The following is a 144179-nucleotide window of genomic DNA, read 5'->3' on the forward strand; positions in this document are numbered from 1 at the left end:
ATGTGGAGTGATAAAACTAGCAACAAAGGAAACAAAGGTTGGAGCACAGCTTGCTTAACCTTAGCCCACCAATTCATAGAATCATAGATTCATAAGGTTTTAAGGGACCTTGGAGGTCTTCTAGTCCAACCTCTGACTCAAGGCAGGAGCCTTATACCATCTTAGTCTTATATCATCTTAGGCTCTCCAGTGTATTTTTGAAAACCTCCTGTTTTCAAAAACCACACACAACCCCAGGAGGCAAGCTATTCCGTTGATTAGTTGTTCTCGCTGTCAGAAAATATCTCCTTACTTCTGTGTTGGCTCTCTTAACAAACTTCCACCCATTATTTCTTGTCCTGTCCTTTGGTGCTTTAGAACAGCGGTCACCAAACAGTGGTCCACGTGAAATTTTTTGGTGGTTCGCAGAATTTTTTTTTTGCATTTTTTATATTGCACTAAATACTATTTATCTTTTTAAAAAATCATATTAGTGGTCCGCAAGATTTAAAACTGTGAATTTAGTGGTTTGAAAGGTTGGCGACCCCTTCTTTAGAAAACAAATCAATTCTTTGTGACAGCTCCTCAAGTACTGGAAGTCAGTGACCATGTCCCACCCAATCCTTCTCTTCAATAGGTGAGACAAACCTCTACTGTTTGTCATATGATTTAGCCTCCAGATGCTTTATCATCTTTGTTGCTCTGCTCTGTACACTTTCCAGGGTCTCAACATCTTTTCTGTATCATAGCAAGCAGTACTGATCACCATGTATCTGAATATCTGGAAATATGAAACTGAACAGAGATGATTCAAGAGTACTTTTGTTTGACTGGGGAAATGTTTTTTTAAAAAAATCCAAACTTGGCACTTAGGTCCAATATTTTGTAGATGCACACAATGTCATCTTCGGAAAGAGGATATCTTGATGCTACATCAATTAAGAGTCTACCTATTTCTTTCCTGATCTTGGCAACAGCTGCTGTTACAGTTTTCTTTCTTGTTCCTCCAGATGCTGCTAATGTTGTGTGCATTATATTAAGCTGGTTCGAGCAAGATTGGAGTAACAGATACGGTTGTACTGCTATTATATTTTTAGCAAATGTAGCTCTTTTTGCTGCTTCATTGTGCTGAACCAAGTTCTGGGCTGTTCTTATGCCTATCCCTAGGCCATTTACTGGATGAGGGATTAAAGAAGGATGCAAAATAAACATGCTTCAATCTTTTCACAAGACTCAGAAATGTTCAGGTTGCATTTTTGATTAAGTGTTCTCATTGTTGTACATTGCTTTCAGTTTTTTTTAAAATGCAGGTGCAAACTAGAAGAGATGACTTCAAATAAAGTTCAGAAAGCTATTTTGAATACATCATAGTTTTCCATTAATGTCCAAAATCACGTTGGTCAGTTTTACCTGCTTACCGATTAAAAAACAATGATCAGTGATTGTCCCAAAGGTGCTTTTTCAAGAAGCAACTGGACTTTCTTTGAAGATGAAAAGCGAAACGTCTTCAAAGAAAAACAAGGAAGTCAAATTGCTTCTTGAAAAAGCACCTTTGGGACAAACCCGGATGCTCGGATGACTGAGAATCTCCATAGACATTCTCAGTGGTTCTTCACCTCAAATACATTTTCCCCCATCTGCAGACAACAGAAAGCAGAAAACTTTCCATTAGTCTAGGTTCCCAACATAAATTTGCAGTTGACATCAGTTTGATCCTTTTTGAGTCACCTGAAATTGGCTGGAAGGCAAATGTATTAGAAGGCAGAAATAAACTTTAATACAATCTTAACAGCTTAGAGAAATGGGCTGGAAATAAGAGAAGAAAGTCGAACAGGCATAAATGTAAAGTTCTGTACTTAGAAAGAGAATCAGATGTGCAGATTTAGGTTAACAGTAGTACCTACGAAAACTGTTTTGGAATAGCAATTACTTTCAAATTAATCAGAAAGGGAAGAGGCTACCAAAATGGTTTATGAAAATGTAGGCTGCACCAGCAAAATATAGTTTCCAAACTATGAGAAATAAGAGGTCCACCTTTTTCTTCCTGTATTGATTGGATTGTACTTCAAAGATTACAGTTTTTGGGAACCAAAAGATTGAACTAGAATAGGTTCAAAGAAAGATAGTGAGTATGATTGGGGAATATATCAGCCCTCTTAGTATGCGTACTGTGCTGAAAAACTGGATTAAATCAAACCAATAAATACCTGAAAGAATGTCACACTAAGATATTTGTCATTTCAGAGGGCAGAATGTGAATAATGGTCTTTAAATTACAGGAAGTGCCAGTATATAGCAATGGATTGTTATTAATAAATTCCTAATAGTCCAGTTTTATAGTAGCATGTAGTAACTACAGAAGGGCTCAGTGGCTAAGACACTGAGCTTGTTCATCAGAAAGGTCAGCAGTTTGGCGGTTTGAATCCCTAGTGCCGCATAATGGAGTGAGCTCCCGTTACTTGTCCCAGCTTCTGCCAACCTAGCAGTTCAAAAGCATGTAAAAATGCAAGTAGAAAAATAGGAACCACCTTTGATGGGAAGGTAACAGCATGTTGTGCACCTTCAGCATTTAGTTATGCTGGCCATGATCATGGACACCTCTTCGGACAGTACTGGCTCTTCGGCTTTGAAACAGAGATGAGCACCACCCCATAGAGTTGGAAACAACTAGCACATATGTGCGAGGGGAACCTTTACCTTTACATTCAGTAATGAGAAAGGTAGAGGTTCTCCTTCACTGGCTATTTCAAGCAATTATGGTTATCGTGGAAGCTTTAATTTAGACCCTGCATTGAGCTGAATGATCATTCAAATTTTATGATTCTCATTTAACTGAAATATTTTAATTTATAATACAAGCTGTAATGTTGTAATCAATGCTTATCACCCAAAGTATCTCAGTCATGGAATGAACACAACCTATGAAACCCTACTTTCAACTTCACTCACAAAAATTTAGGTGATAGTAACTGAAATTTTTTAATGCATTTCAGCACTTTATTTCATAACTAAATTGAACATGTTCAATCCATGTGTATACTCATCATATCTACTCCAGAATATCTGATCACTTTATTTTAGTTGCATTAGCACATCACATACTTATTTTGTTTTCTCTAACCACATTTGTTAATTTAGGTTCTTTACAATTTTGTCATACTCGTAATCCTCCATATGCCCTCTATCTCCAGTTGGACCCAAATGTTGACCTGCTTCAAGTCATGGATTTGGTCAACCAAGTCTGTAATTCTTTTTGGTAAGATAGATAAAAAGTGTAGACTATGCAACCAATCTCAGATGTACTCATGCCACATACAATGTTCCTTGCTAATAGTAAATTCAGCACCAGTCAGTTTTGGTATGTTTTGGCTACTATGACACAACTGGAATCAAAGTCCAGTTTTATCCCAAGCACACAGAAAGCTAAAAAAGCTAATCTCTACTTTAAAGACTGTCTTGCATATTAACATACTGTTGCCTATACTGTATCCTATCAATTAGGAGGCATGTGTGTTGCAGTGACAAATTAATATATATCTAAGATACACACTGAAATATACTTTCTTTTTTCCATGAATCAAGTGGTGAAAATTATATTTAATCCAGTTTTGCCTTCCTGATTCCTGGTAGAAGTATTGAGGCTGTGCTAAGTGGGAATTTGGGGAAATGGAGAACACAAATTGGGGGAAATGATTTATTTCTTTCGCTTTATCTTGGCTATACACACACTCACTCACTCACTTGGAGGCTTACAAAATGCAGCCAATCATCATTGTTATGGGCTGAATTATTAATAGGAAGATAAACTACAAAACATCTGAAAAACTAAGATCATTTATATATTATGCATTTGAAGTATATTATGCATTTGAAGCTCAACAGATGTCTATGAAGATTCTCAATTATCCAGGTCATAGTTGTCCCAAAGGGGCTTCTTCAAAAGGCAACTGGACTTCCCTGTTTTTTCCTTTGAAAACATTTTGCTTCTCATCCAAGAAGGTTCTTCAGTTCTCTCTACTATTTGAAGAAGTGAAACATTTTCAAAGAAAAAAACAAGAAAGTCCAGTTGCCTTTTGGAAAAGCCTTTTGGACAAGCTCAGTCAATATTTTGTTTGCCCTTAGTTCCATAAAATAATGTGAATTATATCTTCCAATAGTCTTCTCTTCTCCAACAAATATATACTCGGTTGTTCCAATCACTCCCAAGGATTTTTCCTTCCAGGTCTCTTATCTTCTTAGTTGCTCTCCTCTGGACATGCTTATTTACCAATGTCCTTCCTAAAATGCAATACCCATAAATCAGCATAATTTTCTAGATAGCAACACAGAGACCAACACAGTTTACAAACAGTGATTTTTCCTGAATTTGACACTTGGCTTCTCATCCTTATTGATTTAAAAACATCAGTTGCGAGTTTTGCACTGGATTGCTTTTTCTTTTTGGCACTCTTTGATAAGATAACAAATTCAAAACCAAAGAGAGACAACTGGAGTCAAACTTCATTTTAATTTCTGCCTCCTAAGCTCATCTTCATCCATCAAAGTAAGGGAGATAACCCTGAAATATTGTTTCAGATCTTTGCACTGAAATTCAAAGCCTCTACCCTGGATAAACCTGACGAAGTCTGCATCCCATTAAATCAGGATTTGCTATAAAGACAAGTTTTCAACCCCAATAAGTATTTGATATAAGATGTCCTGCCCCTTAGAAACCGATGGTGATTTTTTGCCCTTGCTAAAGTCTTTTTAAGCCTCTGTTGTCAGAAATTAGTATTCTTTAATACATTTCAGCCTGACACTATAATTCCCCCACCCACCCAAAATTCTCTCTAAAGCATTAAATAGACGATGATAGCAATCACAAAAACGCCATGTGCGCCCCTCGATGAGCAACAGCTCTCGTATCCCTCCCCTTTCCTTCGCTCACCAATCACGAGAGCCTAGGGGCGTGGCATCCTTCTAAGGGATGACACCGGAGAGCCGCACCCCCTTTTCCCCTGACTTGCGCGCGCCTTAAGATGACGTCCTTCTTGCGCGTCTAATTTTAGTTTCTAGCGGCTCAGAGCGTGAGAACGGCGAAAGGCGGACGAGCCCGGGGAAATCCGGGCGGGTGACCTTAAGAGAGTTTTGTAGGTTGAAGCAAGGTAGGTTGAGCCTCTAAAAAATGGCTCGCGTGGTTATTCTGGATGGAACGAAGGTTTCCTTTGATTCCAAGGAATCCCGGTCCTTTCTTTAGAAGGAGGCTCGAGAAAGAAGGACCAATTTTTCGTACTTTTGTTGCTATCTCGAAATAGCAATCCCAGCAGGACAATAAACTTGCTCCATTCACTCCCTCCCGCATCCCTTGATAGAGAATGTTACGGTAACTTACAGAGTGTACTTACTGCAATACTTTTTGCATGTTTTCATTCTAAATAGCTGTATTAACACCTCATCTATGATGGTCTTTTAGCACTCCTAAAATTGGGTATTAGCAGTGATATTCTATGGATGACAGTAATAATAAAGATAATAAAACTCGTAAGCTGTTTTCCTAAATAAAATTTACATTTTTCATTTTCTTTCACTATTTGCCTAAGGTATGCCATCAATTCTTTTTAAACCGAAGCAAAGTCCCATTCCTTTCTTTTAGAAGGCGGCTCATGGAAAAAAAGGATCCAGGCGTCTTTTTGTAGAGTGAAAAAAAAAGATGGTAGTTTTGCTTTTTCATTCTGGCAACAGAATTGGTTGCAGTGAGGGGCATTGTGCAGAACAGATGTCTTTTCTGTTGTGCTCCAAGCTACTAAAACACATCTGCCAGGTGTAAAGAAATAGCCCCTAGACACCCTTAACTTCACTCACACAATTAATTGGGTACTAAAATATAAACATGTTTCTTCTGTACAAGGCTGGCTATCTGCTCAGTAGTGACTTATTGAAGGCTTATTGCTTAAGCTTCTTTATACCTTGCTGTATTTTTCCTGAAGTACCCTAGCTCTTGAGATGTGGTTAATGCTCCTTCTGCTAAGTTTGAAAGCTATACAGGAAAAAGTGACCCATTCTGTGACAGCAGTCTGGAATAGTCAGATCAAAAGGATATATGTTGAAATTCTGGCTCCATCCCGAAATAGCAACCCCAGCTGAAAAATAAAATTGTTTTATCCACTCCCTCCCCGTATCCCTTGGTGGAGAATGTTACTGTAACTTACAGAAAGTACTTAGTGCAATAATTTTTGCATGCCTTCATTCTAAACAGCTGTATTAACACCTCATCTATGATGGTCTTTTAGCACTCCTAAAATTGGGTATTAGCAGTGATATTCTGGGAGGGTGGCAATAATGTGATATAGAATTGAGATAACTTATAAGCTGTTTTCCTTAAATAAAATTTACATTTTTCTTTCTTTTACTATTTGCCTTAGGTATGCCATCAATTCTTTTTTAAGCAGAAGCAGAAATATAGAAAGAGGATGTTGTCAAGGCCTAAGCCTGGAGAGTCAGAAGAAGATCTGCTGAGATTCCAGAATCAGTTCCTGGAGACTAAATCTTCCCCAGCAGTTAAAATAGTAAAGAAAGCAGATAAAAGAAGAGGAGATGTGGACAGAGACAATAATGACAGATGCCCATTGCAGTTCAGTAGGGATGTGGTGATGCTGGATGGTATGTTCCTTTCAAATAATTTTATGCAGATTATTGATAATGTTAAAAATGGATATAGCTAAAAATGTGTCATCTTGTTTGTTAGAATTGTTATATTTTCATGGCATTCTGATATGGTCCTATCTACATTTGATATGATAAAATTCCTTATGTAGTTTAATCTAAACTAACCTTCCCTAATCTAGAACCATCCAAATCTGGTATACTATAGCATCTGATTTCTTTCTTCCTCTTCACATTTATCTTCTTGGTTGAAGAGTGTTTGATTTCATCTGTGCTTGCCATTTCATCCTATATAAGCATTTTTACAGTTTAATTTTACAAGGTACATGTAATCTTTTAGTTGGTTGAGGCAGAGTTTTTTGACTCTTTCCTTTAGCTGGTAACTTTATGCATGTAATTCTAGAGCTGTTCTTGCAATGGTGTTGTTACTGCTATGTACTGTACTACCTGGCCATCACCACTGCAGATGTCATTTTTGCATTTTCTCAGCAAGAAATACATCTTCATTTATCATTTGATCTCTGCTGTGGAAGTAATTACTGTAGCATTCTCATCTGTACAATATGGAAATCCTGTTTATGTGTGTTTGATGCTGGCCAACGTTCTACTCCATACGTAGCTACCAGTCTGATGATCAGTTAGTAGAGTTTGTATTTCAGGAACAATATAGAGAAATTTACTGTGTTGCATAGAATATGAGTAACTTGGTGCCACTTCATCCAGGCAGCATTTACTTATATATGTCAATTAGGAGCCTGTTAGAAGTATGTATAACCCAAGGTATTCGAATTGTTATTTTATTTAATTTGATGCTATCTTTCTTGAATGTACCATTGTCTGGTACAGGATATTAAATATTCTTCATGTTGAGCTTTATTCTAAAGTCATTTAGATGCATATCTCATTCCCATATTAATTTTTCAGGTTCCTTTACATTTTGCTATCAATCATGACATCATCATAAATAATAATTCCATTAGTGTTGTAAGGTCTGGTCACAGTGTCGTATAGAGAATGAAGAGCAATATTGAGAAGGTAGATTCCCGGAACACACCTATGAAGATTATAAAAGCATTTAAATGTTTGGCAGCATTACTTACTAAGCTGATAACATCGTGGTTCAGCAGATGTAGGTCTTGAATACATTATACAATCTAAATGATAGCTAGATAAAGTCATATGGCATTTGGCTGAATGCTTTTTCTAGGCCTGTGAATGCCAGATGTGTGTGTTTTCTTGGGTTGCTCCATCAGTAGATCAGCATTTATTTTGTGAGCTTTTCCAAAATTCTTCATAGAGCCACACTGATTTGACAAAATGGGGTTGTCTCAGAAATGTTCATCTAATATATATTCAAAAAAATTCATAGTGAGGTATAATAGCCAAGTTGGCTCGTAGTTTGAGCAGTGCTATACATTACCTTTATTTTTCCTGATTGGTATTTTTGTATACCTTTGGCAGATAGATTTTCTTCTAAATTTTGTTCAGCGTGGTGAGTTATTCTGCTCTTTGTGCTTCAAGTAGCTTCCAGATTTCAGCTGGGATGTTATCCAAGCTAGTCACTTTGTTGTTCCTCCTCTTGCAGATGGCAGTTGAAAGTTCTTTAATACTGATGGCAAGTAGCAATTCAGAAACGGGGTCAGTTTAGTCAATAGTGGAACAGGGAACTTGTTATGTCCTTTTGATGTAGCCGGCAGCCGCAGGCAGAGCCCAAAGCAGCTGATTGGCTCTGACGCGGCTGCCGGCCGGCGGGAGAAATGTGCACCGCTGATTGGTTGCCCGCCTGACAGCTGTCGAGTATAAATAGCTGTCAGGTGGGCTATGTTCTCCGTTCGCGTTCTGTTCCTAAGTTGTAGTTGTTCAATAAAGTTGAGTTCAGATTACTTCAGACTTCGAGTATTCAAAAGAACTGTTTTATGCAGCTTATCTCAAAATAGTTCCTACATTGACAGTGTAGGTCTTTTGGCTATTCTAGCAGTCATCTGTTCTTATCTTCGATATTGATGACTTGCCCTAAATTTTGTGTGGAGCATTAGCAGGTTTTAGCAAGGTAGTTGACTATCTTTGTCCCATCAGATTTGTCTAATTGGTTGTATAGATCTTGGTAGTGTGTACACTTTGCAGCAGTCACTTTGCAGCAAATTTTAGTTTCTGATATTGCTTGTGATTATCTGCATTTGTGGTCAACCAGATTTTGTTGGTATTTTTTTTTGCCTCAATGGCCTGATACCACCATAAGGTTTGTTTATCAATGAAGTATTAGGCAGATTTTCTGCTTCCTAAGAGGGCTGCAGCACATATTTTAATATGTCTAACTAGCCTATTCCAAATATTAGTTATTGTTTTGCTGAAGTTTGTAGTCAATATTCTCAGTGAGATCTTTAGCTGGTCCCCATGTTCTGATGATTTGATCTGATAGGAGGCCTTGTAGAAGCTATAACAGTGGTGTCAAACTTGATTTCATTGAGGGCTGCATCTGGGTTGTGCTTGACTGTGGGGAGTGGGCATGGCCAGTGTGGGCATGGGGAGCTTGATGTCACTAGTATCAGAGGTGCCTGTGGTGGCCTGAGCTCTCTGCCAGAGAAAACAGGCTCCCAAGCTCCGTTTTCAGCTGCAATGGCCTCCTGCAACCCTCTGCCAGTGAAAACGGAGCTAGGGAGGGTCGCATGCAGTCCTCCTGAGCTCCGTTTTCACTGGCAGGAGTATTGCAGGCCAGTCCTTTGCTGTTTCCAGGGTAGCCCTGCGGGCCAGATCTAAGCACCCCATGGGCTGGATCTGGACCCCGGGCCTCCAGTTTGACACCCATGAATTATAAAATAGATTTCGGTGTCAAGCACTAGTAGTGTTGGGTAATTATAGTTTCTGAAAGAATGTTTTTTGTATCCATGACTGTCTCTAGCATATGTTTCTATAGTCAATTTGTATAGCTTGATTTCCATTCCTGTATTTTTCGGAGTATAAGACGCACCAGGATTTTGAAGAGGTAAATTAAAAAAAACAAAACAGTTTTTGCACTCGGCAGACCTCCCAAATCCTTTGCATGCCTCATTTTTTTTTTTTTTTTGCCAAAAAAGGGGCATGCATAGCCTTTAGGAGGCTTGTAGAGTGCTCCTGGGGGTCGGGGCAAAAACGAGCAAAAAATAGCCCTTTTTTCATGAAAGTGGGCCCATTTTTTTGCCAAAAAAGGGCATGCATTGCTTTAAGAAGGCTTGTAGAGTGGTGCTGGAGGGGGGAATGAGCAAAAACTACCCTTTTTTTTTGCAAAAACGGGCTTGTTTTTTGCCAAAAAAAGAAGGCCATGCATAGCCTTTAGGAGGCTTGTAGAATGCTCATTTTTTGCTTGTTTTTTCCTTCCCCATCCCCCAGGAGCACTTTGCAGGCCTCCCAAGCCCTCTGCACGTCCATTTTTGTGAAGGGGATGGGGTTTCGGGAGGCCAAAAATGCTGTATTCAGTGTATAAGACGCACCCAGATTTTCACCCTCTTTTTTGGGGGGGAAAGGTGCGGCTTATACTCCGAAAAATACAGTAGTTGCAACTGCTGTCTCATCGGCTTCAGCATATTCCAGGGGACTTGTGCCATAAGGACTGCCAAGTCCTTATCCAAAATTGATCCTTTATTTTATCTAGACATCCAGTCTGTAGCACATAACATGAAATAACTGTCAAAGTACAGTTATCCATGGATATTAGATCAGGGGTCCCCAACCCCCAGGCTGTAGCCTACTACCGAGCCATGGCCCATTTGGAACTGGCCCACGTGAATGGCTGGTTGGCGCATGCACACGCACAGCTCGACATGCATGAGTAGCAGGCAGGTGCACACACAAACACGCAGCTCAACTTGTGTGAGTGATGGGCTAGTTTGTGTCTCCCCTTTTGCCTAGCTGCCAAGCCATAAAGGTTGGGGACTGCTGTACAAGTAGTCCTCGACTTACAACAGTTTGCTTAGTGACCATTCAAAGTTACAACAGCCCTGAAAAAAGTGACTTATGACCGTTTTTCACAGTTAACCTTTCCAGCATCCCCAGGATTATGTGATCAAAATTCAGATGCTTGGCAACTGGTTTATATTTACGACTGCTGCTGCGTCCCAATAGTCACGTGATCCCCTTTTGCAACCTTCTGACAAGCAAAGTCAATGGGGAAGCCAGATTCACTTAACAATCGGGTTACTAACTTATCAATTGCAGTGATTCCCTTAACAGTTGAAGGAAGAAAGAAGGGGGCAAAATTCTCTTAATAAATGTCTTACTTAACAACAGAAATTTTGGGCTCAATTGTGGTCGTAAATCGAGGACTGCCGGTATTAGATCATCAGAGATTGGCTTCACTTCAGTTACATTGCCCCAGTTTCTAGCTGATGATAACAGGCACAACATTTTGTTTAATCTTATCGTAGTAAATAAGCTTGTAACCTTCTCTGATATCCTTGGCTTTTTGCATTGACTCCCTTTGTCTGCTGAATACATGTGACATTGGCTAATTTGTGAAAATGGCCTGCTAATATGTCTATATTGATATTTGCTAGTCAAATTTTATATACCGGATCTTGCTATTTTTGTTTTTATTGGATTTTAGGGTGGATAAAAATCGATGATTTTTTTTTTAAAAATTAATTTTTTAAAAAAATCAGATTTTTAAAATGTTTATCATTTTTTAAATTTTTTAATAAATTTATTTTAATAAAATGCCCTTGGAGTAAAAATCTATTTAAGATACATTAATAATTGAGTTTATTCAGCATGAAATGGAGCTTAATTATCTACCATGAGGCTGTATATTCTGCAATATTTACATTTTTGGTAAACTCATTCAGTGATTCCAAGCTCTGCAAACTACATAGGAAACCTTCATTTTTTTTTGCAAATAATAATATTAAAGATTCTAATTACCAGCAAGAATGAGTCCTTACATTTAAAGAGCACCTGTCATTTCAGATCCATCATGGCAGTGCCTGTTAGCGGGCATTCACCCACCTGCTACCTGCCATGTCCCTCTCCTTCTAGTGTCACAACCGCATCACCAGCCATCCCATTAAAGTGAATGGGACTGTCGGTGAGTCAACAGCGGGTCAGAGGAGGAGCCGCAGCGGGTCAGAGATGACAGTTGCTCTTTAAAAATTATTATTTAAATCGAGTTGATTTAAATCAAGCCTTTTTACTAGTGATTTAAATCAAATCGACCCTGTTGGATTTGCTTCTTTAGTCTACCTTGCCTTGGTAGATAGCCTTGTATTTTAGCTATCATATCCAGACAATAGCATACACATTATTTGTGAGGGATGCTCATGCTGTTTGCTTGTTAAAGTAAACCATCAGGCATGGAGTTGAGAGATTTATTCCACAGCCAACTTGTTACAGAAGCCGAGACTGTCCACTGGTGGTCTACAACACTGCTTATGTATCTCAAGATGGACAGTGGTTAATATTTGTGTTTGTGTGTGTGTATGTGTGTGTGTGTTTCTCTATGTATGTATGTATGTATGTATGCATGCATGCATGTATGTACCGGTGTTTGTGTATGTATTCAGAAGTTTGTTACCTCCAAGCAGAGTAAACCTGTGTCTTGCAAGACCAAACACCTTAGGTTGACATATCTTCCATGCATGTATCAATCCCATTTTAAAGCTAACCCAGTTAGTATCATCCACAAACCTTGGGACAATTAATTCTGTGTTTTAATTATAAATTTTGTTAAAATGCTTAAAACAAAATCTCAGTGGTCTTCATTGGGTGATCTTAGCTGTAGCATTTTGAGATAGGGAGAAAAAAAAAACATTGCCCCCACTTTCTTCATCCCATGCATGATTTCATATTCCCAGTCCTGTCCCTGCTCACCTCTCCCCCCCACAAGCTTAAAAAGTTCTAAATGTTCTAATCTTTCGCCTCAAGGAAAATCTCTGAATCCTCTGATTATTTTGATTGTCCTTTGATATAATTGCATGTACTTTAAATCTTTGCAAAGTGCATTCTAATACCACTTGTTTTGCTTCGATTTGATCTTTCTTTCTGAGAAGCCTACAGCAGCCAGTTAATTAAGAACCCTGAGTAAAAATTACTTTGGCTGAGTTCACTTAATGTGCTGAGCCACAATATGATCAACACAATTTTGCTCATTGCAATGTGTGCACTTTGGTGTAATGTGTGCACTTTGGTATAATGTTTTGTTAGCTATGGTTAGTTGTTATCATAAAGAAGTGGCTATGGCTTCTTCAACCAATCATGTAATAAAAAGCTGGGTTCGTACAAAATGTTTGCTTCTTAATTTTATATTCCTCTAATCAATAGCACAGTTAGGATTTATTTTTCATTTCCTATCATTGGACGAAGCAATGATTGGATCACTGATTTTCTACCTATTCGTTATTTTCTTTGGTTTCTCAGATTTTCCAGATGTTCTTCCACCTTTGACACCAGCTCCTCCAAAGAAATCCAGATTCAAAAATGCCCATGTCCATTTTGATGAAGATCCAGGGAAGCTGATGGATTGTAGTGATCAACACATCACAGCAGTCTTAAGCAAAATCATTGTATGTCATATTTGTAGGAACCATTATAAAAATAAGCATTACTGATGACATGTTAGAATAGCACTAGCAATAGCACTTAAACTTATATACTGCTTCATATGAGCTGAGGTGGCGCAGTGGTTAGGGTGCAGTACTGCAGGCCACTTCAGCTGACTGTTATCTGCAGTTCAGCGGTTCAAATCTCACCGGCTCAAGGTTGACTCAGCCTTCTATCCTTCCGAGATGGGTAAAATGACCCCCAGACTGTGGGGGCAATTTGCTGACTCAATTTGCTAAAAAAATCTGTAAACTGCTTCGAGAGGGCTGAAAGCCCTATGAAGCGATATATAAGTCTAATAAATAAATAAATAGTGCTTTACAGCCCCCTCTAAGCGGTTTACAGAGTCAGCATATTGCCCCCAACAATCTGGGTCCTCATTTTACCCACCTCAGAAGGGTGGAAGGCTGAGTCAACCTTGAGCCTGGTGAGATTCGATCTGCCAAACTGCAGGTAGCTGGTGATCAGCAGAAATAGCCTGCAGTACTGCACTCTAATCACTGCGTCACTGCAGCTCTTAAACCGAACCATATGCTCTAAAAAAAAAGTAAAGTAAAATGATATGTAACAAAGTAATGCAGTCATTCTTGAACATCTAACTTTTGTAAGATATATAAGATGTGCATATTTGATCATGCTCTCTCATTTTTGTTCAATTTATAATTCAATCTGTAAATGTAAATTGGGTTGGTAGTAGGAATTTTTTAAGATCTGGCCACTGGATCTATAAAATCCACTAAACCATAAGATTTGTCTCTTGCTAGCATTTTCAGTGACATATCACTGGCATGTTGTTCCAAGCTTAATGGCAGAGATTGGTATTACCTTTGCTCCCTAGGATTTCTTTAGATGGAGGTGCATAACGTTGACTTTGGAATATTTTGTATGACCGAGAAATGTTTTCCCACTAAGGTGCTCCTTTCCTAGGTTGTCCTTAGATAGAACAAGTTGATAGATGTAAGATAAAGATGGGGGAAGAGAAATTGATAGTTTTGTTCAATGGGAGTTGTTCAGTGGGAATTGCTTTGTGAATCTGTAATGTTTTCTGCCTGAAGCATAGCCAATAAGTCAACACTTAATGGCTATGAATAGCTGCCTGTTTAGTTTTACAAGCAGTCTATTCCTAATCAAGGGGGAAACGAGAATGTAGGTGGCCATGAAAGTTATTTCGGGTCTATTAAATTCTCACTGAAGAAAACTGCATTTGAATCATCTGTATCTGACTGCATCCCAACTCTTTCTGCTAGGCCAGGTTTGTCCAAACTTTGCAATTTTAGAACTTATGGACTTCAACTCCCAGAATTTTGAGAGTTAAAGTCCACAAGTCTTAAAATTGCCAATGTTGGATACCCCTGTTTTAGGCGGTACTAATAATAGTTTGGATAAGTAAGACTCAAACATGTCATCTCTTTATCTGTGGCAGGAACATGATACTAGCGGTGCCAAGGTGACAACTCCAGTGTTCACTGGTGATCCATTTCCCAAAGTTTTTCATCGATCTGAAATAAAAACTGAGGTAAGAAAAATCAGCAGCAAATTAACCAATTTGCTTAACTAGTTTTGCCTCTTTCTCTTTTGTTCTACTAATTTTAAGTTTACTTTTTAATTCTGAGTTTTGTGCTGAGATTCAAAAATATTGTCCGCAGATGGATATTTATTATGTTCTTTTGTTGTGATAACGTTTCACGGAGAACCTAAAGTTTCAGCAATGTTATTTCAGTTTTGAAGGTAGCTGTGATGGTGTCCTGATTCAGAAAACCTGAGCCGATTGAAAGGACCTGCTAAGTAGGGGAAGTAGAATGGAGGAGCTACTGTGTCAGGAAAAAAGAATATTGAGAGTGAGATTAACCATTTGGTCAATTCCTATTCGCTCCATCTGCTCCAGGGTGTCTCTCAAATACAGTATGTATCTTCTACAGCAGTGTTGGCAAACCTTTTCAGCACCAAGTGCTGAAGTGGGGAGTGCCAGAAACCCATGCACCGGGGAGTGCCAGAAACCGGAAGAGCAGTTCCCTGGCACGCATGCGCACACTGAGAAGCTGAGTTTCCGGTTTCCAGTCGGCTCATGCGCACTGATCACCTGGTCTTCAGGTTTCTGCTGAGCATGCACACGTGAAGGCTAGCTGACTGGGGCGCACCTGCATGCCGGAACCCAGAAGAGCAACAGGCGATGGCTGGCATGCCCAGATAGATGGCTCTGCGTGCCACTTCCGGCACACGTGCCACAGGTTCACCCTCATAGTTCTACGGGAAAATATGTTGATAGAATGAGAGATAGATAAGGAATAAGAAAGGCAACCTGGGACTTTCTAGAACTGCAACTCCCACAAATCCAAGCTTGCATGATCAAAGGCAAGACATTATAGGAATTACCCTAAACAACCAGAGGGCATGATAGGAAGAGGGAGCCAGGTCTGTCAGGTTGATTTATGGGGCAGGAACCTTTGTGTGCACTGGAGTGAAATTTGCTGGATTTTACTGGATTTTAGCCTAAGGTTTGATTCCTAAACATTGGTCAATCTCCTTTCATTGAGCTATGGATTACAAAATAAATGTTTCTATCTCTAGAAAAGAGCAATGAAGAATTGTGTTTCTTCCCTTATATCGCAGCCATCTAAGCTTTACTTGAGTTGTAATTAGTGCTTTGGGGTACTGAAATGCCAGCCTCTGGATACAAAGGAGGTGATTCCTGAAGAAGATGCTACTGCAAAATTCATTGAAAATGTTTAAAATTATGGAGTCACCTTCATAAATAAAGATATAGGAAAGCAGAGTTCCTATATATTCCTATTAAGACAGCAGAGCTCAGATTAAACCCTAGTAAAAATCCATAGGACTGCACCATGAATCGAAGACCATATATTAGGATACGTTAAAAAAGAGAGCAAATGTTGATATACATACTGATGTGACTGGATGAAGTGGCAGGAAATTTAATGAGTTGCATATAATCATACAAGTGGGATCTTCAAGAAAAGCCAGAAGAAATAAACTAAGTTGGTCTATTCTGTCCCCTAGTCATGCTACACTCCATGACCAGTTTTTCTTGGAATATAATTTTCTATATGTGCCTTAAGCATTAATACTAGGTTTGGGGTTTCCGTGGTCTTGCTGCCATCTCTTTCTTATACATACCTTGTCAGACCTAGAAGCCATCTTTTTCAGTGGGCCTTCAGGCCTGCCACATTTTCTACTGTGGGAAAATGGGAGGGGGGATTGTCTGAAGTATGGGAGATATGTAATCAAAATAACATTATTTCTCAGAGAGTCAAGGACACTTTGCCCTGCACATGGAGTGGCGCGACTGGGAGGCATCTCCAGCGGGGACAGTGCCTGATTGGGCCATGTGATGGACGTGTGGGTGCTGGGCAGGGACCTGAACTTTCACTTGCGTGGGGAAAACCTGGAAGCTTTCAGATTTGGGTTTTCCCAGATGTGCCAATATGACATCTCTAATAAAATGGAACTTTTAGGAAACTCAAGCTTCGGAGTCGTCTTTCGTTGGAGGTGTTACTTGGAACCCTGACAGTACCTATACTTATACCCTGTTTCCCTGAAAATAAGACCTCCCTGGATAATAAGCCCAATCGGGCTTTTGAGCACATGCACTCAAATAAGCCCTCCCCCCGAAAATAAGTCCTCCTTGAAAATATTGCAACACAGCCGTAGTCATGAGATGACCACGCTTGCCGCCTCCTGCACCTCAAAAATAATAAGAGCTCCCTGAAAATATTGCAATACAACAGTAGCCATGAGATGACCATGCTCGCTGCTTCCTGCACCTCACAAATAATAAGACCTCCCCGAAAATAAGGCCAAGCACTTATTTCGGGGGTCAAAAGAAAATAAGACCCTGTCTTATTTTTGGGAAAATCCGGTATCTTTACTTAATTAATACCCACTATAGCATAAAAAGATGGGAAAACAGTGAAGTTTTGATTTTCTGTCTTGTCTTTCTGCAGATGAAATCAGCACCTATAAAGAAAAGCATCTTTGCTCAGAAAATAGCTGCCAAGAGGGCAGCTAAAGGAGATTGGACACCTCATATTGCTGTTCAGCAGTCAAATTCAAGACCGGTCACTTCACATACTTTGGAGGTACAGACCCATGAGGAAAATGCAGGTGAATGTTAAGATGTGCTCGGAAAGCCTTAGAGATGCTTATGGACATGAACATGTGAGAACAAACAGCTCTTAAAAAGTGGGTGGCTGCCTTCAAGGTCTCTTTAACACTGTGGGTATAATTTTGTGCACACTTACTGAATTCATTGTGACTTATTTCAGAGTATAAACCCAGTTAAGATTATAAATTAATCCAAAGAGCTGTAAATAATCTGCATTAGCGAAAGTGGGGCAGCCTTTGCTGATTGTCATGCTGAGATTTTTGTGGCATATCCTTTCTTTTTATAGGAGAATTTCCTCATGCTTTGGGGATCACTGCCATGACACGTAAGCAGTTGTCCTATTTTAATCTATTTCTGATTGCTACAGTCCCTCCTAGCTATGACACCCAAGATTTCCCAATCTTTAAGACAGCTCAATTTCTTTGTCTGAAAAGGGAATTTGGATTTAACCTTTGATAAATTAATGCAATTCCATTTCAGATTGTAATCCGAATTCCAAATAAAAATTGTATATCTGGATAAGAAAGGAGTGAGTAAAGTGTTACGTTGCATTTAGATACAATAGTTTAGCTATGCATTGTTTCCTTAAACACAACACAATTTCAGACTTTCTTCCTCACTAAGAAATTGCATTCTGCCACCCCGCGATTTTTATAATTTAGATTTGGAAGGCTGCCCAACTCACACTCATTTTACATCCATACATATTATTGTGTAGAAATTAAAAATTATAGATATGTCAAAAATCAAGCAAAATGGAATAAATGTAACAGAGGAAACAAAGATGCATTATAAGTGAGACAGAACACACCAAGTAAATACCCCCTGAGCCATCCCAGAGCTTGGAGAAGAGAAGAAAATTTCAAGGAGAAGAGAAAAAAATTCAAGGATCATTTAAAGGATTTCAGGTTGGGGCAGTCTGAAATTTCCTGGAGAAGTTGTTGCAGGGAAGAGGCATTGCGATACAAAAAGAAGGGATAAAAACGAAACTTTGATCTTGGGTTTTGATGATTAAATAGGTGGTTGTTATAGAAATGGCTAGTACTAACTTTTTATGTGAAAAATTGAGATTATAATCTTACTATGTAATTCACTGCACTGAAAAAAGTAATGCTATTTTGTTTCTTTTCCCCTCACTCTATTCCACTTCCCTTTCCCCCTTATCTTCTATTGTCCTTGTTTTCATTTGTATTTTAAATTAAACATTTTCTAAAATAAAATGTAATGTAAAAAAAACCCCATTTGCAACCTCCGCTGGCTTCCCCATTGTCTTTATTGGAAGCGAGCAATAAAGATCACCAATGGTGATCATATGATTGTAGGACTCCATAACACCATAATTGCAAGCTGTTGCCAAGTACCCAAGTTGTTATCATATAATCGGGGATGCTGGGATAGGCACAACTACGAGGACTGGTTGTAGGTCTCTCTCATTTAGCACTGTCATAACTTTGAACAATTGCTGAACAAGTAGAAGTTAAGTGAGGACTATCTCTAGTCAAAATTTAACACTACAAGTGTTTTTCTTGGGGTAAAGCTTCCTCTTCCAACTACCATGTTTCCCTGAACATAAGACCCAACTGGAAAATAAACCCTAGCATGATTTTTCAGGATGCTCATAATATAAGCCCTATCCCAAAAATAAGTCCCTGTTAAGATTGTCAGCCAGACTTGATGCATTTAGTATTGTATTTCCTGGAAAAATAATATACCACCTAAAAATAAGCCCTAATGCATCTTTTGGAGCAAAAATTAATGTAAGACCCAGTCTCATTTTTGGGGAAACATGGTATTATGATTACAGGAATAAACCCAACTATAAGGTAAAGGTTCCCCTTGCACATATGTGCTAGTCATTCCCGAGTCTAGGGGGCGGTTCTCATCTCTGTTTCAAAGCTGAAGAGCCAGCGCTGTCTGAAGATGTCTCCATGGTCATGTGGCCGGCATGACTAAATGCCGAAGGTGCACGGAACTCTGTTTCGTCCCTACAACCCAACTATATAGCTAGATTATTAATTTTAAATTATAGAGCAAAAAATGTAACTGGATACTTTCCTCATTATAGCACCTGCAGCATTTATTTTTCTTGGGAAGTAAAGCTTAAGAGCAAAATATAACTCTGAAGGATAGTGAGACGAATAGTGTACCCTATTTTAGACAACACCTTAAGTGCCCTTGATTTTTTAGGTGAATCTGTTGGTAGCATACAAAGTCAGTTGCCTCGCATTGTCACTGGTGAAGGTCTTGGAAGCCAGAGTGGTGAGCAGGAAGCCCAGAACATCCACAAAGAAAATTTGGAAAGGTTGCAATCAATGTCCAAAGAACAGATCTTGGAGGAGCAGAACCGACTGATGGCTCAGTTAGGTAAATTATTTTTGCTGACTTACCTTAGCTCAATACATATCTTGGCAAACTGCAAATCAGCTGACGTGCTTTATTCATTATGTATTTTGATTACCTTTCTTCTGAAGTTAAGGCATGACACATTCCTTAATATTTGAAAAATACAAATGAAATAAATTTCCAGTGCAGTAGACTAGAGCCCAAAGTACCAAAGCTCTGTTAGTTTACAATTCAAAGATACATATTGGTTTCCATATTTGACACCCTCCTCTTTGAATGTTTAATTTATGTAACAGTCCACATAACAAAGTCATGAAACAGAAAATTTATCCTGGGTCTCCCAGAATAAGAAAATGCTTCATGGCATAAATTGGGATGTGTTTATTTAATTTGCACTCCCAAAGCATCCCTTACCCGAAGACTAGATGTTTCCAGATATTGAGTCATTTGACTGAAAAAAGTGGAATATTATTTCATCAAAGGGGACCATTAACGAAGTTTATATTTTGTCCTGTTTTCGTTGCTCAGATCCCAATTTACTTGTTTTCTTAAAGTCACGCTACCGTGCTTGCACAATGAAAGAAGGAGAAAGGAAAAGTGAACAAGCCAGGCCAACAAGCCTTACAGAGCCCCAAACATTGCCTGAATCCCAGCCTGAGGCAGCTGAAACACTGACAGATGCTTTGCAACAGAAAGCAAACACAGAAGAGGAACCAGGCACAGAGGTCTTTCTGAGATCTGAAGCCCCTATACAAATGGATGCTGCAGGTAAGAGAAGGCATCACTGTCGAAATCAATGCAGTAACTTACCCTTCTGAGCAAAGATGCCAGGTTTTCAGATGTCACATTCATGTTCAGTTTTGCAGCATGATGTTCATTTCACCCAGTCAAACTAGAACAATTGCATATTTTTTTTGTTGAGCGCCAAAAGTTACCAAGAAGACCCAAGAAGACGCTTGTCTTAGTGGGAGGGAAAAGCTCTTCCTATTCTGGCTCCTTTGGGTGGAGAAGAGAAACTCTTTCCACTCAACTTTGGGTATAATCCAGATTAATGCTTCTAATGGCTACTGATACTTAATGGAAGACGTCTGTTCACACAGAGAATGTATAGGGAATTTACCAGGGCTCTGTGAATCTTCAAAGGATTTGTTCATTCTGCTGCTTAAGGGTTTCAATATATTTAGAAAAGACCTTTGTGTTAGTCCCAAAAGTGCTTTTTCAAGAGGCAACTGGATTTTCTGGTTTTTCTTTGAAGACATTTCGCTTCTCATCCAAGAAGCTTCTTCAGCTCTGACTGGATGGTGGGAAACGGAAGGATCCAAAGAAAAACCAGAAAGTCCAGTTGCCTCTTGAAAAAGCACCTTTGGGACAACCATGACCTGGATGACAGAATCTCCATTAACCCTTCTATTAGCATTATCGATGAAGTGCCTGTGTGAATTGAAATGCTCTGTCTCAGTGATTCAAGTGGAAGCGTTGTTCATATCCAGGCACCTAATTATTTCGAGTCAGAATGTCATCCTGAATCAAATCTTTCTTCATGGTGGTTCTGTAGAGCAGAGCAAAACAACACTGTTTCTTGCAAGCTGCCAATCCTTCTCAAAGCCCAACTTGGAAATTTGTGGTGGAATGAGAAAGTGTCAGGGTATTAGTGAGTACATGAAAGCCTCCGTTTTTTACAGGAGTCCTCAACTTAAGACCACAATTGAGCCCAAAGTTTATGTAGTTAAATGAGAAATTTGTTAAGTGAGTTTTGCCCCATTTTATGACTTTCCTTGCCACATTTGTTAAGCAAATCACTGAAGTTATTAAATTACTAACATAGTTGTTAAGTGAATCTGTCTTCCCCATTGCTTGTCAGAAGTTTGCAAAAGGGGATCAAATGACCCTGGGGCACTGCAACCGTCATAAATATGAACCAGTTACCAAGCATCCAAATGTAAATCACATGACCATAAGGATGCTGAAAAGGTCATAACTGTGAAAAATGGCCATAAGTCACTTTTTTCAGTGACATAACTTTGAACGGTCAATAAACAAACTGTTGTAACTTGAGGACTACCTGTTTATTATGCTCTTTCTGCTATTGCTTTGTTCTTTGGGAGGGCATATCACAGAAAAAAGGCATGACAATTAGAGATTACCTCCACTAGGCCAATAAGATCCCATAGATTAGGCCTCCTCTGAATTCCATCAGCCGGCCAATGTCGACTGGCAACTACCCGGAGGAGAGCCTTCTTGGTGGCTGCTCCGACCCTATGGAACGAACTCCCCGTGGAGATTCATACCCTCACCACCCTCCAGACCTTCCGCGTAGCCCTTAAAACCTGGCTGTCCCGACAGGCCTGGGGCTAAAGACTTCAACCCCACTCGAATGGTATGACTGTTGCGCTTTTTTTAACGATGTATTGTCTTCATGTTTGTAACTTGTTTGTCCTTCCCTCCCCCTGAATTGTGAGCCGCCCTGAGTCCCATCAGGGAAAAGGGCGGCATACAAATAAAGTAAAATCAAAAAATCAAATCAAGATTAGACACAATTGGACTAACTTTGAATACTCCCTTCTTGAGAGGTCACATCAGAGGTGGTATTCAACCAGTTTGGATTGATTCGGGTGAACCGGTAATGGAAATTTTGAGTAGTTCAGAGAACTGGCAAATATCACCTCTGGTTGGCCCTGCCCTCCTGCCCCGGTTGCTCCCTGTCCTATATTCCCTTGTTTTTTTAGTTCAACTGATTTGCGTGGCAGAGTGGATTGCTGTGCCTCAGATGAACTAAAAAACAGCTCAGCTCACCAGCGCTGACACCGAGGGGGGCCTTTCAGTGCTGTGCCCATACCAAAGCGCTCTTTCATAGAATCAGTAGGAAAAGATTTGGAACCATTGGTGTCCTTTGGAAAGAATGAGTGTAGGCCAATTTAATTCTTACCTGCTTTACCTACATCCAATAGTAATATCTGCTTGCTTCCAATTAATATATTAGGATTTTTGCCTTTTTTTCGTTCCAAATACACACTGGTTTCCTTCATTCTGAGAGTCCAAAATAAAGCCTTGGATAGACATTTATTTAACATACTGTATTTTAAGGTGGCTGATTGAGGAAATCCTCTGTACAATATACAGAAGTTCTAATAAAAATTAAAATCATGTTCTGCCACATACTGAGATAAAAAGACTTTTATTTGGCATCAAAATGAGATAGGTATTAATTAATTAATTGTCTTATCTCATTTGTTAGGGGAGTCTGAAGAAGAGCTTTCCATGAAGATTTTAAGACTGAATTTACTTTTTGTTCCCAAGGTGCATCGTGTAGTAGTAAGATCCACTTATTTGATGGACTATCTCTTGTAGCAGAGATAGATGAGATTTGTAGGATTTAAGAATTTTGCCTTTAGATTACCCTTTTGGCTTTTTGAATTGCTTTTATGACTTGGCTTTTTCTATAGGCAGTAGCACCAGGATGTTAGGACAGCCCCATATATGTGTGTTTGTTTTCTGAATTTATTAATATGGTGTCTTGCTTTTCTTTTATGTTGGATTATTTTTGATTTGGTTGTGGGGCTTTTTATATTGACTTTTTGTAAACTGATTGTTGGCTGCCCAGAATTATGTGTGGGCAGCCACATACATTTTTTCAATAGATGAACACATAAAATTGCTCTCGGCAAGAATTGACTAAACTTAAAGGCTCACTTCTTGAGATAATTGTAGACTGGCAGACTATAGCGACTCCTTGCTTCTCTTTGGTCTAAATTAAATAAAAGGAATTAGTGTAAGACAGATGCTTGTCGAGATGTTGCCACAGCTCATTAATATCAAATCTGTAAGCGGGAACCTGCGAGCTTCATTTTTGTATTGGTTTCTTTTGATGTGGATAAAATGGCAAAAAGCTATTTGATCGATACTTTTCATATTCTGTTCATATCTTCAATTCATTTTTCTGTTTCTGGTATGTAGGACGTTTGCTGGTGGATCTAAACAGAGTTACTTACAGCCATCTGATTAAGATGTCTAGAAGTACCATCCTGTGTGACTTTTGCTAGAAAATAAGAGCAGTGAAAAATGTCTGTGAATGCTTGCTTTCTGCAAATGAACATGACTACCTTCTAGAGCAGGGGTGTCAAACTCAAGGCCCGTGGGCCAGATCTGGCCCCCAGGGTGCTTAGATATGCCCACCCTGGAAACAGCGAAGCACCAGTCCGCGGTACTTCTACCTGCAAAAACGGGTTCCCAATCTCTGTTGCTGGCTGGGACGGCCTCCTGCAACCCTCTGCCAGCGAAAATGGAGCTCCCAAGCTCTGGTTTTACTGGCAGAGGATTGCAGGATGCCGTCCCAGCCAGCAACAGAAATTGGGAGCCCGTTTTCACTGGCAGACCACTTGGGCCACCACATGCGCCGCTGACATGAGTAATGTCAAATGGCCATGCCCACCCTGGTCATGCCCACTCCGGCCCTTAGAGGTCAAACACAACCCTGAGGTGGCCCTCAGTGAAATCAAGTTTGACACTCCTGTTTCAGAGAAAGTCATATATACCCTGCTTATTGATTGTTAGGTTCCTGACAGGTGAGTTAGAGCAGAAAAGAAGTAAGACAGGCTTTTTCTGTCAGGAACCTGCATTTAAATGTCAAAAATAAGTGGAAAGGAAAGGAAGAGAGAGATCAGGAGGAACTTAGTGGAGGGAAATGCACACTAGGAAGAGGCTTTGGAAGTTAGGAAATAGCCTGGATGTCAGGTTCTTCAGCATTGCATCCTGGTAATGCCTGTGTCAGGATTCCAAATAACATACAAAATTAAATCAGAGTCCAAGGCAAAGTATTGCTCAAAGTTCCAATTTATTAAGAGAGTCATGTTGGCAATCTGGAGAAACCCGAATCTGAGCTTCCTGGGTTTTCCCCACCCAGTTGAGAGTTCATGATCTTGCCCCCATGCCCACAAGTCCATCACATGGTCCAATCTTCCACTGCCGTGCTGGCAGTTCCACCCATCCAGTTCTAGTCCGGTGCAGAGGTGTAGAGACAAAGGATGACCTTGGATTCTACAAAGGAATGTAATTTTGACAACATCACATTCTACTCCTTACTATTCTCCCTCCCAATTCCCCACTAATGAAACAGCATAGTAGAGTAGAATATTAATGTGGCAGGCCAAAGATCCCAAAGGAACCATCTGCAGGTTTGACAGCCTGTTGGTTTTCCCCTGAAACAGACAGGCAGATTATGATCTAGTCAAACAAAGCCCCGCTTGTTGTACATAACACTCTAGAGTAACAATTTGTTTTTCTTACTTTTGGATATTGTGAAACAAGTGCGGTTAATTCAAGGAGCCATATGTTGCTAAGACCTATCCTCAAGCTTTAGTTGAAGTTTCCTTTGGGGTTTGTGCTTCTTTTTCCATTGTTGCTTGGCTCCATACAGCCTTCCCTTCTCTTCCCTGATCCTTGTTGTGCTACATTTTTGAAATCTCAGCAGTCACTTGGACCCTGCTTAATAAGACTTTGGGATTGGAGTGGTGTGGTTTGGTGAGATAAGGTATTGTGTTTACTGTTTTCTTGTTCAGAGATCAGCTTTAACATGGAAGAGGCAAGAGTGGGAGAGCACAACCATTTAGTGCTTCCAAAAGAACCTTTCTTCTCCCCCTTCTTCTTTTTTTAGAATCTCCTTTGTACTTTCTTCAACACATCCTCCACACTTTCTCTTTAATATTCAGCATTTTGAGGCTAAATAAGAAGGTGCTGACTTTAAGAGAACTGTTGATGCTCTTTCTGCAGGGTGAGGAAACTATCCTTCAGGCCAAACTATTGGCAAAATACGGACACTGGCAAAGAATTGATGAAAGAAAAGCAGTGCAATGGTGGGAAAAACAGATTGGTCTTCTCGGGGGAACACAAAGTGCTTTGACCCAAGAGGGTAATTTCTTTGCAAAGACATAAGCGTGTCTTTGGAAAGAATTGAGCAATTCAAAATGTCAGTGAAGCTTTTCAAGTTTCCTGAAGTTATACTTATAGAACATTGTGCCCAGCAGGGGAAATAATATTAATTTTGCATTAGCACTTAGCTCTGGAAAGCTACCACTCCTGATGACAAGCAGTAAATTCACAATAAATAAAACTAATAGTAGTTGTAACTCCAACAAAAAAGAGGAAGTCTGCTTTTGCCACAAGGAGAGATTAATTCAAATTGAGAGACTAATTTTTTAACAAGATGGAAAGATTTGTTTTTTTATTTTCCAAGATTCTATATCCATTTTCTCAAGTGGCATCAGGTTATTAATGATGCTTTTTGCTATGCCAGTTTGTATCTCTACCAGGCTAGTATTGCCTCTCAGAATGGTAGCACTTAAGAGGTCTGAATTTCAGTAATAGGACATGACATTTCCATGCTGAAGGACCCAAATCCAATCTTTGATCTCTTGCAGACGAACAGTTTGCAAGTAATGAAAAATTCTTCTGCCTGGAATCTTCGAACAGTAAAAGCCAAAGAAGAGTGATCTTATTGCTGAATCACATATTTATATTGGCTATTTATTTAATGACTCATGCAAATGAGGTATTTAGATAGAACTTTGAAATTTACCATATTTTTCGGACTATAAGACGCACCAGTGTATAAGACGCACCAAGTTTTCGAAGAGGTAGTAAGAAAAAAAAGTTTTTGCCTTCCCTCAGCCCCCAGCAGCACTCTGTAGGTTTCAGCAGGGCTGGGACAAGGTAAAAACATCCCCGTTTTTGCCATGCCCCAGTCCTGCTGAAGCCTGCAAAGTGCTGCTAGGGACTGAGGGAAGGCAAAAAAGCCTCAGTTCTTGTGAAAAATGGCCCATTTTTCACAAAAACTGAGGCTTTTTTGCATTGCCTCAGCCCTGCTGAAGCCTTCAGAGGGCTGCTGGGGGCTGAGGGAAGGCAAAAAGGCCTCAGTTTTTGCGAAAAACGGAGAAGTTTCTCCGAAACACGTCCTTAAAAACCACCTTTAATCCATGTTATATAAACCTGTGTTGTTTCACCAAACCACACCTAAGATTAATCACAGTTTAGGTTTTCTGCAGGTATTAAGCTGCAGATTAAAAAAAAAACTGAAGCAGATAGTAATACTTTCCTCAGGGTTGTGCTGTAATAGGGAACTGCATAAGTCAGGTTTACATTAATTTCTACCACTGCAAACCCTGATCACTTGTAATGCTTCAACAGAACTGCTATGATGCAGTTTCAAAATTCACTTGATCCTGTAAGTCAGTAAATGCCAAAAATTCAAACAGTAGATGCCTGGATGTTTTCATGGTCTCATGGCTCCTGTGAGAATAGCAAGGTGGAAGCTGTGGGCAGGAGGGCCTTGGCAGACTTTTTCTGCCATTTTTCAAATGGGAAGCTTGGTTGGCTACCGGTCACGCCATTGTCATCTTAGGTCTGGAGTATTGATGCTCACTTGCCATGGTGTTGCAATTGACCTAAGAAGCCATGCTCCAGGTATTACAGGCCGATCTGTATTTGCCAATGTGCTCTCTCTTCTATAGGACCTTTATTTGTTGCCAGCTAGCTTCTAGCTGCCATTCAAGGAACTTCTTTTTAATTATCTGGATTTCTGCATGGCTCAGGATTTGGATATCTTCGAGCCACCTGCTCTGAGAAGAATCTGGATGCCAAAGAAGATTTGTTAGAGGAAATACGTTCCTTTGAAAGGATGTAGTTATTAGGGATCCATTGTGCATGCCTTCTCAGTGATGCTTCCCCCCGTCTGGAATACCTCCAGAGATGGTATTCAGCAGGTTCTGACCAGTTCTGGAGAACCAGTAGTGGAAATTTTGAGTAGTCCGGAGAACCGGTAAATATCACCTCTGACTGATCCAACCCCCATCTATTCTCTGCCACCCGAGTCCCAGCTGATTGGAAGGGAATGGGGATTCTGCAGTAGCCTTCCCCTGCCACGCCCACCAAGCCACACTCACAGAACCGGTAGTAAAAATGTTTGAATCCCACCACTGAATACTTCCACTCGGATATTGGAGCAGTCCCTTCCGTTCTCAACTTCCATAAGGTGTTCAAGGCTGCTGGGAACAGAAGAGTGGGGATGATTTATCCCAGGGTTTTGAAAATGTTGATTGATTGTGGCAGGCATTTATGGTTTGTTTAGGTTGTGGAAATTCAGGCACTGCCTTGGATGAAATATTGCTATGCATGCCTCCAGTCCATAAATGGTGCCATCTGCATCCATTATTACTTATTTGGTTATAATATTTGCAGCCTGCTCTTCCTTCAGAACATACCAAGTGGCATTTCAACGACAGAGCTGCCTGTGGGGTAAAATAATTTGAAAGAGAATTATATGTCCAAGTCTGTTACGATTGAACAGAAGTCCTGTGTGGTTTTCCTGCATCCATGCAGAAGGCTCTAATCACTGGATCTCATTTGCAAACAGAGATAACTCTGCATTTGGTGATTCGTTTTGCACTAGTAGGAGCAAGCAACTTTGCAAACTGTCAAGGGATGCCCTTTGCTTTGAATGTGAGCCTGTTTTAACTGTAAAACAGGCCGTCGTTTTGAAAACATTTCAATATTGAAACTGGTTCTGGGCAGTGGTGAAATTTAATTTTTTTGCCCATCGGTTCTGTGGGCGTGGCTTGGTGGTGATGGGGTCATGTGACTGGGTGGGCGTTGCCACCTTTTTTTCATTTTTTAAAGCATTTTTTTCCTTCCTATTCGCCTGAACATGCAGGAAAAAATTGCTTTAAAAGCGGGGGGGGGGGGGGAGTTCTTTTCTACTACCGGTTCGCAGAACCAGGGACAATTGTCCCTACCAGTTCGGCCAAGTCAGGCCAAACCAGGAGGATTTCACTCCTGGTTCTGGGTTGGAACTTCTCCAAGCATTCCTTTTGCACTCAAAATGGGATGTTTCAAGTGGTTCCAAACTAACATTTTGTATATACAATGCCTGTTTAATGCTTCTAAGGAATATTGAACTGCATTACCTGTTGTGTTTTGTAGCACTGGGACGGGCAGTGCTTGCTGCTGAATCTTAAATGTAAAAGGGTAGATCTTTAGTGGGTGGGGTGGACCATATCTGTGAAGCTCCATGTAGACCAATCTGCAGACAGTGGCACCACAGGTTGACTACATCGCAGTATGAAAAACTAAATAGAAGCTTGAAAAGATCCTGTGCCTATTCAGCTTCTGGGCTGCCAGCTTGCATCTGTAGGAGGATTAGTCTGCTGATAACAGTAGAATAAATAACAGTATTTTTTCCCCCCTGTTGACAAAGTTTTAGTGTTTACGTTTGAGCTACATATTACTAATCCGATTCAGAGTGTGGCTTAATTAGCTTTCCTCATTTAGTGATTAATTGAAAAAAACATAGAGAGACAGAGTTAATTACAAATACCAGAACAGTACAAGTTTCTGTTTATTTGTTCCTTCTTCCTGCTTCACACCCACCATCTTGATGCATTAAAAATTTTATTTTGCAATGAACTGAATGTGAGTTGAATAGAAATTTACATAGATATTTTTTTATCCGAATGAGTGCCTTAGTTTTCTTATCTTGTTTGTGTGTGTGTGTTAGCATTTTAGATACTTGGCTTTTTTCCTACAAAAAGGAAAGGCATGCTGTATATTCCTATCACTCATGGAACTAAAGGGGTAGGAACAAGATAATTTGCCAGAGCCTTAAAAAAATACCCTTGTTCCCTGACATAAAGATGGCCCTGTTAACATTCAGGAGGGAAGTGAAAACTATTCTCTGGTCCTGGACCCTTGGATTTTAACTTTCCAGGGAGGCGTTTAACACGTTTTACCAGCTGATATTATTACATTATTATTGTTGCATATGTGCAAGGGATATCACAGTCTTTAGACTGGAACTTTGCCGTCCTTTGGGTTCTAACCCAAATCTAGGAATGGTGGAAGTATAATGATATTTATAACAATGGTTTTAACTTTTTATGGTGTTTTACATACGTGAACCAGACAGAATATGGCCACAAATGTACACACAGAGCAACAGTCCCAATCCATAGAGAGCAGGCCAGCAAAGAATTTAAAATGTCCAAAGTGGAGAAGCAGAAACATGATATGTGGGAATGATATTGGAAGGCAGGAGGGAGAGCTGTAGAGGGACAACTGGCATGTAAAAGGTTTCTCAGTCCATAGAAGGAGGGAGAACATAGGAAGCATGTTCAGAAGGGATCCTTCTGGTATTTTGGAGAGTAAAATTTCGGGAGAAATGCTAGACATAAGACCACATTAAATCAGACAGTATTTATTTATTCTTTACTTAATTTATTATTTCGGGATACCGTATATAGTCACCTATCTGGCAATTCCAACTTCAATATTGTTTTCCCTCAGATTGCAGAAGGTAAATTGAATCTGAGGTTAAAGTGGAAGGGTGGTTACTTCAAGTTTATATAATGAATTCAAGACAGATGGAATCTCCAGGGACTTCGTGGTTTATTACTTAGAATCTGCGGATGATGTTAGTGACTTTAGGGATGGGTGAAAATTTATTTTGCTTTTTTTGTGTTTTAAAATTCTATTTTTTCAGTATTAATACTTGAGAACTTGTATTCTGGATAACATTCCACAGGTAATGTTATGGATTTACCTCAAATTCTCAGTGGATTGCTTCTTTATTGTTTCTATATTGTCTAGCCTATAATAACTAAATATTTGAAAAGCTTGATGTCTAATCCTTTCTGAGACTTTCTCGCTACTCTTGCAGCCTTTACTTTTGTTGTTCTAATTGAGTTCTTACCTGTTTGTATTTAGTTCCTTAGATGCCTTGAGCTCTTTCTGTTTTATTTTTGCAATGTCTAGAATTCAAAGGAATGTTTCAAATGAAATAACCTCTCTGTTTGAGAAACTCCTCTAAGATTTGTTTAAAAAATACTATTGCAACCTAGATTGTCATTTTTCTATACTTTTTTCTAATATGTGTATAGAATGCAGTTTTGGTTATTAACCTTATTTTCTGCTCTTGATTTCTCTTCTTACAAAAAGCAAGGGTTAAGGCTAGTTGAGGGAGAATCTCTGATTCTTATGACAGAGAAGCCTGGGAAACCAGTAGCTATAGGGCCATTGACTTGAAAACATAGCAGGGAGAGGCAGAAGTTTTAAATATTAGGGCAGGATTCTTGTGTACCATTAGATGGATAACTTTTTTTCCAGGGGTGGGCTTCAAAATTTTTAGCAAGAGGTTCTCTGCCCGGTTGCTGGGTGGGCGTGGCCTAGTCAGCCTCCTGCACCATGGGGAGGGGGTCGTTTTTACCCTCCCTGGGCTCTGGAGGCTTTGCTCAAGCCAACGGGAGGGCGAAAATGGCCTTCCCCAAACTTCCAGTAGACCCGGTTTTTGCCCTCCCTGAGCGTCCGCATGCACGCTGTATCCAAAATGGGAGGGATGGGTGTGGGGTGGGCGGGGCCAGCCAGGAGTGGGATTTGGGGGTTCTCCGAACTGCACAGAATGTTAGCTAGAGGTTCTCCTGAACCCCTGTGAATCCTCAGAAGCCAACCCCTGTTTTTTCCTATATATGCCTTCCTAATTCCCTGCAGTAAATCTAGTTAGCTAACTTTCTTATGTTGGCGTAGGACTGTAGAATGAGGAGAGAGTTTAATTGTCATACCTGATATGCACATTTGACAGTTTTATTCATTCTGCGCGCAAGGTGATTATCAGCTTGGCTTCATTTTATCATTAACAACCTCTTCCCCTTCCTTCTTTAGAAGTTATGGAAAATTAAATTGTCAGTGGAGCTGTGATATTCATGGCTGAAAGATGAGTCATTTGGGTGCTTTTCACCCCGTTGTTGTAGCATGAAATTATTTTTGAGGACCTTTCAAAGACAGTGATGTCTGCTTTTGTTTTTGTGGCCGAGAACAGTAACGCTTGTCTTTGCCTTTCCCAAAAGATGGTGGCATTCCTGTGAAGCCTCAAAGAGAATGGGTCCACATGGACAGTGTAGAATTTGAGAAGCTGGAGTGGACGAAGGACCTTCCTCCGCTGAGGCAGAGCCAAATAAAAAAGGTTGGAAAATAACAAAAAGCAATTTCTTCTCTCTTGCTTTTCAAAATGATCTTTCTCCAGAATGCATGAAAGTGGAAAGAATTTGGTTGGCTTAAATAGATTTCGGTGCTCTAAATTGTTCTAGATTTTCTGCCACGTTTTCATATAGCTGAATAACTTAATAAGAAATAATGTTTTTGTCTCTTTTTCCAATAGGGGATGCAAGCACGCTTTAGTCTGAAAGGAGAACTTATTCCTCCAGATAAAGAGTTTCCCACACATTTGGGCCTACATCACCATGGAGAAGAAGCAGAGGTAGGTGAAGAGCAACTTCAGATTTAAGCATATCTGCAATCTTATTGCGTAGTTTGTGTCACACTATTCTGCCATTTTTTTACCTAATTGTGGACTAATGAGAGCCCACAGTATAAACTTGTAAAGATCTGCTTTAAAAATTTTAGAAAGAAAAATAAACATGATGAAAAGCCTAGTGTTTGGGACTTTTTATAGTCCTTAAAAGAGGGCTATAAAATAAAAAACTCTCAAATTCTAGCCTTGCGACAGATTGTATTTCTCTATGTGTAGCTTATGTTATGAGCTTAATTCCTCTAAAGCTCTTGCTTTCCATTTGCTTTTGTTGTAAACATCCCCTTTTAGGCAGATTTATCAGGCATATCATCTTCATTTGCCATAGTGTGATATGAATGGTGTGGAAGATGGGTAGAAGATGATTAATTTAACTCTTTGCTCAATAAAATTTTTTATCCAGAGAAATGAACAATGGCCTGAGATGGTAATATATTACTATTATTGCTCCTTTCTGCTGATAGCACACTATACTCTCTTTTTACTCTTGACTGTTTCACTGTTTGTTTATTTGATCATAGAGAGCTGGCTATTCACTGCAAGAACTCTTCCACTTATCTCGTAGCCAAGTCACTCAGCAAAGGACGCTGGCTTTACAGGTGCTGGGTCACATTGTCCAGAAGGTAAGCTCAGAGTTTGCGAGGAGTTTGAATGCTTTCCCAGTGGTGCTTTTATAGAGTTCCATGATCTTTTCATTAGGTGTTGTAGGTAGTTGAAATTGGTAATATAGCATCTTTATGTCTAATAGAGAGATATCGTTTTTGAATCTGAAGTGGGAGAAGGTATGGTGAATTCATGCCTAAAAATGCATCCCCTTTAAGAACTTGCTAAAAAGTATAGTTTAGTGCCAATGCCAGATCTAAACCATTTGTGACTTGCTCACACTTTGAATAGTATCAACATGTAGCAGTGAAATATTTTTTGACTCTAGACAAATAGCTTTCCCATTGGTAATTACCATTGCTGTTTGCTTTTCTGCTTTGATGTATAGCCTGTAAGTTGCCTTGGGAATCTCTTTTCCATTGGTTGAGAACATTGATTTAGGTCTTCTGACCAATAGGTGAATCATTAAAAATTCATTTAGAAATATAGTATGCATAGATACCAAAACACAAAGATAAAATTGTAGCCAGTAACCCCTCCAAATTTCATTGTCGTTTTGGAGCTTGTCTTTCTGTGATATGGTGTGAAGCAGGACCTGCTAAAGACTAGCCTTTTTCACCTGTTTTAGAGGATCAAGAATATATACAATATGCCTAGGCTATAACTGCTTCTGTTATCAGTGATCTTCCATTTGCTGGAAGGCTTTCCCAAATTGCCCCACGACACAAGAAGGAGCAGTGCAGTAGCAGCTTTTATGCGGTCCTAGGCAATTTTGTTGGGGTCGAGCTGATATGGACTAATGTCCTTGTCCATGCTAATGGATGTTTGCTTGCAATGTGTGTTTCAGGCCAAGGCAGGAGGGTTTGCCTCCTCGCTGGAAGGAAGCGTCCTGCAGGTGTTGCTTGATGCTGGTTTCCTATTTTTGCTCCGTTTCTCCTTGGATGATCCAGTGGATAATGTCATGGCAGCCACTGTCCATGTTCTCCATGCACTGCTTGTCTCTCTGGTTGATGAGGTTTGTATCTTCAGAATACTTGAATCTGTTTAAAAGACTTCATTGCTCACTGAAAAAAAAAGGAATGGCTAAATTCCTTCACTTGAGATGGATGTTTCCCTCCCCCCCCCATTCTATAGATGTCTGGCATCAAAGTGATGCTTTGACCTTTTGTATCTGACTTTGTATTAGTGCTTGCTCACCTTCTGAGCCACTGTATTCCCATTTAAACATCTTGCAAACATTAAGTATTATTCTGAGATTGTCCTGAATGATTTCTTTTGGAAATAGCAATAACAATAGCAATAGCACTTAGACTTATATACTGCTCCATAGTGCTTTACATACAGGACTTTCTGAGCAATGTAATTTTCTTGCAATGAAAATTACAAAAATCTGACCATTTTACTTACTTTATAGTAGCAGCCTTGAACAAGATGCTTTACAATATTACCTCCCAAATGGGAGATGCTGAGAATTGAATCTGAATCCTTGTTCGTGAATTCTGGATCTCAGTTAGTTTAATTATAAATCCACGTTTTCTCTCCGCTGAGAGCTTTTTGATGTTTGTTCCCTTCCAGGAATACCTTGACAAGGCTTTTGCATGGTACCAGGGCATGACTGTGTACCCTTTAATCCCAAACAGTGAGGAAGGAGAACTTGAAGAGGAAGAGGAAGGGATTGAGCTAACTCCAAATCCAAAAATACTAGGGGGGAAATCAAAGGATGAAAACAAGCCAGATGCAGAAGTGGCACGATATGATGCTGTAAAGGTAAACATCCAAAATCATACCTCAATAACTCCCTCCCTCCATTGTTACATGTTTCCAACTGAGTAAAAAATCAATCAATGGCATGTTGAACATTTCCTCAATCAAACCAAACTTTGCATTAGATGTATCACTGATTTTTCTTAGCCTTCCAAAAACTAAATTGATTATATCGGTATAAAAATCCAGTTGCCTTGAAGAGCTTTTGATCGGGGTTCATTTGCATAAGAAGATCTCTGTGGGTAAGTAGATTTAGGCCCAGAGCGGCTAGTATAATTAAGTACTTGATCTGTAAACGTTTTGACTTTTTAAAGTCATTTATTCGAATAGTGGCAATTTGGAGATACTATATTTTGTCATGAAAATTAGAGATGTCATATCTCAAATGACACACTTCTGGAGAATATCATATAATTTTTAAGGGTAACTCTGGTGGAGTTACATCTGAGTGGTTATTTCAAATATCTTATTTGGTATCTTTCAAGGACTTGCATTCGGATGAGGGAGGGGATTGTATCAATTGAAATGTGAATATAAAAGCCATTTCTATAATGTAATCTGTGTCAGGGTTCCAAGAAACAATCTGGTTGTTTCACACAGACAAGTCATCAAGTTTAAATTCCAGACAGTTTGAATTCTCCTGCTATCTCTTTCCCTCTTTGAAGAAAATGTTTTTCTCTTCCTGAGCAAGTTGTTGAAATTCCAATTATAAATATCAATAACTTTCTATAAGGGATAGCTAGTAACCCCTGAAGCATTTAATAATGGAAAAAAACATCCAGTTTGTGTATTTATTTATTAGAATTAGCATTGTTGTAATATCAGTTGCACGGTTTGTATCTTAGGGACTTCTGAAGACCAAGATACTCCATCGCTTGAGATACATCCTGGAAGTAATGCGGCCTGTGCCATTAGTGGTTTTGGAGATTCTAGATATCCTCATTCGCATAGCAAGGCATTCCACTGAGGCTTGTGTCCAGGTAAGTCTTGTAAATGTCCTTCCTTAGAAAAGAGTATTTAACATAAGAGATCAAGGCTGTGCCAGATATTCCAAGTTTGACACTTTTTGAGTTTGAAATTACCATTCCAAGTGTTCTGATCTTAAAACAAACTTCCACATACCAAGAATTTTTTCTGAGGTCAAGTCAATCTCAACCCAGGTCTATCAGAGTTGTTTAGAGAGTTTCTACCATTCTGAAAACAGTATTGAACTGTAGCATGCTAGCTTGTGACTGGATTACTTTTCCAAACTTTTTGCTGCCTAGCCGGAATAGCTCTAGACAAAACACTTTATCCCACCAGAACACAGCCAATTTAGAGGCTTAAAATGGAATATTTTGAGTTGCACTCTTTGATCCAAAATTTGAAGCAATACAATGTTTTGTTCCTTGCACTTTGGTTCTAGAGAAATCATAAAAAGAAGGGGCATTGTCCATTTTCTTGAAACATTTTGCAAGATACTTGTATCACGACAAGGAAAAGTTGTTAGCTTTGTAGCACTGACTTTTATTAAAATATATGTTTGCAGGTTCTTGATTGCCCTCGTCTTGTTGAGACTATTATCACAGAGTTTCTTCCCACCCAATGGACTCCAAGACCAGCTAAACCCGGGAAGTTGCTCGTGAGCCTACATGGAGTACCTTGTCCCACTGCCATGAAACTCATTAGAGTCTTGGCATGTGGAGGGCGAAACACAGCTGCTAGGCTGGTAAGAACTATTTTCAGCCACTACTGCTTAGCTAATTAAAATACTAAAAGTATTGGTAATAAAATCTGCAATTAACCAAATTTAATTGAAGTAAAGAGGGCAATTTCCTCATTTCCTCCAGTAAATTGGCATTCTTTATATGCATAAAGTAGAATTCAAATTTGTACAGAGGAAACAAATATACTTGAAATAAATCATGTATGATTTTCTAAATTCTGTACATATAGGAGCTGCAGACTTCAAGGGAGAGAAGCATGAAAGAAAGGCATTAGCACAGGGGTCTTGTAGCAAGTAGGACAATGGTTAATATATAAAAGATGAATATTTGTTTTTAATGCATGTATTCTCATGGAGAAGCTTCCTAGTATACACCATAAATCCATCTGGTCTCCCATTCACATGGAGAAAACTGATAAGCATATCAGGAAGGCAATAATCATTTATTTTATTTAAGCATTTTATTTCAGTTTGTATGGTTCCATTTAGTTGCTGTGCCTGATGATGATTCACAGATCTGACCCCCCATGAATTTATCTGATTCTCCTTAAAGCCACTAAATGAGATGCCAGAATTATTATATTCTGCTTGATATCAGTATGCATTCTCTCATCTCCTCTTTGTACCCTATTATAAGTCCTGAGTCTTACTTGCATTTGGTTGTTATTTACAGCTAAACAAATTTGAGATGAAGAGTCGGCTGAGCCGGTTTATAGCTGAAGATCCCAAAGACCTTTCTCTAAGGATAGAGGAAGCCATAAAAATGAGCACAGAAGCATTCCGTTTGTGGGCTGTGGCCACTGGTTATGGTCAAGCATGTGATCTCTATCGGTATGGTTTTGACTGGGTGTTTGCATTTCAAATTTCATTTCCTTTCAGTTCCAAGAGTATCAAAGCTTCTGAGTTATTTGGAAGTTTCCCTTGCCTTTTGCAGATGCCACAGTATATTCTTTGGTTCATTTACTATTCTTTTTCTCACCTAAATGCTACAGTAGAGGGAAATTGACCTTAGCAGACAGGTGATGGAATAGCGTGGATAAACTCCTGCTGTGATTTAGTTCAAAAATGCAAGTTCCTCTTCTAGAAATTAAGTTATTAAATATTGGACATAAAATTATAACTCAGTGGCATCTAATTTACTTAATATGGTTTGTTTATCTGTATATTCTTCTCAACAAAGGCTGAATAAATTGGAATAACGTGGTTGAATAAACCAGAATAAGCAAAACAGAAGTCAGTTCACTGGCAGGAGAGGGGTTGTTCATTAACAATCCTTACTTATTAGTTTATCCTGTTTTCCCAGGATGATTTCCAACCAAGTGGGTAAAAGATAAGGTGGAGTAAGACATAACTGATACAAAATACAGTATTGATCTATATGAAAAGATCTGAACTCCAAATAAGTGATTTTTTTAAAAAAATATGAACCAATTAGGAATGATGCACTTATTTGGAATCCTAGTTGATTTCTTAAAGTATTAATATTTCCTTTTCCTCTTCTATTGGAAGTTTTCTGACCATTCTGGAAGTGTCTCCAACCCAAAATAACGTCCTTTCAAGCTCAAAACAGGAATCCTTTAATTTCAGAATACTTATAGAACAATATTGGAATACTACTGGAAAAGGTGCTTTATAAAATCTGTAGATAAACCAGAGCATAGAACATCTGTTTTGAACTCAAAATGGAATTTTGAATTCAAAATATTTTCTACATTGCTATAAATGTCTTGTAATGACTTCAGTGAGGTTTTAAAAAAATAACTACGCTAACATGATTCTGTGACATCTCATTTTATTGCAATTTACAGAGATCTTTATCCTGTGCTAATGAGGATAGTTTCATCCCTATCCCAACTGACCAGCAGTTTCCAAGAAAATAACACCTTGATGGAGCTTTCTATCCAGCGAGCTGCAGCTGTTGTCACTTTGCTTACTCAAGTGACTCAGACAGCTGGCTGCCGAACGGAACTGCAAGCCCAGCTTAGCAGGTATAGTCATTTTGTCCTGCTAGTGGTTTCTCTCCTTCCCCCTCAACAAAGAATCTCCTGCAGCATTTCTCTGAATATTCAGAAGCAAAATATTCTTATAGTGGGTTTGCATTGGAAAACATGGCTTGTATTATATTTTGAAACAGGGTGGATAAAAAATGATTTAAAAAATAATAATTAAAAATCGGTTTTTATTTAAATCGGGGTTTTTTATTTTTATCAAATTTATTTGAATAAAATGCTTTTGGAGTAAAAATATTCTCTATTTAAGATATATTAATAATTTAGTTTATTCAGCATGAAATGGAGCTTGGTTATGTAACACGAGGCTATATATTCTGCAATATTTTACATTTTTGGTAAACTCATTCAGTGACTCCAAGCTCTGCAAACTAAATAGGATACCTTCATTTTGTTTGCAAATAATAATATTAAAGATTCTAACCACCAGCAAGAATGAGTCCTTACATTTAAAGAGCACATTTCAGATCCATCATGGCAGTGCCTTATGCCTGCTAATGATGCATGTTGCCTGCCATGTCCCTCACCTTGTGTCGCTGCTGCATCAGCCGCCATCCCATTAAAGTGAATTGTAATAATATTAATTATACTGGTAATAGTAGATGAGACCCAGTTTGAGTTAGCAGTTAGGGCAGTAATGGCTAACCCCCAAAATGCAATGTGAGCAACCCCTCCCCCACGCACATATGCCCCCGCACATGTGCGGCAGAGACCCGAAAACCAGCTGGCCAGCAGGAGGTGCACGCATGCGCAGTGGAGCTGGGCTGGGGTGATGGCTGGTGTGCCCGTAGAGAGTGCCATAGGTTTGCCATCACAGAGTTAGGGTGCTGTACTAGGAATAGAGGGAATAGGGAAACTTGATTTTAGTCTTGCTTCAGAGTACAGAAATTAATGGACAGTTACTCTGTCTCAGCCTTAGAAAGAAATCAGTGGAAATCCATTTCATTTCCATGGAGGTGCTTTGTCAAAAGACAACTGGACTTTCTTTGTTTTTACTTGAAGATGTTTCACTTCTCATCCAAAAAGCTTCTTCAGTTCTTGTTCGCGTCTTGGATAAAAAGTGAAACATCTTCAAAGAAAAACAAAGAAAGTCCATTTGCCTTTTGAAAAAGCAACTTTGGGACCTGGATGATTGAGAATCTCCATAGATTTCCATGTTGCCTAGAAAACTGCTTGGATTTGTCCATGTAGTCATCAGGAATCAAGCTTGACTTGGGAAAAAAGAAAAGTGAGAGAAAATAGATCAAATAAACATCAAACAAAGAATTAGGCATATCAAATGATTTCTAAGAAAGAAAGAAAAAAGTGGGAGAAGTCTATTTTTTCCTCATGGGATTCAAGATGGTGAATGTATAATTTCTAATGGCACTTGGATGTTGACCAGATTTGGATTTGATTAAATTGACTGAGGAGAAGAGAGAAATCACTATGTGATTTCCCAGCATTCTTCCAAATCTCTTGTTCTTCTTCCATTAAAGTTACCTTTTTCCATTGTTTCCCTTCCACTAAAATTTGCTGTGACCGTTGCAGATGCTGTAAGAACATAAATATTTTCGGTCAAACTGATTCCATGTGGTCTAATTTTCCAAGAATGAAAAACTGGACAATAAAAAACTCAGAAGCAGGTGGGATTGGGAAGAGATGAAGGGAATTTGGAGGAGTTTCCCCAGCATGTAGTGCTTATCAAACTGTGTGTGGTAGTTCAGTAAACATTTGGAAATGGACCGCCTAATTTTTGGAAGTTGTAATGTTTATTTGGCAAACTACAATGAAAATAATTTAGCACATCAAATCTTGCTGAGAGGTATCTGAACAAGAAAGAGAATGCAATTTATGTGCTTTTATTCTTCCTTAGTTTTGAAAAGCTTTCTGAGTATCAACTTGATTGTACTGCTTTTAAGAATTCAGAATACTATCGTTTTCCTTGTCAGAGTTTAAATTTTTGTTACATGCCACATGTAACATGTAAATCTTAATTTTGCTATACATTCTTCTTTATCCTTCCTGCTCTGAATCTTGTTAATCTGTTTATTGGAGGTAATGGTTTTATTTACTGTAATAAAGATAAAATTAAATCGTTTTGGTTGACATCGTGCAAAACTACTGCTTTAAAAAAACTCAGCTTATCAATTCTGTAGCATAATTGCTCTTTAAATAGGACTCCTAGCTGCCATATATATTTTTTGCCTTTGCTCTTTTATTTTGTACATTTTCCTTTCTGTTAATTTCCTCACTTCCCTTTAGGGTGAGTGCAAGTAAATATTAATCTTACTGAATAATTGATAATAAGTTTCCCTCGGAGGTGTCATTACTAAGGCCATTAAATGTCAATGTTTATGTTTGCTATAGAAATTGAGGTTGACAGTCAATTTGATTGAAAAGCTAATCAGCTGAGAGAGAGTAAATACGCAGCTGACCGAAGAGCAATTAGACCATCTAATGAAAGAAAGCATAATTGCATGGGAAGTTATAATACCCAGCTTAGTAAAGGATCTATTGAAACAACATTGCTCAGGCAAGTGTGGGGTTGTTTTAAAGTACAATAAATAAAAAGGGATTACCAAGGGATTTAGATAACATTGTAAGATAAAATCTTGCAAGAGTAGTATAAGAATACCAGTTTCTATCATTTGCTAGAGGTTATTGATTGATGTGTCCAGCAACAGGATAAAAAGCTATTGCAGAATGAATATGTTCCTAAATTCCTAAGATGTCATTGTGACATCTGATGATTTGTTCTATTTTATGTGAACAACTGACTGATGACTGCATGGGTTGAAACTGTAAAAGCCTTCATTTCTATGTTAAGTTGTATTGGTTTAACCATGGCTGTTATTTCTTTATTCTGTTCTAGTTTTAAATGATCTTTATTACATGCACCCTGAACAACTTGCCTAATTGCAATAAAAACATCAGAGATGCTTCTCTCAAAGGTGCTTTTTTGGAAGGCAACTGGGCTTTCTGGGATTAATTTTGAAGATGTTTTGCTTCTCATCCAAGAAGCTTCTTCAGAGCTGAAGAAGCATCTTGGATGAGAAACGAAATGTCTTCAAAGACAAACCAGAAAGTCCAGTGCCTCTTGAAAAAGCATCTATGGGAGAACCATGACCTGAATGACTGAGAATCTCCATAGACATCACAGATGCTTATCATTTGATTGACATTAAAGTTGCATTATAGTATAATTATGTTTGTTTTAGTCTTGAAAATAATAGCACTTCAGTACAGGATTTACTAAATTTACTGTAAATTAGTTTTTAAAAAAAGCTATCTGCAAGAAAGCTAAACAATGCAGAAAGTAGAAAAGAAAAAAAAAACATAGTTTAAATGTACACTCAGCTTTATAATGCTGAGTCAAAAGTTAGTGAATAAATTAATTTTTAAATAATACAGCTCTTCCAAAGATCATTGTGACAAGATTCCAGGTAGTCCTTGTTAGTGACCATTTACAGTTATGTTGGGGAAGAAAAAGTAACTTCACAAATCAATCCAGGCATTTTTTGCTGGTCTATAAAGCAAAGGAAAATTGAAATAAAATCACAGTCATGGTTTCACTTAATGACCAGTTTGCTGGAAGCAATTTGGACTGCCTATATTAGCTACACTTTTATTTCTTCAGGAAAACCTGAAGGTTTTATTTATTTATTTATTAAATTTATATGCCAACCCACATCTCCTTGGAGGGGAGATTGGACGGCATAGATAACAAGACGTTGTGCTTGTCAGCCTGGGTTTGAGGCCAGAGTGTTGCGCAATGGAGATAATCCCCATTCCTTTCCCTAGCTCCTGCCCATCAGCCGTTTGAAAGCATGCAAATGCAAGTATAATAAATAGGTCCCACTTTGTTTGGAAGGTAACAGCACTCCATGAGCCTTGGCATATAGTCATGCTGGCCACATGATCATGGAAATATCTTTGGACAACACTGGCTCCCTTGGCTAAGAAATGGAGATGAGTCAAACATGGCTGGAGAGGGGAAATCTTTACCCTGATTTTTATATTCCATTATCAGTAGTTTCTCCTTTGTCCATCCCAAGGGCTTCATTAATAGCACAACCCCCTGTAACTTTTCTTAACCATTGTTGACAACTCTACTATTGCATATGTATATAAGTGTGGAAAGTGATACAGACCTTAACACATATGCAATTTCTATTTTAAACGCTACTGCTTTCCTAATTCCAGGATTTATAGAGAGTAGTGACAGTTTGCTCCCTACCCACCCTTTTATTTCTGGATGCTGATAAATCTACAAAGCCTTAGAAAATATGACTTTCTGTCCCCTATGGACAGTCCAACCATCCCCTGTTAATTAATATTTCTTCATGATTTTCTTCCTGTCTTTAACTCATTTTTTTGGTTCTTTGAAACAATTCCCTTCAGAAGTGCCAACATTACCCAGTGCAATTCAGGCCTGCCAGCTCATATTAAACTTAACAGCATGTTCAAGAGCCCATTTTTGTCTATTTTAGGAACCAGCCATTGCTACTATTCCAATTCCCGCTTCACAGAGATCTCTCTGATGGTTCTTGAAATTCCTTCTGTAGTGCTAATGTAGCATCTGATGCTGTCAGGCCACAGTTCCAGCTCTCTTTTATTATGGAAATGATTATCTCTGAAAATTTAGATAATACCACTCTTGGCTGCTTATTGGGAAAGTGAATGGAAACAATTTGAAGTGTCCACAAGCTTGTTGGCATATTGCAGATTCAGGAATCTCAAGAAATAATTTTCTATTTTTGTGCAAAAATGGATATTCTGACATTCATGTTCTTTCCACTTATTCTTCCAGGTATAAGCTTGGGGTAAGAAATTGATTTAGTTAAAAGTATTGATTAAAACACCAAATTGTTGTTTCATCCTGTTAATTGAATTAATGGAATTAAATTGTATTAATCTTGAAATAAAATGCAATTAAGCTTTGTTATATATCATCTTTCAAAAAATATCTATGGAGATTCTCAGTCATCCAGGTCATAGTTGTCCCGTAGGTGCTTTTTCAAGAGGCAACTGGACTTTCTGTTTTTTCTTTGAAGATGTTTCTCTTCTCATCCAAGAAGCTTCTTCAGCTCTGACTGGATGTTCGGGAATGGAAGGATTTATTTTCCTTGCAGACAGCTGGTCATTTGCATTTTTTAGCATGCCATTAAGGCCACCTGGAGGTTTATCTGTGTGGTCAGGGTCACGGGTGTTGGAAAAATTGAGCAGCCTTCTCTCAACAGAGGGGGAAGAGATACGACGTCATTTACCTCCAGTCTACAACACAGTCCTTTCAATAGTTCCAAGAAGGCTCCACACCCATTTACATCACTCAGATGAGCCTGACAACACAGATAATCTTCAAGGTGGCCTTAATGACTTTCTAAAAGAATGCAAATGACCAGCTATATGCAAGGAATATAAATCCTTCCATTCCCCACCATCCAGAGAATCTTCTTGGATAAGAAGCGAAACCTCGTCAAAGAAAAACCTTTCAAAAATAGTTTTCCAAGCCTTTTCCATGGTAAAAATGGCCAGCAAATTAAACTATTTCATATCCTTGCTTGGGTTCCTAGGTACTTTTCTCTGGTCGTATTGGAGGAGGCCACCTTGAGTAACGAGCATTAGCAATTCCCATATTATTGTCTTTATTTCATGTTTGTGTATGTTACAGGAGTTGCCCAGAAGAGGGTGATCAAATTCCACCGCCACCCATTACCTGGAGTCAGGTGGCAGGTTTCAGGCCTGTCATTGAAACCAACATGAAGAATTGCCTTAAAGAGATAACCCACACGGAGAGATGGCAAGCATTGCAATCTCTTACTACGGCCTATGTCATCTATATGGGGGTGTATTACAGACACTGTAGTCAACAGGTAAGAGTTCAGGAAATGAAATTCTGTGTCTGCAGTTGTCTTTGGGGATTTCTTTTGTTCCATGATTCTCCTATTTGGAGGAAGGAGGTGCCTCAGTCTGGCTAAAATATCAAAGGAATAGCAACGGGCAAAGTTTAGGCTTGATAGATCAGTTTCACTATTTATTTTATTTCTTATTTATGCTTTTATGCTGCTCACTCTATGCCCATTCTAGGGAGTTAACAATAAATGATTCAACCCCTTCCCACCACCAAACGAATGAACCTCCCCCCTTCCCTAATCTATATGCCAGGCAGGCATGCTGCAGACCTCAGCTGTATATTAGAAAACACATCCGCTTGTGCTTCCACGGTCCTTTCAATCTTGCAGGGGTGGATCATGGGAATAGTTAACTCTATGAGATCTGGTTAGACAGGTAGATGAAGCAATCTCTCTCAAATAACCAAGACAGAGCCATACAGGCCTCAAAAGATGACAACCAACGACAATCAGTAGAGCTCCCAAAGCCAAGGGGTAACCCAAGTGTAGTGGAGTCTGTCATTGCCTTCCATGAGCTTAAATGGACTCCGGGGAATGGTAGAGGACAGGAAGGCCTGGAGGAGTCGCGATGGGTTGGACACAACTTCACAACTAACATCATCATTGCCTCCAGTGCTTCAATTTCTAGCTTCCAGATGTACTTCAAGGACAGCCCCATGTACAATATATGGAGTACTGGTTAGATACAGTAATCTAACCAGGACATGAGTATGGCAGGGCTGATCACACATGGAGCTTCCTAAGACCCAAATAGTGCTATAAGTACACCAGTTGTTACTGGTAAAAGCTCAAGCAGAGGCTGTGATTTTTGGAGAACTCCCAAATTACAGATACCTCTGAATAGAGATCTGAAAGTTGCCTGGAAAACTAGATCAGATGTCAAACTCAGGGTGAAATTATCTTTTAGTCTGGGCTCAGTGGAGGAATTTGTATCTGGAATTAGAACTAATCTGTCCCTTCAGTATCAAATGAATTCCCCCCCCTTCCCCCCCTCACTGCAGACCTCTCAGTAAAGCCCTACCTGTCTTTTCTCAGGAGCTTGTGATCTAGCTTGCAAGTTCCTTTGGTGATTGGAAATTCAGAAAGTTGTACCCCCTGATACACCCATCATCAGTTGAAGGCCGATTTAGAGTAACTTTGGAACAGGCTTCATTGGCTTTCAGATTTTCAATTAGTATCTTTCTGTGTAATTAGTCGACCCGTAGCTCAGTGGGCATTTAAGTGAAGCTTGCCCTCCTCATAAAACATCCAGTCGCAAATGTGTTTGGAAACATCATCCATGCAGAGAAAATCATAATGATTTCTTTCCTCCCGTTTTCTCTAGCCAGTAGTAAACCCGGTTGATTGCATAGAAGAAGTGGAGCACTTGACAACCCGAGTGCTGTTGCCTCTGCTCGGCCAGCCAGCCATGCAGGCCCTTTGGGAAATGCTCAGGTGAGCTCTTCTTGGATAAACTGCTGCCATAGGCCAGCGTGTCTGAGATATTGGATCATTACAGACATTACCGTGTGCTGTGACTGCAGAAAAAAACCATATGCGATTAGGATAAAACTCCAGATCCCTTTGTGTGTTTCCTTGAATGCAAATCCTATTGAGTTGCAGCTGAAATTACACTTTATGTACAACTCTGCTTTGTTTCATTGAGGGTGATTTATTGAAGGTTTCATAATGTGTATCCTCTTGAGTATTAATTTTAGTTCCAAGCAAGATTTTATAATAGATGAGTGGTATGTATTTGGAAAGCAAAAGGATGGAGAAAATTGCTGATTACATGGATATTTTTTTTTTAAAAAGCAGGGTGGTATTTTTTCTCAGTAGAACCAATTTGTGGGATAGACTAGATAAATTGTTACTGCCCAGATGAGTTTCTCTGTTCTTTCATTCCTAACTGAGAACTATGATGACTGGAAAATTGCACTGCAAAAAATCTAGATAGCATTAGATTGTCTACTCATTATGGTACACTATAATTCTCATTTCTTTTTTTTTTCCTATGTAGACCATGCTCTACTTTATGCAACCCAGCATCCTGTTCCCCAGGACCAGAATCTGTTCGCAGCATTGTTTCTCTGAACTGCAGTAGAAATAAGACTTCAGTGAGTTTAGCAGGATGTAAATCACCGTTTCCCTTTCTTACTGCTTTCCTCGACCTTGTGAACAGTATCCTCCACGTACATAAAGGGCTGGTTAATCAAGTAAGTACTGACATTTTGGGATCATTTGCAGGGCCAAATATAAAGATAATGGAATTGTCTTTGTTTTCTTCAACTCAACCCCCCCTCCCCCCCAAGACATTAGCATTTGTCAGATATATTTGAAGAGTCATAAACTCAAAATAAAAATTGATGTGCCCAATGTACTGGCGTATTAGAAGGAAGTATATCAATAATTGATTGTTTGGGCTTGGGTATCTTGAGTTAAATTTTAGTAAAGCAAGCCCAAGAACCACATCAAAGCTTTGGTATTAAATGTATGTCAGGAGAAAATATACAAGATACATAATTTGTTTCTAGAGAGCCTTTATAAATGGTCCCAGAGTTAAGAGAAATTGCTTTGTATTACTTGGGCGAGTGGATGTATGTATTTCTGTATGGCAGAAGGGACTAACTCAAGAAATATGGGGTCTCTAGTTCAGATATTTGATAATCACCTGAAATGTATCTCTTTGTTTGTTTGTTTTTTTGTCCAGTATGTTTCTATTTTAGAGATGAAAAGTCTGAAGGACTACTTGCTTCAGTGTTGTACAACTGTTCCTCTTTCTTTAAGTCCTTCCTCCGCTTGGTTGTTGCATCATGAATACCATTTACAATATGTTGTACTTTCACTTGCTCAGAAAATGGTAAGTTCTTTGCATCAGCCATTATTCTGGATTGCTTGTGACCATAAAGTAAATTGCTTCGCAGGTCTACTTGAGCCAAAGAGAACAGAACAATTTTTATATATTATCTTTTTATATCTTTCTAATCAAGTGGTTTGTCTCTCGTGTTTGATAAAATGTAACCAGATGACATGAAATTCTGTCGTTTTGTCCTGAAATCTTAGTAAATAATGCTGTATATCTGAGTTTTTTTTTATTGATGCATGTATGTGTGGGATAGATTTATAGATATTGTCATACATACATATCTGGGATGTTTGTTTAGTGTCTTTGTTACAGCTTTTCTATCTGTTGCGGCCCAAAATCTGAACCACTTAAATCAACCAAATCACTTTTAATGTACAACATACATTTATTAACCATGCAAACAAGTACAGAAGTGTTTCTCAACTTTAGCCATGTTTAGATGTGTGGACTTCAACTCCCAGAATTCCCCAGCCACTTGAAATCCACACATCTTAAAGTTGCCAAGGCTAAGAAATATTCAGTTCTTAGCAAAGTGTTAGCTCGTTGCTGAGCTGCATTGAAGAGAAGCAGTACCACAACTTATGTGCCTTTGGCCTACTACATTACAAAGACAAAGGAAGACACATTGTAAATGACATCATGCTATTGGGATATTTTTGATAAACCCATCTGGGTGGCCTTCTTATTGATCACTTCTTACTAGATCAGTATGCTATACATATTATCTTTGAGATAGGATCAATGTATATAAATAATACAGTATCTGGGGCCACTGGTTCCGGCGTGGCTCTCCAACCTATCATTACTCAGGGTCAATTCAGCTTGTTGTGAATGTTTATTAAAAGGGCACTTTAAGAAGAATGGGCAGTATCTTATGGGAGCTGGTAGTGAATGCAGCTCATATGTATATGTATGTTATCACATCTCATTTTCCAAGATTTGTCTAAGACTTAACCAAAGAATGCATTAATTCCAGCACTCATAAAGTACCATACATTTTATAGTACTTTCTAGCTTTGGGTTTCACTGATTATGGTGTCACCAGATACCAGGGTCAGAATTAGAATAAAGAATGTAAACTGATTTTGATCAAATTTACTCATCAATTTTTCCTAGATTCCTTTTTCTTACATTGGCCTATATGATCAAATGTTTTTCCTTGGGTATTTTCTATGCTGGATTAAATAATATGCTCATTAAAATTATATTGGTGGGGCACTACTTCCTCTGTTACATAAAATTTAACTGTTAATTATAGAAGTGCAGAGGAGAAGAATGTAGGGGTGGGGTAGGGTAGAGTGGGGCAAGATGGCTTGAATGTGGCTTTTGGAGCTGGCTGGATCATTTCATTCTCCAGCCTCTTGCCTGCTTTCCCCCCCTTTTTGTTTTAAAGACATAGAAATAAAGAAGCTATGAAATCTTATCTTCTTCCATTCTGAATTGTGAGAAATTAACACAGCATCTTTTTGATCTTTGTGATTCTGCAAGCATTTAGATCCCCACCCTCCTTTGAAATGCATTCCATTTCAAAAGAGTTTGGGAGCCTGGTGCAGTGGATTCATTAACTGTACTGTAGGATGAAAAAGTGTGGGTGAGCTATACGCTAATGGCTGACAAATCTGGAAGTCTGACAAACCCAAGCCTCTGTTTTCGTTTTATCTCTTGCCAAGTTAAAGACAAAGTTATACTACATTGGGTTGATTTGAGGACAGTGTAGAAGTATCAGAAGCAAACAGATTGCTGGGGCATTTAGCAAAAGTCATGCCATATTAGAATAAAAGGAGCAGAAGCACCATTTGAACGAGGCTAGAAAAGTCTAGAGCAGATATAAGACAAAGAAGCAAGTAATCCACTAGAAAGAAGACAAAGATATGCTTAAATTAAGTACATGCTTAGTCATGTGCATGCTAAAGAGATACAAATTGAAATACAAAGAGGATATTTGGCAGTGTCTCATGTGGCCACTGCCAAATCCTGCTTATTTTCTGTGCTTGCACACTTTTAATAAAGAAATACTTGTTTCTCCACAAATGTCATATGGCATCTTCTTTCTGGGCTTGGACATGAACTAGGGGAAGAGTTATCTTTCTTTCAACAACATGATTTATTTGTGGCAAATAAAAACAGGCCATTATTGGGATTATGTCTCATGATATCATATTACCTTCTGTGTCGATGATAACAACACTTTCACCTTTGTTGTTGTTGTTTTGCTTCCTATGCAGGCAGATGCTTGTCCAGATTGCAACCAAGATGCTTCACTCCATCACTCTGTTGCCATGGTGTTGTTAAGTCGCTTGTTGCCAGGTAGTGAATACCTGGCTCATGAGCTACTCAGGGGCTTTGCTTTTAATCCACAACTGATTCCGTAAGTTTTATTCTCCTTTTCCTCACTGCTTCTTAGGCTTATATATGTATGTGTATGCATTTATGTAATATTATGTGGCAAACAGCACCTAGACTTACATACCCTTCATAATTCTTTACCGCACTCGCTGAGAAGTTTACAAATTTCAGATATTGCCCCCCAGCATTCTTAGTCCTCATTTTACTGACCTCAGAAAGATGGAAGGCTGAGTCAACCTTGAGCTGGTCAGGATGAAACTCCGGGATGTGGGCAGAGTTAGCCTGCATTCTAACCACTGAGCCATGACGACTTCTGCACACGTACACTCATTTTTATGGATTATGATGATACATTTAAAAGTACATTTTCTCTCTGAAGTCTTAATATTTTAAAAATGAATTGGCAAAATTTTATAAGCTGAGCCAAGAGGTTCCTGAGCTTTCTTGTAATTAAACATACATCTGAAACATTATTTTTCTCTCTGGGGCTATGTTGTCTTTGTTAGGAATGGATAACAATCTAAGACAACAGGATTGGCTGTTATAAGTAATATACAATCACCACTTTCTGTTTCATTCTTTAGGAAGACATTTTTGCATTTTTTGAATAGTCCTTGTCACTGGTGATCAATATTTGAATCAATTGCCCATCAGAGATCTGCACTGGAAAGTTCTCAGTTTATGATTCATTTGGTGAAGATGGGATGGATTTTAAAAATATTAGGCAAATTGATAGAAGATTGGTTTCTCAATGACTTAGTCTGCGATGCTTAAAATTGGACATCTATGATTCTGGAAAGTGGATGTGTTGCCTCAAAACTCAGGCACCCCAAATGTGTATGGTGCTGAAAACCTATTCCCTGAATTTGGGAAAGAAAATACCTTTTACCTTTGCAAAGGGATTTCTTTGCCTCCTGAAAATACGAATCACTAGTAGTTCAGGCAAACCAGAAAGCATTTATTTGGGGTGGGGTGTTTTATAGTGTACAGAAACAAATTATCCTTATATTCATTACATGTGTCATAGTAAGAAAATGATCAAACAATAAAATATTTGGATTACATGTGAGTCTTGAACAATAGCAGACATTGATTCTAAATTAACATTCAGCAAGTGGTAAATTTGTGGATTACATAACCCTTTCCCAGCTCGGATTGTATCTTTCTTGAAAGTTACAAGTTCAGAATGTGCTCTCTATTGTGTAGCTACTGAAAAAAGCAAGTTATCAAGTACCAAAGAAATGGTCTTGGCTAAGGAGGAAGAAAATATGCTTTCTTAAAGTTAAAAAAGAGGCCCAGGCCTCCATATTAAAAGTACTAATAACACCTTTTAAATGCTAATAATGAAGCCTATAATTTTGAGCCAACAGGTATACAAGGAGTTCTACAAATAAGTGGGCTTTGCCAAGTTATATTAGTTTTATTAAAGAAGCTTGAATGTAAGATGTACTTTCTACAAAAACCTATACAGAAAAAGGCTTACTTTGTTCTCACTGCTGTGTTCTTTTTTATTATCTTCATTTTTCTCACCTTTTCAGACTTTAACAAATCATCTTCAGCTCCCTCCCCATCCCCGAATATTGACATTTCAAATAGCCCTTAAAGGGCTTGCTCATTGCTGTATCTGTGTGTAGTTATATCTGTCCATCTGTCTGATTCCTGTTTATCCTTACTGCATCTGGTACCTGCAGTTGTGATATCATTTACCTATCTCTGATAATTTTCTCTCTTTCTGTTGTAGTTGATACTATAATACATTTTGGATAAGAATTCCTTTATTTAATTACATGTTTGGTCATCTCGTCCAATTAATATTCAATGATTCTGTATATAGCCCTTCTTTGTTTTGAAGGCAAAACTATTTTGAGGGGCCACTAGATGGTTTCTGAATTTTAATTAAGTCCATAGAACTTATTGATTTAATTGCTTCAATCTTCTCAGATTTGCCTCTATTCTTTTCAGGCTTAACAACCATTAGTGCATATTGAGCTTATATAATTTGCATTGATCTTTCAGTGGCTGTACGTTGTGTCACTTTAAATGTGAGATGCATGTTCAGGGGAAGTAGGTGTATATGGAAGGTGCTGAAAATAAATTGGGCATGCCATCAAATTATATGGTGTTCTTTATAACTTTACTGATGTTCTGCCATTTGTGCATTTTTTTAAGATGCTCTCACCTAAATAATTGAGTGCCTGCATAAGCAGTTAAAGCATAGGCACATTTGAGTTCTTCATGCTCGTCTCTTTTTTCTGCCTTTCTTACCTTATTGACAGTAAGCGTGTATCCACATATGGATCTTGTTACTCGCAGGGACTACAGTTCAGAGTTCAACTACAGATAAAATATTAAAGCCTGTGCGAGGTGGGAGTCTTTTTGGAGCACCGGAAAATGAGGGTTGGAGGGTGGATGGAAAATTACCTAATATATAAATAAAAAGAAAAATGAGTAATGCATCCCGTTACTATACCTTGGCCACCCGCTGTATCACCTACTCTTTCAATTATTTTTTTAAAAACCTTTTAATTCAAAGTAGAAAGTAGAAAGATCTCCAGCAGTCTCTAGTCTAAAGAAGAATCAAAAGCAAGCGAGCAAGAAAAATGTGAAGTTCTTTTATTCCATCCCTTTTGAGTCCCTGGTCTGCGACAAAAAACAAAATAGAGAAGTGCTGCTGCACACCTCCTCCTCCTCCTCAAAGTATCGGTGTCACTTTCTGACAGTGACTCAGCTGTGGTGGGTGTAGCTACATTTCCAAAGTAGTTGGATGTGATGCTTTGCTTTGCTTTTCTCTGCAGAGCCTTGAAAGTATCCTTACTGAATGGCAAAGCAGCTCCCAGCTGCCTCTTGAACAATGCTGCAGTACATCGGGGGAATCAGGCTCCAACAATTGATACCCCCCAAAACCATTCTCCACGCATGAGATCTCAGAGAAGATTTTTGGAATAGAAAATTGATAAAACATATTTTTCTGCTCCTGGAAGCTGTTTAGATGAGGAGAACTGTGAGCTCCTCCTGATATAATTGGAGAAGGTCTTGCATTTTATATAACACTATCTTGAAGGCCTTCATTAATCTATTTGCAAAGTTTACAGTGTTTCATAATTCATTCGCAGCAAAGAGTTGACTTCCTTGAGTCATTTCTTGTGTAGTCTGTCTATCCCTGCAAGGGATATCAATGTTTTCAATGCAATTTTCAATGCTGTGGCTTCTCCAGCAATTGGTGATTGAAAAAGAGGAATAGTTTTCCATGACAACTAATATCCTGGTAGGCATGATGACACTTGTAGTAGGAATTGAAAGTAACTACCAGATGTTGGTCCATTTGTTAAATCAAAAAGGGGGTGTTGGGTGTCAAAAAAAGTGATCTCTAGAATGGACAAGGGTATTGACAAGGAGCAGAGGCAACTGGACTTTCTTGGAAATATTATACTCACAACTGAAGAAGCTTTTTGGATGAGAAGCGAAATGTTGTCCAGGAAGGAAAGGAAAGGAAAGGAAAGGGAAGGAAAGGAAAGGAAAGGAGAAAGGAAAGGAAAGGAAAGGAAATCCAAGGAAATGTCTCTTGGAAAAAGCACCTTTGGGACAACCATGACCTGGATGTTTGAGACTCTCAACAGACATAAAGACCAGGGATCTTAAAGGCATGATGTTTCTGCATCTCATCCAGAAAATAATTGCTGATAGTAGTCAGATAATGTATCATTTGCCTTCTGATTCTATAGAATATACAAATTTGGTTTTTATTCTTTTCAAGACACTTCAATTCAGAAACATATACTGGATCACATGGTTCCCCAGTAGCAGTGCTACTGAAAGTATTTTTTACCAAATGTGAGTCTCACAAAATTTACTTTAACAGGATTTATGGAAGTGGAAGGGATGGGTTTCTCTCCAGCAGTTTGAGCAATTGTTCCTTTATAGGTATTATATTCCCAGATAAATTAGAGCGAAGACTTTTTTTAAAAAAAATCATTCTAATAGCCGTTCTATAGATGAGTCTTTTCACTGCTAACATCGTACACCCAGCTGTTTCTCTAATAGTCTCCTGAACTTTTGTCAGTCTGGGTATTATTATTCTTGAAACCTGGACTGCTTCTTTTGATTTGCTGATGAAAGCATAAGAGCGTTTCTATTACCAGAACAAGCTGGTCTCATTGCATTGAAGATTTACTCTGGCTTGTATTTTACATAATTAATCAGCCAGTAGAACTCTGATGGGCTGGATATCTTTAAATTACATTGTGATCCACTTATGTGGTTTTTCATGCCGGTTTGGATTATGGGGGTATAATGAATTTTTGAAGCCAGCCTCTCCTTGCCTGGAAACATCACTTGGCATTTTACAAATTATAGCCACAATACTTTTTCAGGGCTTGCTGGTCTGCTGAGTGGCATGTTGTTTTGGATTTGGTCCTCTGTCCATAGAGTGATGGTCTTTCCCATCCAGTCCAAGTGAGAATTGCATGGATGAAATGCCAGCTTGAGTTTCTGAGATGTGCCAGAGACCACCCTGAGCGAATGCTCACCTTTTCCTTATGACATGAATAATGACTGACCTGTATCATCATCTATTTCATATTGGCCAATACTCAGATCTGCTTGCCATGGGCATCTATCGGTGTGCGCTGTCCTTGGTGAGATAGGTGGCTGTATAAATTTCATAAGTAAATAATAAATAGTCCCATGAAAGAAATAACATGTGCAAATAGCAAGCTAATAAGTTGTTCCACCTTCTTGCTTAAGGTCAGCCTCTCTCTCTTTTTTGTTTTTTGGTACATTTGCCACTTTCCTCAGCAGAACTCCCCAATAAATGTTTATCATTCTGTTACTGGACATACTATAGCAGTGTTTCTCAACCTTGGCAACTTGAAGATGTCCGGACTTCAACTCCCAGAATTCCCCAACCAGCATTCGCTGGCTGGGGAATTCTGGGAGTTGAAGTCCGGACATCTTCAAGTTGCCAAGGTTGAGAAACACTGTACTATAGAATTCAGGAAGGGGAGGTCCATAGAAGGCGAGAACCTTCCAGACCTTGGATAATTGTCAAATGGGGGGTGGAACTCCTGTCTGTGGGCTTACTCAAAGAGTGACCACCTAAGGTAAGAGGACTCCAGATCTGCAGAGTATATCATGCCAGTTTCTCTTATGTTTGGGCATGTGTAAAATGGTGGAACTCGTCAAAGCCCGCCAATACTCAGATCTGCTTGCCATGGGTATCAAGTTCAGTTATATATATATTCAGACAAATGAATGCATAAATGGCAGAACTCTGGATAACAAGGTTCAACCTCCATATTCAACAGGATCCAACTTCTGTTGCTGCTTTCCACTTTTCCTCCTTCCCCTACCCTGTTTTTCTTGTTTCTGGTGCTCCTCTAACCTTACTGCCCCCTCCCATTCCTTTGCTTTACTGCCTGTTCTCCTGTCTTTCCCCCATATTACCAGATTAAACACAAACCCAGGTAGCTCCTCTAACTCAGCTGCTTCCTCCCTTTGTATGTATAGTAGCACATCAGTCCTTGATGTTTCTTTCCCTTTCATTTTGCTATTTTCATTCCTATCTTCTCAGAGAGGTGTGTAGCGATGCCAAGCTGCTTTTCCTTGCGCTACCTTTCCTTGTTCCTCGACCATGGTGAACACAATGTGCATTTATAGCAATGCGCTTTCGTTTTTGTGTTTTTAGCTAATCCTCCATATTTCACAGGAAAATATCTTAAGGAAAAGCATGCTTCCTTCCTTCTTCTGGCATGCTAACAGTATCTGTTAAGTCACTGTTGGGAAAAAGCAGTTGCCTTATTAGCAATGTTATCTGAAGAGTGGGATTTGTTTGTAAATACAGTAACAGCGTGGTTGATTAAAACAGAGTGTATTTGAGTATAGTAAAAACCCTATGCATTTTATCATCTGTTCTCTCCCCTTCTTTTTTCCAGTGAAGGCAAGATGGGAGGACCAGAAGCTGCTGACTTCTCAGATCTTCTGCACTTGAATTCAAAGCCAAAGCCATTACAGCTAAGCTTAACAGCTCCCATTTCTTCACTCCCTAGTTATGGTGCTTTACTGGAAGACGCTTACCGACAACTTCCACTGATACAGTCTTGTTTTCTCTTTCATTTCACCTACTTGGAACCAGCTCTTATTCATTCTAGAAATGTTTACCAAGGCCGAACACATCTCGTCCGATCCATGCTGCTTCCTGAAGTCAAAGGGCCTATCCTGCCTTCGGATTGGCTTTTCCTTCCTCTTATCAGCCTCTATAACAAAGCGACTGGGGCAGGAACGCAGTGGGCCACAGAGAGCCCTCTTCCTCTGGACCTTGTGAATGTCGTGACTCGGAATCTGCAGTGGATCCTCCTATTGGAGACCTGGAGGCCCCAAACCCTTCAGGGTATCCCAATAGCAGCTAAGCTCGCGAGGCTTATGTGTGTGTTCCTCACAGGCAGTGACTTATTTCTGGAAGGCCCCGTGCATTGCTATACAGCAGCTCTGCTCTCCCTTTACTGCCAGTCCAAAGTGTTTGAGTCCTTGAATTTGGACGCTCCTCTCCCTGGCTTAGCGTCTTTCCATGACCTTTATATAAGCTTGTTGGAACAGTTTGAAAGTGTCTCCTTTGGAGATCCTCTCTTTGGGGTCTTTGTGCTTCTTCCTTTGCAGAGGCATTTCAGCAGTCAGCTAAAGATGGCTGTCTTTGGAGAGCATGTGAACACCTTAAGAGCTCTGGGAGTTCCACTCCAACAGGTAGGTCTCACGATGGATGCAGATGGAGAGCAGATCACTCAGCCACTGTACAGGTATTCCTCAACCTACGACCACAATGGAGCCGAGAATCTATGTTGCTAAGTGAGGCATTTGATAAGGGACGTTTGCCCCATTTTACAACCTTTCTTGCCACAGTTGTTTGAAACGAATCACTGCATTTGTTAAGTTAGTAACACGTTTGTTAGGTGAATCTGGCTTCCCCATTGATTTTGCTTGTCAGACTATCGCAAACCACATGACCCCGGAACACTGCAACAACTGTTATAAATATTAATCAGTTGACAAGCATTCTGAATTTTAATCATGTGACCGTGTGGGGAATATTGCAATAGTCATAAGTATGAAAAATGGTTGTAAGTCACTTTTTTCAGTGCTGTTGTAATGGTCAATAAATGAACTGTTGTACGTTGAGGACTACCTGTAGCTGAGTCAGCTGTTCAGAACTAAATGGATGCTTGAACTTCTTAAAGGGAATTAAGAATTTTCTTTGGACATTCTACACCCAAAGATTTAAGGTCTTGGTGACAATTCCATTTGTGTGCAGAATGCCAAGTCCTTTGATGACTTCATAGAGATTTATTTCATAGCAGGGAGAAAATGCAAATGAAGAAGGTATGCACTCCAAGTACTGGCATAGCAGATACAATCTTGCAGCAAATAGATTTTAAAGTAATTAATGTTCCAGGGGCACCCCGAGCATTCACTTTCCCCAAATAGAAATGTTAAGGGTTTGATGGAGAGAAAGGGAACGTGCAGTGAAATGGAAGCAGCTTGCAAAATTAGGAAGAGCTTAATATTTTTACAACTGTAGGGCTGTTCGGTCTGGTCTAAGTCTCAAGCAAATACAGGTAGTTATTTATGACCACAATTGAATTTACATTGCTAAATGAGAAATTTGATAAGTCAGTTTTCCTCCATTTAACAACTTTTCTTGCCACATTTGTTAAGTGAATCGCTGCAGTTGTTGAATTACTAGCACTGTTGTTAGGTGTTAGTCCCCATTGACTTTGCTTGTCGGAAGTTTGCAAATGATGATAGAATAGAATAAACTTCTTTATTGACCAAGTGTTATTGGACACACAAGGAATTTGTCTTTGGTGCAATTGCTCCCTGTACATAAAAAGACAAGATACATTCGTCAAGAATCACAAGATGCAACCCTAATGATAGTCATAGGGTACAAATAATCAGGAAACAACATCAATATAAATTGTAAGGATACAAGCAACAAAGTTACAGTCCTTCAGTCATAAGTGGGAGGAGATGGGTGATAGGAACGATGAGAAAACTAATAGTAATAGTAATAGTAATGCAGCCTTAGTGAATGGTTTGACAGTGGTGAGGGAATTGATCGCATGACCCCAGGACACCGAAACGATCATAAATATGAATTAGTTGTCAAGTGTCCAAATGTAAATCACATGGCCATTGGGATGCTGCAGCGGTCATAAGTGTGAAAATGGTCATAAGACACTTTTTCATCACAATTACTTCGAATGGCCACTACAATGAACTGTTGTAAGCCGAGGACTACCTGTAGAATGTCCTCCGTTTCTGTAGGAAATATGAAGAAAGGGGAAAAAAACTGAATAGAGCAGCTGTTTGTTTTAGTATATGCCCTAGCATGATTGATCTCCATATGTAAAGATTCTAAACGTAATGTATTTGCTAAATTTGAGTTCAGGCTTTAATGTAATTTGGACTGATCTCTTTGTATCTAATTATTCCTGCAACTTTTCCATTTTGAGTGAAATCATTTGAGGGTTAGCCTGGATACCAGGGAACTGAAATGCTTGGAGATACAAGGAGGAATGGTTGTGGACTTCTCCCCCAGTCATTTAGAAAGAAATCTCTCATAAACCTCTAACACTGTGATGGCGAACCTATCGCATAAGTGTCAGAGATGGCACGCAGAGTCCTCTCTCTGGGCATGGGCACCGCTGCCAGCTGGTCTTTGCACATGCTGGAGGGCCAGAAATCCGGAGACCAGATGGCCAGTGCACACGTACACGCCAGCCAGCTGGTCTTTCTATGTCCGGCACGTGTGAAGACCAGCTGGCTGGCATGCACCGGAAACCAGAAGGCCAGCTGGCCTGAGGCACAGACACATATGTGTTCTATTTTGGGCACTTGGTACTGAAAATGCCGTCACTGCTCTAACAGCTCTGAGACAGGGAACAGTTTGTTAATGCAGAGAATAGAGCAGCAAAGGGAAGAATAGGCGGAACAGTAACAAGGACGGTGCAATTTGTTTCTTATGCCATTGTGTAGCATGGAACATACAAGGATTGAAAATCACAATCAATTCTTAATTTTTAGCCTAGGGCAAAATTGAAAGACTTCTGTCTTTCAAATACCACTAGATATTTTCATTCTGGGTTATTCTTATCTGTTCCTCTGGATTATGTTAAGATGTGTGTGTGTGTGTGTGTGTGTGTGTGTGTTTGCACATGTGTGTGTTCAGACAAGACTGGTGTTTAAAATGACATACTGCTTTCATGATTCCCTTGCAGTTCCCTTTGCCTCTTGAGCGATACCTTTCTCCTCCTGAAGACAATCTCAACCTCTTAAACCAATACTTCCATGCCCTGGTCACAGGAACCCTGCAACAGCACTGGTGCCCTGTACTTTATGTGGTTGCAGTGGCTCATGTCAACACTTTCATTTTCTCCCAGGAAAAGGTCCCACAGGTAGGTAGTAACTTTTCACAGCTTGGCTGAGAACAGATTAATTAGCCAATTGCATACATTCCTCTTAGCGGTGGTGTTGTCAGGCCTGCAGCCAGGTTCCTTTTGGGATCTTTGGCCTGCCACACTTCTATCTACTATGCTGTTTCTTTAGTGGGGAAATGGGAGGGGGATAATAAGCAGTAGGATGGGATATAATCAAAATAAAATTCCTTTTAGATTGCCAAGGTCATCCTTTGTCTTGGTACCTCTGCGCCTGAGTCTTGCAGAGGGTACCTCTTGGTACCTCTGCACAATTTATTAAGAGAGCCATGTTCACTACCAGTTCTGTGGGCGTGGCTTGTTGGGCGTGGTGTGGCTTGTTGGATGTGGCTTGTCCCAAAGGGGAGGAATCAAAGTCTAAAAGACTTTAGATGACAGTCATAATTGTACAACTGAAGCCTTCTGTCAGGCCTGCAACTGGTTCCTTTTGGGATCTTTAGCCTGCCAAATATTCTATTCTACTATGCTGTTTCATTAGTTGGGGAATTGGGAGGGGGAATAGTAAAGAGTAGAATGTGATGTTGTCAAAATAAAATTTCCTTTGTAGAATCCAAGGTCATCCTTTGTCTCTACACCTCTGCACCTAACCGGAACTGGGTGGGTGGAACTGCCAGCATGGCAATGGAAGATTGGACCATGTGATGGACTTGTGGGTGTGGGGGCAAGATCATGAACTTTCAACTGGATGGGGGAAACCAGGAAGCTTTCAGATTCGGGTTTTCCCAGACGTGCCAACATGGCTCTCTCAATAAATTGGAACTTTGAGCAATACTTTGCCTTCGACTCCGATTTACTTTTGGATGCTATTTGGAACCCTGACGCTTGCATTTGGAGTGTTCCATATAGGTGTATTCCAACCTGGATTTACCATTTGGATTATAAATGTAATAAATAGTTTGCTGCCTCATTGTAGAGTCTTCGGTTGAAGCAATTCCATAAATTGATATTTGCTGCCCAGATTAGCTAGTCCTTTACACAAGTGCAGATTAGATTTTCCTCCTGCCATTTGTAATTGGACTAATTTTTATCTTCAAAGATACTTGCAATTTAAATTATAAATCAATCAATGAATGTTGCTTTCATTGATATTTCCTATAGGCTACATTTTAGCAAAAGAAGGGAATTAATGATAATAAAGAGAGCCTTTTCACCAAGAAAAGTTTGTATGGCTTTTTTCCTCCCTTTTTATTTCTTAGTGCCATTCAGTAATACATGTCAAATACAAGGTCCATTATCCTCAGCTAGCATCCTAATTGCTTAATAAAAACGTACATACTCATGCAAGCTAGAAACGTCTAACATTCTTTGCCTCACTTTTGCAGAAGATACCAATTTCATATATGATTTTTTTTCCCATGCCACCAAACACATTGTCTAGACTTTGTGACATCAAGTAAACATGGAGTGAATCGATTGTGATTGTAGACTGTTGTCTCAGTTGTTAGGAATGCTTGCAGGAAAGTTAAGATATTAAGAGGCTAATCTAGAAAGAATCCCCCAGAAGCAAGATGATTTTTTTTATACTTTCATACTTTTTTCTTTAATACTTCCAGTTTCTTCATTTGGAAAATAACAGGGCTAGCAGGGTTCCACCACAAAACCGCGTTCGACTAAAGCGCGCTCGACGAAACCGTGTACCTGACGTCATCACAGCGTGATGAAAAAAGCACGCTGTGAGCGCTAAAGCTAAAATTAACCCCTAAACCGAAACCTAACCCCCCGAAACCTTAGCCTAAACCTAACCCTTAACCTAACCCTAACCCTAAACCTAAACCTAATGCTAAACCTAACCCTTAACCTAACCCTAACCCTTAACCTAACCCTAACCCTTAACCTAACCCTAAACCTAAACCTAACCCTTACCTGTTTGTTCTCCCTTCCCTCCGAATTGTAAGCCGCCCTGAGTCCCCCCAGGGAAAAGGGCGGCATATAAATAAACTACTCAACTCAACTCAACCTTAACTTGAATCGGCTTGCTTTCAAAGCGCTTTTTAAAGCGCCCTTTTTTCTCCGCGGTCGCTGTTGTCACGCTGCTGATGACGTCAGCGACGCGCTTTAATCGGGCGCGCTTTAGTGGACCGCGGTTTTGTCGTGCCACGGGCTAGCAGTACACAGCATCTAGAAATGTCAACTCATCAAACTGTTTTAATTCTTTGAGACCACTGAAGAGTCCTTTCGCTTCAGAAAGAAACCAAAAATATCTGAAATATAATGCCTTCTATATGTTGTTTCAGGAGATAGATGTTGCTCGAAGAAACATGTTACAGAAGACCTGGGTCTTAAAAAATGAGGTAGATATTTTCATCGCTTTTACAACTCCAGTATTGCCAAGTAAAATCTCGCGTCAGATTACCAACTTCAGAACAAATCTTCATGGGATGTATACAGATTGGGATAGAGGACCTTGTTCAACAATTTATGTGGAAAATGAAGAGGAACTGGGGCTACAGAATGAGAGAAGCCCACCTAAACATTCTTACAGCCAACAACAGAGCCCTTTATTTTTATGTGTCACTGTTTGTTTAATTTAAACCCAATTGATGCATATCTTCAGTGGAAGGATAAAACTACTAAATGCAAGGGGAGAAAAGGAGTACTAACGTAAAATATACATAGAACTTAATTCATTTTTAATCATCAAGCATACCATGTCAATACTATTGTTTAATGGAGACTCAATAGTTGTAGCTATAGCCAAATTATCCACAGCTCAATATTGCTGGTAATGTACAACTGGTAAGCTGCAGATTTTCCATGGCCAAATGTATGGATTGCATGAACTGGATACAACAACAAAGCATGTACTACGTATTTTACCTTTTCTCCCAATTGAAGTTTTGAGGTTATGTTGGGTATTATTGGTTTCTCTTTCCCATGCAACGTTAATTGTCTATTGCTTCTTTCAGGGATTAAAGAAACATCTTCTCTATTACCAGAGGGCAAATAAAGAGAACCCACTGGGGTTCTGCCTTTATGAAGAGCTTCCTGCCATTCGACTGAAATACCTGCAAGCAATAACTAGGAAAGAATGCAGCAAGGGAAACTCATTTTCGGATACGTAAAGAGGGCTCTGACTGACTAAACAGAGGAAGTGAGTGCCAGTGGGCAGAGATTTTGGAAAAGTTGGGTTGGGTTCATGATCTCTGAGCACAAGAGGAAATTATCAGCACTTAACCTCAGCCTGGCCCAGTTGTGATAAACCATTTGGACTGTTTCATCTTTTCATCTAGTTAATGCTTTACTTTAGGAAGAAATAAAAAAGAGAGTAAAAATGTATATACTGAAATGAACAATAAATGATCTTTGATAAATAAAACATGGTGTAAATGTAATGTGTTGGCAGGGGAAGCCTGATATTTTGATGTTAAGTGATAGCTTAATGCCTAGTTTTGCATTTGATTGGTACAATGTGATACAGATGTCTGGGAAAGAGGAAACTGGCTCTCTGAAACTGCCCTGAAGGATACTGTCAGATTCTGCAGCTGTTTCTGAGCAAGACTTCTCAGGAAAAACCACATTAGAAGTTTTCATCCCTGCTCTAAGCCACCTGCCCCTCCTTTCCTCCTGTCTTTTTGCATTAGCTGCTTTTGCTCTATTTTTATAACCTTATTATATTTAATAAAGTTATCTTTCACAGAACAGGATGCTTTGGCAGCTGCAACTATAGACCATATGAGAAAGGAAAAAAAGAATGATTGGTTGGTTGGAAACATGCTGCAAAGGGTGAAGCATTAGTGAGCTGAATGAAGGCAGATTCCATATGGATAAGGGCAAGATAGCTTACGTAGGGTAATATCTGCAATCAGGTACATAAATCTGTTTTTTATTAGTTCGAAATTAAAGACACAATGTGTGAGTGACTTCTCCATCTGATTACACTTCTAGTGTATGGTTTGTTAGAAGAACATCATACATATATATAAGTTTGTCCAAAATAGTTTCACAGAAAAAAGTTTATTAATGCCCAAATTTACATACGAAATATCCAGACATAAAAGTGCTATCCACTTGCACCAGAGAGAAGATATTATGCGTGCTTTTGAAGAGATGATCAAGACTTTTGGCTTTTCCTTTCACAGCCAAAAACAATTCTCTCAAGAGTGTAACCTCTTTAAAGAGGCAAGTTGTTTGGATGCAATTTCTTCTGGAATGAACATGCTATGTGGCACATTCTCCATGCAGGTAGGTGTCAGCATTCCAAATATGCAGAATTAAATCAAGAGTCCAAGGCAGATCTATCCTTAAAGTTCCAATATAATAACACAGACATGTTGGCACATCTTTGGAAATCCCAATTCTGAAAACTTCCTGGGATTCCACCCAGTTGAAAGTTTATGATCTTATCCCCACACCCATAAATCCATCACATGGTCCAATCTTCTTCAGCCATGCTGGCATCTCCACCCAGCTGGTTCCGGTCAGGTGTAGAGGTGCAGAGACAAAAGATGACCTTGGGCTTCTAGAAAAGAATGACAACAACACATTCCACAATTCTACTCCTTTCTATTCCCCCTTCCCAATTACTACACTAATGAAACAGCATAATGAAATGTTAGAAAGTGTGGCAGGCCAAAGATCCTAAAAGGAACATAACTACAGGCCTGACAGGAGGATCACAGAGGAGAATGTGTGTCTATGGAAAGGCTCAACCTTATGTGAGCCCATGATAGCGAATTTTGGCCATTTCATACATGAAATCTTTCGCAGTGTTGCTTGTGTACTATACATCTTTAGGACAAACATTCTGCTGTCCATAGTTCCATCTTCTAAACACTGTATGAAAATAGGTAGAAACTAGAATAAGCAATTAAATATATTTTACAAAGGAGTGTTTATTCTGCCTTTTTTAACCTAAAATACGCTTATTTTGAGTGTTAGCAAGATCCATCAGATTGCCTCTCGAGTGTTAAAGTAAATCTTTCAAGTTACATCCCAACTGTTAAACATTTTGGAAAATGGACCTCTTTCCCCACCACAGGATTTAAGAAATTGGGCTAGGTTCAAATATCATAATTTAAACAACTGGCCACTGAAAGAATTTATAATCAAATGTTTTGTTGTGCATTCTCCTTGTATATCACTAGGGGGTGATGTTCAATAAAATATCAGTAAAACTTTTTTACCACAGAACAATGAGAAAATAAAATATGTGCACCCTTCTGATAAAGTTAGCATTTTTTAAAAAGATGTCAACCTTTTTGTTCTATGTATTGGAGTCTGATTGTTAGACATTAATCCAGTTCTTAATATAGCACAATGATTATTTCTATTTTTAAAAAGATCAAGGCAATAATAATCTTCATATAAGTGATAAAATGGTCTTTTATTTGGCATGTGATTTTCATTGGGTTATATGAACAATTGTAAGGTGATATGAATAGGTTATGCTAGTACATTGTTTTGAGTTTTGTTTCAGTAACCTAACAGGTCAGTTTTCTTTTCTGATCAGAATAGCTCAATTGCACAATTTCACAGCTGATAAATGGAATGCTAGTTTGCTGGACAATCTTCCTGATGTTATTTTCATAAAGCACTTACGGTTTTAAATGAGAAGCAGCTTCATCCTCAGACATTCATTCCCTGTTTTCTCTTTAGTGATATTTTATTTGTGACCACTGATAAACAAGTGCGATTTCCTGAAGCTAATGCTTTTTTTCCTCTTTCAGATAACTTTTGCTATCTATGTTCGACACATTTAATATCTGTAAAAGGAAAGAAATGTGTAACTTTTGTATCTTCTGTTGCTGATACTTTTTATACTCTTGTTTTGCTTTTTTACAATGTAATTTAAATTGTTAATACATTTTGAAATCTGCGTATCCTGGGGGATTTTCCTGTGCTGCCTTGTTAAGGAGCAATATTGTTTAATTGTTTAAACAGATCATTTGATACAGAGATCCTTCTCTAGTTTTCTGCTTCTAAAACAAGCAAACTGCTGAGACTTGTCACCAGTCTCAACTAACTGTCTTTAATTAACACAAGTCTTAAAATTGACAGCATATTGTTCTCGTCCCCTTTTCTATTTTTAAATATACATTCTACTTTATTGTCAACATCAAACAGGTGCTCTGCCACTTTACTTATTATTTTTGATATGCGTGAAACCAGGTTAACCTCTTCAGTTACAGCAGAAGCAGTAGTGCCTCTCACTGAATTGAATTGGAGTTAAGGTAGGAAGAAATATTAAGAGACCTTTCCCTCTAGGTGAAACATACTAGATTTATTTCACTTAGAGCAGTGGTTTCCAACATTTTTTGGGCCATGCCCCACTTGAAAATCCTGCCCCACCCCACCCCCGGTGACATATAATTCTTACTTTACTCAAAAAGTGAACTCTACTCACATGGACAAAGCCTAAAAGGCCATTAACTCAGTTTAAACAAGATTCAAATTGTCCCCGTTAAAAATCAAATTGTCTCCCTGTGGGGCATGGGCCGCACGTTGGGAACCACTGGCCTAGAGGGAAAAGTCTCTTAATATTTCTTCCTACCTTAATACTAGATTTTTCACCTTGATAGATATAAGAATTTCTAAACCTTCCTTTTGTGTTTTTCAATATCCCATTATAAACTCCTCAATTAAAAGTTTTAGAGACAATTATCAAATGACAGTTTAACAGAATGCCTATTACCGTGAACTCCCTGCAAAATTGATATTATAACTTGGAAAGGATGACCTGATCAAGGATGAATGATGGCCTTCAAAACCTTTAGTAACGTCGTTTTGGGCAGCCTTCACAATACATTTTTTTCCGTATTTCATTCAAGATTGGACAATTGTGATTTATCTCATTGATACATTCCATATGTTGTTTTGCAGCATCAACTTAGATGCATGATGGCGAACCTGTGACATGTATGCCCAAAGTGGCACAAAAAGCCATGTCGCCCAGCACACCTTGCCTGTTTGTTTTCTGGGTTTCTGATATGCATGCACACATGACGATCAGCTGCCCTTCATGCACATGGCACCGCTGAAAACCGGTGTGTGCATGCATGCCGGCCAGCTAATGGTCAGGTGTGCATACGCGCCAGAACCCGGACGTTCCGCTTTTCTAGAGTGCAATCACATTGTGTGTGTGGCAGTGCCGAAAACAGGTCTGTGCATGTGCGCCAGCCAGCTGATGGTTGGACATGCATACGTGCTAGAACTAGGAAGTCGGCTTTTCCGGAATGCGGCCCCGATGGGCGGGTGCGCGCGCGACATTTCCGCACACCCTTTTTGTCCTTCGGTGTTGAAAAGTTTCACCATCACTGACTTAAATAAAGGTAAATCGGTACCAGGCTACTATTCTAATTTCAAATTGTACAATTATAGCTGCCTTCCAAAAAAGTCTGAAGTCTTTGAAACTTCTCTCCTAGTTGTTTTCTAGCAATTGTTACCAAAACTGCCTGGTGAGCTTCCGCCTCAATATCCCATATAGCGAAAATGCTTTATTTTCTTTCCAGATTTCTTTTCCATATTTGTGCAAGCATTTCAACAGCTGTAAAAGCAAACAGAGTATATGCTACAGGTCTCAATGTGGGGGGGAAATGGTAATAGCTGAACTTAGACAAATGATGGACTATATTACTATTACAATAGTCATTATTTCTACGCTTGTATTTCAGTGTTAATGTATGAATGCAAATTAGACACAAAATGGGGAAACATAAGAAGCTCTCCAATGGATGACAATGATATCTAGGTCCTGACTCTAGATAACTTCACTACCAATGAATTATCTTACAAATGACCATAATCAAACCAGATATAAGGAAAACTGCTGTTAAACAGCTATCAAAGTCAGAGCTTTTTTTAATGTAAAGTTGAGGCTGGAGTAAAGCAGGCTCTAAGAAATATTTCTGCCTTGAAGATCCTTTAGAGAGGCCATGGCAGCCCTGCTCTTGATCTCCAGGCAGCAATCACAATCACATCCTTAATTTGCAGTACCTACTTATATGTTATTTCAGCTTGCATTTTATCTTCTGTTAAATTTCCTGCTCCTGATTTAGTACGGCTCCCATCACACGCTCAGCTTTCCCTTCTTTTCTGTTATTGCTTTTGTTTGGTATACTAGCTGCCTCCCAGGTGAGTAACAATATTTCTGTCTGTTCTCTTGCTCTCCTGCTTGTCATGGTTCAACTGCACAGCATAAATAATTGTCTCTTAGTCTCATATTAAGAGCAGTCTGTAATGAATAATGTGTAAGTCATGCAGTCTATGGGAGTTGTGGGAATAATAAGGCAATGCATTCGCTTTAATACATTTGGATGAGAGAAATCAAGGAAGGGAGGTCCAGTGAACTATATTTTCCGCTGCTCACTAACAAAGACTCAGAAATGTTTTTTGTTTCGAGAATCTGAGCCAGTGGTGGGTTGCAGATGGTATGCCCTGGTACGGGCATACTGGAGCCTGCCCGGAGCACCAGTTACCGTTCTGGTACGATGCTCCAGAGGGCTCACCCGCCTGCCCGAGCTCCTTACCTGTCCTTTAAGCCTTTGGCGCTTCCGTGCACGCACCTTGCATGTACAGTGCCTGCGCGATGCTCCACTGAGCTGGAGCTTCGCGGAAGCATCGCAGGCAGGTATGATACATGTGCGTGCCACGCACGTCCATGTGAGCGATGCTGGGCCCGTTCCAACTGTACCGGTTGGAACAGGATCTGGAACCCATCACTGATCTGAGCCTCCCCCCCCCCCCGCAAGTCCCACTGTGCTATCTGATCATGGTGGGTAATGTTACTGAGAAGGATGAATGAAGAACATCAAGTAGTATCCCAGCAGGATCACCTAAGTAAGCAGACACCTATATTGGGCACTAGCAATTTAAGGACGCACATGGTCACTTTAGTATCAGTTCATATTTTGCAGGAGAAGTCAATAGTAAACCATTCCTGATTTTTTAAATAAGAAAACCACATGGTGTTGTGGCCCAGCAGGAGCCATTGGAGCTGCCACCAGACTCCGACAGCGAGGGGCCCTATGAGTCAGCTCTGGAAGATGTGGAAGACCCTGGATAGAGTTCCGACTCTGAGCAGGGCGCAGAGAGGCTGTTTGGCCACCAGGAGGCGCCTGAGGCCTGGAGCAGCAGTGAGAGCCAAAGGGAGTGTGCTCCCGAAGTCAAGCCTTGGAGCAGTGGGGAGGAGACAAGGGAGTGTGATCCTGACATCATGCATTGGAGCAGTGGGGAGGAGACAAGCGAGTTGGTCCTGGATGCCCGCAATGGAGGGCTAATAGGCGTAAAGAACAGTTATGCAGTTACAGGAGATAATTGAACTCAGCTGGTGGTGATTAGGCTCCTCTCAAGACTATAAAAGGAATGGTTTTCCACAAGCTCTACGTAGGAATCAACGTATTTACTAGAGCTGGACAAGCTATCGTGGCTATCTTGGCAGGCTGGATTGCTGCCAAGATCTAGTCTGTGCTGGATTGCTGCCATGATCCAGTCTGTATGTTAATAAATCCTCAAAGTATCTTTGTCTCGGTGTGCTTTGGTGTATGAAGAGGGGGTCAGAACAGTTAGCAAATATAAAACAATGGATGATATGGTGCCAGATAATAGGCCTGTCAGGTGAATGGCCTCAGCATGCTAATGAGGAAGAGCTGAGGATCTTTTGGAGTACTAATAGCGTCCATGATGTGGCTAGATTAAGGTCTTTGCCATACAGGAAAAAAAATCCAAAGCTGCAAAGATAGAATTGCAGTAGGAACATGGAAGAGAAGAAGCTGAAACAGAGAAAAGTTGAACACAGTGAAAATGAAATCAAATGACCAGAAATTGACATTTTACGCATTAACAAATTGAGATTGGCTGGGCTCAGTCACTTTCAGTGAGAAGATCACACTGTTTGTCACCCAGAACATGAAAAATAAAGGAACTATTGTTTTTATAGTTAGGTAAGAATATATCAAGAACAATACTTGGCTACAGTGGAATTGAGGATCAAATAACATAAACTAGACTTGACGGACTCTTTCATTCGAAAGTCATTCAAATTCATGTTCCAACCATCAACATAGAAGAGGAGGCTGATGAGTTGTGGTCAAATTCAATTTGAAATTGACAAAACCTGCAAGCGAAATGTGCTGCTTATGATTAGAAACTGGACTGCCAAAGCTGGAAACACGAAAGAGGGAAATGTAGCTGGAATATATGTTTTGGTAAACTGAAATGAAGATCAATTTCTGCCATTCCAAATGAATTCTTTGTAATTGATACTGTCTTCAAACTACCATCATGTCTCTAAATGGACATCATTAGACGGAATGTATAGAAATTAGATTAACTTCATTATAGCTAAAAGAGCATGGAGGAACTCAATTATAGTCAGTGCTGACTCTGGGACAAGATAAGGAGCTGCTCATATGCAAGTTACAAATTAAGCTGAAGAAGAAGAAAGACAGTTTCCATTATATGATCTTGAACGTATACCCACCATTTTCAAGGAGAACTTTGGGAATTCCTTTGAAGTCCTAAATCTCAAAGGAATTATGGAATGAATTTAAATCAGTAAGGATGAATGTGAAAAGAGATTCCCAAAAATGAAGAAAGAAAAGAAAGCAAATAGGAACAAACTGATGTTAAGACCACACATTTCTTCTAAAATATTCCAATTTTTTTTAATAAAAAAAATAGAATTGATCTAAACTCAATGTAGGAGAAAGCAAAATTTACAGACTGACTTGTCTCTCATTCTAGCCATCAAAACGGTAATTTTGGCTGTAAATAATTAAAGGTTAAATACATGCTATCCATTTACAAACACTGGCCTTCATTTAGTATGTGATGGAATGCTTTTGCCTTTTGGATTAATGAAAATTTAATTCTGATGAAGATGAGTAACAGACCTTTACTTTAATAGTACGCCTAGAGTAAATACCTAGAGTGAGATTGTCTCAATGAGTTCTGTGCAGTTATCTTAATATTAACATAGCCTCAAACCTCACATTCTCAATTACATTACTGTTGCAGTTGTTCATTGAATGAATTTAAATGAGCCACTCACTTTTGTTTTTTAATGGCGTATCTTCCCCTCATTGCTCAGATATTATACTAATTTAAGTTTGCCTCATTACTCTATCAGCCAGTGATTCAGATTTAGATAATCTTACAAGTTCAAAACATGTTTATGATTTGTTCTTATTACAGTGATTTATGAATATTTTGTGAAAGAGCTTTTGTAATACTAGTAATAGGCTTGAAATCATCCTAACTAGTAAAATGGTCTACTCTCCCTCTATTCATTTTCTGCACCGGCTTTGGTGGAAAATCTTTGAACTCTTTCCAGTTCAGTTTTGACTTTATACAATTACCTCTTTTAAATAATGTGTAACTGAATATCATCCCCCACTTCCTGAAAGTATGATTGTTCAAGGTGTGAGCCAAGGTGGCGCAGTGGTTAAATGCAGCACTGCATGCTACTTCAGCTGACTGCAGTTCGGCTGTTCAAATCCCACCAGGCTCAAGGTTGACTCAGCCTTCCATCCTTCCGAGGTGGGTAAAATGAGGACCCAGATTGTTGTTGGGGGCAATATGCTGACTCTGTAAACCGCTTAGAGAGGGCTGAAAGCCCTATGAAGCGGTATATAAGTCTACTGCTATTGCTATTGCTTGCTATTGCTAATAGACAGAATTCTGGGAGTAGTTTCCCAGAAAACAATATGGTGAGAGTATCCAAAATAAAATTCTCTGGCAAACAGTGAAAGCTTGTATACAGCCACTTGAGAGTGGCTCAATTTCTCAAAAGTTGAGAAAATTATGATTATTTTGCAAAAATGGTATTTACTTAGTTGTGAAGCAACTCACCTCAAACACCACAGAGAAGCAAAATTATAAACAGAAGCCAATATGGGTTTGTCAAAAACAGATCATGCCAGATATTGACAAATTATTTGACAAGGTGTTGCGATATACATGCAGGTATGCATCTGCCATACTGTAACACGTATAGAACAGAAGCAATAATTAACCATATGATTAAATCAGTAAACTAAAAGCAATAATTGGCCATATGATTAGATCAGTAAGACAAACTGTCCAACTCCAAGCGTTGATTAAATCAGTACCCTTAACACTAAGCAGATCAGCAACCACAGACTTATAACTAAGCGTTGATTAAATCAGGGGTTACAACTGTTTAACTCTCAAACATTAATTAAGCATTGGATGTTTACATGGCGATAAAAGGTTTATTGACTATGAGTATTCTTTAGGTCTATATGGAAGTAAATGAGTTACCATATACCATAGACTTGTACAACCATGATTGGTCCACATTGATTATGTGAATCCACGCTTCCCTTGTGTATGCTCAATAAAAAGGACCCCCAGACTTCGTTCTGGGTCGGTTTCGTCCTGAAGGAAATTCGTGTCCGAGTCTTCTTTCCTCATTGGCTTCATGAACCACCCACGGAGAAATTGCAACAAGGTGACAAAATTAGTGGACCAGGGAAATGCTATGGATATAATTTACTTGAACTTCAGTAATGCTTTTGATAAAGTAGACCACAACCTACTACCTGATTGATAGAAAAATGTGGGTTAGGTAGCATCCCCACCAGATGAATTTGTAACTGGCTGATCAAAAGCACTCAACGTGTAGTCCTTAATGGAACTGCATCTACATGGGGGAAATATGCAGTGGGGTACCACAAGGTTCTGTCTTAGGCCCAGTACTCTTCAATATCTTCATAAACAATTTAGACAAGGGGATAGAAAGGAAACTCATCAAATGTGCAGATGACACCAAGTTGGCAGGAATAGCCAACACTCCAGAAAATAGGCTCAGAAGTATAAGTGTAAGATGGATCTCGGCAGACTTGCACACTGAGCCCTATCTAACAAAATCAAATTCAATGGTGAAAAAAGTAAGATTCCACATTTAGGCAAGAAAAAACAACTGCACAGGTATAGAATAGGTGGTACCTGGCTGGATAATATTCAGGATCTTGGAGTCCTAGTGGAGAATCACTTAAATATGAGTCAGCTGTGTGGTGCAGCTGCCAATTCAGTCCTAGGCTGCATTAACACACAGAGAGAATCAAGATTACATGAAGTATTAGTACCACTTTATAATCCTTTGGTAAGACCACACTTGAAATATTGCATCAAGTTTCGGTCTCCATGATATAAAAAATGTTGAGACCCTAGAAGGAGTGCAGAGAACAGCAATGAAGATGATAAAAGACAGAAGGCTAAAACATGAAGATTGCAGGAATTGGGTGTGTTTAGTTTAATGAAAAGAAGGATTGAGGTGATATGATAGCAGTGTTCCAATATCTAAGGGGCTGTCAGAAAGGAGAGGGAGTCAACCTGAAGGCAGAACAAGAAACAATGAATGGAAACTAGCCAAGGAAAGAACCAATCTAAAGTTAAGGAGAAATTTCTCAGCAGTGAGAGCAATTAACCAGTGGAACAGCTTGCCTTCAGAGGGTGTGGGTCCTTCATCACTGGAAGCTTTAAGAAGAAATTGAACAAACTATTTGTCTGAAATGGTATAGGGTTTATTGCTTGAGTGCGGAATTGGACTAGAAGGTCCCTTCCAACTCTGTTATTCCGATATTGTGTATTTATTAATCAATTTAATTAAATAGCAAATAATAAACATAAGTCCCTGACACAATACTTCTAATAATGAGGCTGTTTTTTACTAAAAAAATAATAATATGGAGAACATATTTTCTTTTTATTTTCTTTCTGTTTCAGTGGTGGGTTCTGGATCCCATTGCAACCGGTACGGTGCAACGGGGCCAGGCGTCCACCACATGAATGTGCGCAGCCCACACATAGCGTGCTTATGTGTACTTACCACCCGGTGGAGTGTCGTGCAGGCATTATACGCTCCGTGCACGGAAGCCCCGAAAACTTCAAATACTGGTAAGGAGCTCAGGCGGGCGGGTGGGCTCTCCGGAACACTGTACTGGAACGGTATCTGGTTCTCCCCGCAGACACCGGTACGCCTGTACCGGGGCGTACCAGTCGTAACCCACCACTGTTCCGTTTTGACTATGAAGTTGGTGCCATTACACTGGGTGTTTGGATACATCAAGGAAATTAGAGGATTTTGGTGTCACAAGTTCTAATTAAAGTTTTTTATATTTTCATTTTCATAACATATAATCACATGTATACTATTACATAACCAACATCATATTCTATTATTAAATGTTTACATCAATTCATCTTACCAACAATTCCCCAAAAACAATTATTGGCTCTTCTGCTCTCCATACACCATATTTGTACTTCATCTATCACTTTCTTCTCCCTCTCTCCTCCCCCCCTACCTCTTTTCTTCCCTCTGTCATCCTTCCCTTCTCAACTTCCTCTTTCTCTCTTTTTCTCCTCCCTCCCCTTACCACTTCTCAATTCTCTCCTCCTCTTCCCCCTACCCTCTCTCCTATCCCTCTCTTCTTCCCTTACCTTTCTCCTCCAATTCTCACTCTTTATCTCATTTACTTGGCGTATTTCAGCTTCTGAGCGAACTCCATTTTATGTTGATGGTATTTATAATTCCTTTTCAATATACATATTTAATTTTTCTTCTCCTTTTTAGTAAAAAAAAACCCCAATATAACAGAAAAGCGTACATATATAGACATTGTGCTTTTAAACACTACCAGCCCCAACCTAATTCTGGTCAAGCTGTATAGACCTGGTTCCAATTCCCAGCTATTCTCATCATTATCTTTATATAGTTGTACATCCTTACATGCCCCCAATTTGTGATTCTGTCTTTTTATCACAATAGTTTCCCATTGTAGGTATATTTCATGTTCCCTCTCCATTTTTCTATATCTTGGATTAGATTACCCTTAATTGTCTCTAGATGGCAATCTTCGCTGTTCAATGTTCGTTACACTCCCCTTAATGTATTATATAAAATAACAAGTGATTAACATCTCACTTTGTTCATCATCTTAAAAGTTCTATGTACGTCCATGTTTCATATATTTTGACCCATGCTTAGTTGTCCTTCTATTGTCAATCAACCATTTAATTATCATGTTAAAAAGGTGGATCACAAACCTCTGCTTTACAACCTCCCCATATCAGTTTCATATTTATTCATATTCCATATATTTTAACCTTTATTTATCTATCTTTCCATTATATTCAACCAGTTAGCAACTCCATTTTATTATCATATTTAGGAATAAAGCCCTTATCTTAACTTTATATTTTCATATATAATAGTTTCTAGTTATCTGATTTTTTCCTGGTAAGTCTTTTGTCCCACTTCTCTGTTCCTGTCTTCTCCCTTTTCTTTATTTTGACACATCCACTCCCTTCAATTTTCCCCAGGTTATCATCAAAAGAATATTTTATATTTCTTTTTGTTGGAGCATAATCTCCTACTTCAATTTTCCTTATGCCACTAACAACCTCCAAAATCACTTTTGTCTGCTTTCCCCCCCTTTTGTTGCGACACTTCCCCTTTTCACAATTTTTCCTACACCACTGCAGGGACCAAATGAGTTTTTTGTCTGCTTTTTATTTCCCTCTGTTTCTACCCCTTCAATGTCTCGTTTTCTCTTACATTCCCTGTGGAATATCTTCAATGGGATAGCTATTAACTATGTAACTTGGAAATTATAAATGTGTATATTTTAATGCTACTGTTAGTGAACACATTAAAGTGTGTTTAACTTGATATCTTTGATTCTCTTTCTAATACTTTCTAGATTTAAAGAAGGCCTAGCTATTCATTTATTGGGTACAAATGGGAATCACTATTGGTTCTTTTTCTACATTATCATGCCAATATCCCTTCTTATTCCATAGTAAAAGAATTTCATTTCATTTCATAGCAATGTTCTCTGTAAGAGAAGAAAAAATAAACATGGAAGTCAGCCTTGGATTATATATGTGCATACAGATTTTTTTCTTTTTAAAATCGTTTTTATTGAAGAAATTTTTAACAAAGTAAAACCCTAAAAGAAAGCAACAATATTAAAGAAAAGTAGTGAATAGTGAAAAAGGGCAAAAGAAATAGAAAAGGGAAAGAAAAATGAAAAGGAAAAGGTTTCTGATCTTCTTGTTAGCATTTATAAATACATTTGCCCTCTCTAGAACATGAAAACAAACCTACTTTATAATATATGCAGAACATAAAGTATATATATGTTCATATAATCCTGGGAGTAAAACGGTTTCATATTTACATGGGCATTTTGGCTGCCTCCTGTTCTGTGAAGAGTGAAATGCCATATTAATATACACAACAACTGAGTGCGTGCAATAAATATGAAAAGCCAGTAAGGCAGTTTATTACAGCCTTAGATCAATACAAGAAATGTGTCCATGAGTGATCTGAAGCACTTACAAATCTATTGAATAAATTAATAAACAAAATATGAGACAACATTAAAATACAATGGTACGATATAGGGCTTCCTGCCTGAGCTGGTGGTTGGACTAGAAGACCTCCAAGACCTTCCATCTCTGTTATTCTGCTATTCTGTTACATTCATAAAACAACCTCATGTCAGGGTTCCTGGACCTTTGGACCTAAAGTCCAAAAGAAGCAATCTATGGGCAGGTTATAAGTGAGGCTTTATCTAAAATTTCATAAAATGTGATTATATCTAAAATCTAATACCAATCACTTGGAAAGTTGCCACAACGATTTGCTGTTCCCTCTGCTCCCCAATGTGTGAGATCACCCTGATTTCCTACCTATTATGATTAGGTAAGTCCTCACGGGGGACTCTAGGGATGCGGTGGCTCAGTGGCTAAGACGCTGAGCTTGACAATCAGAAAGGTCATATGTTCAGTGGTTTGAATCCCTAGTGCCTCATAACACAGTGTGCTCCTGTTACTTGTCCCAGCTTCTGCCAACCTAGCAGTTTGAAAGCATGTAAAAAGTGCAAGTAGAAAAATAGGAACCACCTTTGGTGGGAAGATAACAGTGTTCCGTGCACTTTCGGTATTTAGTCATGCTGGCCACATGACCACAGAGACGTCTTCGGACAGCACTGGCTCTTGGGTTTGAAAAGGAGATGAGCACCGCCCCCTAGAGTCGGGAATGACTAGCACATATGTGTGAGGGGAACCTTTACTTTACTTAAGTCCCCATACTTCTGAATAGCATCATCTTGGAAGAGTTAACACAAAATGGTTAACAATTCTGCTTTTGGTTGCTCTGAATAAACTTACACAATTTTATTATCTCACTATTTCATGTCTTCAGAAGATGAGGCTGTGACTTGCCAGGAGGTTTTATTGCATAGGAAGTGAATGAGGTTTTGCACTTCCCTGGCATGTGTTTTTGCCAAAAATCACTTACTCTGACTAAAGCATTCTGCTGACCTAATCGTTTGTACTTGGTTGTTGCCATTTTTTCAGTCCCTGCTATTTTTAATTTATAAATCTGTTCCAAGTTAATGCATCATGAGGAACAATTCAAATCCCCTGGAAGCCGATACCCAAATTCCCATTGATCCTAATGACAGGATTGGAGACATCCATCATTTTCCAATAAAAGTAATATAGACTTCTGGCCAAACACCAGCAGTCTGATGCCAGAATTATTAACTCTAAGCAACTCACTTTGCCCTCTTTAGAGCCTTTCCACAGCTATAGTAATATCCTTTTATGTAAATAGCACATAGCAGGTTATTGGCACAAACAAACATATGATTAATGTTTGCGTCTCGCCCTCCTAGCACCCCAGCTGTTTAAAATGTGCAGTGCGCCAGCAATGCTTTTTATTCCTCTAGAAGAGAATATCGGTAACCCACTGAATTCAACAGCATTTGTAACAGTGACATCAAAATGATGAGTGCCTCACGATAGGCCAATGACACGAGTATGTAATGATATCAAGGCAATAGAAAAGAACAGATGGACAGTAGCTGAACCGTGGAGTTCTTGGTGCTTCCTGAGTTTGGTTTTTGCTTGCAGGTGCTTCTTTACCTAACTAGAGAAATGGTCAGTGTTAGTGAGTGTAGGTTACTCTATGTTTATATACAGTAGCTTGCCCTGCTAGTTGTGGTGGAGATGTTTTCTCCTTAGTAGTTCCTTGACTGGGGTATTGTTTTTTGTTTGTTATTGTGTTATTATGAGCCTGTTCTGACCTAAGCTTCCCGAGCAGCATGAAGCCGAGTCCTCATGCTGATAAACCCTTAAAAAAAAGTTACAGTGAATTCCTTTCTAGCAAAGTCTTTCCCACAGTCTTTCAAGATATTTATCGACTTTTATCAGGCTTGGAGATCGGCCAAACCAATATCTTTCAGATGCCACAATGCTTGGCAAGAATGCAGGAATGAACTAATTGCCTCCTGCGAACACCCCTCCCCTTTCACTCCTCTTTTATTCCCTATGGGAGAGCCCATTCACCATCTGCCTGTGGCCTTATTCCTAAGTCGACCCTTGTTCCCTAGCTTTCCCCTTCATCTGGCAACTCTGCACATGCACACACTGGAAACAGGCTCCAGCTGTTCATCTGCCTCACTGATATCTGACTCCGGAAGGCAGCTGATAACTGTCATACGTCCCTGGCCCTATCTCTGCCTCCAATGCAGAGCACTCGTCAGAGCCTTCCCCAGACTCCAGGCCTATGTTCCTCCCCAACCTCCTCACTGTCCGAATCTGCTGCCAGACCCGCTGGCTGCTGGCAGGCCACAATGACACAGTGGTTAGAATGCAGTACTATAGGCTATTTCTGCTGCCTGCCAGCTGTCTGCGATTTGGCAGTTCAAATCTCACCAGGCTCAAGGTTGATTCTGCCTGCCATACTTCTGAGGTGGGTAAAATGAGGACCCCAATTGTTGGGGGCAATAGGCTGACTCTGTAAACTGCTTAGAGGGGGCTGCAAAGCACCATTGCTATTGCTATCTATCTATTGATTACTGATTGTCTGAATACCAAGCTTCCAGGAATCTCCTTGCCTTTTTGGATTTAGCTTGGTCTGGGATGCTCACAATGTCGCAGCTGAAATTATAGTTGAGTCTGACCATGCATTGTGCGATTAAGAAGTTTTCATCATGTCTTTTGACTACTAGTTGGTGTTCATGGATGCTTTCTACTACTCTTCTGCCTGGCTGTCTGACATAGTGCTTATCGCAGTCTTTGTACTGTATATGTTGTAAATAATTCTATTTTACAGCAGTACAGTAAGAGTAAGTCATCTGTGTACCAAATTTGGTTGAAATTGCTCAAGGCGTTCCAGAGTTATGCTGGGACACACACACACACACACACACACACACACACACACACACACACACACACACATAGAGAGAGGGGGGGGGAGGGAGAGAGAGAGAGATGTTTATATATAGAGAGAGATGGATCACCTGGAGTCTCATTCCCTTGTTTGAGTTTGAGTTGGCAGAAGTGATGATAAGCACAAATGGGCTTCAAATGGTTTCTTAGAGACTGGGATAAGTAGAATTAGCACCCTAAGAGTTGCAGCCAATCACGCCAACCTCAGTATAGATTGCCTCCTCTGATGCAAATGGATTGCACAGCAGAAGACTAATGGTTATTTCAATGCCCCTGACATTTAAACTTTTCTTCAAAATGTGCAATGGACAGATTTGGATTCCAGCCATCATCAACCAGCCATGCTCAAATGCATTATAAATCAATATAATTCTCCCATACATTATCTTTAGTTTCTGAATAGAAGGTTAAATTCTTTATATGAATACTGTATGCAAGACATTTACCTTAAACATGTGTCTTTATTCTTGATTAGTTTTTATAGAACCAGATGGATTACATGTAGATTTCTTTCCTCTTTTCTTACTTCTTGCTTATATACTTACATGACACAGTAGCTTTCCCAAAGTCTTTTGTTAGATCTTTTTTTCTAACTAGTGCTATATTTTTTGTACTTCCCAGATTTTAGGCTTCATACCTCAGTTTGAGATTGTGTGGGAAAGAAAAATTGAGAGAAAAAGGACATACAGACAAACTTTTAACAGAATAATAAAGTTGGAGGGGACCTTGGATGCCTTTTAGTCCAATCTCTTGCTCAGGTAGGAGACCCTATACAATTTCAGACAAATGGTTTCATTTATTGGTTGGTTTATTGGTTTATATTGGTTTATTGGTTTATTGGTTGGTTATCCAATCTATTCTTTAAAACCTCCAGTGTTGGAGCACCCACAACTTTTAGAGGCCAGGTTGTTCCATTGATTAATTAATTATTCTGTCAGGAAACATATTGTCAGGAAACACCTCTTTATTTCTAGGTTGGTTCTCTCCTTGATTAGTTTCCATCCATTGCTTTTTGTCCTGCGCTCACGTGCTTTGCAGAATAGCCTGACTCCCTATTCTTTGTGGCAACCTCTCAAATATTGGAACACTGCTATCATATTACCTCTAGTCCTCCTTTTTTCATTAAACTAGATATACTCAATTCCTGCAACATTTCTTCATATACTTTAGCCTCCAGTCCCCTAATCATCTTGTTTTTCCTCTGTATTCTTTATAGAGTCTCAACATTTTTTTTTAAATATCAAAACTTGGTGCAATATTCCATTGTGGTTTTACTAAGGCATTATAAAGTGGTACTAACACTACAAGTAGTCTTGATTTTACCCTTCTGTTAACACACACACACACACACACACACACTTTGCAAGCTGTTCAGATTTGCAACGATCATATACTACAATCAAGGGGAAAATACTTCTAATAATCTGGCATGCTATTTTTGAAAGGAAAATCCTGCCTGTTTCATTTTCTTTAGTACACTAGAAAAGAATCACCCAGAAGAAATCATTTTTGGTTTTCTGAGAGGCTTTAAAAGTACAGGAGGCACATTATAATCAATATTCATCAGCGACGTACTTTAAAATTTAAAATCTCTGTGATTTCTACATTGGTAATCCTCCATCTTCTAATAACATTAGAGCAGAATCTTCAGTTTTATATTATCTAATTTAGGGTTCAACTTGCTATCAAGAACTCGAGCGCTGGGGACTTGGATCATGTGCATATTTATATAGTCATGCAGTCAGCCTAATAAAATTAAGAGCCATAGAGATGTGGCAGCCTCCACTTATAACAATCAGTTGGCACACATTTCCATGGAAATCAATAGCACTTGGTGGTAAGACCATAAATCCCGCCTTAAACACTGCATATTTATTCTAGGAGAAAGCATGCACAGGGCAAGTTCTTTGTAAATCGTGCCATCTGTCTCCAAACACTTCAAACAAGTAAGAGGAAGGGCTGCATTAAACATCTTTGAATGTTTGCTTGCTTGCCTGCTTATTTATTGGATTTTTAGGCTGCTCCAATTGCTGGTGACTACACATGGATAGAAAGGATAGGCCATCAAAAAGTATTTTTTTAAAAAAAAAAATTTAAAAATTACCATCTGCCATGCACTGCATCTCCGAGTCGAGTGTAGAATTAAAAATAGACTTGCATAAAATAATAAAAATATGTAAACAACCTTAACATGCAATAACAAAATAATTACTGAAAGCCAATGGCTGTTTTAAACATCACACATAAAAGAAACAATTTCTTTCTTTCTTTCTTTCTTTCTTTCTTTCTTTCTTTCTTTCTTTCTTTCTTTCCTTCCTTCCTTCCTTCCTTCCTTCCTTCCTTCCTTCCTTCCTTCTTTCTTTCTTTCTCCCTGTTCTTTCCATTGGGTGGGGAAAACCTAGAAGCTTTCAGATTCGGGTTTTCCCAGATGTTCCAGCATGGCTTCTTTAATAAATTGGAATTTTGAGGAATATCTAGCCTTGGATTCTTATTTCATCGAGGATGCTATTTGGAACCCTGACATCAAGGACTACCTGAATTTCCTTCTGGCAAAAATCAGCCCATAGTAAACAATGGTGTGACATAATGATTGCCGCATTAGTTTAACAACGGTGGCATTTGCTTTACAATGACCACGTTTTTATTTCGTACAATGACAATAAAGGCTAAACTTACATTTGCTTAATGACTGCTGCAAAAAGTAATGAAATCATGTCAATCACTTGGCAACTCACTTTATGATTGGCATGACCTACCACCGTAATTGTCCGACTCGAGGACTACCTGTTGGTTACAGTCTGACTTTTATTTGTATACATACAGAGTCAGGTAAGGCTCTCGAGCCCACATCCACATATCAATACCTTTCGCATGTTTGTTGACCGTGTGCATGGCCTGACATGAGGTTTGGAAAGTAGGTGCCTTAGTAGTTGGGTCTAAGGTTGGCCTATGTAAATCTACTGCCTGCTCATATATTTTGTGGGAATACAGCAGTGGTGGGATTCAGCCAGTTCGCATCTATTCGGGAGAACCGGTTGTTAACTTTCTAAGCAGTCTGGAGAACCGGCTGCTGGAAGAAATCTCCTTTTGTTTCCCCCCCCCCCCCCCGCCACACACACACTTTACAAGGCTAATCCTGTAAGGAAGGCAGGAAGGAAACATTCTGGTGTTGTTTCTAGCCTAATTTTTATTGCTCTGCTTACAGAAACTGCCTCTCTGGTTAACCCTGATTACATTGTAGCAGCTAAGGCAAAGCGCCTACTGACGTGAGTAATGTTGAGTTGGCCACACAGTCACATGACCACCGAGCCACGCCTACCCAGCTGGTCATTAGGGCAGAGAACCGGTTGTTAAATTATTTGAATCCCACCACTGGAATACAGGCTAATATTTGAATACCTCTCTCATAACTGCTCACCCACTTTCCTTTGGATGCAGCAGGTTAGGCCGCAACGGTTCTGTGACAATCATAGTAAGTGGGCAGCTCCTTATTCAAGGTCTCTTATCCTGATTACCTGCCATCATAGAAATATTTTATTTACCAGATGAAATTAAGGGGGAAACTGACTCAGTCTTAAAAATCTGCAGGGGGATTTGAGTGGCATTGTCACTTAATGAAAGTGAAGTGGAAAATTAATTCAGATTGGCTGGGATCCAAAGGCTGTCACACGGCTTGTAACCTGATTCAGCTACTGATTCATAATGTCAGGGAAAGGATAACATGAATCTCTAACAAAGGTTAGCAGCACAAAGCTTACATTTGGACTCTTGTCTCTTCCCCCCCCCTACAAAAAAGCAAAACAAAATGTTTTATAACTGTTTGAGATATGTAAAGGAACTTCTAAACTCTGTGGAGGCAAAAAGAGAGAGCAAGAAACCCTTGAAAATTAAACGAGGAGTGAGAAAAATGCTAATTAATTTAGATGTTATTTTACTTGTTTTCTTCTAGTTTAGTACTCCCAGAAGTGTTTTGGGGATGCCAGGCACAGAATTCCTAGCCACTGTGACCACCAGAATTTTAACCTGGTTGGGAATCCTGGTAATTAGAAGTCCAACATATCTGCAGGAAGCCAGAAGTTGTTCTATTGTTGCAATAAATATCGGCTCACAAATCACATTAGGGCATAGTTTGCTTAACTATGATTCATTAAATGTTTCATAATAGGCCAGGTTCACACAACACGCTAAACCAAATGATCCTGTTTTATAAACTCATGCCTGAGAGCAAATAAACCATGTTATATAGTAGCATACCATCTCTCCTGATGAAATCATCGACATTTTCCATGACGGTCCTGAATACAAATACAATGATGGCACGGTGGCCCCACACTTCTGCAGTCATTTGCAAGAGTGAGGCCAGTAAATGCAAATTCATCCACTCAATAAACACACTCGCCAGAAACTACACTAACCATAATAAACTATGTTCAGGGCCCAACCTGGCCATACTTCAATGTGCATGCTCATTGGTAATTAACAACACTAGATTCAATAATCTCATTCTGCAACAGTTTAAACTCAATTTATAACGTACAAATCAAAGAACCTTTTTCTAACAGTGACCACAGTATGATTGACTTCTGTCTAAATTTACATCCATACAAAGAATCCCATAATAGGACTCCTATTCAAAAAACAAACAAACTACCACCTCATAGCTGCCAACCTCTCATCTCCAGATTGGCATATCCTATTCAATGACTGCAATACCGCAGAAGACCATTATAACACTTTTTTTTTTAACTCGAAGTCCAAAGAGTCATTAAACTATATGTACCTTTAGTAACACCCCAAGCCAAAAAGAACAAATTATCCATATCGACAAGGAAACTCCAATCCAAAAACAAAAACCCTTTGCAAAAAAACAAAACTGGCTACATAGCTAACTTCAAAACTGATACAAAACTTTATGCTACCAAATAAAAGTAGAATGTACCAATTACCACTGAAAACAGAAGGAAGAGCTGTTACCCATGAAATCCACCCAAGCCTTCTGTAATTTCGTAAACACCAAACTTAAAGACTCAAAAACTATCCCACCTCTAAAAGAGCACAATGGGGAAGACTGTAATGATGAAGCTGTTAAATCCAATCTCTTCAACACATTTTTCAGTTGTCTTTGTCAATATCAATGGCATCTCCCTCTCATTTCCTAGTTGTACCTCAACCAATTGCAATGATCAAATACACATTGATTTTATTGAAGACACTGACATCCCACAAAACCAGGGGAAGGGGTCCTTTGACTCCTAACTGACTGTAATCTGTAGTTCCTCAAATGCTATTTCCATGGTAGCGGGCCGCATGTCAGCTCCGGCCAGCTCAAAGGCCTGAAGCCGCCATTCAGGGGAGAAATCTGGACCAGGTGCCAAGACTCACCAGGCTTCACTCCTCCAGAAACAGCTGAGTAACTCTACAAAGCTAGTGATAACTGACTGACAACAATCCACACTTAATTGCCAGGTGGTTTTTCTTCTGGGTTATGAGAGAATGGGTGTGTGCAGGTGTGGGGTGCAGGTTATCCTAATTACTAAGCAACTATAAAATGTGGTGGGAAGCACTGGGTGGTAGCTCTGACAATTTATTCATTGCCTTAGTGCTTTGTTGGTCAGTTTCATGCGGAAGGAAGAATACAAACTGCACTTCAAACCGTTTCTGTGTTTGGCTGGTTTCATTATCCCTTCGGAACCTGACACAGGCAATACTACCACCCTACAAAACGACCTTCACTATGTATCTGAATGGTCGAACAATTGGCAACTCCAAATCTCTGCTAACAAATGCTCTGTCCTACACATTGGCAACAAAAACCAGAACACCAAGTACAAGTTGGACGGATACGACCAAATAGATGACCCACACTCCGTCAAGGACCTAGGAGTACTCATCGCAAAAGATTTAAGCCTCAGAGCTCACTGTAACAACATTGCCAAAAAGGCATTAAGAGTTGTCAACCTTATTTTATGTAGTTTTTTTCTCTGATAATACTATACTGCTAACTAGGGCTTACAAAACATTTGCTAGACCAATCCTTGAATACTCCTCTCCTGCCTGAAATCCACACTGTATATCGGGAATATATATAATAAGGAGGTCCAGAGGTACTTCACAAGAAGAGTACTTAATTCTTCTGCTTGTAATACAGTACCTTATGCTACCAGGCTTGAACTTTTACCAGGCCTGGACAACCGTTCCTATCTAAGCATAGTACACAAAATTATCTGCTATAACATCCTACCTGTAAACGACTACTTCAACTGCAATAATACACAGGCAAACAATTGATACAAACTCAAAGTAAACCGCTCCAAATTCGATTGCAGAAAATACGACTTCAGCAACAGAGTGGTCAATGCCTGGAACACTCTACCTGATTCCGTTGTTAGTTCCTCAAACCCCCATATCTTTAACCTTAAATTGTCCACCTTGGACGTCACACGTTTCCTAAGAGGTCCCTAAGGGGGCGTGCATAAGTACACCAGCGTGCCTACTATCCCTGTCCTACTGTCCCCATTGATATGTACTCATTTTATGTGTTCATGGCCATGCTATACTTATTTATATCCATCTATTTGTACCAATCTCATGCGATAATGTCCATGTCTCTACTAATACCTGTTACCTTGTACATGTTGACAAATAAATAAATAAAATAAATGAAGCATAGCTGTGAGACACCACTGCAGCCTTTCCTGATTTTGGATCCCTTTAAATACACTGAAGTTCAAAATAAAATCTCAGAAGGCTTGATTCCCCAGGAGGCTAATATTATTTTAAAAAACAAAATTATTCAGAAAAATTGCAGGAGGCAAAAGATAATGTTCTACTGTGATTAAAGTCACTTGAGAGTGAGCAATTAGGAACTCCAACTGCGAAGAATGAAGAGCCAGCAAAGGAGACCAGCTCTACAATTCCTCTTGGACATGGAGAGGATTGAGTGTGTTCCGGACACTTAATACTGACATGAGAACTGAAATGAGAGATGGGATATGGGAATGAAAGATCATTTGCTGTATTTTAAGAGAAGGTGATAAGTTACTAAAAATGTTTACATTTTTTGTGTTGAAGATGTCAACACATTTTTTTTTCTGTACTATATTCTTGTTTTAAATTTCTTTTGTAATTTGTTTTCTATATTTCCCTCTTTCTTTCTCTCCCGCACCTCCTACTTTTCCCTTTTTATTCTATTTTTTTCAGTTAGTACTTATTTTTTAATTGTTATAATTATAGCATTTAACAAAATTACTATGGGAGTGGGGATTAGATCTAATCCTGAGTTAGAATTAAATGTATTTTTATTTGGATATATTAACATTGGTTTAACATGCCAGTAATTTCCTTTGGGGAATCCTCTTTAAATTGTTAGAGGCAATGGGTTACAACTCCCATCACTCCAACAAATTAGTGGGAATTGTAACTCAACACATGGTTCAGTTACAAGATTTCCCGAACGGTTCTTTAAGGTCACTTTTTTGAGACTTCTTGAATCGTCATTGTTGATTTTTGTTTTATAACATAGTTTTTACCACCATGTGTTAGACTGTTCAGCTATCTCTGTTGGCTGTGGGTCTTGCTACTAAAGAGCTACTAAAGCAGTGGTGGGTTCCTCCGGGCACGGCACAGTATGGCCGTACCGGTAGTAGCTGGGAGCAGCTGACAGCATACTGGTACGGTAACTCGTTTGGCCCACCCGCCTGCCCATATTCTATACAACCAACCAATGGCACACGTGCGCACAGCGTGTGGCAACTGCGTGAGCCCCAACAAACAGCTGGGTATCACAGGGGTGGTGGATTGCGCATGTGTGCGCAGTGTGCATGCACGGACAGGACACACGGCCCCGTGATCAGTGTACTGGTAGCCACGGTAAGAGCAACCTACCACTGTACTAAACAGAGTTAAATACAAGCAGGAGAATGCCTTCCTGGATCTGACCTTCACTGCAGGGAGGTTGTTCACCTGAAGGTATATATTTTTATTTGCAAGAAAAAGGAGAGGAATATGATTATATACCCTAAAGAAATTGGCTTACTGTTGTCCCAAGGAATCCATTTGATCATCTGCAAGGTCAAGAGGCCAGTCCAGACTGAGAAGCCACTTTCTGCCCAACAAGGTGTGAAATAGTGTTCACACTGTTGCTTTATAAACATTGATTCAGAAGTGACTCTGACCACTGACTTCCCAAATAGTTTCATCTTCCCAGCAAGCTGGAAGTGTAAGTAAAGCCAGGCAAGACTTGGCTTTACTTACTTTTCACCATCTGAAGGGATGGATGGATGAACTCAATCCTTTAAAGAAAAGATAAGGAGGATTCCTAACCTGTCAATCCACATAAAGATATACATACATCTGCAGAGGTGAGGACCATGGAATTCAGGGAGTTCAAACTCCAGCATATGCCAGTTGTGACATACAACCAATAACTAAGGCTGAAGGGAAGAGAGACAAAGCCAGCAGTTACAGATCTGGGGAAGGCTACAATAAAATTTCTGCTGCACTGAAGGTTCCTAAGAGCACAGTGGCCTCCATAATTCTCAAATGGAAGACATTTGGCACAACCATGACTCTTCCAAGAGCTGGTTGCCCAACCAAACTGAGCAATTGGGGCAGAAGAGCCCTGGTAAGAGAGGTGACCAAGAACCTGATGGTCACTTTGATTGAACTCTGGACATCCTGTGTGGAGATGGGACAGGATTCCAGAAGGACAACCATTACTGCAGCCTGCCACTGATCTAGCAGACAAAGCTCACTTGAAGTTTGCAAAAAAGCACCTGAAGGACTCTCAGACTGAGAAACAAGATTCTGTGGTCTGATGAAACCAAGATTGAACTATTTGGCCTCAATTCTAAACATTATATCTGGAGGAAACCAGACACTCATCACTTGCCCAATATCATCCCAACAGTGAAGTATGATGCTGACAGCATCATGCTGTGGGTTTTTTCTTCCTTCCTAGCAGCAGGGACTCAGAGATTTGGTTGAGGGAAAGTTGAATGGAGCAAAGTATAGGGATATCCTCAATGAAAACCTGTTCCATAGCACTCAGGACCTCAGATTGGGCCAAAGGTTCACTTTCCAACATTACAACAATCCTAAGCACACAGCCAAGACAACACAGGAATGGCTTAGGGACAATTCTGTGAATGTCCTAGAGTGGTCCAGCCAGAGGCCTGATTTGAACCAGGGTTCCTACCGGTTCGGACCAGATTGGCCAAACTGGTAGTGGTTTGGCAGCCTGGGTCACTGGAACCGGTAGCGACCCAGGCCTGCCACACACCTCAAACCAGTTCTTCTGTTCTCGCCATCTTGTTTCATGCATCTGCGCATGCGTAGAGCAATTTTATTGCTCTGCACATGTGTGTGTGCGGCACATCCATGAGTGAATTGGCAGTAGAGACTGATTTGAACCCTATTGAATATCTCTGGAGGGACCTGAAAATGGCTGTTCACCAACAGTCGCCATCCAACCTGACTGAGCTTAAGTGAATTTGCAAGGAAGAATAGCAGAAAATCTCCCAATCCAAGTGTGCAGAGCTTGTCACATCATACCCCAAAAGACTCAAGACTGTAATTGCTGCTAAAGGTACTTCGACGAAGTACTTGAATGAAGGGTCCAAATACCAATATGATATTTCAGGTTTTTTTTTCTTTTTATTAAATTTACAGACATTTCCAAACTTCTGTTTTCACTTTGTCATTATGGGGTACTGAGTGTAGATTGATGAGGGAAAAAATGAATTTCAACAACTGTAGAATCAGGCTGTAGCGTAACAAAATTGACAAAAGTGAAGGGAGTCTGAATACTTTCTGAATGCGCTGTACGTACTACTAATAAGACTTCATTATTTGTAGCCTTGTTATTATTGTTGCACTGTTATTTCACATGCAAATAATTTATTTTAAATTAACATTGCCCAATGTAATATATGCCAGATCAAATGTAAAAATAATCTAGCAAAGGGAACAATTGAGGCATTGTTTATTGGAAATCACTATGGTTTTTTTTAGCAAATAAAGCTTTTGAAGATTTTTTAAGCAAATAACGCTTTTGAAGATTATGAATTTGGAGTGCAAGAATGTGTGTCTTTATTGCCCTCTGTTCTGTTTGCCATATGCTCTCTGTAACTTAGTTTGTGTATTACAAACAGAAGGGTACTTTATTTTTTTGCTTCATGCCCTTTACTTTTTTTCTTTTCTACCAGCCTTGAATTCGTGTTAAGAAATACATTAATTTCATGGAGGCTGCCTAGAGGGTCTCGCTCTAGAGAAATAATATTTGTCATAATCTGATCTCTCTTCTTAGGAGTACAACCTTCACAGGTCATTGTACAGTAATATACTCTTCGGTGTGATCTCCAGTTTCAACTAGCTGGGAAATACATAACTTCTGAGGCAGAGAGGCCAGTTTATTGTGCCCTGCTGGAATGTGGACAAATCTTTTCACACCCATAACCTAAAATGGATTTCCAATTTCTCAATGTTGTATGAACTTTTTGTAGCTTGACTTTGCTACCCTCCCTATTACGTTCCAGATTTGCGTTAGGTTATCATTGTTGGTGATCCGTCTCTGCAGTTATTCTATAGTATTGCATTTAAGACTTGATTATATTCGGTTTTTAAGTAACAAATATCTCACCATTACACTCTCACATATTATGTGGGATTACATAAAATTGCTTCGAGGAAATTAGGATTTCCCTGTGTAACTCTTACAGTCTTGTTGGTACAATACTGGTCTGGAGTACCCAATTTGTAGTACAGTACCAGTTTTGGGGAGGATTATTCCTCTCACTATGATCTCCTCCCCTCTCCCCTCCCCTCCTTTCCCTTCTCTTCTTTTTCTTTCCAATAATGGCTAGGAAATGTTTTTGCCAAATGAGCATATCAGAAAACTCCTTTTTTCTTTTACTTTTTCTAAACTGAAAGACATGTTTATATTGTAACTTTTCTTACATTTTTATGGACTGTAGTGGTAAAGTGAAAAATGCACACCAAAAATAAGCTGTTGCATATGGGTGTTTTCAGATATGTGGGATCAGATTATTAATGTTAGAATACACCTGCACCAATCCTTCCTTATTAGTGAGTAACCCTTGAGAAAATTAATCTTGTTGGTCTTATTACTCCGGCATTATTTTATAGACTATACTAGGATAACAGAAAGGTCAGGGAGAAAGTGAATCTTCTCAAACTTGCTATTAACTTCTTCTGCTACTATTATCATTGCCGATTAAAGGTAAGGGAAAGGATGATATGCATATTGTGTTGTTTACTTGGTGGACTGGAAGGTGAAAATCTCAGAATTCTTCTTGGGCTTGGTGTGTAAAAGCTGTTGTCATGTAGGTTTAGCTTGTTTGAATCCTCAAAGTTAATTTCTAAGACTTGCTAAGTCAGGAGAACTATGTCAGCATTTCTCTTTAGAGATTGCTCTAGCAACCTAACAGGGTAGGTAGATATATACATGCTAGTCTTGTGTGTGTGTGTGTGTGTGTGTATACATGCATACATACATATACATACATACATACATACATACATACACATACATACATACATACATACATACATACATATATGCTGGTCTTGTATTCGGGTCTTTTCCCATGTAAGATTGAGATTGTCTTGGTAACATTTCGGCGAGGTCTCACTCGCCATCTTCAGGCTCATGTTTTCGGCTTCGTGCTTGTGCGAGAAGCCGAAAACACCAGCCTGAAGATGGCAGGTGTGATCTTGCCGAAACATTGCCAAGAAAATCTCAATCTTACACGGGAAAAGACCCGAATACACCAAGACCAGCACACCTATTATTCATAGTAATCTACGAATACACACACACACACACACACACACATACACACACACACACACAGAGTGAGTTCTTTTAAGCAAGTTTTGTACTCAATGCAATTTTGAGTACAATATTGCAATACCGACTACTTGAATCTTTGTTATCAAGAATAAATAAGACGATGTCAATTAGGTTAAATTTAAAGGTCATTTATATACTATTGATATAATAGCTGGGGAATATGATTGGAAAAAAGAGACAAAACTGTAGGAATCAAGTTACCCTTTTCTGGGGACCTATAGAATTTATCTCTCTGAATTAGAGTAATTGTTCTCAAAACACTGATTTTAAGTATTTTAATTAATTGCAAACATTTGCCAACCTTTTTCATATAACCCTAACCCCGTGATGGTGAACCTATGGAACGTGTGCCCAAAGTGGCACAAGGAGCCATGTCGCCTGGCACGCACGGCATCGCCCGTTCCTCTTCCATGGTGTTTCTGGTGTGCATGCAAGCATGACAATCAGCTGGCCTTGATGCATGCAGTAGTGCCAGAAACTGGAAGAGCTGGTCTTCCATTTCCCAGCGTGAGCATGCACGCCATCCACCTGATCATCATGCGCTAATGAACATTAGTAACCAGAAGACTATCTGTCCAGTGTGCATGCGCGTGCCAGAAACTAGACGTTCATTTTCCGGCATGCACATGCCCCTTGATCAGCTCCTCTTCCGGTACCAAAAAGGTTAGCCATCACTGCCTTAACCTCTTCATATTCTAGAGTACTAATATGCTATTAACATTAACCTTCCTGAAATGACTGAGCAATAAGATCCAAGATTAAACTAACAGAATAACACTAATTGCACAATTGGTCCAAATCTTTTGACAAGCTTCTCCAGCTGATTTATATATGAGAGGTGAAATAAAATTCCAAGCATGAATTTATGGATCTTTTCCACTAAGATAAACTGGAACCAGTGCGATATGGCTGTTTCCACTCCTATCTCACTAGGTTCAGAGTTCAGTAGGCTACTGCAATCAGCGACATTCAGCCTGAAACACTTGAAGAACAGAGAAGAAGACACATCCTTCACCTATTTCCCAACATGGATTATCTAAAGAGAAAAGTGAAACGAATGTAGTCAAATAGCCCCTAGCAGGGAAGGAATGGTCCGAGCTAATGAAATTTCATGAATCAAAGCAGAACCTACTCAGAAGCAGGATGAGGTCAGACGGCTTGGCAGTTCTGTGTGGCCTTTCAAAGCTTTTCAGATATTTGGTGGCTTATCTGCTGCTTCTGAAATAGGTATAGACAGCATACAGTGTTGTTTTTACTTCCATTTGTCAAAAATGTCAGCATGCTATTGAGAACTAATAAAGGAGAATATTTGTAGCTCAGGGTGACATGAGGTCCGTGGTGCTCTCTGAGCTTGCTTGTTTTCTTGCTGACATTTCATTATCCAAACTAGGCAACATCATCAGTGCTAGTAAGCAGTGCTGTTTGCTGTCGGTTCATATTCTAGTGACTTGCCTGTCGGTGTTGGTGGTCTTAGATTTTTTCATTTTTTTTTCATTTTCCCTTTATTTGTATGCCGCCCTTTTCCCTGGGGGGACTCAGGGCGGCTCACAGTTCAAAAGGGGGGGGGAAGGACAAACAATTTCCAACATAAGGACAATACAACATATTAAAAGAAACACAACAGTCACACAATTCGAGTGGGGTCAGAATCTTAACCCCAGGCCAGCCGGGACAGCCAGATCTTTAGGGCGGCGCGGAAGGACTGGAGGGTGGTGAGGGTCCGAATCTCTACGGGGAGTTCGTTCCAGAGGGTCGGAGCAGCCACCGAGAAGGCTCTCCTCCGGGTAGTTGCCAGTCTACACTGGCTGGATGATGGAATTCGGAGGAGGCCTAATCTATGCGATCGTATCGGTCTAGTGGAGGTAATTGGCAGTAGGCGGTCTCTCAAGTACCCAGGTCCAGTACCATGAAGGGCTTTATAGGTGATAAGTAGCACCTTGAATCGCACCCGGAGATCAACAGGCAGCCAGTGCAGCTCGTGGAGGATAGGTGTTATGTGGGTGAAACGAGGTGCACCCACAATCGCTCGCGCGGCTGCATTCTGGGTATTGTTTTATTGGACTGTTTGCTGTTGGCTTCTGTACCAGTTTCTTGACTGGGGTATTGTGTACTTGATTGTTGGTCTGATGTTGATCTTGGAGTTAATCTATGCTGATCTGGGTGCTGATTGCTGGTGGAGAAGTGCTGAGGTCTTTTTGTTCCCTTTTGGGCTGTTTTTGCAAAGTCTATAGATGTAGTTAATGTCTATGTATCTATTGACGGCTGATTTGTCAGTGCTAAGCATCTAGAAATTTCCTGGCATTTTGGAACTTGGCTTGGTCTAGGATGGTTGCATTTTCCCAACTGAAACGATGGTTAAATCTGTCTATATGTTGTGAAATTAAAGAATTGTCACCATATCTTCTGACTGCTAGTTGGTGTTTGTGGATGCATTCTGTTAGCCTTCTGCCTATTTGTCCTACATAGTGGTTGTTGCCATCCTTACTTTGTATGTTGTAAATGACTCCTGATTTTTCTTGTGGGGTTGTTGGGTCTTTTGGTTGGCTTAGGATGTTTCGAAGGGCTTTGGTTGGCTTGTGTACTATACTGGTTCCATGTGGTTGCAGTAGTCTGTTGGTGGTTTCTAAAATACTCTTGATGTATAGCAGTGCAATTCTTTTTAGGGTTTGTGTTGGTTTTCTTGTATTGGGTTGAGTAGTCAGGGACTTTTTGATAAAGTTGTGTGGATATCTTTTTTGTTGAAATATATGTATAGATTGTTCTGACCTAGGCTTCCTGATACAGTAAAAAGCACCCGCTTAGTCCCAAAAATTCTCTTTTTATGTCGAAAGCTGTGAATTATGTTCATTCACAGCCTATAATGAGTCCCAGATAGTTGTAAATCGTCCTACAGTAGGCTGCCAAAGTCTTTCGGGATAAGGCTGATAAGCACCTACCTTTATCTTCTTTGAAAACACTGCCAAAGACTTAACTGCCAATTAACTTGGCAAGCCACATGGAGCAAAGAGTCAAAATGGAACTTAAGAAGGTAAACTGACCAGCATGAACCAAGTTGCTTCCTGCAAAGGCTCATGTGCCTTTGCTCCTCCTTTATAGCCTATGGGAAGGGCCAATCACCTCCAAGCCTTACTCCCGAGTGGTCCTTCTGCCATAACTGTTTTTGCCTGCTGGCAGCTCTGCGCATGCGCACACTGGGAACAGGGGGAGCCTGTTCCTCTGCCTCGGTGCTGTCCAACTCTGGAGGCTCTGGAGGCAGCACATAACTCCTATATGACCCTGGCCCCCTCTCTGCCTCTGATGCAGAGCCCTCATCCGAGCCTTCCTCAGACTCCAGAAGTGGCCCATGTTCCTACGCATCCTCCTCACTGTCCGACTCTGCTGCCAGCTCCGCAGGCTGCCGGCGGACCATAACATAGATGTCCTATTTTCTTTTTCTGCTGATCCAGGTTGCTGCAGTGTGTTTGGGCTCATCTAAATAAAGTCCTTGTGCAGCTTCACTTGTGGGAGGTTGGATTGTTACTTTAGTAGTGGAGCACGTGGTTAGTATGGGTGGTTCTTCTGTAGACTTGTGTTTCTAATTCTCCATTATGGTCTCTGCTGATCAGGATGTCCAGGAAGGGTAATGAGTTGTTGTTTTCTTCTTCTCCAGTAAACTGGATTCCTTTAAAAATGTTATTGATGGTTCTGTGGGTATTCTCTAATTGGTCCTTTTTTTATTATGGTCAAGGTGTCATCTACATATGTGATCCATATTTTCAGTTTTGTTTGTGAAAGTGCTATGGCTTCTAGACATTGTAATACAACCTCCGCTATAAATCCTGAGAGCAGTGATCCCATAGGTGTCTCTTTAATTTATTGGTAAATGATCTGTCTTAGCATAACTTTACAGTTATGTAAGCATACATTAACTTTCAGTATTGAACCTGACAAAACAACTCAGAGTTCAAACCAGTATCAGCTTCAGACTGAACATTCTTGGGTTAAACTTTACTTTTTAAATGGAATCTCTTGAGGACCCTTGACGAAGAATGAATTAATATCAAATACTGGCCTAAATTTACTGTCCTTAAAAATTATGAGAGTGGCAAAGCTATTTGCCCTCTCTTCTGTGCCATTCTTATTTGGACTGTGCCTATTTTTGTGCATTCTATTTCACTGCACCTGCCTGCTAATTAACTAATGTAAAGTATTACTTGCAAGTGTTTCCTGTGTTGATGGAATCAACCCAGCAGTTGCCAAGCTTTCTACCAGCTAGACCAACTTTTATGGTATCCCAGAAAACCGACCAATCGAGGGAAGTAAAATACCCCTTTCCACAGGGGCAAGTAACTTTTCATTCTTTTATGTAGTACAACGAATGGCACTCCAGAAAAGCAAGTGGTTTTTCTGGAATTTTCAAGTGATTCCTCAGTTCTGACCTCTAGTTTTGTCCTTTGGAAATGATTTCTGGCTGGATCTCCTGGTTTGATTTTTCAGTTCTAACCCTTTGGCGTCCTACCTTCTTTCAAGTTTCCAATTCCTGGCTCTTTTCAGCCAATTGACAGGGGCCCTGCTCTGATTCTTCAACGTCCCTTGCTGCAATGTCTCAGCTTAAGATGTTTTCCAATGTCTGTCAATATCATCTCCATCAGTCAACTGCACAATGCTTGTGTACCAGCTTGAAGAAGCCAGTGCCATATTACATCCAACTTTCATTTCCTGAGTGTCCTCTTCAATTGTCTTTGACGTATTCTACTGCAATATTGCAAATTCACTTAATTAGCAGAATCATCAGATTGCCAGAACAGTTAATTGGACAATCATCCAAGTACTGCAGTAACGTATGCTAATATCAATAAGCTTTTCATAGAGCAATATATTTTTGCATCCTGACCATCTGTACTAAAATCAAATTAGGATGTTCTCTACTACTTACATAGTAGACAATACTTACAATAGGACAGATATGATTCACCTCCCTTGATACCTTGATGAGATGACAATAAACATCAAAAGGAAGAGGGGAACTGGCAGGAAACAGAGCACAGTATTTGTTTTATCATTTAAATATGTGTTGCTATCATTCTGAATATATAGATGTCAGCCTCTGTTTCACTATTTCCTTTTGGCTGCCATTGAAATGGGGAGGGGGGGCTGGTATTTGGAAGGGGAGGTTTAAGTACAGGAGAGATTGTAAAAAGGGAGTTTTGTTCTGCGCATGCTGGAGATAGTGCTTGCTGTTGGTCAAGGCCAACCGTCTCGCATACCAACCTGATGATGCTCCTTGAAGATGGAACTCACATGACACCTAAGGGATTTGTAGATTGGACTAGGGATGGGGTTACTGGGGGGGGGGAGTCACAAAAATCTAGGTTTTTGCGTGCTTTTGCCTCAGATCTTGCTTTGGTTAGCTCTATCTTTTCATAACCAGTAAAAGTACTCTTAATTCTGCGAAATGGAGTTAAGTGGTTTCTTTCTTGGTTGCTGAGGGAGGCCAGCTTGACATTAGCTTGACATTTCAATTTAATTTAAGGAAACATTTTTTTAATTTTTGAATGTATCAATATAATTCCAAGGTAAGGAATGTGAGGAGATTTTGTCATATGACTGTTTTAGACTAATGTTTAGAATTTTCACTGACTATAGCTGATGTGCTGGCTAGGATTCTTAGACTTATAGTCACCCACATATGATGGACATCAGGCTGGAAAAGGGAAGATTTGATAATTATACTATTATTATTTTTAATTTGCATGGCACCTATCTCATCTGAGCAATTCTGGCCAGCTCACAAGAAGTTAAAAACAACAATCCAATAAAAACAAGTTTAAAAATCAACATGCAAACATATAGAAACCATTGATAAACACTTTAAAACAAAAATAAACATGATCAATGGCAGAATATAATGCTATTCATATAATCAAATAATTCAATTATGCCCGTTGATGTGGGTCATGATACTGCAGCTCACCCTTTGTTCAAACTTAGCAACTCTAAAATGTGTGGACTTCAACCCTCAAAATTCACCAACCAGCATGTATCATAGTTGCTTGTTTCTAACTTTGAGTTTTTAATCTTTGAATGATGTCCAGAGACATTGTTGTGAGATGGGTGACCACATAAATTATTTAAATAAAGATAAAATAAGTGCGCATATCTCCTTATACCGACCCAATCTTGGTCAAAATACAAAAGAAGTATAAAGGGAAATTGAGGTCCATGCATATATAGGAGGTAGACTTTATATCATCAGAAATATCATAAACATTCACAGCAATAGGGTTCACACATTCATTTTAAGTCATCTTTGTTTAACAATAATTTGTGGAATAATCCATAGCTGGTTGCAGAGGTGGGGTGCTCCTGGTTTGGCCCGGATCAGGAGAACAGGTAGTAGCAGCGGCAGAAGGCTGTGCCCATCTCCCCAGAGGCATCGCAAGTGCATGCGTGCACAAGTGAACCAGTAGTTTTTTAAAAAAAGAAATCTACCACTGGCTGGTTGGACTCATAATACACTCTTCACTCTAAGGTAGATCATAACTGCAAAGTAGTCACATAACACCCTAATATATATATCCTGTAATGCCTAAAGTAAAAAATACAATCCAGTCCTAAAATAATGTCAGCCACAGAGCTTGCTTCATGTCCTGGTCTCAATGCCAGACACGAACTTGTTAGATTCAGTTTATATGGTTTGCAGTTGCTTCACCAGGATAGGGGATTGCACTGCTGGAACCCCAGTGCCTGGACCCTCTAATGAATTTCAGGATGGAGTAGGTCACACAATACCGAGGTATATAACAGAGTAAGTTCTAAGTCATGAAGTTATGCACATCTTTCAAGAGAAAAAGAGATGCCAGATTGCTGGTAAAAGCCATAATCCCAGATAACATGTAGGACCTTAAGGTTTGTTCAGTGCTCCTGCTGGGCTGACATTTTACTTGTCAGTCTAACGAGAACAACAATTGATTCCCTACTTCCAAAGTCATTAAAATGTTAGTGATCTCTTCCCTAATAAATGAGCACCAATGGAATATCCTTCTGGCAACGTATGCTTGGAATTGCTTCAGCCTCCATCTCTATGCAAACTCATGAAAACAAAGCAACAACAGCCACAAATGCCTTTCTATTTTCCCCACAAATAGTTTTTTTTAATTGCCTTTCAACACAAACCAACTTTTTCTGTTTCGTGGCAGAAGGAATATATTCAAGGTAAATGCATTTTATGAATTTACTTTCATTCATTGTGCCTCTAAACACTATTGAAGAACGTCAGAGGTTGCTCCAGACTCCACTTTTCTCCTTCTTTATTCTTGCTGCTTTGACACTGTCTGGTTTATATTAAATCATAGTTGGTTTGATTTCACATCCTAAATGTGTTATCTAGCACTAAGCCAGACAGATTTTTCTGATTGGACTGGTCGTTCTGTAACCCAACAAGACAGACACAGGCTTCAGAGGATAATTAGAACTGCAAAAAAACCTATCCTCAAACCGACGCTAAATGAGCATTGCACATCAGAACAATTAGACACAAGAACAGTTTCCCCCCAAATGCCATCTCTCTGTTAAACAAATATTTCCCTCAACACTGTCAAACTATTTACTAAGTCTGCATTGCTATTACTATTAATCTTCTCATCATTCCTATCACCCGTCTCCTCCCACTTATGACTGTATGACTGTAACTTTGTTGCTTGTATCCTTACGATTTATATTGATCATTTCCCAGTATGATTTGATTGCTTATTTGTACCCTATGTCTATCATTAAGTGTTCTACCTTGTTGTTCTTGATGAATGTATCTTTTCTTTTATGTACACTGAGAGCAAATGCACCAAGACAAATTCCTTGTGTGTCCAATCATGTTTGGCCAATAAAGAATTCTATTCTATTCTATTCTATTCATCAGTCATTCTGACTTGTCTGACTCTCAGGCACTCTATGGATTAGCACTCTCCATACCCCTCTGCCTCGCACTGCCTCCTTCAGATCTTCCACAGTCATCCCAGTGTCATCCTTTACAACGTCCAGCCAGCAGGTACTAAGGCGGCTGCTTCTCCTTTTTCCATCGGTCACTCTCAGCATGATTGACTAATTGACTGGGCTAACGAATTCAAAAGAAATATCTGAAGTACTCAGGCTCAGTTGTTCTTACACAAATCCTTTTCAATTTCTATAATAAAGAAATTAAATGCTACACATCTATAAAATAGTACACATTTCACCTGGTACTCCCAAAGAGGTTTTTTTTCCCCAAGAGGCAACTGGACTTTCTGGTTTTTCTTTGAAGACATTTAGCTTCTCATCCAAGAAGCTTCTTCAGCTCTGACTGGATGGTGGGGAATGGAAGATCTGAAGAAGCTTCTTGGTTGAGAAGCATAGCATCTTCAAAGAAAAACCAGAAAGATCAGTTGCCTCTTGAAAAAAAGCACCTTTTGGACAACCATAAGAGCCGAGATGGCACAGTGGTTAGAGTGCAGTACTGCAGGCCACTTCAGCTGACTGCTATCTGCAGTTCGGCGGTTCAAATCTCACCGGCTCAAGGTTGACTCAGCCTTCCATCCTTCCGAGGTGGGTGAAATGAGGACCCAGACTGTGGGGGCGATATGCTGACTCTGTAAACCGCTTGGAGAGGGCTGAAAGCCCTATGAAGCGGTATATAAGTCTAACTGCTATTGCTATTGCTAACCCTGACCTGGATTACTGAGAATCTCCATAGATATTTCACCTGGCTGGTACAACTTGGAATCAACAATTATTAGTAGTAATGATTGCATTTTTCTTAATAGAAAATGTATCCAAGAAGGTCAATATTGTCAGCTCAGTAATAACTTCTTATATCATGCCACATGTCATGTGCTAACATATATGAACATATAAAATGAAGAAAATATCAGGATTTGCATCTGGGGACTTCTAGGAAAGTACTGGTGGACTGAAAATGACTCTGTGAGACTGGAGCTGATGACCATGCTGAAACAAGGTGCTGGTGAATGGTTTGGCACCTCAAAATTTCTCTCTGAAGCAAGGAGAGGACCAGGATTACCCACAAGCACTCCATATGACCCCTCTCTATGGGGAGACCACAGGAAATTGGCCTCCAGTGGGTTTTAGACCACAGGGAATTAAAGAATCGTCATTTTTGCCCATCTCACAGTTTGGAGCCTTTATGGGTATAGGGTTTGCATATTTCCTTGCTTAATCACCTCTGGAAATTTCTTGTTAATAACTTTTTAGATATTGAGAACCTTTGGAAAGGCATGTTTCATTACATCAGGTGAGTTCCCTTTTATCATAGATGAAAAGTTTCATGCAAGTCTAAGAATTTAAAAAGTTCTCTTTTTTAAATCAACAGCAAAAGAGTGATTCGAATGCTGATTTTGTAAAGTTAAAAAAGGATTAAGGGGCCCAGAGGGACCTGAAATAAAAATTTTAAAGTAATAAGAATCCTTCCTATGAGTTGTTTAAAATTTTATAAACACAGTATATATGAGGATTTTGAAACTGGGAAACCATCCCATGGGGAAATGTTGTTGATTAGAAAGGAAATGTAAGACAGGACTTAAAGGTTGGACACTAGAGAGAACCAGAAAAAAAATATTAAAGGTTATAATTAAAGGAGAAGAGATCCATTAATAATGAATGGCACAAAAATATTGGACTTTGGAAGAAATCAAGGATATTTGGAAAAAATGAATTAAGAAATTACTCTTAAGATTGTCTGCTATTATTAAAATGGTTTTAAAAGAAGAGGAGCAGATTTTACTTGGCAAAACAGAGAATGAAACTGTTTTGAATTTAGATCTGAGAGTGAATTTTAAAATGTAAGGATACAAGAATGATACGGAATGCTACACTGGATTTTCAAATTAAGGAGGCCAATTTCTTAATAATTAAAGAAAAATGCAAAAAATAAAACAGAGGAGCAACTTAGATAATTTTCTCATCTTGGGCTTAGAAAATGGTGTGTTAAACTTATGAAGGACTTTCTGAGAAAGGACAAAGAGCAAGTGATAAGAAATAAATTTTTGAGAGACTATTTGAAGGGATTAGATCAAGTTTCTTAAAGTAAACTGAAGAAGAAAAGTTGATTTGTTTAATCAAAATTAAAATATATATGTTGTTTTTGGTATCTCTTAATTGACTTTTTTTTGACAAGGACTAAATTTGAGGCTTTAAAGATTGGTTTTCTAGTTAAGAGATAAGATATGGAAAGAAGAGGTTTTCTCCCCTTTATTTTTAATTAAAGTGATGTTATTTTAAGAATAAAAGAATATAAAACTGTTTTATTTGATTAACATTAAAATGTATATGTTATTATTTCTGGTAACTTGAATGAATTTTTGCTAATTAGGACTGAGTGACAGGACTTTATAATTTGGTTATTGATAAGAAATGAAATATGGGAAGATAAATTATTGAAGATGATTTTGTCTTGATGAAGGGGGAAGTAATTTCTTTATATAATTTTTTTCTCCTTTTTCTCTACACTATTCGTTTTTTATTTTTTTTACTTTTTATATATTTTTTGGTTTGTAATTTTTATCTTTGTATTTGTAAACTTCAATAAACATATTATTACAAAGGATTTGCATCTGTGATTGTTTGCATGCAACTAATGCATTATTTTACTGAGATCTTATATGTGACATGGTACTACATTTTCAGTTTTATTTTCTTAATAAATTTCTTAGCTTCCTTTCAAGATCAGGGTACATCAAAGGCAGTTTAAACACAGTGGGATGCTTGTTAAAAAATCAAAAGAGTGTGAATCTAAAAATAAACAGTCAAAATAATAAAAATAATGAATAGGTTCTGTTTGTTTCTATAAAACTTCTTTCTTAGCTCACTTATTTAAAGTCTTCATTGTACTGAGACTGATTACATTAGAATTCTAATACAGACCTCAAGACCAATCTATTAAAAACTATTCATGAATGTAGCATTTTATCACTGAAGATTGTTATTCAAGTGTAGCTAAAAAAACTAGCAAATAATAAGATGCAGCATAGTCTTCTCAAATTTAATGCATAAAGGTATAGATGGATCAAATACTGATTTAGCCAAAGCAATTTTATAACCCCTTCCTACAAGTTCTCTACTTGCATGTGCCTTTAAAAAAGTAGAAATTGGAATAATTTATAAGTACATTATTTTGGTAAGTTACACATAATATGCTCCTTTTTGTTCTATTGTATCACATAAATTGAGCAAGAAGATGCCCTGATCTTGACTAGCCTGACAAAAAAAATTCATGTGGCATTCTCACCCCATCTAGATAACTACTATATCCTGATAAGATTGAATTAACTCTAACTCCTATAAGTTTAAATGAACAGTAGCTAAGAAGACATATGTTCACAATAAAATCTAATAAACTTCACTCCTTGCTCTTTTATATAACTTTTGAAATGACACTCATGCTTGAAGGTTCTTGGGGTTGATGAGAAGTGTGGCTAAGCTTGCTTGCAAGGAAGCAAGGGCCATCTTCAAAGTCAAACCAAGAGAGAGTAGAACCAAACAATTTATAGTCCCTTTCCCATCCCATCTGCGAGGTGCAAGCATCACTACATTGAAACTACATCGCCTCCGGTCCATGAAAGAATTATCTCCACAGAACCGGTCTCTGGTGACTATATATCTATATCTATATCTATATCTATATCTATATCTATATCTATATCTATATCTATATCTATATCTATATCTATATCTATATCTATATCTATATCTATCTATATCTATATCTATATCTATATCTATATCTATATCTATATCTATATCTCTATCTCTATCTCTATCTCTATCTCTATCTCTATCTCTATCTCTATCTCTATCTCTATCTCTATATCTATCTATATCTATATCTATATCTATATCTATATCTATATCATCTATATCTATCTATCTATCTATCTTGATATCTATATCTATATCTATATCTATATCTATATCTATATCTATATCTATATCTATATCTCTATCTCTATCTCTATCTCTATCTCTATCTCTATCTCTATCTCTATCTCTATCTCTATCTCTATCTCTATCTCTATATCTATATCTATATCTCTATCTCTATCTCTATCTCTATCTCTATCTCTATCTCTATCTATATCTATATCTATATCTATATCTATATCTATATCTATATCTATATACACTAGTCTTGTTGTATTCGAGTTTTTTACTGTGTAAGATTGAGATTGTCTTGGCAACGTTTCAGCGAGGTCTCACTCGTCATCTTCATGCTAGGTTTTGGGCTTAAAGCATGGTCGGAGCTGCCATCTTTCTATAAATCTTGGTGTGTGTTATTTCACACACAGCCAGCACCAATCAGCACCAATCTACCAATCATGATACAACCACACAACCAATCATTCCACTTACTGAAACAAAACCAGCACTCCACACCTCCCACCAAGATTTATAGAAAGACGGCAGCTCCGACCATGCTTTAAGCCCAAAACCCAGCATGAAGATGGTAAGTGAGACCTCGCTGAAACATTGCCAAGACAATCTCAATCTTACACACACACACACATACATACATATACACATGCACACATAGACATACACACATACACTAAAAAGGAGAAAACTATTAAAAACTAAAATAGTCAAGAGAGAGGTAGAAGAAAGTACAGAATAGAGAAAAAAAATGATAGATAAAGGTGCACTGAAATAAAACATACAGAGAGAAACAAAGATACGTGCAAAAAAATTGACTTCCAACTTATTTTACAGAAGACATACGATAGATGAAACTTCAACTCTTGCTCAATTTACAATGTAACATCATTTTTAAAAACATCTGTAAAAATTACTAATCCTTAAATCCATATGTCATTATTTCATTCCCTCCCCCTGTTTCTTGCAGAAAGTCCAAAAAGGGCTTCCAATTGGTATTAAATTTGGCCAAGGTCTTTTCTCTAATCATAGCTATCAGTTTCACCATCTCAATCAGCCCCATGGTCTTAACAACCACTCTTTCATCGTAGGTATTGTTGAATCATTCCAATATTGGATACATGGAAGTTTTGCTGCTGTTATCATATACAAGAACAAAATACCATGCAATTTTTGTCCATCAACCCTAAGAATGTCTCTGATTTGAATTGTACATTGATCTTTAATTTTTTTAATTAATGTATATATTTCAGTTCAATAATTTTTAGCCTTTTTACAAACCCACTCAAGCTGGCAGAACATTCTTGGTGTTTACATTTCCAACATATATTTGAAATCTCTTTAATAATCTTTTTGGTAATAAATAGCATCTACAATATATATCATTTTATAGATGTTCTCCCTAAGAATGTAATGTAGCACACATTTTGACCACATGTTTTCCCTTTGATGCATTTTATAACCAGCAAATCCTCATACTTCTGATTGATTCATTTGCTACGTCTATAAATCAATCCTGTCTAAGAATTCATTGCATGTCACAAACCCTAGTATTTGTTTTCTTCTACATGACTGATATTATTTGGGTTTTAAAAAATGTTTTCCTGCTGTTTTGTCTCTTTGCAGTTCAATTAGTTTTCATAACTTCCACTGCAATTTCCTTTCACTTGGCATCTTTAGCCTCCTTTCTTATTGCTGTCTCAACAACACACAGTCCTCCTTGCTGAAAATATTTGTGTCAACATTTCCTTATTTATGTAACTGGAAATGTAAAGCCAAATGGTCTTTACGGGTAGTATTTTTAGTAGTAAAGACTCCACATTGTGTTCAACCCTGGTAATTTTATCTGCATGCATAGGCACATATAGGTTTTTTTTTCATAGCACCACTGTAAAGATTGTTTCTTCTAGAATTTCTTCTTTTTTCCTTTCCAGTTTAGACTTCTGCCTTAGCATTTCCTGGTCATCCATTAATTCATCCACAGCAGACGCTGTACTGCTGTGTTCAATAACTGCAAAGTTTAGCTAGAGGCAGCCACTTCCAGCTGCAAAATGTAATTGAGAATGCCTGTGATTAAGGTACATAATCCTGGCTAACCCAAGAGGGAGAAGCCCAAGCCATTTCTTCCGGAAGCCAGAGTTGATACTAACCTACAACATCCACCTCTATTGGGTACAGGGAGGCTCACTGATTCTCAGATTAGCTTCCTATGTAACAGCTCTCAAATCTCCAACGAACCCTAAAGAGTTGATCATGGTCCAGCCCACATATCAGCATAAGGCATAGGTTTTTTGTGTTTGGGGGGGAGGTTGTCAAAAACAGATCATGCCAGACTAATCTTATTTATTGAAAGTTTTTGGAAAAAAAACTTTTACAAATGTTTACTTCCCTCCCCCTACCCTCCCCACCCAAACCCCACCCCTCCCAATCTTCCCTCCCCCGACTTCCCAGAACCAATACAGGGTATAAATCTTTAACAAAAATATTATAAAATAAACTTAAAAGTAAAAAGTTAATATCCTCTATCATTTGAGCTTAGGCATAGTTTTGATTGACGTGTTTGGGATTAAACTATTGGGTGAATCCAGCCAGTTTATAAACTTTAATATTACCTTAGTGTAATATGTGAACCCAACCATCGTGACGTATTCAACAACTCATGGCTTAGCATGGTGGGTAAAAATGGACGTAGATTGTGGCCTGTTTTACGTACGTACATGCGTACATGCGTACATGCGTATGTATGAAATTTATGTATGAAATTGATTTGCTGCCCATCTCATTTCGAAGTGACTCTGGGCTGCTTACAGCTTAACAAAATACTGTGAACTAGTTGTGGTGGTGAGAGATTAATCAAATGGGGTATCTAATCAGTGTAGTGGTTAAAGGTGGGACCAGGAGATCACAGGTTCAAGTCCATTGTTATTTGTGGCAGCTCACTATCTCTTAGCCCAGCTGACATCACAGGGTTGCTAGTATTAAAAAAAACAGTGGGAGAAGAGAATAGCAATAGCAATAGTGCTTAGGATATATATACCACTTCATAGTACTTTATAGTCCTCTCTAAGCAGTTGACAGAGCCAGCATATTGCCCCCCCCCCCAGTAATCTGGGCCCTCATTTTACTGACCTCAGAAGGATGGAGGGGTGAGTCAACCCTGAGCTGGTCAGGATTGAACTCCTGGAAGTGAGCAGAATCAGCCTGCAATACTGCCTTCTAACCACTGCACCACCAGAGAATGTATAACGTATTTCAGTTTCAGTTTCAGTTTAATAAAATTTGCATGCCGTCCACTCCCATTGGGACTCTGGGCGGCTCACAAGCAAGATAAAAGCATTTTAAAAAGTTAAGAAAAGATACAATTATTAAAATTTATACACCATCCATTCAGTCTAAGTGGGGCTGGATATTAATCAACAGCCCCAGGCCTGCCAGAACAGCAAGGTCTTGGTCACTTTACGGAAGGCCGGGAGAGTGGTAAGGGTGCGGATCTCAACGGGTAGATCATTCCACAGGGCCGGTGCAGCTACAGAGAAGGCCCTCCCTCGGGGGGGGGGCACCAGCCGGCATTGTCCAGTCAACGGCACCCAGAGGAGGCCCAACTTGTGTGATCTTATTGGTTGTTGGGAGGTAAATGGCAGGAGGCGGTCTCTCAGGTAGCCAGGTTCTATACCATGGCTTTAAAAGTAACTAGCACCTTGAAGCGCGTCCGGAGACCAATGGGGAGCCAATGCAGCTCGCGGAGGATAGGTGTAACATGGGTATATCTAGGTACACTCATTATCGCTCGCGCGGCTGCATTCTGGACCAACTGTAGTCTTCGAACACTCTTCAGGGGCAGCCCCATGTAGAGCGCATAATAATTGAGATAGGATATAAATCTGCTTTATAAACAAATCAGCATTAAGACTTGTCTCAAAATCCAAACATTAGCTGCAAAGCAATATGAAATGCTCAAGGTCTCTGAACCATGTGGCAGCTAACATTGTAGTCAATCAGTGTAATACTGAATGGAATAGGATTGATTTGTCTCTAGTCTTATAACAATGTACAAACAACTTTGTTGTTGTAGAGTATGTATACTGAGAACATATGCATCAGAAACAAATTCCTTGTGTGTCCAATCACACTTGGGCAATAAAGTATTCTATTCTATTCTATTCTATTCTATTCCATTCCATTCCATTCTATTCTATTCTATTCCAAAACTTTATACTGTATTTTTTCGGAAAGCATTGGGCTTTCTGACATGGATAAGTAGAAGAAATTCAACTGGAAGATCAGAGAATAGGAAGAGATGTCTAACCATCTGTTAAAATTAGGACTGTGTGCGCTTTGAAAAGGATTCAGAAAAATTGTTTTGGAACTTGAATGAACAAGGTATTTTTAAGATGACTTCACAAAATGGTTATGCTAATTTATGTGAGCAGTATGGCTACCACTGAGTAGGTTCTCTTCTTCTCCTGAGACTTTAAAATATTAGGCAAGGTTTTTAGTACTCTGTCTAGTTTTCTGTCTTGAACTTAAATTCTCAAAATATTTATCTCAATATTTTTCCTCTTGAAAAAATAAGTGTTGGGAAAATAGAATGGTCTTTTCCTATGTTTGCCATTTTATCAGAGAGTCCATGAGATCTTCGGATGAAATATTTCTATAAATCCAAAAATTCTGCAGTCATCCAGTCTAATTGTGAACTGCAGAGCTATTACACTGTTTTCCTTTTATTTTCATTATTATTTTACCATGCTACAGAAGTATTTTTAAAAGTTATTACATCTGTGACCAAAGAAGAACAGATGGAAAATTCAGGATTAACCAAAAAGAAAAAAAGCCACTCAAAACTTTAATGTATATTTAGCTTGTCTATATCCTGCGTTACATTGAGAATCAGAATTTTTTTTAAAAAAACCTACAAAATAAAAAAATGTAACAGCTAAACAGAACATTTCTATCTTCTGACACTATCTAATAAAATGAAATTCAGTGGTGAAAAGAGTAAGGTTCTACATTTAGGCAACAAAAACGAAATGCACAGGTACAGTATAGGTGGTACCTTACTCATTAGTAGTAACTGTGAAAGGGATCTTGGAGTCCTAGTGGACAACCTTTTAAATATGAGCCAGCAGTGTACAGCAGCTGCCAAAAAAGCCAACACAGTTTAAGGCTGCATAAACAGAGGGATAGAATCAAGATCACGTGAAGTATTAATACCACTTTATAATGCCTTGGTAAGGCTACACTTGGAATACTGCATTCAGTTTTGGTCACCACGATGTAGAAAAGATGTGGAGACTCTAGAAAGAGTGCAGAGAAGAGCAACAAAGATGATTAGGGGACTGGAGACTAAAACATATGAAGAACAGTTGCAGGAACTGGGTATGTCTAGTTTAATGAAAAGAAGGACTAGGGGAGACATGATAGCAGTGTTCCAATATCTCAGGGATTGCCACAAAGAAGAGGGAGTCAAGCTATTTTCCAAGGCACCTGAGGGTAGAACAAGAATCAATTAGTGGAAACTAATCAAGGAGAGAAGCAACTTAGAACTGAGGAGAAATTTCCTGACAGTTAGAACAAATAATCAGTGGAACAGCTTGCCTCCAGAAGTTGTGAATGCCCCAACAACTGGAAGTCTTTAAGAAGATGTTGGATAGCCATTTGTCTGAAACGGTATAGTGCCTAGGAAGGGGGTTGAACTAGAAGACCTCCAAGGTCCCTTCCAACTCTGCTATTGTATTGTATTGTATTGCTTTGAGTCACTGGAAGTAGAGTGGAATAAAAATGTTGAAAATAAAATAATCTGATGGGATAAAAGTGCTTTTAGTAGTTTATTCAATAGTTTATTCAATATGTTTAATTTTATTCGTCAGATTTGTTCAGTATATTAATGGAAGGAAGCTTTGTCCTATCTGTTACCTCATTCAAACAGGACATAATTTATCCTCTCTGGGTCACATACTCTGACTTTGAAAATAACATTTTCAGCTCCATGTGGGTTGACTTACTAAGAGAACCCTCTGAGAAAAAGAATAACTAACTGGCTTTTTCCACTTAGCTTTATTTGGTTGACTCACTGCTGTAATCTCTTCCTTCATTTCCCCATCAACTTTAAAAAGGCATTAAGATCATCAGTCCTGCTGCAGAAAAATTGAGCAGACATAGCACACATGGCTCTTAGATGTTTTCTACCTTTTGATGTCATTACTATTCCACCCTTTGTTTTGAAATCAGCCCACAACTTGTTTAAATAGTAATGTCATAATTTATATGGCTCTATTTCATATTTCACCAACAAAAGCTGAAGAAAAGGAATTTGGCCTTGGTCCAGATATGTTTTGGTAAGTGTTACTGAACCACAGATTTGGTTTTGAGTCTTATGCTTTTAAAAATCTGCATAATCAACTTTTTTAGGGTAGAATGTCTTCCTTGGACTGTAAGGCAATCAAACCGGTCAGTCCTAGAGGAGATCAACCCTGACTGCTCTTTAGAAATCCAGATCCTGAAGATGAAACTCAAATACTTTGGCCACCTAATGAGAAGGAAGGACTCACTGGAAAAGAGCCTAATGCTGGGAACGATTGAAGATAAAAGAAGAAAGGGATGATAGAGAATGAGGCAGCTGAATGGAGTCACCAAAGCAGTAGGCATGAGCTTAAATTGACTTCAGAGGATGGGAGAGGACAGGAGGGCCTGGAGGAATGTTGTCCATGGCGATGGGTCGGACACGATTTCACAACTAACAACAACAATAACAACAAATATTTTACTGCTGATTTCAGTCCTCTTCACTCCTACCTATCTAAAAAAGTTACTTATCCTATATACCTTCCCAGTTCGTTGAAATCAAAGGGACTTCAAAAAAAAATGATAGCCATGTAAGCTGAGAACGATACTGGGAAAGATGTGGGGAAAAAAATAGTCCAAATGATCTGGAGGAGGAAATAAAAACCCTGTTTGTTAGTCTGAAAAAGTGCTACCAGATTCTTTCCTTGTTTCAAAGAAAGGTTAGTTTAAGAAAAAAGCATGGAAACACAATATAGCTTTATTAAATTACGCATGAAGTGGAAAAAAGTTTATAACAGTTTACAGTTCTAGAAACTGTTAGGGAAATTAAGAGCACTTACAAGCAGGAGAAAGGCAATGATAAATTTGTTTTAAATTCCAAACTCAGAAGGAGTGTAATACAGGTCTTCCTCTTTTTATTCTGCTACATCTTCCTCCCTACTGCCTTCTGATATGGGTTTCTATAAATCTTTTATACATAAGATAAGCTTTAACTCTCCAGACAAACAAAAGGGTGAAATCATAGAAATAATGTGGATAGAAGAGTCCTAATGACCTTTAGTGGTAAGGAGGTTGAGCTATTAACAATGATTAAGAACAGTGCTAGACCCACTGATTTACAACACTTAATGAAATATAAGCACTTAACAAAAGGAGGCATTTCTTTTTACAGAAGTAACAAAATGTATTAAAAATGTATTGTGGTGTAACAGAAATGTCGATTTTCCATAACAAGCCCAAACTCACTGAATAAGATTGGGAATTTGGGACAAACAAAAAGAAATAAACTTTAAACTGGAAACTTTATATGGTGGTCTTCACAATTCAGAAAACTTAAAAGCTGATGGAATGGTTCTCAAACTTCGTGGTATATATATTATTTATTATTATTAATATTTAATATTATTTATCAGCATAAATACTACACAAATATAGCAAAGGCAACAGTAAAATATTGGGTTTTCTGTCTGGATGGTCTCTTGTGATGAGCCGATGGACAGAGAATGGAAGCAATTAGCTTCCTCCCATAATTGGGGCATACCAGGGGTTGTGACTTTAAATATATACCTTTCTCCCTGGCTCAGCTGATAACGGATCAGAGCCTGTGACTTAGTGGTTAAAACATCTGCCTAATATGCAATGCAGCCCAGGTTCAAATCCCAGTAAGGGTATGGCTAGCTGATGAGAGCGAAATAGCTTGAAATAGATCTATACTAGTCTCCCTTTATTTATTTATCAGCACAAATAAAAAAACCACAAATATAACAAAGGCAACAGTAAAAATATTGGGTTTCTCTCGTGATGGACTCTTGTGATGAGCCGAATGGCTGATGATGGAAGCAGTTAGCTTCCTCCCATAATTGGGGCTTACCAGGGGTTGTAAAAATCTTATATATATATATATATATATATATATATATATATATATATATATATATATATATATATGTGTGTGTGTGTGTGTGTGTGTGTGTGTGTGTGTGTGTGTGTGTGTGTGTGTGTGTGTGTGTGTGTGTGTGTGTGTGTGTGTTTGTGTGTGTGTTTGTGTGTGTGTTTGTGTGTGTGTTTGTGTGTGGATATATATATATATATATATATATGTATGTATGTATGTATGTATGTATGTATGTATGTATGTATGTATGTATGTATATGTTCCTTCCATGAATAAAACTAATGAGCTTTCTTCATAAGGATGTCCAAAGGGGAGGTGTCAGAGTCTAAAAGAGTCTAGATGACAGTCATGATTGTACAACTGAAGCTTTCCCCTTTTTATGCAAAGGGCAATGGTTTCAATCATATGATCATGACCATCATCTTGACTCCTTTTGATCCAGATGCCCCTGGGGATTGGCATCCTTGGAGGGGGACTGATTCAGCTGAGTAGGTAGTAACTCGGCCTGCTACACCCCCTCCCCCAAAACTGGTTCTCGTCTATGGCGCCACCATCTTGATTTTTGCTTCTGTACAAAAGCTTTTTTTTAGTACTGTGCATGTGCGCACAGCGCACGTCAAGCATACACATGTGTGAAGCGCCTGTGCGCAGTGCGTCCCTGAACAAACCAGCAGTAGCAGCAGCCGGAACCCACCCCTGCTTTAAGCTGCAGGAAGATATCTCTTCCAGGGTCTCCTACCTGCTCTTTTCCTAAACAAAGCAAAAGAAAACAAAGCAAAATACCAAAATGAAGATGTTCTAGAAATCTGATTTAATTGTAACTATTTTGGTAATTTAAGCAGACCTCCTGAGACGGTAGGTATTCAGGTGCTTTCAAAGAAAGGGTAAAAAATATGGGGTACTTGGTGATCCAACCCAATATATATCCCAGGGAAATAGGAGAAAGTAGTATTGTATGTGTTTGCCCTGTTAAGTAATTTTTAAATTAATAAAGGTGGGGTGAAAATCAAATAAATAAATAAATAAATAAATAAATACATACATACATACATACATACATACATACATACATACATACATACATACATACATACATACATACATACATACAGCTATAGCTACAATATTTATACTCTCTAGGTCCAAGGATGCTGGAAGTGATGGAATTCTCTTAATATCCAGAGGTAGCGTCTTAGATCTCAGTGGATGTTAATATGGCATTCTGAGCTATGGAAAAAACCCAAAACAAATGAAATCACTGCTTTTAGCAGCTGTATCCATGCTGTATAATAACTGTAGGCATCTATCTCTTGTAGCATGTGGCTTTTATCCCCCTGGTTTAGGAAAAAAGAACTGTGTTCATTTTTACCGCTAATTACTGAATTTGGCTATGCTCCCGGTGTCCCAGCAGGGGGCACTATCTGTTTCTTGCTCCCTCATCATTTCCTCCTGACACGGCATAAAAACAGCTGAAATTCCACTTGGCCTCTGGCTGGAACACAAAACATTCCTGTCCCAGCTTAAAAACTTCATGTGGCCAGTCCCATTCTCATTCGACATACACCAAGCATTAAACGGCTTGGTGTATGTTCAGAATAAAAACAGGGCAAATTATTCCTCTTGTTCTAGCTGCAAAATGGTTAAGTTCCAATGAGCCCAAAAGTGTTCACCAGAGTCCCATTTCTTCCTTCTCAGATACTCAGATAACCGCCTGTGCATACATAGTAGGGAAAAATGCTATTTCTTCAGGCACCTCCATGACTTTCAAATTTCTGAGGACAGGGCAATTTTGACAGAATTGCATTATGGGCTTCTGTGGGGATTAGAGCCATCTGGCAGAGCTACCATCTTAGCTGGCTCGGGTCTTTTGTAATATAGTTGCTGTTTGTGGAACTATATTTCTCTGAACTTTTACTGTGATCTATGTCTGGAGTTGAGAACAACTTGGAGGAAACCCCAAATCCAGAACATGTGGGAGGACTGCAACTTGTGATTAGGTCTGTGGTCATTGGTGTAGCATCACTTGTAAAGGATACTCATTTCCAAGTTGGAAACCCAGGCATCTCTAGAAGCATTGTTTTGCTGCATAAAAATGTCCTTTCTGCAAAAGTTTCATAAAAAATAACCGGATCCCAAGTCCGGTTCCAAATCTCAGAAGCCTCAGAGTTTATTCCTCATGGATTCAGCTGACAATATTTAGTGTAACCATAGCTAAGAAACTGTGTGTGTGATGAAAGGGGAAGGGTAAAGTAAGACACTCCACCCAGTATAGGGCTCTTAGCAGAGGTGGGTTCCTACCAGTTCGCACCTATTCGGTAGAACCGGTTCGTCAAATCTACCGAACCAGTTAGAAGAGGTTCCACCAGTGGACCCGGAAAGCAGGCCACACCTACAGAAGAGGTTCCAAAAATTTTTGAAACCAACACTGGTGGGTGTGTAATGTGCCGCAGTTATCTACGCATTAATAATGATCTAGTAATATTTCCTTATACATTTTAGGGACCTTTCCTTACATAACTGGTGTTTTCTTTCATACTTTTGGATTTCTAATTTCTGTTTCCGTTAGTTGGCAATTGCTAAAACCAATCCCACATGAAAAAGTATTCAAAGCCTTCTTGATTTTAATTGTCAATTTATTTATTCCTGCACATTGTAATATTTATTCATTTACATATCTCTGTTTTTCCACTGTTGTGTAAACACAATTCCAGCAGCTGCTAACATGTGTAAAATTAAATATATATTATACTCCCTTTCAAATAGCCAACAAAATATTTCTGGTTTTAATTCTATATCTTGCTTTACAATTGCTTCTAACCACTAACTTTTGAACAGCTACTTGAATAAGGTGACCAGATTTTCAGATTGGTAAAGAGGGACACCTTTGACCAGGGTGTGGGGGGGCTTGATTAAAAATTTTATACGGAGCAACAAAAATTTTCATATAATGCAAAAATAGTATTGTATTTTTTTTATTTCAACATAACTACAATTTACAAATATAAATTGTAACTCTTGCCAAACATCAACATTTTGATCACGTGACCATGAGGATACTGCAACGGTCGCTAAGTGTGAAAATGGTCGCTAAGTGTGAAAAATGGTCATCAGTCACTTTTTTCAATGCCATTGTAACTTTGGTAACTTTCTTGCCACAGTTCTTAAGTGAATAACTGCAGCTGATAAGTTAATAACATAAGTGAATCTGTTTTCCCCATTTGACTTTGTCAAAAGGCAATTAAAATGACCCCAGGACACTGAAACCATCATAAATACGAATCTGTTGCCAACCATCAAAATTTTGATCGTGTGACCATGAGCATGCTGCAATGGTCGCTAAGTGTGAAAATGGTAGCTAAGTGTGAAAAATGGTCATCAATCACTTTTTTCAATGCCATTGTAACTTTGGTCACTATACCACCTTTCTTGCCACAGTTCTTAAGTGAATAACTGCAGCTGGTATTTTGTATTTTGGATAGAATCTTTTTTTAAATAGTCTAAGACAATTTAAAAAAAGAATCCACACAGAATAAATTGAAGTAAAACATTTCAAAGTATTGTGCATAGAATTTTTAAAAATGGTTTCACTTCAATTTATTTTGGATAGAATCTTTTTTTAAATAGTCTAAGACAATTTAAAAAAAGAATCCACACAGAATAAAACTTTTAAAAAATCCTATGCACAATAAATAAAATATTATTTTAAAATACATTAAAAAATAAAAGAAAAAAACCCAGTTCACTTACCAGCAGGCACAAGTGAGCACTCCAAGTCAATCCAGAATGATATAGATGTTAATACAAAGAACTGAGCAAATTAAAATGGTGAAATTATTCAGGGAAATATTTTTCAAAGAAACTTTGCCACCATTTTTTTCCACACGAGCAGACCTCCAACCTCCATGCCCCTCCCCTCCGGAAAATCCAGGAAGTAACACTCGCGGCTTCTCTAGCCAAGCATTTCCTGGAGCTCTATGGTACTTGGTCATTTTTTCTTATAAAATGAGGTAAAAGGGGCGGGGGGTCCGTTTTGTTGCTTTAACGTTTTAATATCTTCAATGAAAGTACTGAGACAGAGAGAGAGAGGTTAGACAGAGGTTAGGATTTCTTAAGCAAATCCACTGGGCTTTCAACATGAAGCCAGAAAATCGGGACTTTTTAAAAACGCCCCGGGAAATGGGACAAATTGTTATAAAGTGTGACTGTCCCGCTGAAATCGGGACATCTGGTCACCTTATACTTGGACCGACCTAAGTACTAATTTATAATTTCATATCCGGTCACATGGGTGGCAAGCCACTCCCACAAAGGAGGCCACACCCACAGAGTAGGTTCCAACAATTTTTGAAACCCACCACTGGCTCTTAGGCTGATATATCTCAACTAGCATTCACTGGGTTGAAATGACAATTTCCCCATTAAAGAACAAATCTCCACATTCATAGGCTTTCTGCTAATAATGCCATCTGAGTAACGAGAGTTATTTTACCTCAGTGCCATATGAGCTTTATATGTCTGGCCTACAAAAGCATACATTACTAAAAGCTAATAATACTAGGGGAGAGGGGGAAATCCCTATGATGAATTAATTTATGAATCAAATTCATCCTTAGTTAGGGGAACTTGCTGGATAACTTCATCCCAAATTATTTCACAGGTTTGCTGATGTAGGGATAAAATCAGGGGTGGGCTGCTGGGGGCTTTCATGGGTTCGGGCAAACCTCTAGCTAGGCTTCTGTCCAGTTTGGTGAACCCCCAAATGCCACCCCTGGTTGGCTCCGCCCACCCCTCCCCTTCCGCCCCTCCCCTTCTGTCCCTCCCAGGAGTCTCCACGCAGCCCATGCATGGCCTGCACGGAGGCTTGGGGAAGGCAAAAACGGACCTTCCGGAGGTTCTGGAAATCGGGAAATGGGCCTGTTTCCAGCCTCCAGAGGGCCTCCAGAGCCAAGAGGGAAGCAGGTTTTGCCCTCCTGGAGGCTCAAAGAAAACTCAAAAGCCTGGGGAGGGCAAAAAACACACCCCGCACACTGTGGTGCAGGAGGCCGACTAGGACATGCCCACCATGGCCACACCCACCCAGCAAAGGGGCAGTGAACCCATTGCTGGAAGCCCACCCCTGGATAAAATGAAGAGAAATCCTCATATTTGAGTTTTTGAAGAAAAGGCCCAGGATAAAACTAACGAGTAATGTTAGTATAATGTATTGTATATTTGGTCTTTAATTTACACAGCAAGCACATATGGTAAAAATTGCAAGCTAAAAAGATGCATGGCTAACTTTTTCAAGTTGAGATCTGTGCAAATTAATTGAACCATGGTCGGCAGAAATACAGAAATGCTTGATTGTAAGTGAAACCAGCTGACTTATTAAGAAAGATAGAGTGAATCATTCATGTGTCATTTAATAATCTAACTTTTTAAAAATATCTGAAACTTGCTGTCCAAACTTAATACTTAGTGATCTATGTTACTTTGCTTACTCAAAGCTACCTGTAACAAGGAACAGGGATTTACTGTAAAATGTATCTTTTCTACTGGTCAGCAAAAGACACCTGATTCAGGAGTAATTTTTTTCCTGCTTGCTTGAATGAATGTACTTGGAAAAATTAAGTCCAGCGAATCTGCAAGAATGACAACATATATTCAGCTAAAGTAATCAAATAAAAATATAAGAATGCAAACTCCCCATAATCAACCAATAATGGCAATGATAACTAAACCTATGGTTTCCAAACTGTGAACCATAGCACCCCCAGGATGCTGCTCCATAAGAGGTGGTATTCAGAAGGTTCTGACCAGTTCTGGAGAACAGGTAGCGGAAAATTTGAGTAGTTCAGAGAACTACTTTTAAATGCATTATACAACTTGCATAAAAGGAGGAAGGTAATCCAAAATTAAATCAGAGTCCAAGGCAAAGTATTGCTTAAAAGTTCCAATTTATTAAGAGAGTCATGTTGGCACATCTGGAGAAACCCGAATCTGAAAGCTTCCTGGTTTGCCCCACCCACTTGAAAGTTCAATATCTTGCCCCCAACACCCACAAGTCCATCACATGGTCCAATCTCCAACTGCCATGTTGGCAGTTCCACCCATCCAGTTCTGGTCAGGTGCAGAGGTGTAGAGACAAAGGATGACCTTGGATTCTAGAAAGGAATTTTATTTTGACAACATCACATTCTACTCTTTGCTATTCCCCCTCCCAATTCCCCACTAATGAAACAGCATAGTAGAATAGAATATTAGATCCCAAAAGGAACCGGCTGCAGGCCGGAGAGAAGGCTTCAGTTGTACAATTATGACTGTCATCTATAGCAATAGCAATAGCAATAGCAGTTAGACTTATATACCGCTTCATAGGGCTTTCAGCCCTCTCTAAGCGGTTTACAGAGTCAGCATATCGGCCCCACAGTCTGGGTCCTCATTTCACCCACCTTGGAAGGTTGGAAGGCTGAGCCAGGGGAATTTGAACCGCTGAACTGCAGGCCACTTCAGCTGAAGTGGCCTGCAGTACTGCACCCTAACCACTGCGCCACCTCAGCTCTGATTCCTGCCCTTTGGGACAAGCCATGCCCAACAAACCACATCACGCCCAACAAGCCACGCCCACAGAACCAGTAGTAAAAAAAAATGAATCCCACCACTGCACTGCAAGTCCTGCAGGATTTCAAACTACTAGCTTGAGTTTAGAGTTTGGACCTGGGGTGCTGTGGACAAAAATACTGAGATGCTAAGGGGCTCTATGGACCAATAAAGTTTGAATCCTGCGCACCACACTGTTCCCAATCTGTATACCAGTGGGGAATGTAGGTTCTTAAAATTTCTGTTTACAAATCTAAGCACTGTGGTGGCTTATTGTATTGATGTATTATTACGTCAAAGCATAACAGGGTGTTTTTTTAAAAAAAAAAAACTGAAAGTGTATTGCTTTTGCAGAGATAGCAAGTGACACAGAAAACAAGACAGGCTTTTAATGCTTTTTGTTACTATAGGCACTGACACAATTTTTTTTAGACTTGTGGGCTTCAACTCCCAGTATTCCACAGCCAGGCATGCTCAGTTCCTATTTAAAGCGACAGCATTTGCTTTTCTCCTTTGCGAAATATGTTTCCTTCTTTCTTTTTCTTTTTCTTCTCCCTTCCCCTCCTTTCTCCCTCTCTTCCTCTCTCCCCCCTCTGAAACACACACACACAGACAGACACACAGAGAGACCCTTGCTTAACTCTTGCTCGAGTGATCATAAAACGGCTAAAGCCAGACTAGATGAGGCACGTCGTTCTCCTGCCTTCTCCTGTAGAGGGCGCTTTTTAGAAGCTTTTTAAAACAGTTAATCACTAAGCAGAGTCATCCACTGTGACTCTGGCAGCAACTAGCTCAGCCTGACCTCAGCTCTTGCCTTTTTCCTTTTTCATGATGACAGTGGTGAGGCTCTGCCTACCCTGCTTTCCCTGACTGCACGTCACTGCTATATATAGTAACTGTACATAGTGATGTCATTTACAATACAGTGTTCACCTGGCATCAGATTTTCTCCTAAGTCTCCCTCTCAGAGGCCATCCTCCTCTATAGGTCTTAACATCCTCCTGTCTCTCCATCTAGCTACTCCCTTTCTAGACTTGCCAAGTTAGAGAATGAAAAGAAAGCAACGGGTTTGTAAGAAACTGATGGAGATGTTGTTTTTGCAAAGAAAGCAATTTTTCAGAGTTGTGGGTATAAAAGTTCAGTAGGACATTGGGGCGTTAAAGGTAAAAAGTTGAAGACTGGAAAAACAGGAAGAGATTGCTATTCCGATAAGTGAGTCAGCTTGGCCAAGCAAATTAATTAACAGTTTTAACCACACAGTCTAGTAATATAGTGGAGAAATCAATCAATTCTTTGCCTCAATTTATTATGCTTATGCTGCAAGGATTGTAAGGAAAGAAGAAATGTAGGTTAAGAAATAAAAAAAGGACAAAAGGTAGTATGGAAAAAGGGGAAATGTGCAAACAGAATAAGCATGGGGAAATTCATGGAGAAGCAAGCATTCCGGGAAGATTGCAACCCTGTGGTCTTTGTCAAAGGGGACTGCAGGGAGGGATTTGTGGTTCGGGTGGAGGAAATAAAAAGTTGAAAAAATATATTCCTATGTGTGCCTACCTACTAGCCACCCGTTCTTGCAAGAATGTATTTTACATGAAATCAGCTGCTTGCTGCTTCACTTCATGACTGTCAAATTTTTGACTGGTGAGTCTGTTTCCCACAGGATGAAATTTACTTAATGTGCTCAGCATAACTTGACTTTCTCCTGGACTGCTCAGCCGAACACCTACTGCTTCTCTGCTGGGGAAGAAACCTCTCTCTGGGTCTTCTGCCCAGGCCTTCCAGAGACTAGTTCTCCACCACAGCTTGTCCATCACAACTGTTCCCTCCTTTCCCTCTGGGACCTTGAGTGAAGCCATTCTCTGAGCCAACATGGTCTCTCCTTCCCATTCTTGGGCCTTGGGTGGAACTGTAGTCCCTTTGGGTCTTCACTTCCCTTTTTCTAAGGAAGGCCTCCTGGATCATCCTTCTCTCTTCCCACCTGGGCTCTGCACACTTAACTTTTGTTTTCAACCTTCCTCTCCAGGCTCTCTGTTCTCTTCAATCACACTTTTCTCCCTCCTTCCCTTTTCTTCTCCGTCTCTCTGTTTCCAAGTTTTAGATTAGACCATTATCCCCCAACAACTGAGGAAATGTGTGCTCCACTCCCTAGTCTTCAGTACCAATATTACCAGCTGCATCAATAGGACTGCTATCTCCAAATCTCACCACACCAGCCCTGGTTTTCACAACTGTTATCACCGCTAGAAGTGCTCTGCTTTTTCTCCTTTTATCCACTCCATATGCTGGCTCATGCAAGCAGAACACCAGCTGTGCCATTAAAAACCACATGCCACATATTACCACAAACAGGAACACTCTCAATGTCTGACAGTGCTGGTAACTATGAAACAACCACTGGGTTCAGGGAAAGGTGGTAACTCAGGAATTACAATTGATTCTCCAAGCATGTCAGCTGCAGATTCTTCATCTTTTACTTTTGTTACCTTCAGCAGACCAGTTCATCATCTCTAAATGTTATTAAGATTCAATCTCTACAATATAGTATAAGAAAGAGGTCCAGTTTTTTCTTGGTTGTTCTCATTGTCTACTAATAATCTTTTCTATAGTCTCTTGTCAGAATAGTTTATGGAGAAGAAGAATCGGGTTTCAGCATGAGATCGTTCAGCTTATTTCAACTCTGTCCCAAAATGTCTTCTCACATTAGGTTTGAGAAGGTTTTGAACACAAGGAATGAGCTAACGTCAACATTGCTGAATTTTATATGTTGTTGCACGCACTACTTTGAATATGCAAATAAAAATGTCAAGCTTTCGGTTCAGTGTAATGTTTTTCTAACACTTTGCTCACAAAGCATTTGTGAGACCATGAACAAATCCTTCAGCCAGTACATTTGTAGCTAAGTGACATATTGTTGATGTTACATGTCTGATTCTATTCTTTTACAGAATAGAATATCTGAAATTGTTTGGCTATAAATTCTGATCCATTGTCATTCACTAATCATTCTGTAACACCTGTTCTCACAAATAGTTCTCACAATACATCTATGGTATAGCCATCTTTATTGAAGTCACTGGAAACATATCAGGCCACCTGAACATCCATTCACCACAATTAAAAAGGCTGTTCCCATAAATAAATCTGCAGTCTATATGAATATTTGCCATTAGTAGACAAGCCATTTCCAAGTGTAAATGGTGTAGTAGTTTATGGCATCTTCTGGACAACCTGAACAGTTCACTGCAAAATGTTTGATTGTTAGCCTATTCCCAGCCACCAAACAAAACTCTGAGATAATCCTTTTGCCTTTAATTTTCTGAGATACCCAACCTGTAGGCTCTCCAACTTTTGAATTCTCAGTATAGATGCTGTGACGATTCTCAGTACTTACATAATGTACTATCTATCATGGAATTGATAAAACTCTATAAATTGATATTTGCTGCAGATTTGAGAAATTCAAGATTGCTGTCTAAACTGGGGCAGTGTTGGGCCTTAGTTTCTGTGTCATCAGGGATAGGAAGAGTCTCAAGCTCTATGAAAGAAAATCCCCATCTGATCTGTATTTTTCACCCTGAATAAGAAAACAAAACATTCTATCTGTAATTTGCATGATTGCATATTATTTTGTATCAGTGCTTTCCCAGACCTCCACCAGCCCCAAGGAACAAAGTCCAATGTGACATTCAAGCAAATACATGTAGCAGAGTCGGCTTTTGTGTATTAAAATTTAACAGTTGTGGCTGATGATCAGTGATAAGAATAAACTCAATTTCCTTTACAAATGCTGCCTAAAATATTTTACTACTAATCCAAATTCGGTGTTTCTTTGCCTGTCATAATTTTTCTCTGTAGCTATGAGTGAACAGAGTACAAAAGCTACTGGGCACTCTTGCCCTCTGTCATGATGTATGGCATAACTCCGCCAATGCCATATTTTGAAGCATCACAAGCCAGTTTCACTAATGTGAATTATAATGTATTGAACACTGCCTCCATATTTTTTGCTTTTGTGAAAGCTTGCTCATACTTATTGTTTATTGTCATACTCTCCCCATATATAAAAAGGTAAATGTTTCCCTTGCACATATGTGCTATTCGTTCCTGACTCTAGGGGGTGGTGCTCATCTCCCTTTCAAAGCTGAAGAGCCAGCACTGTCTGAATACATCTCTGTGGTTATGTGGCTGGCATGACTAAACACCAAAGGCACTCGGAACGCTATTATCTTCCCACCAAAGGTGGTTCCTATTTTTTCTACTTGCATTTTTACATGCTTCCAAACTGTTGGGTTGGCAGAAGCTGGGACAAGTAACAGGAGCTCACTCCATAACACGGCGCTAGGGATTCGAACCACTGAACTGCTTACCTTCTGAGCGACAAGCTCAGCGTCTTAGCCACTGAGCCACCGCGTCCCTTCTCCCATATATAATAAAGTGTTAAAAGCACAGAGCTTGATGGCTAGATTTGGCAGGAATCATTTTTTTAAAAAAAATAACTGTGATACAATATGTTCTATAGCAGGGGTGTCAAACTTGCAACCTGTGGTCCAGAGGCTTCAGGTGCTGGCCAGTTTAGCGAAGGAGGGGACATTGTGATACATCACGTGATGACGCTGTGACAATGTGAATTTGACACCCCTGTTCTATAGCCTTGAGGCATTCACCACCACTTAAATTTCCTCTATTTACTTACTTACTTACTTACTTACTTACTTACTTACTTACTTATTTATTTATTTATTTATTTATTTATTTATTTATTTATTTATTTATTTATTTGTCAGATTTATATGCCTGCCCATCTCACACGAGATACTTTGGGCAGAGTACAATAAAACAATGAAAATATATATCATAAAGCCACTTAAAACACCTAAACCAGCTAAATAGAAAACCTTCTAGGCTTTGTGCATCAATAGAGTGGCTATGATATGTAACACTAGTTTTAAGGAACTCACATTTTTGGCATTGTTCTCAAAGCTGAAATCTGTAGTACTTTTGCAGGATATTTTGCAAGATTCTGCCTCATTGTTATTTTTCTGAGACAATTTTGTCATCTGAATAGCACTGGGGATTTGGATGGCCTTGTAGCATTTGAGCTATATCTCTCTGCCCATGTGCTTGTGTAGATGCTACTCCAAAGGCAAGCCTGCTATATTGATACAATACTTTATGTGTACTTATGGTGAGGAATTCTTTGGAATCCTCCTCCATTTTTTATTTGTAAATAACCTGTTGGGTCTATTTTGCTGCAATATTTTTCTCTACAAATCATGACAGTTTGGTCAAACATATATGCATACATACTCATACCAGGTTGCCCTGAAAATAAGATAGGGTGCAATATTTTCGGGAGGGCTTATTTTCAGAGAAGGGCTTATTTTAGCCCATGCGCTCAAAAGTCCGATTGGGCTTATTATCGGGAGAGATCTTATTTTCAGGGAAACAGGGTACATACATTTGGGCTCCCATAAACTTCCTTCAGCTTTGTCCCCCCCTCCCCAGTGCACTTCAATTTTTACCCTTTTCCATATACCATAGCATATTAGACACGCTTTGTAAACTTGATTCTGGCATTTTCTTGCAACATTATTTAACCTTGAGGTTTGAGTGTGCCAATGCCATCTTTGAAAACAGGCATAGCATTGTCTAAGCTGTTTCAGCCTACTTGTTGCAATTTTTGTTATAGGAACTGTAAGGGACAAGGCAGTCTACAGTTGTTGGATTTCCACTCAGCTAATCACAACCTGAGAGTATTGGTCTATTTGTTTTTTTTAAAAAAACATGTCAGTTGAACATAACTTGGTGGCTCCTATATTTTATGGTTATAGCTATGACTCCAAGGGATTTTTTTTCCTCTGAAATAAATTGTGAATTGCATTTCTGATAGCTATAGTTGAACACTACTGCAATGTTGCTCATATTTGCACTGCAACCAATTAAGATTGCTGATACCCAGAGTCAAAGTTTGTGGTTTTGCCATTCACTTTTGGAATGTACTGTACAGTTGGTCTCAATTCACCTTCTACCTTATAGATTTGCAGGATTGTTATTCTTGGAGGGAGGGAGGAGAAGGGAGGAAGGGGGAGGGAGAGAGAAGGGGGAGATGGAGAGGGAGAGGGAGAGAGAGAGAGGGAAGGAGAGGGAGAGATTGGACTAGTGCTTAAAGCACGAGGCTAGTAACTGGGAGATAGTGACTTCAAGTCCAGCCTTAGCCATGAAAGCTGGCTGGGTAAACTTGGGCCAGTCACTCTCTCACACACAACTCACTTCACAGGGTTGTTGTTGTTGTGGGGAAAATAAGGAGAAGAGGAAGAATTAGATATGTTTGCTACCCTGAGTTGTTCATAAAAATAATAAAGGTGGGATGTTAAACAAACAAACAGAGAAAGAAATATTAACCAAACAAATATTCTTGTACATTACAGCAGATTTTTCTTTTTATTTATATATACTGTATAAAGTTTATTAAAAATGTAAAAACTAACAGATACTGTTACAAAATAAAGAGAACAAAGAGCAAAAGAAGGAAAACAGAAAGAATGTTTTGGTTTTTTTGATGTGCTATGTGACTGCAATCAGGATTTATCACTTAGTGGTTGTATAACTGTTGTCACAAGTATGAAGTAAACATATATATGTTTTCTTATTCTAATTTGCCTGATTGCAGAAGAAGTCTTGCTTCTAGAATCTTATTTAGAATACTGGCTTTTTAGTAATGGGCATTGAGAATCTCCAGACAACTTCATTGTAAAGATGCCCTTTATATTCCTGACAAGTCTTCTGCAACCTGTTGCTCTTTAGATTGTTGGACGAAAACTCCAGAATTTCCAGGCTGTAACAGCCAAGTATTTTGAAGACTCTTAATCCTTCTTTCCCTCCCTGGAAGCAAATTAAGGAACAACGTAGGGTTGACACACTAAAACTCAAAAAATATGGGTAAGTATTAGATGATAGTAAGGAACTTTATTTTTCTGAATTTCTGCTTCCATCTGGATTTTTGTGGCACAAATATGGCAATTCTAGCAGAGGATTGTGTGTAGAGGTGTGTGTGTGTGTGTGTGTGTGTTTCCAACATACAATTTATTCAGGATTAAACGACCATGGTTTATTCAGCCCAGTTTTCTTTATTTGCAAGAACTTAATTGAATTCAAACCCAAACAACATGGCTGACAGAGTTTGCAGTATCAAAATACACATCTTTATTTATTTAAAACACGTTGTATGTTATCTTTCAGGACAAAGACCTTTCTCAGTCAGATGCCAAGAAAGAATTAAAATCATAAGACAGTTTTTAAAATTTAAATAATCTAATTGCAAAAACTAAAAACAGCAACAATGTGAACAATCAAACACATAGGACTTCTAACAGAAGCCAGACCGAGACAAATAAGATCTTGTTTGAAAGGGTGAATGGATGGTCTGTTCTTGTGGACCACTAAAGGTCATGATTTAGAGGGTTAAATAGAAAAGAGAAGGCCCAATCCCTAATCTGATTGTTCTTAATGTCAGGAAATTCTTCCTAAAATCTAACTTGAGTCCAATTATCTGTACTTTGAAACCATTTTCCTGACAAGAAGACCACTCTTTCTTCCTTACATGGTGTCCATTTAAATATCTGAAGTCTGCTATTATATTTCTATTCTGCTATTATATGTTCTATTTTATAAGATAAATGTACCAGTTCCTCAAAGGATCCCCACCCACCCCTCGGTTACTTACCATATTAGTGACAGCCAAGAACTAGGATATTCAGCTCTTGATTAGCTGGAAGGCAGCCAAACTTGAGCTTCAAAATTCTGGGCTGCAAAATTCTGAAAGGCCTCTAGATCAGTGTTTTTCAACCTTTTTTGTGCAAAGGCACACTTTTTTCATGAAAAAAATCACGAGGCACACCACCATTAGAAAATGTTTAAAAAATTTAACTCTGTGCCTATATTGACTATATATAAAGTAATTTTCCCACGGCACACCTTACACTATGTCACGGCACACTAGTGTGCCACGGCACAGTGGTTGAAAAACACTGCTCTAGATGATAGCAAAATGATATAAAAGGCCTCTTAATTCTTTGCTGCCACCTACTTTGGGATCTGGTAACCTTAAGCAAAAGCATCATTTCAGATAGCAAGCAGGCTATCTCAGACAGGTTCAACAGGCTCTAAAGCAAAACTATACAGATTGGGCAAACAGGAATACCAAAGGGGCAAGTGGGGCGTTTGACAGGGCTTGGGCTACTGGAGACTCAATTTAAATCAAAGCCGTATGAAGACCAAAAGAAGTTTCATGGTGATCTACAAACTAGGCACAGTGTTTGTCCTCTGGCTTACAGAGAACACAAACTATATCTGCTGAAAGTGAAAGTGCCTTTTTGAAGCAAAGAATGTATATGTTGGAACACACTAAGGAAGACACAGAATTCCTCCTCAGGACAGGCAAAAAGCTGAGAAGACAAATGATGTCATAGAAGCTATATTGTTTTGTAGATGTGTTGTCCTCAACACTGGACTCTTGCTTGGTGTCGAAGCCGATAAGTCACCAGATACAAGGTGTGATATAGAATTGTACTTTTATTTTGGTACCAAGATATAAGGACCTTGGCTTGAAAAGCTAACCAAGGGCCAAGAGTAGAACCTTACAGCAGTTTTTATAGTCAAGGGATGGTCACATTCAACCCTTTGCCCTTCCCCTAATAATGCATGCATAACAGGGTAATATTGATCGGTTATTCTCCCTCCCTATTCAGTGAGAGACAGGAAAGGAGCCAAGTTCTTAATTGTCAAGGCAAAGAAATAAAGACAATAAAAATGTTTTATCAGAATTCATATTCCTCACTCTCATGTCCATTCCATCCACACCTGGGTCCTATCTCCACATATGACCCTTCCTCTGATACCCAGGGCCTCATCTGTGCATATATTCCATCATCTGATCCTTCAGATGTTTGTATTGAAGATGTGGCAAATAAGCTGCCAAATTTCCACAAATCTACCGATAGCTGTCATTTCCTACTTATTTAAGTAGAGACAAACTACCTTCAATGCATTACTAGAAACTGTGAGATGTGGAGCAGGGAGGTGAAGGGAATGGGAGAAGCACATCGTTTTTTAATCAGTCTTTTTAGTTGTAAGTCATGGCATAAAAAGAGAGACAGAATCCTTGAATGGAATCATTTGTCAGGTAGAGAAAAGTTTGGGTTGGACTGCACTATCATTATAAAGGATTCCTAGCACGAGATGGGCTGTTATCAGGGTTGACTCAGCCTTCCATCCTTCCGAGGTGGGTAAAATGAGGACCCAGATTGTTGGGGGCAATATGCTGACTCTCTGTAAACCGCTTAGAGAGGCCTGAAAGGCCTATGAAGCGGTATATAAGTCTACTGCTATTGCTATTGCTACTGCTATTGTTATATGACACAAGGCCTGGAATGGACTTGTTAGTAAATGCCTTGCCTTCTAGAGGATATTAAAGTAGGGAAAAAGACTGAGGGAAACAAAAGCTCATAAATGAATCAAGGCTTAGGGTTAAAATGCCAGAGATGAAGTGACAGCATGAGGGCAAAGTGATTGGGGGGGACCTACAGATAGGCAGAAACTACAACTGCAAAGTCATTAGCCAGTAGGGAGTTGCCAAACATCAAATGTACAAGAAACAAACAGAAAATGTGAAATCATAAGACAAGAAAACAAAGATGTTGTTATAAACATCAGTGCAAATTGGTGGGTAATAGACATCATTGGAAGGCTACAAGTCGTTAAAATAACTTCAATGGAAAGGGTATGTTTGTCTTGTGATGTGTATAGAGAGGGCATTTATCTGTGCAAAAATCATGACAGAGTATGACTATTGAGTATATTTAGATAAGAATGAAAGGAAAAAGATAGAAAAGTAATGACTGTGGGAGTTGTAGAGATTATTTGGACAGGCTGAACATATGAATGAGGCTTTGTAGTACCAATTGACCACACTTTTAAAGAGGACCGCGACAGTGTCAGTGAGAGACAAATGAATTCTACTGGAACTCTACCAAATGTTCGCGTTCAATAAATCCCATTTTCTCTTATCAATAATTTTATGTGTCTCAAGGTAGAAGGAACAAATGGAACTGCTGTCCTCACAAGTAAAATGGGAAGAAGAAGTAGAAATGCCTGGAACTTTGGGCGAAAATAACCACATTACCATCAAATTCATAATACCAAGGAGAAGAAGAATAGGGAAAAGCCAGACTTGTATCTTTCTCAGAAAAGCAGATTTTGATGATCTCAGACAGAAATCCATTGGCATGAAAACCTGAAGGAAAAGGAAGAGAGGAAATTCTGGGCAAGGGAAAATAAAAGCTGTCTAAAGAAACCAATGTGGACATCTACAGAGTTTTCTAAAATGCTGAAAATAAAAAAAGGGACACTCTAAGAAATGGAAGGAGAGATGTATCCCCAAATTAAAATACAGAGTAAATGTCAGAAATTGTGAGGATTGGGTCAGAAAGGCTACAGTGCAGAATGAGGTTTGTGAAGAGATATCTAAATCAAGGAACATAAACCTACCGGTCTGTGTGAAGAGAAATGTATGAATTGATAAACAGAGGATAATGAAAGCACTATCTCAACTTGTATTTTATGTTTATCTTTTCTAAGAAGGGTAGTATAACCATGGGTACTAATGAGTTATGGGTGAAAGAAAAGAAATTGCAACTCAAAACGGAGGTAGCCAGAGAAATTGCAGATCTGTCAGACTGGCAGCTGTTCTGCTATAATTTTCAAACAGATGATCAAACATCATGTTTGTCAGCACTTGGATAGGAATGCAACAATTAACCAGAGCCAGTGTAAGTTTGCCATGAACAGTTTGTGCCACACAAACCTTATCCCTCCCTTTTTTTTAAAATGAAGTTACTAGCTTCATGCATCAGGGGAGTGCTGTGGCCTTTGTATTCCTTGACCTCTACAAAGTTTGTCATGATGACCTGATTAACAATATGGTAACACATGCATTAGGTAATATAACTTTTAGTGGCAGATTCAAAGAATATCAAAGAGAGATGGAAGTAGTATATTGAAATGCTGTACAGCAGAGAAATCAATATCTACAGTACCTTAGAAGATATTCTATATTTACAAGAAGTTCTAGGCTTAGAAAATGAAGTTAAATCAGTGCTCCAGTCCTTACCAAAGCAGAGAGCTACAGAAACTGATGAAATACCCATACCAACATTCAAGCAACAAAAAAAGAGTCTACCTAAGTTTTGCCGGCAAATATGAAGAACAACACAGTTGTTAACAGACTAGAAGAGGTCAGTCTACATTCCAATATTAAAAATGAGACTTACTAGAATGAGCCAACTATCATGTAATAGCCTGAATTTCACATGCTAGCAAAATAATCCAACACAGATTAGAGCCGTATATGGAAAAAGAAATACTGGGTGTTCAAACTGACTTTTGAAAAGGCTAAGGAACCTGAGATATTATTGAGAAAATCAAAGAATGTAAAAAAAAAAAAGAAGTTAGTATGTACTTAATTAATTATGGAAAGGCTTTTGATTGTTTTGATCATGTTGGGAGATTGAATTTACTTGGGAACCCTAAAACATGGGAACCCTAAAACATCTCAATGTTCTCATGATAAAGCTATATACTGGTTAGGTAGACATACAGTAGTTCATACAGAACATGATGAAACAAGCTGGTTGCAGGTTGGCAAGGAAGTGAGGCAAGCCTATATACTTTATATATGCTGAATAATATTTTAAGGGAAGCAGGATTTCAAAATGAGTGGAATTTTAAAACTGGAGGAAGAAACATCAATAACCTGGGCTTTCCTAATGACAGTGCTAGGATAGCTGAAAATGCAAATGATCTGCAAACTCTAATAATGACAGTCAAGGAGCATAGAATGAAAAAAATGGGACTGTGATTAAATATAAGGAAGATAATAGGTACAGTGGCCAGTCTTGGACATGACAATTAATATTGAATGTATTGAAAAGCGGGATCGCTTTTCTACCTTTTAGAATAAACGGAAGGAAAGGAAGCCTCAGTCATGAAGTATGATACAGGGTAGCAATGAAGATATTGAAAAATATATTTAGATGCTATGTCTATACTGTCATGACATCTGAGTATAACATATCTCCATAAAGATCAGAAGCATGTAGGCCCATATTTATTTATTTAGTAAATGTATATACCGCCCATCTCGTCTAGAGGCAACCCTAGGAAGCTTATAATAATAAAAACAAGCTGATAGATCGGGTAAAGGAGGCACAAAAGGCTTCATTAAACAACAGCTCTTTATTGCAAGTCAAGTAAACATCCAGCTGAGGAATGGTTGGACAGCATCCCCTTTTAAAGGGATCTGTCAGTCCTCTCAGCCAAATAGCAATAGCACTTAGACATATAGCGCTTCACAGTGCTTTTACAGCCCTCTCAAAGCAGTTTACAGTCAGCATATTTTCCCCAATAATCTTGGTCCTCATTTTACCACCTCATGAATGATGGAAGGCTGAATCCACCTTGAGCCTGGTGAGATTCGATCTGCCAAATTGCAGGCAGCCGGCAGTCAGCAGAAGTAGTCTGCAATACTGCACTCTAACCACTGTGCCACCATGGCTCATAATAACACAATAACAAAGCATTATGGAAAAATATACCATATTTTTTTAGTATAAGATGCACTCCCCCCCACTAAAAGAGGGTGATAATTTGGGTGTGTCTTATACACTGAATGTAGCCCCGGCCACCCATCCCCCATCCTTTGGGCTTTTTTGGCCTCTGCACGTTGTGTTTTCAGCCTCTGTAAGCCCCATTTTAGACCTGTTTCAGGCTGTCGGGATCACTACAGCACATAGCCGCCAATTGCTGCCTATGCACATCTCATTTTTGGCCTTTGTGCGTCACTGTTGCAATCCCTGGAGACTGGAGCACGTTTAAAATGGAGCATTTGGAGGCCGAAAATGTAACGCAGGGAGGCAAAACATGTGAGGCACAGAGACCAAAACAGCAAGGCCTGGAGGCAGCAATGGTCTGTGGAAATCCCTGCAGCCTGGAACAGCTGATTGGGGGTATTCCAGGAGGCGGATCCACCTGCCAATCAGCTGCTCATGCTGAATGAGGCTGTGATAATGTGGTGAAGCTGACCAGGCTATTTGCTTTTTGCTGGAAGGACATTAGCCAGATGAATACCGATGGTAGGCAGAGGAAGAATTTTTTTTCTTGTTTTCCTCCCCAAAAAGTAATGTGCATTTTCTACTCTGAAAAATACCATATGTGGCCGCTCAAAGGCGGCTATAATTTCATAACTTGCAATTGTCAATCAATATAACTTTCTCGATGGATTCATACCTGGCTGGATGACTGAAGCCAAGAATGATTATATTATTTAAACAGAATATCACAGGGGTCTTCCAAAGCCTTGTTCTGTTCAATATTTATTATTAGTGACTTGGATATAAATAGAAATAGCACTTAGACTTATAGACCACTTCACAGTGCTTTAAAATCCGCTCTAAGCAGATTACAAAGTCAGCATGTTGCCCCCATCATTTACCAACCTCGGAAGGATGGAAGGATGAGTCAACCTTGAGCCAGTGAGATTTGAACTGCTGAACTGCTGGAAGCCAGCAATCAGCAGAATTAGCCTGAAATACTGCATGGGGCAACCTATTAAATTTGCAAATGTCCAAAACTCCAGAAAAAGAAGAGAAGATTTTCTTTTTAAAATGCACCGGGTTTAGCAGTGGTCTGAAATGAACGGAACAGAATTTAATAGAAATGTAGAATTCTTATCTGGGAGAAATGAAAGACATGTTGGGGGGTGAGGAGGGAAGAGGGATGCCTTGGCAATAAATATGAGAAAGACCTAGGTGTCTGTGTTGACCATGAGTGATATATGAGATGTTTGCTAAAAAGAACACAGTACCTTAGCTGTATTAACAGGAGCACACAGTCCAGATAATGAGAAATAATTGTTCCACTCTATTCTGCCTGGGTCAGACCTCCTTTAGAGTACTGTCTCCATCTCTAGGCAGAAGTGTTCACAAAAGGACAGTGATGAATTGAAGCAAGTTCAAAAGATGGCTACGAAGACAGTGCAAGAGCTGAAAGCCACATCCTATGAGGAGAAGTTAAAATGAGTATGTTTAGAGGAGGAGCTCTAATAGCAATCTTCAAATATTTGAAGGGGAATAGACTTAGAAGTATTTCTAGCAGGACTACCAGATTCTGTAACAGCTGTGTTCGCTAGGCCATCTGTCCAGTAAACTCCCAAGATTCATTTTTCTCGCTGTGTACATGTATATATCCGAATTAGACTGTGTTGTTTCTCTGTGTCATATAATAATATATGTGGGAGGGGTGGGTTCCTGAACTGGTTGGTATCGGTTTACAGTGCGCATGCACTGGCTGTACATTGCTCACATGTGCGCAGTTGACTAAAAATTGTTCTGTGATGCGCAGAAACATGCCAGCAATGGCAGAAGAGTCTGGGGAACCAGTATGGGGGCGTAGCTGGCCTGGGTCTCTGCCAGTTCTGCGACCCAGGCCAAATCACCACTGAACTGGGCTGAAGTGGAAGCAACCCACCTCTGATATGTGGGCATGTGGTTATATGCATAATTTTTTGTCATGTTTATATCATATGTATTTGAAATAGCAACCCTTTGAGAGCTGTATGCCATGAACTTTCATTTTAACATATGCCAATTAGTATACATTTGAAGTAAAGAGTTATTTTAAATTTAAGTCTTATTCTTTGTGCTTCAGAGGGCAGAATCAGGACCAACAGATTAAAAGTACAAAGATGGTTAGGCATCAAAAAGAACTTCCTGACTGTAGGAATGTCAGCTAGTATAAAATGCTAACAAATGAAGTGAGTTTTCCATGGGCCAGGTCTTTAAAGAGAGATCAGATAACCATTTTTGTCAGTGATGGTCTTGGTCCAAGCAGAGATTGGACATAACCTTTGAGGCAACTTTTAACTCTGTGGCTCTATGAGAACAAACACAATCTCCTCTATTTAGAAGTGAAGTCCCTTATCCACTATGCATTAGTTTTTGAAGTGTGCATTGGGGCAATAAGTATACACACATTCATCAAGGAACATATATACAATGGTATCACAGGCATAGATATGTTGAAGGAAAAGTCCCTAACATGAGTTTCAGTGGTAGCTACAGTAGCAATCCTATTTGACAAATTCGGGAAGATGGGTATTGTACAGGGATTTTGTTTGTGTTTATAACTATTATAAGTCCCCTGTGTATTCATTTTGGAGATAACAACTTAAAATCAGATTTTTTTCCCTCCTTAGATATTGTAGTATTTCTTTTTTTTTTTTAACTTGGTGACTCTGCCAAGAACACATTACACCTGTGTTGCATTTCCTGCATTAGTTGCCAATAGGTTCAAGGTTCAATTTAAAGTGTGAGTTTTACTCTACGCAGCTCATATAAAAGCTTATATGGCTTGAACCATTTTCACCTATTCTAATCAGCCCATATCAGCCCATCCTTAGGAGAAGCTTCTGGTTAAGCTCCACCTTTTGGTTAAGCTTTTGTAGCATATAGGGAAAGGAGGCCACAAGGTGCCCTTTATAGGCCTCCCAATCCTGAAGGACTCCTGGCAGCTTACAACAAATACATTTTAAAAAAAATAGAAAAATTAAAAACAGAGAAACATAGATTAAAAGTCACAACTTACACCCAGTCTAATCGGGGTGTCATGGGGTCAACAGCCCGGGGCCTGCCAGAATAGCCAGATCTTAATAGCCTTTCGGAAGGCCATGAGAGTGGGTACGGTCTGGATCTCTGGGGGCAGTTCATTCCATAGGGTCGGAGCGGCTACAGAGAAGGTCCTCCCCCGGGTGGTCGCCAGCCGACATTGTCTGGCTGATGGCACCTGGAGAAGGCCCATCCTGTGCAATCTTATCGGTCGTTGGGAGGTATGTGGCAGAAGACGGTCTTGCAGATATCCGGGTCCTAGGCCATGTAGGGCTTTAAAGGTAATGACCAGCACCTTGAATTGTACTTGGAGACCAGTCACTGATCCAGCATTTTGGAATAGTATGGCCTTGGATCTAAGATTCTTAAATTTCTTAAGATGTCATCCTTAGATGGAAGATTTGGGACCTAGTTAACTGTCACAGTCTCTTAATTTCTATTTAACTGTTGAGTTTAATTTTTGTCTTGTGTTTTTGTGTCATTGTTAATATCTATTGTTTATGTATTTTAATTGACTATATATTTTATTGGATTGTTGTCAACATCCATCTTTTTGACTTGGTAATATGCAAATTGGAAGAACAATGCAGAAATGAACAAACAAATGAAGGTGCTTTCTATTATTCCGAGAAACAGATATAATTGAAAATTGTCCCCTTAGTTCTTCCCTATATACACAGGGACATTTTCAGCCATCACCTAATACAATAGCCATTCAATTCCTATACCATCCAGCTTTAGTGAAGGTCTCACTCATTCCTGAACAATGAGTTGCCATGACCAATTTTTTTTCCTGATCTTGATAAATTGACCAAAGAACTAATATTACCTGCCTGCTAAACAAGGCAAGCTTTTCTTTGAGCAGGAACAGGACAAGAGTAAAGCAAATTTACTAGGAAAGAACATTGAGGAAAAAACAACACACCTACAGTGTTACCAAATTTAATTACCCAATGTGTTGAAATGGAAGTTGTTTCTTGTTAATAGATAAAAGCTTTCTTGTACTTGTTCAGGAAAGACTCTCAGTATAGAAGGCATAATAAGTTGTTTGTTCAAACTACAAAAAAGTCCCCCCCCCCAGTCCCACCCCAGCTACTGGAAAATACTTTTAATACAAAATATTCTCTATAACTTCTCATTCAATACGCTTGTGAGCTACAGACCTCTCAAGAATAGACGTTCCCTCGTTATACCAGAGTTAGTCTAGCATTTTCTAATGGACTGAAAATGGCTGAGCTTCTTTAATCATGATTTGCTCAATAAGCCATGTTAGTTGGTTCAATATGTAAACCTGATTCAGTCTCCTCATCTCAATATGTTTACATTTTTCTGGGGTTCTCACTGGAAATACTATTCTAACTTTCCTCACAGGCAAATAAGTAAGCTCTGTTCCCGTGCCCATCCATTTGACTGGGCTTTAAAGCCACTTCAACTAATAAAAGCTATAATTCCGCAAGATGGAAACATGTCCCTTAGGAGTCAGGACTCATCCATGCATCTCCCTATCTGTGTCTTAAAGATGCTTTGCTAACAGTGTTTTCAGAACCTGATGCAGCTTCGAAATAAAGTCACCAAATTGCATGTTCCCATTTTGCAATCATGATTTTTAAGAAAATAAAAACACACATTAAAATATGTTTTCCATCTCCTCCTAACATAAGCATTGCTGTATACATGGTTTCTGGTGATTTCTGGTAATAATGAAGTTGAGCTGTAATTTGCCAGTTCCCATTGGTCACTTTAAGATTTAGCATATATACCCACATTTTTTTTTAGCTCTTGTGACTTTCTGTGGAATTTAATTATTGAAAGAAAAGAATATTCCCTCCATAAATTACCCCTTCTTATTTTGGTTTGATAAATGAATCTATCAAAAGCCATTGCCATTTGGGGCATGAAGTAATGCAAAAACCAAGCTTCTGAGATATCAGAAGGTAGATACCAAGATACAAAGATACCAAGAGAAAACCGGTAGATTATCTGTGAACTGGATAAGGGATGCTGTTGCTGTGCAACTTCTTGATAAAGCTGGATATGAGGATAACTCCTCTTGTGTGTAGCTATCTGACAAAACCTGACTTTTTGCTTGACCCTGATCCTTTCCACGTTGGAAGAAAAAATTGGTGAATATTCCCCCCCACTGTATTGTCCCATGTTAAAGATCGGTTCCATATTAAAGATCTGTTCCATGTTAAAGATCTCAAGGTAACAAACCTCACTGACTTCATTGCCTACAGCTGTCAGATAAAGCAAATTATGCTGACATGTATACATGCAGCCTCAGAAGGAACTAGAGAAAAGCACATTAAATTGGCATTGGGATAGGTCCTCAGTGGTTGATGAAAACTACCATCACTCAAAAGCTTGTCATAAAAGGAGTTAAGGCTATGGGAAATTATTGTTAAGTGGTTAGGCTGCAGAACACATCATATATTTTGTGAATTTGCCAAATGTCACAATGCCAGAATAAAATATTTTTGCAAACTAGTATATTGTGTGTATGTGAAATTTGCAAACAATGTGAAGCATCTCCCACTCCAGTGTTTAATGTACAGTACTTTCACACTGATTTCCAATCAAATAAATCATGTTGAGTCATCAGATTTTGCTTCCAGAACTTTAAAATTCCATTTATAACTATATTCTTAAAAAGTAGATCTAAAACTGAAGCTGTAACTTTTCTAATTTATTCTATGTGCCTGCGCCAATATGCATATTGCTGCATTATTCCTGTGTATTTGTAACTTGATCACAACAGAGAGAATGTTTGGGAAATGGGGAATTTATCTTAATTCAAATAATGCTCTAATACACTAATAGCTATAGCACTTATAAACCATTTCATAGTGGTTTACAGCCCTCTCTAAGCTGTTTACAGAATCAGCATAATGCCCCTAACAATCTGGGTCCTCATTTTACTGACCTCAGAAGGATGGAAGGCTGAGCCAACCTTGACCCGGTCAGAATGGAACTCCTGGAGTGAACAGTGAGTTAGCCTGCAGTACTGCCTTCTAATCATTGCACCATCACAGCTCTGGGATTATTGTTTTTTTTAATCTAATAAATATGAATAATCATGCTGTAAACAACCATGCTATAAATTCATCTTTTGCTGTTGTTTTTTTATGGCTGATGCACACACAGAGATGATCCATCACTCTTTGCTTAAATGCATAGTTGGAGTTATTGTCTGAAATCTGGTTCACAAATTCAAGACAATGTGATTCCAGGAGAATAAGAGAAAAATGAGTATGTAGTCATGATTGGCTATGGCTAAATTCAGCTTAGCGTGACTCTTGACAGGAGTAAATATTCACATGACGACAAATAACTTTCATAACCAAAGTACATGAGGGAGGGGGAAGGGTCAGTTTGGGTGGACAGTAGAGGGCAGTGTGCCTTTGAGAGATTTTGTCCATCAGGCCTAGACTCTCTATTCAAGATCTTACAAGAAATTCATAAAGTCAAACAATTATGATTTGAGTCCGAAAGCTCAGAAGATAAAACCTCTGGTCCCGGTGACTGATTTAAATTGGATCTTGCAATTATAATTTGAATTTTGGTTCTCAACAACAAGAAAACATATGGTCTCATTCAAAGAAACTATTTTCCATTTGATTCACGATATACCTTATTTGTATAACTTATCTTATTTCTTCCATAGATTTGGTGATTAGTCATCTAGTTGAAACTCCTGATTCAGTACAGGGCTTCTGGACTGAAAACATTTTAAAAAACCCTAAAAGCTTCAATCTTCTGTTTGAAGCTTACCTTGGAGATCCCATCCCTCTTTAGATTATTGTTTCATTGTTTCATTCTTTCTATCTTTAAGCAGTGTCAATAAATTAAAAGATGCTTGTTCCTAGGGAGGAAAGCTATGGCAAATCTAGACATCATACTAAAAAGCAGAGCCATCACCCTGCCAACAAAAGTGCCTATAGTCAAGGCTATGGTTTTCCCAGTTGCAATGTATGGCTGTGAAAGTTGGACCATAAGAAACACTGAGCACCAAATAATTGAGGACTTTGAACTATGGTGCTGGAGAAGACTCCCGCAAGTCCCTTGGACTGCAAGACGATCAAATCGGTCAGTCCTAGAGATCAACCCTGACCGCCCTTTAGAAGGCCAGATCCTGAAGATGAAACTCAAATACGTTGGCCACCTAATGAGAAGGAAGGACTCACTGGAGAAGAGCCTAATGCTGGAAGCGACTGAGGGCAAAAGATAAAGGGGACGACAGAGAATGAGGTGGCTTGATGGAGTTATTGAAGCAGTAGGTGTGAGCTTAAACGGACTCCAGAGGATGGTAGAGGACAGAAAGGCCTGGAGAAACATTGTCCATAGGGTCGCAATGGGTCGGACATGACTTCGCAACTAACAACAACCTAATGTTCAACTCAAACTACCTTGTTCTATCTAAAGAGCATTTGATTTAGCGAAGAGCTCTAGAGCAGCAGTGAACAAGCATTTCCACTTTTCTGTATGACAGCCCTTCATGTATTTCTATCTTCTCTTTCTCTTCTTACTATTTTACCAGTGGAAGGAAAATGTAAAGAAGGCAGACAGTCATTGGGAGCAGTGACTGGGGAAGAGGAAACAGGGAGGCCACAAGTGGGATGAAAATAGTTGCAGAGAACAGAGAAGTCTACCTGGACTTGGGATTACTCCAATTTGATCCGCTGGATATTTCAGCTGATTTATGTCCATTCTGAATCTCAGGTTGTCATACATGGTTGCAAAAATTCAGCTGACTAGCCGAGTTGGAGTTTTCATTCTCTCTCTGCTGTCATCTGTTAATTTGCTGGTGTGAATTTGCAGCTCAGATACTGCAACTCTTAGAAATTAGTTTTTTCAAATGTTGGGGAATTGGAGAACACTAAATGTCCTTATGTTTATTGCTATTTTTAAAATTTAAGCCAATGCACTTTCCTTCCAAGGTAGTAAGATTTGGTAGGAGAACTAATAAATGGAGCTTGAATTAATCAGAAGAGGAATTTTTCATGTAAAAAAAACTTCAATTTAATTAAAAATCTGTTATATTACATGTATTTTCACTGAAGAACCTGAGCTCAAATCCATGCTAACATTAATAGTAAGTTAATGACAATCTGACAAGAATAATATCAGTATTCTTCAGCATCATTTTTCGAGTTAGTGAAAGACACAGAGGTATAAGATTCAATTGCAGAGAAAAGGCCAAAATTGATCAACGGCAATGTTTCATTAAAAGCCATATGTTGATCTTCCAATAAATGGACTCTATATCAGTTTCTCTTTGCATATAAGAACATAAGGAAATGGTTTAAATGGTTTGTACAATCAAAAATTATTGCTCCCAAACTGCTGGATCAGGTGAATATAACAGCAGCAGACAATATTTTTGAGAGATAATTTGTTTTATGTTTGGGTTCATCCTATACCTTAAACTTAGTGCCACTACTCTTGCCTCATTGTTTATGAATTTTTATATTCCCGTGAAAAGAATTTCTTAAATAGCTGGCTGCAGAATTCTGGGATTTGAAGACCATGTTTCTTCAAGGTTGAGAAACACTAATATTATTATTCATTTCAGTCCTCCATCCCTGGATGTTAGGGCTGAAATGGATTGGTTTGTTTTTCAGGCTGACCAATGGAAAGTCTTTGGTTACAAATTTGATCCATGGTTTGAAGTCACAACACTATACAAGATCTAATAAACTGGTCTGGCATCCTAGACCTTGACACTCAAGCAAAAGTTTTGGGATGAATACAAACAAGTGAAAAATCTGCAGGAAAAAATATCCAAGTATCTCAACGTATTTTTATTTACACTTATAGTGATCTTACTTAAAAATGAGTTGTATATATAAGAATACTTGGATGGGATGATCTTCTCCAATTACAGTATAGATATGAGGAACCTGAAACTGTTTTGTTTGCCCAAAGGAAGATCAGTTTCTTCTCCTGATTGAAAAGCTGTTATATACACTCCAATCAGATAACAAGATTTTAATAGCAATAGCAATAGCAGTAGACTTATATACCGCTTCATAGGGCTTTCAGCCCTCTCTAAGCGGTTTACAGAGAGTCAGCAGATTGCCCCCAACAATCTGGGTCCTTAATATGATTGAAGAGCTCTTATCTATTAATTAAATTTAATGTGGAGGACAATGATATCATTATAGAGATTGCAGTGTGAATATAAGTTGGTTCTAAAAGATATTTATCTCGCATCCCTATGAATTTCATAATGCATAGCAAAGTTAATTTTATTAGGTAGTTCTAGGTCTGCAATTTGCAATGTGAAACATTTTACAAACTGTAATTTAAATGAGCTGGATGAGAAAGAAACAGTCTACTGAGCCTGCAAAATTATTGGTTCCCCTAACATGCACTGATTTGCAAGATCAATGATGCAGCACTGGCCCCCATACACTACAGTATGTAAGAAATCAGAGCCAAGCTCTTAGAGGTGAAATGTATTGTCAAGCTCAAATGCACATTATTCTTCTCTTCCCAACTCTTTTGTTCTTGAAATGGTGCAAGCTTTTCCTTCGTACAGAGCACTTGGCCATGAATTTCACAAACGGTAAATCCTAGAAACACCAAGTCAGATCCAAATGCCCAATGTTTTGAGAACCATCACCACCCCAACACACACACACACACACACACACTGGAACTGCTGACCTGCAGTTCATTGCATCAGGGTACAACCAATGCATGTACGGGTTCTGGGAAGTCGGGGGTTGGGGAAGGAGGTGGGGGGTTGGGGGAGGGTGGGGGGAGGGAGGGATATATACTAGGTTAGACACGATGTGTTAGATCTCAATGTAATGTGACTTCACATGTATACTGTTTTTCTTTAATTTCTCTTTAAAAATAGGATAAGCTAAGTACATTGACATATAGTGGAAATACACCAAGGGGAGGAGGAGTGGGAAAGAAGAAAGATGGGTAGAGAGGGATGGGAGAGAGGGTGGGAGGGAAGGTGAGAAGGAAGGGAGGGAGTGGATCGGGAGAGAGGAGAGGGAGAGGGAGAGGGGAAGTAGGGTAGAGGGGGATGATGGAGGGAAGATAGAAAGTTGGAGGGGGGTGGAAGAAAGTGGTGTATAGAGAGTGGAAGAGGTATATTTGGGTTTTTATTTTCTGGGGTATTGTTGACAAGAGGAATTGCTGCGATTATTGTTTAATGCTGTATGGTGATGGCTATGCACAGTATATATGTGAGTGTATGAAAATGAAAATGAAAAAATAAAAAATACTTGGAAAAAAAAAGGCTGTTTTTGCACAATGCAGCAATTCCCATAACTGACATAACTCTGTGCTCCAGGACTGCACAATGACTTGAGTCGCTTGTAGTTCTCCCAAGTGCTGGTAGTTTTTATTGGAGACATAACAAGACTGTGATGGCGAATCTATGGCACATGTGCCCAAAGTGGCATAGGAAGCCATGTTGCCCGGCACGCGTGGCCTTGCCTGTTTGTCTTTTAGGTTTCTGGGGTGCATATGTGCGCAACGATCAGCTGTCCTTTCTGCACATGGCAGTGCTGAAAACCGGCCTGCACATGGAAGCCAACCAGTTGATTGTTGGGTGAACCCAGAAGTTTGGCTTTTATGGAGCGTGACTTCAACAAGTGTGTGCGCCCATGTCCATGCGACCTTTTCAGTACTTGTTGCCAAAAAGCTTCGCCATCACTGTAACAAGATAAACAACTCATTTATGGCATTTTGTTTTACTTTGTTTAGTCTGCCAAAAACTTTTAAAAAATCTGCAGTGGTGTGATCATAGACAGTGCCACTACCGATGAGTTTAACCATCCTTACTCATTTCCATCCAAATGGGTAAAAGCCCCATTTTCATCCCACCTGTTTGGCCTTTTGTCTTAATCATATGTTGGAGGGAAGTTAAACCTCCCTCAACGTCCGATCAAGACAAAAATGATGAGTTAGGATCTTCAGATAGGATGATCACAGAACATAGGTGTAGCTAGGCTGACTGGAAAAGAGTTGGTTTAGCCCCAGACAAATTCTATGGGTTGGCTAGGCTAATTAATTGAGGTCTGAAGTGTGCATAACACATTAATCTACTAGTCATGATTCATATTAGCATGCCATTGACAGGCAAGATTTGTAACTGAAACAAGAGGGCAGGAGACATTTACATTTATAAGAGAATAAAATATATGTGAAGCTCAGGATTGAACTGTGGAATTATTGGTGCTTTCTGACCTTGGTTGTTTGCTTGCAGGCATTTCATTATCTAACTAGGTAACATAATCAGTTGCTTTATATTACAAAAGGCCAAGAGAAATTTGCCTATTTTGCTGAGAAGCATGTCAACTGCCTGGTTTTATCTCCCCTGTTCTGCATTTTCAGTAGCAGTTTCCCTTTCCTTTTTTGGCTTGGATTTACTGTAGATCTACCCACAGAACAGTAACCCAGAGAATCTCTCAAGTCAAGCTCAACTGCAATGACTTTTTGTAGTTTTCTTGGGCCATTGGTTCATATAACTCAATACTGAGCACAGCAGCATTTCTCAATCTGGTGTCCTTCAAGTCTACTGAACTAGAAGTCATATTATCTTCAATCACCTGCTTATAGTTCGTAGCAACAGCTTTCCAAGTTTTAAGTCTTAGGGAAGCTTCCTAACCTACTTTCAGATCTTAGTTTTTGAATCTTGGACCCTTTTGTAAACCAAATAGATGTTTTAGCAGGCAGGACTTCTTTGATTTGCTAGAGCAAGGAGGATTCTCACTTTGACCAGGTTGGAACAAAGAAGTGAGTAATTGAGAAGTCACAGATGATACAAGTCATTATGGTTATAATGCATTGTGCTGTTCTAGAATTGTACTGTCTAATATAATCTTAGAGTATAACAGATATTTTGGAATATTACCAGCCTGTTTCTTCCAAAGGAACTCTTTTCCAAATACTTGCATTTCCTTTTTCACTTCCACTGGAGAACATTGTAAAGATTAGGGTTGAATTTCTGAGATTAATCTATTCAGCCAATTCCAACTGGGTCTTTATCAAGGTGGGATCTATGTAGTAAAAGGTTTAGTGATGTTTTCAGAGGCTAAATCCCGATGCAGACACATCTATAACTCAGTGGTGGCTTTTGCACATGTGCCTGCGTGCGACACTTCTGCACATTCGTAGAAGCTTCTGTGCATGCAGAGAAGCATCTGGATGGGTAGGTGGAGCCTCCCGCCACTGCGACTACTGTTTCCCCCGATCCGGGCCAAACCAGGAGCAAGCCACTATAACTGTTGACCTATAAGTATTTAAAAATAAAGATATGAAATAGCCTTTTCTGGAAGGAGACAGAAATTTAAACCTTCCCTTGGTTTCCCAAAGGCAAAAACCAAATCTACAGTATGTAACATATGAAATTGTTCAAACCTTCCATCTGTTTCTGTGTTATAATGTTGGAAGAAATGTCCATCTGGGTTCAGTTCCAAGTGGGGAGAAAGACACTGGAAACATGGAGGCTTATTGGAAGGATGGTTTAATGGTGAACAGGGCCACATGGGTTTGAAGTCCTGAGTAGCTGGCCACATGGAGTGGAAAGTGAGTGTTATTTATACCCTCTCTTGGGCTTTGAACTTGAGCTTCCTGTTCCTGTGGCAAGGGTATATATCCTATTGGTTGCAGACTCCCATGTGGAGTCATGTTTGTCAGAATCAAGCTTGGTTGAACCTTGCTGGGTGATGTAATGAAGGAATTTGGTTGTGCCATGTGGTGAGCTCTGCTAATAGATAATCCCATTATGTCCTGGAGAGTCATGCCTTAATCACATCATCCTGGAGCTGAGGTCTTTTGTTTTGTATATAGGCTGGCCCAGTTCTCAACCAAATACCTGCTAGGGGCAGGGAGCTGGGGCTGAGATTCTGTCTCCAAGAGTATGTTTCTCAATTTCTCATCCAGAGAAATATAATATTCTGCCTTTTTAATATTTCCAAAAATAATTCATTCTTCCAGGAGGGGTGGGTGCTAACTTTCTTCGATAGTAATAGCACCAAATGCAATATATGTATTTAGAAACATCCGTTTATATCAGGGAAACATAAAGTTATAAAAATGTGCTTTGGCAGGAAATGTAGTCATTAAAACTTTCATCTGTCCAAATATTTCAAATTGGAAATATTCCAATTTCCTTACTGTATTTATACTGCTTCAGGGAACAAAATAAGATGAATTTACTTTATTTCAATTTGCACCTTATTATAACCAACCTGATTGGTGACTTAGTGGCTAAGATGCTGAGCTTGTCGACCAGGAAGGTCGGCAGTTTGGCAGCTTGAATCCCTAGTGCTGCATAATGGAGTGAGCTCCCGTTACTTGGCTCAGCTTCTGACAACCTAGCAGTTCGAAAGCATGTAAAAATGCAAGTAGAAAAGTAGGGACCACCTTTGGTGGGAAGGTAACAGCATTCCATGAGCATTCGTCATTTAGACATGCCAGCCACATGACCACGGAGACATCTTTGGACAACGCTGGCTCTTCGGCTTTGAAACGGAGATGAGCACCACCCCCTAGAATCGGGAACAACTAGCACATGTGTGCAAGGGGAACCTTTACTTTTATTTCAATTTGCACCTTATTATAACCAACCTGAGACATTCATCTAGGTAGTTACAGAAAAAAATTAGATGCAAAATGATCAAAATCACCACTCCAGGCAAATGTCAATGATTATATGTAAGTATAGTCAAATGGGGCAGGGTGGGGTAATTGTTTTCAACAGTCTTGCTCTTCACTTGCTGAAAGAAGTGTAAGGTAATGAAACCATGAGGGCTTTAGGACCCATGAGAGTCTGCCAAAGCAGGAGGTGGAATGCTATAAGCCAGCAAGAGTCCAAGTGTTAACATCAGAGCGTTTGTAGAACCTTAAAGAGAAGGGTTGATGCACAAGCGAAGCAGAGAGCAAAGTCATGGATTGCTTCCTACATCTGATTTTCTACTTTCAGCTGGTGCTCTCTGTCACTACGCTAGGTAAGACAATTGGCTGTGCAGGGACATGTTACCCTTTTGGGTGTGGAGTTTCTTCCTGGTGACTTTGTTTCATCTTACCTTTTGAGATTTGAAAAAGAAGGAAAAGGGGGAGAAAAGAAAAGAGAAAATATTTAGGCAATAGAGATGCTGACTGAGAGGTTAGCTGGTAAATATTGCAATGAGATGTAAGGGTAAGGGAAGGGAGGATATGCTGAGTCTTGGGTTATCAAGAGAGGAAAGCAACTCTAACTTGTACCTGGCAATTCCGAACGGGGTGGGGGGAGATAATCGAGCCCTAGGTAAGCCTTGAATGGAGAGTCTTTTAGCTATTTCTGAGAGGAATAACAGATTGCAGGGAAGAATTCATTGAAAGAGTCTAATCGGAGAAAGCTGGTGAGGGGTCTTCTGGCATGAGTGTCTGTATAGAGAGAGGGGGGAAAAGAGCAAAACTTTGGTAAAATGACTTGGATGCGGGGAAAGGTTGTTGCGATATCAGCAGAAGGATAGTGGCATCTGGTGGATGAGGAGAAAAGCTTTGTTAAGTATCGGGAGGGAAAAGAGGGTGATAGCCACCCGGGGGAAGGTATATAAGAGGGAGTATCAAATAGAAACTCTACTCAGCTTTGTTCACTATTGTCGGGTTTTATTCTGATCCTCACCAGGAGAGATTCCATTTAAATATGATGGATTGGATAACTAAGAGAGGGGACAGGGTTGGAAGCGTGGAAATAAAACAAAACATTGCAATTTGAAAGATGGCTATGAGGTATAAAAAATAAGTTAATTATTATTTTATGTATTACATTTTTTTCTCTCTACTTTTTAGGTAAGGAGCCTCCCAGAACAGTTTATAACTTTTAAAAACAATCTATTGTAAACCCTTAATATTGTAAGGGGAGGCTTTAAAAGATAGAATTTTGTTACAATATTGTGTATTTTACAATAGCCACCAGCCATCCTAAGGAAACCAAAATTGATTATCCAAATACTGGAGCTTCAGCAGTTTGCATTGTAAGATTATAAATGCCTTTGGGTAGAGAGACTTGCTGATAGAATTTTTTTTAAATTCATATTTTAGCTATTTTTTTCTTGCTCTTTTATTTGT

At 39.1% G+C, this 144179-nt stretch overlaps 2 protein-coding genes across 3 annotated transcripts in view; both read left to right on the forward strand.

The window, feature by feature from the left end:
* Positions 1 to 5006: 5006 nt before the first annotated feature.
* On the forward strand, positions 5007 to 61983 carry RPAP1 (RNA polymerase II associated protein 1). 2 transcript variants are annotated; one of them, XM_087722356.1, is made up of 25 exons: positions 5007 to 5123; positions 6381 to 6618; positions 13006 to 13151; positions 14612 to 14704; positions 17151 to 17310; positions 19499 to 19675; positions 20183 to 20422; positions 31540 to 31655; positions 31851 to 31949; positions 32522 to 32623; positions 33451 to 33618; positions 34179 to 34370; positions 35213 to 35347; positions 35896 to 36075; positions 36746 to 36903; positions 37881 to 38060; positions 43735 to 43936; positions 45300 to 45409; positions 45975 to 46170; positions 46665 to 46814; positions 49046 to 49188; positions 55097 to 55901; positions 58436 to 58612; positions 60886 to 60942; positions 61558 to 61983. In XM_087722356.1, exons 2-25 carry the CDS (start codon positions 6429 to 6431, stop codon positions 61711 to 61713), a joined length of 4332 nt encoding a protein of 1443 aa, XP_087578482.1. In that variant the 5' UTR covers positions 5007 to 5123; positions 6381 to 6428; the 3' UTR covers positions 61714 to 61983. The 2 variants fall into 2 exon arrangements, with proteins under 2 accessions (XP_087578482.1, XP_087578491.1); XM_087722365.1 differs by lacking the exon at positions 5007 to 5123 and adding an exon at positions 5188 to 5341.
* Positions 61984 to 142958: 80975 nt separating this feature from the next.
* The window catches only part of LTK (leukocyte receptor tyrosine kinase), a 112420-nt gene continuing 111199 nt past the window's right edge, over positions 142959 to 144179 (forward strand). The window contains exon 1 of the mRNA XM_087722376.1: positions 142959 to 143074. Coding sequence (XP_087578502.1) covers positions 143014 to 143074 — 61 coding nt within the window. The 5' untranslated portion in view covers positions 142959 to 143013. The remainder of the gene's footprint in view (positions 143075 to 144179) is intronic.

The sequence above is a fragment of the Thamnophis sirtalis genome, unplaced genomic scaffold (genome assembly GCF_051295495.1).
Source record: "Thamnophis sirtalis isolate CommonGarterSnake01/CBP01778 unplaced genomic scaffold, rThaSir2_p1.2 scaffold_1, whole genome shotgun sequence".
Lineage (NCBI taxonomy): Eukaryota > Metazoa > Chordata > Lepidosauria > Squamata > Natricidae > Thamnophis > Thamnophis sirtalis.

What these genes read in the sequence shown, in the direction of transcription:
- RPAP1 (XM_087722356.1), top strand. Translation starts at nt 6,429, where the DNA reads ATGTTGTCAAGGCCTAAGCCTGGAGAGTCAGAAGAAGATCTGCTGAGA. An exon ending in GAAACACAGCTGCTAGGCTG is followed by an intron (nt 36,076 to 36,745) that starts GTAAGAACTATT and finishes TGTTATTTACAG; the next exon opens with CTAAACAAATTTGAGATGAA. An exon ending in GCCCTTTGGGAAATGCTCAG is followed by an intron (nt 45,410 to 45,974) that starts GTGAGCTCTTCT and finishes TTTCCTATGTAG; the next exon opens with ACCATGCTCTACTTTATGCA.